This window comes from Anas platyrhynchos, chromosome Z, assembly GCF_047663525.1.
Source record: "Anas platyrhynchos isolate ZD024472 breed Pekin duck chromosome Z, IASCAAS_PekinDuck_T2T, whole genome shotgun sequence".
In the NCBI taxonomy this organism is placed as follows: Eukaryota; Metazoa; Chordata; class Aves; order Anseriformes; family Anatidae; genus Anas; species Anas platyrhynchos.
Genome location: NC_092621.1, coordinates 13,740,736 through 13,884,914, shown reverse-complemented (window position 1 = coordinate 13,884,914; position 144,179 = coordinate 13,740,736). Strand labels below are relative to the sequence as shown.

The 144,179-nt window shown below is 40.2% G+C and overlaps 1 protein-coding gene and 2 long non-coding RNA genes across 8 annotated transcripts; 2 read left to right on the top strand and 1 right to left on the bottom strand.

The window, feature by feature from the left end:
- Positions 1-46,794: 46,794 nt before the first annotated feature.
- On the bottom strand, positions 46,795-64,572 carry LOC140000811 (uncharacterized). The gene is made up of 3 exons (XR_011806041.1): positions 64,466-64,572; positions 57,450-57,525; positions 46,795-47,153 (listed from the first exon to the last, which is right to left on the bottom strand). It is a non-coding gene; the product is annotated as an uncharacterized lncRNA (long non-coding RNA).
- LOC119714346 (uncharacterized) lies at positions 53,417-70,899 on the top strand. The gene is made up of 3 exons (XR_005261454.2): positions 53,417-53,951; positions 54,861-54,939; positions 55,095-70,899. It is a non-coding gene; the product is annotated as an uncharacterized lncRNA (long non-coding RNA).
- Positions 70,900-84,509: 13,610 nt separating this feature from the next.
- Positions 84,510-141,305, top strand: LOC101802159 (leukemia inhibitory factor receptor). 6 transcript variants are annotated; one of them, XR_005261453.2, is made up of 22 exons: positions 84,662-84,846; positions 93,313-93,419; positions 105,702-105,856; positions 106,535-106,655; positions 108,705-108,856; positions 111,116-111,279; positions 112,691-112,865; positions 113,147-113,416; positions 116,230-116,359; positions 118,217-118,380; positions 119,585-119,730; positions 122,657-122,822; positions 122,970-123,040; positions 123,498-123,711; positions 126,526-126,705; positions 128,321-128,422; positions 130,001-130,168; positions 130,804-130,965; positions 132,010-132,103; positions 132,660-132,738; positions 133,569-134,331; positions 135,051-141,305. XR_005261453.2 is itself a non-coding variant. In XM_038169722.2 (21 exons), exons 3-21 carry the CDS (start codon positions 105,775-105,777, stop codon positions 134,205-134,207), a joined length of 3,279 nt encoding a protein of 1,092 aa, XP_038025650.1. In that variant the 5' UTR covers positions 84,510-84,655; positions 93,313-93,419; positions 105,702-105,774; the 3' UTR covers positions 134,208-141,305. The 6 variants fall into 6 exon arrangements, 5 of the variants coding, with proteins under 5 accessions (XP_038025650.1, XP_038025653.1, XP_038025649.1 ...); XM_038169722.2 differs by lacking the exon at positions 84,662-84,846 and adding an exon at positions 84,510-84,655 and having other exon boundaries at positions 133,569-141,305; XM_038169721.2 differs by having other exon boundaries at positions 133,569-141,305.
- The last annotated feature ends 2,874 nt before the right edge of the window (positions 141,306-144,179 follow it).

The window sequence follows — 144,179 nt, the reverse complement described above, 5'->3', positions numbered from 1 at the left end:
GAGAGCCACATAAGAATGAGGTCCCAATCTGACCAACATTTGCAGAGCAAAAATCAATAATTTAAGAGTGAATACTCTCAGATCAGATCAACGTATGGACATTAATGCTGCCATCTGCAAAAAAAAAAAAAAAAAAAAAAAAAAACAGTATTACAATAGGAAACAGCAGCTAGCAAGAGATGACACAAAGGTTACTTCTCTGAAGTCTTTTTGGTGTCATGATACTAGCCTGAGGCCATTCCTGAGTTCTGGGACACACAGAGCAGCTGACAGGATCTGATGTAACACCTTCAAACTTCTCTGCCAGCTGGTTACACAAGTAAGGAGGCAAAGGGTAGTTTTCCACAGGGTGAGTATTGGTTTGCTGCAGAAAATACTTGTTTCCATAGGTGTTTCATTTTCCAGAATTAGTGCTATGCTATTCTAACCCATGAGAGAATTGTCTATTTCACGCACTGTTTCAGGATGTGAACTGTAGACTGAATTGAGAAATCTGAAATAGTGGCTAAGTGGGTTTGACATCATGATTTCAGACACCTATTCTAGTTATTTATAATGAGTATAAGTATTTCCGCTGTAGCAAGGATGAGAGTATTGGAGCAGCTCTGAACGGTCTCCAGATTTCCTTTAAAAATTGTTCTCAGAAGTTATTTGGACTGAAGTTTAATAAAAAAAATACAGCACTCTACAGTAGATAACTAGCATAGAAAACTCCAGCCCAAAAGAGTGAAATGTATAAACAGCTGAGTAGTAACTCCAAATGGTAACACTACAGAATCACAGAATCACAGAATCACAGAATTTCTAGCTTGGAAGAGACCTCAAGATCATCGAGTCCAACCTCTAACCTAACACTAACAGTCCCCACTAAACCATATCCCTAAGCTCTACATCTAAACGTCTTTTGAAGACTTCCAGGGATGGTGACTCCACCACCTCCCTAGGCAGCCTGTTCCAGTGCCTAACAACCCTTTCAGTAAAGAAGTTCTTCCTAACATCTAACCTAAAACTCCCCTGGCGCAACTTTAGCCCATTTCCCCTTGTCCTGTCACCAGGCACGTGGGAGAACAGGCCAACCCCCACCTCACTACAGCCTCCTTTAAGGTATCTGTAGAGAGCGATAAGGTCGCCCCTGAGCCTCTTCTTCTCCAGGCTGAACAAGCCCAGCTCCTTCAGCCCCTCCTCGTAGGACTTGTTCTCCAGGCCCCTCACCAGCTTTGTCACCCTTCTCTGGACCCGCTCAAGCACCTCGATGTCCTTCTTGTAGCGAGGGGCCCAAAACTGAACACAGTACTCGAGGTGCGGCCTCACCAGAGCCGAGTACAGGGGGACGATCACCTCCCTAGCCCTGCTGGTCACACTGTTTCTGATACAAGCCAGGATGCTGTTGGCCTTCTTGGCCACCTGAGCACACTGCTGGCTCATATTCAGCCGACTGTCCACCATCACTCCCAGGTCCTTCTCTGCCTGGCAGCTCTCCAACCACTCATCTCCCAGCCTGTAGCTCTGCTTGGGGTTATTGAACCCCAGGTGCAGGACCCGGCACTTGGCCTTGTTAAACTTCATACAGTTGACCTCAGCCCATCGGTGCAGCCTATCCAGATCCTCCTGCAGAGCCTTCCTATCCTCGAGCAGATCGACACACGCACCTAACTTGGTGTCATCTGCAAACTTACTGAGGGTGCACTCGATCCCCTCGTCCAGATCATTGATGAAGATGTTAAAGAGGACCGGCCCCAGCACCAAGTCCTGGGGGACACCACTAGTGACTGGCCTCCAACTGGACTTGACTCCATTTACCACAACTCTTTGGGCCCGGCTATCCAGCCAGTTTCTAACCCAACGAAGCATGCGCCAGTCCAAGCCAAGAGCAGCCAGTTTCTTGAGGAGAATGCTGTGGGAGACGGTGTCAAAAGCCTTGCTGAAGTCAAGGTAGACAACATCCACAGCCTTTCCCTCGTCCACCCAGCGCGTCACTTTGTCGTAGAAGGAGATCAGGTTCGTCAAGCAGGATCTGCCTTCCATAAACCCATGCTGACTGGGCCTGATCACCTGCTTGCCCTTCAAGTGCCGCATGATGACTCCCAAGAGGATCTGCTCCATGAGCTTCCCTGGTACTGAGGTCAAACTGACAGGCCTATAGTTCCCCGGGTCTGCCCTCCGGCCCTTCTTGTAGATGGGCGTCACGTTTGCTAGCCGCCAGTCAGCTGGGACCTCCCCCGATAGCCAGGACTGCCGATAAATGATGGATAGGGGCTTGGCCAGCTCCTCTGCCAGTTCTCTCAGTACCCTTGGGTGGATCCCATCCGGCCCCATCGACTTGTGCATATCCAAGTGCCATAGCAGGTCACCAACCAGTTTTTCGTGGATGGTGAGGGCCACATCCTGCTCCCCATCCCCTTCCACCAGCTCAGAGTACTGGGTATCCAGAGAACAACCAGTATTGCCGCTAAAGACTGAGGCAAAGAAGGCATTGAGCACCTCCGCCTTTTCCTCATCTCTTGTAACTAAGTTTCCCCCCGCATCCAGTAAAGGATGGAGATTCTCCTTAGTCCTCCTTTTTGTGTTGATGTATTTATAAAAACGTTTTTTGTTATCTTTAACGGCAGTAGCCAGATTGGGCTCCAGATGAGCTTTGGCCTTCCTAATTTTGTCCCTGCACAGCCTCGCAACATCCTTATAGTCCTCCCTAGTGGCCTGCCCACTTTTCCAAAGATTATAAACCCTCTTTTTTCTCCTAAGCTCAAGCCACAGTTCTCTGTTGAGCCAGGCTGGTCTTCTTCCCCGCTGGCTCATCTTTGGGCGCATGGGAACAGACCGCTCCTGCGCCATTAGGATTTGCCTCTTGAAGAGCACCCAGCCTTCCTGGACCCCTCTGCCCTTCAGAACCACCTCCCAAGGGATTCCACCAACTAGTGTCCTGAGCAGCCCAAAGTCAGCTCTCCAAAAGTCCAATACAGTGGTTTTAGTGGTCCCCTTCCTGGCCTCGCCAAGAATAGTGAACTCCACCATTTCATGGTCACTCTGCCCAAGACAGCTCCCGACAATCACATCCTCCACCAGTCCTTCTCTGTTTGTGAAGAGAAGGTCTAGCGGGGCGCCACCCCTGGTAGGTTCACTAATCAGCTGTGTCAGGAAGCTATCTTCCACTTTCTCCAGAAACCTCCTAGACTGCTTTCTCAGGGCTGTGTTGTGCTTCCAGGATATGTCAGGGAAGTTGAAGTTCCCCACGAGAACAAGGGCTGACGATTTCACAACTTCTGTCAGCTGCCTGTAGAACTCCTCATCCGTCTCCTCATCCTGGTTCGGCGGTCTATAGCAGACCCCGACCAGGACACTAGCCTTGTTGTCCCTGCCGATCCTAACCCAAAGGGACTCGATCTTGTCATTCCTAGCCTCGAGTTCTACAACATCGAAAGACTCTCTAATATAGAGAGCCACACCGCCACCCCTTCTGTGCTGCCTGTCCCTTCTGAAGAGCCTATAGCCAGGCATCGCAGCACTCCAGTCATGAGACTGGTCCCACCACGTTTCCGTGATGGCAACCAAGTCGTAGCCTGCCCGCTGCACGATGGCTTCCAGCTCCTCCTGTTTGTTACCCATGCTGCGTGCATTGGTGTAGATGCACTTCAGCTGGGCCTTTACCTTATCCTCCGGCCTTGCCATTGCTCCCCCTGGCACAGCCCCAACAATCCTTGCTTCAGCCCCATCCCCCTTCTTACCTAGTTTAAGAACAGTACTATTATTAAACATACTCATATGTCAGTTCACAATAGTCAATGAAATTAATCAGAAATTAGATTTGTAGGTCCTTTGGTGTTGTAAATGAAAAAAAAAAAAAAAAAAAAAAAAAAAAAAGTTCATTTTGTCCCATTCTTTGACTTTGGATGCTTGTATTTGGCATTTTTTCCTGGAGAATCTTATTCAGTAGAAAGTTCATGGAAAAAAGAAGAGGTGTGCATTCTCAGATGTTATTCAGCTGAAAATACCTCTCAGCAACAATCAGAATCAATTAGTGCAGGGTTTCCTATTTGCCATGCCAAATAAAAGAATCACAGATTAGAAAGGTTGGAAAGGACTTCTGAAGATAATCTAGTCCTGGAAACATGAGCACGGGGATGCCCTGAAGAGACCATTGAGGAGGACACACAAGAAACTGAGGAACAACTTATCACCTGCTAAGGTGAAAAAGAGCCTAGGCATGCGGAAATTGGCCCAAGAAAGTGGGAATACACATGATAAATCAAGAGCTGTTTAAGTAATACTGGGAACATCGTCTGCTATTGGCTGTCCAAGGAGGATGGTAGAAATGAACATCATCTCTTGGCTACCTGAAGTGATGGTGTCATCACAGAATCATCACAGAACCACAAAATCACAGAATGGGCAGGGTTGGAAGGGACCTCTGAAGATCATCTAGTCCAATGCCCCTGCTGTCCACCACAACTCCCAGGTCACTCCCTGCAGAGCTGCTCTCCAACGTGTCAGCCCCCAGCCTTCAGAGGTGCTTGGGGTTATTCCTCCTGAGGTGCGGGACCGTGCACTTTCCCTTGTCGAACTTCATGAGGTTCCTTTCTGCCCAGCTGTCTAAGCTGTTTATGTCTCTCTGAATAGCATCACAGCCCTCTGCTGTATTACAAAACTCCTCCCAGGTTTATGTCATCAGCAATCCTGCTGAGGGTGCACTCTGTCCCTTCATCCAGGTCACTGGTAAGTTGAACAGGACTAGACCCAGTACAGACCTATGGTGGACACCACTATCTACAGACCTCCAGCTAGATTCAACACCACTGATCACAAGCCTCTGAGCTCTGCCATCCAGCCAGTTCTCAATCCACCTCACTGTCCTCTCTTCCATCCCTATATTGGGTTTAGCATTGCTTCTAGGCAAGGCTGGAAAAGCCTAGCTTTAGTGAAATAAGAGGAGTTGGAAGCAGACCATGGAACAGTGGACTGAGAACACAAAGCAATCAGGTACTCTGTAGAGTACTGGGAGCTGAGGTCTCTGTAGCTGCTGATGCTGGTAACAACCATTAACTAGTGGGGATGCAGACTCTGGAAGAAACAACCCTTAGAATATGTCAGCATAGCTGTTTGTGGCTATGCTCACAGGTGTCCGTGTTTAGAGGGATTATGGTTGTTCCTACACCAGTTATTCCAGCCCTCGTGTTAAATCATAAATACTCTGATGCAGGTACAATTTAGACTAGAGAAAAGTTCTGTTCTCTTCATTGCTCACACTGCTTCTTGGAGCAGAGTAAGTGCTGCCGACTGGTGGCTTTTCTGCTGATGTAAGGTGTGTGGCTGTGTGCCATGCACAAGGTTGGAATACTTGTATCACTTGGCAGTATGATTTTTTTTTCTCTTCTGTCATATGTATAGTACAGGTCATGTCTTACTCTACAAGGGTACCTTTTCTGATTTAGTTCTAATGCTTTTCACGCAAGAAACACAGGCTAGAAGAATATCACCCTATCACCCTCATGCTAGCTTGTGTCACTCGGAGAGGTATTTCAGTGTGTACTCAATATTTAAATGCACTTGGATGATATGCTCTTCAATGTCAGCAAATTCGAAGAGTAAATACCCTCCAGCCAAGGCTAGGTGGCGCAGTACGCTAATACATTAAAGTTTTTTAGATGCTGTAAGGTCTGTAAATTCCTGTAAATTTCCACAGCCTCATATGTTTATTGACACATTGATACATTGATTAATGTGGAAGAACGTCATTGTTTTTTTGTGGCTTTCCTGATTCAGGCATTTTCATACTCATCTAAATAAAAGTCCACGCAGAAAAGCACTTAAGATGCTTTCTCCCCTCCCCGCCCCCCCCCCCCCCCAAAAAAAAAAGAAAAAAAACTTCTCTCATTTTTTGTGTGGTGCCTTCCAAGCAGAAGTACAGCTGAGGGTAAACAGAGTTTGGCTGCTTCTAATTTGGGAAAATTAGAGTTTATTTCATTCTCACTGCCCTCTTAAGCACTGCAGGGGTATGTTTATAGAAGTTTTGTATACTAATAAACCACTGTCTCCAAATACTTACGAAACATTAAAGAAAGCCTCAATGTCAGCTTTTTCTCTCATGGAAAAGGAAAAAAAAATCTGAAAATACACTATTAGGGTGCCCTCAATACTTCTGCCACTTATCATAAAAATAAATAAATAAATAAATAAATAATAATAATAATAAATGCTGAGTCTAGTAGTAAAAAAAATAACCATTTTGTTTGAAAACAAACAAACAAACAAACAAACAAAAAACAAACGAGGTGAAGTACCTAGACAGTTTTGTGAAGATACTTGCTAATTGTTAAATGGAATAATTTTTGTTGCCAAATTAGGTTGTAGCAGACTGTTCATTTCTCAGATAGAGAATAGTGTTTACATAAAAAGCTCAAGATAAGTGTCTGTCTCATGTATTGTTATTTGCAGAAGATAACTAAGTGATGATTAACGAGTTATTTATATTCTTTAGAAGAGGTCAGGAGAAGAGTTATCAATATTTGAGCAGCAGTATGTGGAATTTTAAATAACCCTAATTATCAAAAAGGTTGAGGGTAACGGTCAGATGGTTAATGTACTGAACATTTAGCATCTGCTCCTGTGAGGTGTCAAGTGCCTCAGCAAGGCACTGAGTGCACTCAAATTACATTTAAATAATGAGGGAACTCACTTCCTAGCAGGAGATTCTCAGCCACTGGCAGGATAAAGCTATTAGCATCCAGGCAGTAATGGAGAGTAGGAAAAATCCGTTTCCTTTTTTTTTTTTTTTTTTAAGATTTTGACTCCTGAAATGGCTTGCAGAAGTTACCAATGCTCTGTAAACACAAGGCTGAGCTGAGTGTCTGCAAACAAAATACCTTCTGTCTTCTGTAAGACACAGAATAAGGTCAAAAGCTATAGACAACACAGAGAAATTGCAGAGAGCAAGAGGCTATGAACACCTAATGCGGTGGATTTATGCCATTCACCACAGTTTACTCCTGTAGGAAGCTAGATATCCTATAGGTTATCCATAGGATATCTTCATGCATGTCAGTTTGAAATGGCCTACTCCTTTGTGTGCAGACACATTGGTGTTAGCTTTCTGCTGCCAGGCTCTGCTCTGAGCTAGAAGTGCAATTGCTTAGTAGGCTAATTCTGCAGAAATCTCAAGAATCACAGCACGTGGCTCATTTCAGGTCTCACGGCTCATATTTGTAAATTGTTCCAGGCTAAGCTGCTTGCCCTGTATAGGGTTATGAAAGGGGCTTGTTTAGGTCCAGTTTGGTAGTGTTCTGTTAGGATTCCCATTCTTGAAATTGCCAGAGCCATGCTATCTTTTTGTGATGTTTTCATACACTGCAAAACTCTTTCTGGCAGGTGTAAACCAGAAAAGAAGGTAAATAACAGTAGTATCCTGCAGGAAAACAACTGAAAGGAAGTAGGTGGATAAAGAAGTGTGAACCAAGGTGATGCTGCCTGAGAACAGCAAATATCTCCTACTTGATCCACTGAACCAGTTTTACTGAGTCAGTGTCCACACACTTTGTACAGTGTAATCATAAGGGATATATGCAAAAAGTCTGAGTAGCAAGATACTCAGATGAAAAAGCCAGCAGTAAGTAAGTGATTAAAGTATTGAGGGATCTCTCTCCTGAACCCTCAATCTCCTCCGTGCTAGGTCCTGCACAGATATTGGACAAAATATGTGTAAACCTCAAAGATCTGTGGAAATATAAAGTAAAAGATGATGATGATATGCAGAAAGGGAAACACAAAGAAACAATGTTAATAAAGTTACAGTAGCAGGATTATATGGAATCTCAACAATAAAATTTCAGTGACCTTATGATATTTCATGTGAAGGTGCTCTGTGGAAGCAAAAAGAGTACATCCAGTTCTCAAACCATTCAGCTGTAGCTTCCTTGATAGCTCTATGCCATGTCAACAGGGTAAGCTGGAGCAAGCTGCTGAGTATTCTGAGGGAGTATCCCTCTGTGGGAGACAGTAAGCCAGCAAGGGTTTCTGGAGCTGGCATTGTGAGGTAATCCTAGGACCCAGCTTAACCCCAAACCACAGACAGAACTGTGGGCCTTCTGGGGAGCCACTGTCATCTTTCTGTGAACTATGCTTTCTCCACTCAACTCTCTGATGGATATGATAAGTGTCTTGTGGCTCCTAGCCCTCTGTTTAAGGGTCAGCAAGGTTGCCTGTCTTTGAAATAGTCCATGGAAGACCTTCAAAGTGAAGATGCTTGATATCACAAAGAAGGGAAGTCAGTGGTGTGGTACAGGAAGAAGGGTAACCAGTCAAAATGAAAGACAATGACAAGACGCTGGCAATAGCATACTGGATAGATATGAGCATGTCAAGCTGTGCAAGGCCAGAGAGGGGAATTCACTAGTGACTGACATGAGAGATAAGAACATTCAGAAGAGTTTTAGCTAGCTATATGGACAGAAAAGTCTAAGTTGTAGCAAAGTGATGTGGAAAGGATATTTAAAATTTAGACGTTAGCCTGCCAGTAAAGACATTGGAGAGTGCAGTCAATGATAACTCCTAGGTTATTGATCTGAGTGATTAGGTGGAGATATCTTAAAAAAAGAAGAGTGGGAAGCATGGTGGATTTCTGAGAAAGTTAAGAGCATCATCAAATTTATCAGCAAATGGTTTATGGGTAGAAGAATTTATGGATGATATGGTGATATGAACCAAATGCCCATTAAAAGAACTGGACAAATGATTAGTGTATCTAGGTTAATTCTGCTGAATTAATGTCACAGAGTGAGTTTGGTTTTGCTGATTGGGTAGTGGGCATTGGCTCATTCTTTTAGGAATTATTCTTTATACCCTATGTTATAGGGTAGCATCAAGATTATGTCAGGGAACTCATCATTACTGGTGGTGTGCTACCATGGTTTATGACTCAGAATTACCTGTTGAACTCATTTAAACCATTGAAGTAGAAAGTCTAACTCCTTGTTGACATTATCATAGAGAAAATGCTCTTTCACTTCCACTCAACATCTTTCTGCTCTTTACTGTTTCTTCATGTGATTCTCTGAACAGCAGAAGGGCAATCCCTTCTGCATCCTTACTGATTCACTGTTTTACCATCAACTTCCATATCCTGTCCCAGACATTGAATGACCTCCCAGTTACCAGCTCATAATTTGACTTCTATAATACTGTTGTTCTTATGCCTAATAGGCATAGAGAAGAAATCAAGAATTGCCCTCAAATTCATGTAAATTTATTTTTACACAATTGCAAGTCATACCTTTTGTATAAAAACACATTTATTTTGCTTAATCATGCTTGTGAGTCATTATCCCAGAAGAAATGATAAGTATAAGAATGGTAGGTATAAGAACTTCACACGATCAACCTTCATGAGAAGGAAATACTCCTGAGCAAACCCGTGTTACCTCTAATTCTTACCACAAGGCAGCCTCATCTACCTTCTCACCAATTCTATTCACCTAAAAAGCTTTCTTGAGTGTTCATAAACCCTACGTGAAAATACGTGAATGTCAACTTGATCTTATCAATTTTTTGTTGTTGTTTTGGCCTTGATAAATATTACCTTGCAGCTATCATACACATGCAATGTGAGAGAAAAAAAAAAAAAAAAGGAATGATGAAAGGCCAGACATCTCTTTCTCAAGTAGCTGACATTTTTAATCTTTCAAGTTTCAAGTGAGTGCTTAGATTTACTTTGAAGAGTTTGTGGTTGCACTGGCTTTGGTTCATTTTGAGTAACAGAAAGGGATCACAAGATCATGATAACTCTGTTGTGGTTGCCCATGGCTGCATGATTTCTTTGTGGTAACTTGGAGTAATAAAATGCCTTGAAAGCTACTACGAAATCTGCCCAGTAGTTCACAGAACAGTAGATGTTTATGGATAAATGGAGTGTAGTTGTGTGAATGTTGGGCAAGGAGGAAACACACAGGAGAGACAGGAGACAATAAAGACATTTTAAGGTGACCAGCAAACAGTGAAGAAAACATATGGTTTGTTTGTTTGCTTCTTTGTTTGAACAAGTAGTTCTAAGGAGAATTATGTTCCATATCCAGAAAACTGTATCTGCAGGATTATATACAGATTTCAAAATCTGTATGACCTAACAGATGAAAACCTATTAAATCTCTTAACTTTGTCTGACCCAAGTTTTACTGAAGCATGATTTGTATTTTGGCTAAAGTATGTCTTTATCTATTACAATCACCAGTCACAATCTAAGAATATTATAAGATCTTTTCTGTGTTGTTTTTCCCATGTCATTCAAATGCCCTTCAGGTTACTGTAGCATGAATAAACCATTAGACCGCTATTACTACCATGGGTACTCAAGGCATCTTAAAAAGTCACAGTTTGTATTCATATCTTTTGGAAGAGGTGAAGGGATTCATATTCTGGGTTGCTTTCAGTGGCTTTTTAACAGTGTAACAGCTCCCTCAGTGTGAGAAATTTCCACCCCCATTCAATGACTACATAATGAATACATTGTACAAGCTTTCTAATTAGTGTACATATATTTTAGCCTTTTTTTTTTTTTTCTTCCCTAATAATAATTTCTTTAAGTCTGGTAAGAGTATTTATGTGGGTCTGTGTATGTATACAAGTATAGAACTCTTCTTGATTGACAAATGCTTGTCATAATGGAACATAAGCAGGTCAGGCAAAGACTTATAATCTCAGTTTCTAATTCAGTGATTAATCTTCTCTATTGTTTTTTAAAAATATGATGAAAGGAGTTTGATATAAACTTCCTAAATTCTAACAATGTTTGCTTTGCATCTGCAGAAGGCATCTAGCATCCATCTTCTAACACAGCATACATCTCTAGCAATACAGTCTCCCACTAAATTGAATGTTTACAAAATGTTTCATTATAATTTTCTAGGATGAGCACTCCTTATGGACCTTCAGTACTACTTTTTTCAGGGTTATATTAGTGAACTGATTCATATAAATATTTCTCTGTTTGAAGTTTCAGTAACTCCAGAGCAGTTAATTTCTGCTGCACAGGACTTTTCCACTTTCCAGTGGAAGAATTTCCAGTTCTGTTTATTAGTAACCTGGAGTTCCTGCTTTGGCATGTAATTAGTTCGGGACTTTCTTATTATCATTTGCTATATAGGTTCAGTTTCTCTATTAAGTACAGGTTTTTCACTTGTACAGACAGTATTGTTACTTTTTCTCCTCCTCTATATCTGCCCTTTTTACTGGTAACCAAACTTATCAGGTGCTTCCAACAGTTTGAACCAGAAGGATTTTAAAGAAACATATCGGAAAAAGACAACTGTGTTTGGGTTTCACTGTCAGAATATTAAAGTACAGGAAACTCAGGTTCCCTGAAATTGTAAACTCAAGCCCAAGCAAAAAATGCCCATAGCAAAAATCTTACCAACAGTGGACTGATCGTACTGTACGAGACTAGAGATGGTAAATTGAAAGAAATACTGTATTTTTGTCCTTTTAGTACAAAGATGCAGTGACAAGAGAAGCAGAGTTTTTCAATGGCTGTGTGCTTTGACACAGACAGCCTGGTGATAGTGAAGGGAAGTGATACCAGAGCAGATCAACTTTCTACAGGAGCTGAAAATCCAAACTGATCTGACACAGCAGCTATACAGACAGCATCTTGTTTGTGCTTCTCAAGTGAGATATTCATATGAGCATGAATAGCAACAACTCTGTCTCCACTAATCAGAGGTGCAAATATTTAATAATCCAAGGACAAAGTGGGAAGTATATTTTAATTGCTGTAATAAGGTTGAAGGAAGTGTAATAGTTCACCTGTGAATCTTCTGAGAAGTTAGGAAGATTGCAGCCTGCCAGAAATAATTGAATTTTTCATCTGCAATAGAACTCCCCTGCACAAATGTCAAGTCTCATCTTTATCTGTGTGTGCATGTGTAAGCAGGAGAGATAAAAATGACCTTGAAGAGGCTACAGGATATGACTGTGGCTGTTCCTAAACTGAAAACTTTAAGAGAGAAGAGCAGTGCTGCCAGAAGTTGTCTATCTTGTGTGACATTTGTGTACTCAGCAGCTTTGTCACAAGTTGTCCAGTCTCAGCAGGATTGATGTGTTTCTGGAGACTTCTAGTAATTGTGCCCAGTTCTTTATTTCAGCCCAGTATGGACAGCACAGCCTTTCTATCCTTTTAGCTAAGAAAAATGCAGCCTGGTGCAGACACACAAGAATCAGGAACAGTAGCTACTATACTTTGCACTTCCACAGCAGGTCTTTGGGTACCTAATTCAGCATCCACCCAATTTCAGAATTTCAGTTTTATGAGAAAATGCATTTCTACACATGGACTCACTGTTTAATTTCCATACAGTTTCATACATAGAGCAGCACAAAACTCTCCAGTACTAATCAAAAGCCTCCACTATTTTTCTATATAATGTTTCAGTCACAGTCAGACAGGAAAGCCAGAGGTTGAAGGCCAAGTGCAGACATGAAAGGCATATCTCCTGTCATCTGTGCTTAGCACAAGGTGAAATGTTTGTAGCCTCTTTGTACCTACTCTGATCTTGCCAGATCAGGGGATGGGTAGGGTTGAATGGGGAACAGGTAGTGCTGTTCCTAAACTGCCCAAGTGCTGAAAACTGCATGTGACACAAAACTACTTTTGTCCTGTGCTTCATTTGTCCAACCTTTATTCTTGGAAAATGAGTTTGTAAATGCTGATTTTCATAATGACTGTTCTTCTTCCATGTGCTGTAGTACCTAGAGCTGTTTTTTAGAAGCATGTGGAGAAAAAGTTTATATAATATTTGGGAACAGTATGTCAGATCTGAGGTTGCAGTGGGACAAAATCTTCTCACAGCCCTGTTCTGACAGCAGCAGTACAGTTATTCAGCTTGCTTTTACTTCTAAGCGTGCTCTGCATTATGATGCAGAATTTGTCACCACCAATGATTGTGAGATCACATCATTGGTGTCTCTTCTGGGGCTGAGCTAAGAATGCAGATTTTTTTTTCAGCATGAGTCAGTGCCATTGTTTGAGAGATGCAGTCTGCCTTTTGAAGTATCCCTTGTAATCACAGTCTGTCTGTAAAATAGCAGATCTCATGATAAAGCATAATTGGCATCCTCGTGATCTGCTTTTGTTTAATTAGCCACAATCCTCTGGCTTTCCACTCTTCCCAAATACCATAGAAAATATTTCTGATGCTATGATCATCTTAAAACCTACTGAAAGAGTAGGGTAAAGAAAAAAAAATAATAATAAAAAAGAAAAATAAATATTTTTTTTAAAAAAGGACAAAATCTTTTGCACCTAGGGCATTGCAAGAGTGAGTGAATGTACTTTTTTCACACCAGTATTTGTAAGCCAGTCGTAAGTGGTCACTCCTAAAGAGCAGCATGTAGGCACTCAGCTAGGAGTCTCAGGATTACTGTATGGGACTCATGCAGGAAAAATGGTGACAAAGGAATTTGGTTTTCTTTTCCTATTGTTTTTCTCAAAAAAAAAAAAAAAAAAAAAAAAAAAGGAAAACATATGGGAAATATTTTCATTCATTGCAAAAGGCAAAAGATCATCTAGACCAATTTTTAAATTATGTTGCCAACATTTTTGTTCAAAATATTTCCTGTAAGAAATGACTTTGATTTTGTTTTTTATAATTTTACAGTATTAGCCAAATACTATGCCTTTGCAGTAAGACCTACATGTTAAGTAGACCCATATGGCTTCCTCATCTCATTATAAAAATAATGCACATATTTCTGTTGTGTTTATTTTCCATTTTTCCTTAGTAACACAGATTTCTTTTATATTTTCATTCTAAAAACACTTTCTTCAGATTTTATTTTTAACCATACAGATATAACCTTTCTTTTTTAGTTGGCATTACAAAAACTTTATTTTCTTCTAAGTCTTAATTTTCTTGCCTATATCAACATGAAAAAAATACACCCAAGTATGCAGCACAAATCTATCCGAAGTGGCATTGTGGTCTTCATTCATAAAACTATTCTATATATTCCTTTAACTTGTTTATTAATACTTGTGTGCTGACAACTATACACAATACCTTTCTGATTACTGAAAAGGCAGGTAAAGTTTAATTTCAGTTATCCTCTTGCAGATGTTTTGATTTCCTCCCAACTGTCTGCACTTTCTTCTTAGTAGACAGAGAAAAGTCGGGTTGTATTTAAGCCTTGAACATTTTTGTATTTGCTTCAACTCTAATTAGGATATATGGGCTGCCTTTCTTACACGACTGTGAGCAAGCTGCTTTTAATCCTTGTCAATATAAAGTTTTTTGTAACGTAGTCCTTACCCACAAAATCTCTGTAAAGTACTTAGGTTTAAGGGACCTGAAGGTTCTGAGAAACACAGAGTTCAGGTTTTCCAGCAATGCCTAGCACTGGGCTTCCAGATGTAAGCTCCACTTTTCCAGCATATTTTCACTGGCTGTCTGTGTTATGAACATGAAGACACAGTTATGTTCTTCTCAGCATGAGAAATGTTTATTTTGCTTTGAAAAATAGCTATTTACAAATTAATTTTCTATTTATACCAAAGAAACCTTGCTACACTGGAACAGTCAGGATTTAGAAATGCTCCAAATGTCAAACATCAGAAATTTATTTTTCCAGTCAAATTCACTGGACAAGAGAACAGCAAATGATTTAGCACGGGTTACTAAGAAAGACAGCTAATTAATCTAGATGGAAGTCCTCACAGTTTACAATTTTTGTGGGCCTCTTTTTCTGACCAACGATCAAGTTCTTTCTCTTTTTCAGTGAGACAGTTTATCTGAAAAAGGACCTTGATCATTATGCCCTGAAGTGTTTGAAATCTGTTGCAGTACAAGAAAAAACAATAGCAACTTTTATTCCTGAGTATAATTTGTTTTGGCAACATAGCACAAATGCACATTCCAGCAGCTTAACTGTATCGAAAGGGTAAACTTGTTAATGGAACTACTTTGCTGTAGTCTTGCCAATTTACTCTTGATATAATGAGCACCATTCAGTTTACTGCTAACTGCAACTGGGTGAATTTGTTCAGGCTGCGTCATAGTTCTGTGTAGTGTTAGGTAAAGGAAGCCGCCTTCCCTACTCATCAGTGTAATTGGAAAAAAAAAAAAGAAATTAAATATGGGAACACCTTTCAATGGCTTTAAACATTCCATGGAACAGCAAAATCAATCCTGCTGTCCAAAAAGATAATCAGAAAAAACATGACTGAAATAAATGAGATTCTTTAGTTTCTTAGTTTTTTGAAATATATTTTTTATCTTTCAAAAGAATAGGTAAGTGGTTTAATGAAAATAAAATTTACACAAAGATCCTGACAAGGAAGCTTTTCACAGCCACTCTGATAGCATCCTTGCACTGATTTCAAGGAACCAACGCTCACTTGAAGAGTAACACATAAGGTTCAAGCAAAAGACAAATAGAAACCAAATACAACAGAATAGTTCCTAGTTCCAGCTCTCCTGTTTCTTTGTAAGAGAGTCTTTGGAGAAAGTCTGGATTGAAGGTAGAAAAATATGAGAAAATGGTCAGAAGAACAGCCAAATTGTGTCTCAGCTCAAATTGCAGCTCACAGAAAGTCAGAATATGCTTTGCATTCTAATAGGAAAGTTTAGAGAGGAGAGGTGGCCTGAACGACTATCCTACAGTGACTGAAAGCAACAAGACACTAAGTGATAGGGGAGAGGAGAAAAAATAGTTCCAAAGAAGGAGCGATTGAAGTTTGAAGAGATTAAGAATACTTGTAATTCAACAAGAAAAATAAATAAATAAATAAATAAATAAAAATTAGAAGTTACATGACCCAAAACCCAAGCCTTGTTCTTTGCACCTGAAGGTGGCAGGCAAGGTGCCTCGCTGGGAATAGCCTAGTGGCCATAAGTAAATGTTGGAAAGGGAGATTTTAAACAAATCTCATATTCTTTTGAAACATTCCTTTATAACAAAATCTTCATTATAACATAGACCCTTGCATTCTCATAATCTCTAAACACATCTTCCTTTCCATACATTCTTTCCTTTCAATACGTGTCTATTTTTTCCAGTATATTTTTCGTTTGTTGTCAAATAGCTTACTGATTTTTTTTTTTTTTGGATAATTTTTTTCATCAGCTCCTCATCTGAGCAGATATGTGTACTTGCTAAGTGTCGCTGCTGTCAACATTTAGAAACAGGGACAATGGCTTTGTTAAAGTCCATCTGGCATCAAAAAAATCTTTCTAAAAAGAGCTCTATGGGATTTCATTTTCATTCCATCTGCCCTTCTTCATGACTTCAAACCAAGCTAAGTTCTTTCTAGGCCAGTCATGATCTCCAGGGACAAAAGTCAAAAAGGAAAGCTTTAGATGACAGCTTTATTTATGATATATGAGGCAGAACAGAATTCAGTGCTTTCTATAGCTGTGTTATTTATGCATTGTTGACAATTGAATAATTGAATACTGTTTTTTTTTTTTTTTTTTTTTTTTTTTTTTTTTTTTTTTTCTGCAGAGAAAGCTAACATAGTAGTTATGGGTGATTTCTTATCCCTTGTAAAGTTCTTCCATATTGGTGAGCAGTTATCATAGCACATCAGCAGTGGATGGCCTCAAAAAAAGGATTTGTAAGGATGTTAAAGGAACAGACTTGCATGATTGTATATGTAAGCTCAGAGTACCTGTGAAATTTGAGCAAGAGGTATGGAGGTATTTCAAACTGGTCAGTGAGAATCAGGCCTTAGATACTGAAAAAGAGATGATGAATAAGGAAGAAACTGTTTAAAGGAAGCAAAACCTATCACATCAGAGAAAAGAAGGAACTGTTGGAATAAATCTCTAGGACAGGATGGGATGGTTGGAATACTGTCTGGATCTAAACAAAGCTAAAATCTTACTCATACAGGGGCTGATGACTCTACAGGTAGTTAGGGAGTGATGACCTAGGGGTAGATGGTGAAAATTCCAGTGGATTGCCTGGGAAGGGAGCAAAGAGCAAAGAAGCTCTTTTGGGCAAGGGCTGTACGTGGGTAGTATAGCTTCTTCAGGACCTGGGAGCTGCCTGTGTGCACCAGGCAAATATCTGGGATAGAACTGGGAGTTCTCCAGTGCCCAGAGATCAGGGGGCTAGTAAAGCAAGGTTCTTGCAATTGCAGCCTAGGAATTAACTTCTGAATGGATCCATGGAATAGGCTTTATGACTGGTGTTAACAGAGCATGGCAGAAACTTGTAGCTGTCAGAAAGTTTCAAATCAGAATCTTCCATTGCAGTTCAGAAAGCAAAGAAGAACCATGGCAACTGGCAGCATTCTCACAAGGAATACACTATTCCACAAAGTATACTTGCCATAGGTTCCAGACTTCAGGAGGCACCAGAACCCATCCTAGGATATCACAAAGTTCTGTTTGAAACCTGACATCATCCAGAGCAGTCAGGGCTTTTCTGCCTGAAGGTGATGACATAGCTTCTGAGTTATTAGCTCACCAGTAAATAGGACACGCATCACTCACATATGGCCTTAGATGCTAATAAACATACCACACTTCAGATCTTTAGAAGATCAAGCCTGTGTGCAGTGGAGCAGTGCTACTGATACTCCCTGCTACTGATACTGAAGAAATTATATTTTAAATAGAAGAATATTGAACTGGACATAATATATACAAAGGAATACATGAAAATATGATCTAGAGGATAAAATAGCTCAGTTCTGATACCAAAACCATGTTGCAAGTGATAGCAAGTGGAGTTTTACTTTGTGCAGGCGGTAAGATGCCTCATTGTTTGTCTCTGGCATCCAAACGAAAAAGATTTCTTGTCCACAGAGAAAAGAATTCTCTTTAATTATGTCAAATTTATTTACTGTTGAAGAAAATGATCATTTTGGTCTTTCCTCAGAGGCTGTGGCTGTCCTACTTGGGGAATGCGGTAGCTTCATCAGCCCCAAAGTTATGAATGAGAGCAGATGTGATAAAGCCTTTTGGGCACTGTCAGTGGTTCATGCTTTGGAGAAAGACTTCACAAGGGGATAATATTTCAATTTAAGCTTTCAGTGTAAAATTACAGTATTGTTCTATTTCAGGATTGATGAGCATTTCAGGATAAGCACTGTGCACTAGTCTGAAAAAAATAAAAAATAAAAAATCTTGTAAACATGGAAGAGCTTAACTAGGTTTCCCCAAACAGACCACATAATTTTTTTTCAACAGGGCCCACATTTGGAGGTCCTGCTGAAAACCCTCAGATGCTTCTAGGGTAGTCATGAAGGGGATGATTCAGATAATACAGTGTGTTTCAAACAAGAATTTTAAGATCAAATATTTTCTTGAAATTTCTGAGACTCATTTGGAGCTCTGAAGAGACTTGCACTTCTATTGCCTCCAGGTTTATACAATCCATACCTATTGATGCTTGTCTTAAATTCAGAAGCCCTCCCATATAAGTAAAGGGAATTATTGCCATCAATTAGGATGACACAGTACCATAAATGCTATCCCTCTGGCTTCAGTAGGACATTTTATGGATTAGGCTGCTTCTCAGTGCATGCATGGGATCCCTATAGCCTTTTAATGCAGTTCTTTGGAGCACATTGAAGAAAAATCTGTGTCAGTCATATCTGAAAATTGAATTTCCCTGCACTGTGAAGAATGTTGTACCAAGTTGGGTATATCAATCAATGAAGCTGTGTTGAGTAAACATGTCCAGAAACTTTGCTAAAGCAAAATTTGAGGTCTATATTTCATTTTGTTCCAGAGCTGAACTGAGTCTTTTCTTTGGGGCTGGTGTCTTTGAACTGTTTTCTGTCTTCATACATAATGTTTCTAGGGATAGAGTCCTTACCCGTGATACTCTGTTGGGAAGGAAACCATATATTCAAGGTCACAGCTGCAGTCTGAGTGTTTGGAATTGACTGAGCACTGATAGCCTCCACTGATAGTGGAGGAGATCTTACCTTCCAAAACTCCTGCTCATGAGTTTTTAGCTGTAGGAATGAACACTAATTCTGGGTCTTCATTTTCAAGGCCTGTTAAGTTGTTGCTAACCAACACAAATGGGGAAGAAATTGCACAACCTTAGAAGACTTTTAAGAATCTGTTTTTCACTGCCATGACTGGCAGTAATGTTACTGTTAACACAGTGAAAAGATATAGCAGTGCCTTACTCTCAGTGTAAGTGTTTGATACTAGAAGGTGATTTTAATTTGCCATATGATAGTTTTACAATGCGAAGTTCTGGGGATAACTACCACTTCCATCTTTCAAACATCTGAAGTATAATTAGACAAATCTTGAGTACTTCTGAGCACTCTTTCCCAGGATGACAACCCTGGTCCCACGTAAGGGCACAACTAATGCAAGCCCCTACATATTGCCCTTGCAAAGTGAAGAAAGTTGGCAGAAACATCAAATAATAATACTCATCTCTTGAAGCATCTTTTGGCTGTAGATAGTCAGAGCCTTTCCAAGTATTGTTGCAGCATATTAAATTACAGCTGATAAGCGCAGGTACCCTCTCCTTTTTCTCTTTCTTACTGCTCTGGCACTGGCAATAACTGACTCACCCCAGGAAATCGGTTGCTGCCAGAAATCAAAGCCCCTTTTTGTTTACCCTCTGGTGGAAGAGGGTTTTGTTTAAAGTACTTTCTTGTTTTTAGAAAAGCTTGGAGCTCTTGATGCCTCTGTTTGGGGAACCTGACACAGAACAGAGACTGTTTTGTCTTCCATCAGGTTCCACTTTCTATTCTGGAGCAGGATGGGAGGGAAACCACAGACCAGCTAATACTAGGAATGCCTGCATACAAATTCAGGAAATAACGTATAATTAGAGTCATGTTCTCCCATTTCATGTAGGCATCTGCATAGATCTTTTATCCCTACAGGCTTCTCTGCATTCCAGAAAACTCCTAGGAGAGCTTCAAGGTTTCTGAGAAACACTTGCAGAAGGGTTGTATCTCATGACTCCTGCAATGCACATCAAACCCCTCCATCAGCTGCTAATACAAGTTTAAGTTCTTTGTCTTGAAATTTTTTGTAAGCCAATATATTATATGCATATATATATATATATGCATACATATACACACATATATATACACATATATATACCCATATACATATGCATATATGCATATGCATATGTGTATGTGTATATATACGTATATATATATATATATGTATATATATATGTATATATATATATACGTATATATATATATATATTTGCATACATTTAAACAGTAGGGAAAGACCGAGGGGTTGATTTTCAGACGCTCATCAAATTCTTTTCCAATGGACCCTGAGGAGTAAGATGATGGGGAGCTACATGGTAAAAATAAAAATAAGCATTGAAAAATTTCAACTCATACTTCAAAAGTAAGAATGTGTATTAGATTTCAAGAGTTTACAGTGCTAATTCTCATCTCTACATGATTCCTAATTTATTTCTTTCTTCTGCTTTGTTTCTTGAGTGGAATGTCCTTCAGCAGCACTGTCTTGTCCCCACCTGACTTAGCAGTCATGCTTACAACACCAGTATCTCAGAGCAAAAGCCTGTTTTGTCCTTAAGCAGCTTCAGAAAGCTTTAGAAGTTTCAGAGAATGAAACGCTGTTTAGAAATTGCTTCAATTCCTTTAACATATACTGTTCTCGAGCAAGATTGTCACTGCTGTCACACAGTAGAACTAACAGGAGCTTTGCCTGTAAGACATCTAGAGCTTTTCAGTACCCTTTCCCTTCCCTGAGAAGCTCAGACACGTAGGTTTTTCTAGGAGAAATTCAGAAGCATCCATAAGCTGTAGGAATGATAAACTCCCCCCAACTCCAAACTATGTGCAGAATTTGTCACTCCAGCTGAATGTTAGATTCTGTGGGGCCCAATGAGATTCATTCCGGGGTACACAAAGACCTGGCATATGTCCTTGTGAGACCCCTCTCAATTATTTTTCAGTGGTCTTAGGGATCTGAAGTGGTCCCAGTTGGCTGGAAGCTGGCAAACGTTGTCCCAGTTTTCAAGAAGGGCAAGTAAGAAGACCCTGGTAATTACAGGCTTGCCATTCTCACAGGTAAAATTACAGAGAAGATTATTCTGGGAGTTACTGAAGAATACCTGAAAGACAACTCATTCATTACTAACAACCAGAATGGGTTCATGAGAAGGAAGTCCAGTTTAATGAACTTAATTTCTTTTTATGACAAGGTCACCCATCTAGTTGACCAAGGGAAACTACTTGATAGTCTTTTTGGATTTCAGCAAAGTTTTTGATGTTGTTTCTCACAGTATCCTTCTGGAAAAAATGTCCAGCATACAGTTAAATAAATACATAATGCAATAGGTAAACAATTGTCTGATGGGTCAGGCTTAAAGGATTCTAGTAAATGGGATTACATCAGGCTGGTGGTCAGTCACTGATGGGGTTTCACAGGGCTCCATTTTAGGGTCGGTTCTGTTCAAATGTTTTCATAAAAGATCTGTATGCATACTTGAGTGCATACTAAGTACGTTTGTGGATGACACTTAATTAGGAGGAGCTATTGAGTCACGTGTGGGTAGGGAGGCCTTGCAGAGAGATCTTCACAAATCAGAGAGCTGGGCAATCACCACCAATATGAAGTTTAATGAGCCAGTGCTGGATTCTGCATCTGGGAAGGGGTGATCCTGGCTGTACATACAGACTGGGGGGTGAGAAGTTGGAGATCAGCCCCATGGAAAGGGATCTGGGGATTCTGGTCAACAGCAAGTTGAATATGAGCCAGCATTGTGCCCTGGCAGACAGGAGGGCCAACTGCACCCTGGGGTACATCAGGTACAGCACTGCTAGCTGGTCAAGGGAAGGGATTGTCCTGCTCTGCTATCTGCTGGTGCAACCTCACTTCCAGTACTATGTGTGGTTTGGGTGTCACAGTATAGGAAGGACATAAAATTACTATAGAATGTCCAAAGGAAGGCTACAAAGATAGCAAAGAGTCCAGATGGCAAGATGTGTGAGGAGCAGCTGAGGTCCCTTGGTTTGCTCAGCCCCAAGCAGAGCAGGCTGAGGGGAGGCCTCATGGCGGCCTGCAGCTCCCTCACGAGGGGAGCAGAGGGGCAGGCGCTGAGCTCTGCTCTCTGGGGACAGCGACAGGACCCGAGGGGACAGCATGGAGCTGGGACAGGGGAGGGTCAGGCTGGGGGTTAGGGAAAGGTTCTGCACCCAGAGGGTGGTCGGGCACTGGGACAGGCTCCCCAGGGCAGGGGTCACAGCACTGAGCTGACATTGTTCAGGAATCATTTGGGCTATGCTCTCAGATACGTGATCTGGTTTTTGGGTGGTCCTGTGTGGAGCCAGGAGTTGGACTTGATGATCCTTGTGGGTCCCTTGCAACTCAGGATGTTTTATGATAACGCGATTCTATAAAAGGGTACATAATTTCCGTTATACAGAAGCATTACAATATATTATTAATTATGCTTAGCATGGTGTAGTCACAATATCAGAATATCTGCTTTTTCCTGTAGGATAGCTAGAGCTTTATCCAAGTTTGTTCTGCATCTGAACTGGCAAAGAACTGAGTCTGAGGATTCTAGCAACATCACGTTTGGAAAAATGCTCTTTTTTTGCAAACCTGAAAATAATAATTTGCTTAAAAATTCCGAGACAAAGCAAGTGAAAGTCATGAGTAAAAGAGAAGAGAGAAGAAATCTTGTGGTAAGGTCTCCTGGGAAAGCCTTGTTCCAGCCACTGAAAGCAAACACTGTTTTAATGTGTAATGACACGTTTCCTTTCCTTTGGTCTGGCTTCCCACTAGTAAAAGTTTCAGTGCAGTTGAGTGGTAAGGAAAAGAAACTGATTTTCTCAGAACAGTGTTTCTTGGCTTTTTGTTGTAGTTTCATACTAGGCGTGTGCACAGAAGTATACAAGTAGGATCTCACCAGTGCCACAGAAATGGAAATATCTTCTATCCACCTGCTTTTTCAGTGATCTCGGAGTCTTCTACTGCTGAAGACAGAAGAATTTTCCCATTTTCTGAATGCAGAGATAGCCAAACCTAAGATACATGAATCAGAAAATGGTATTTGAAACAATATAAAGCTCCCACATGTCTTGGTTCTGGTTCTGCTCTGTGCACATATTTTCTACTGTTTGTTCTGTTAGAGCTGCCAAAGGGCTAAATCTAATACTCCACCCCCAAACCACACAGCATGACCAATGCTGCATCTCAGAACAGTGTGTGTGTTTCTCTTTCCCCACTTCACCACTGTTAAACCCATTGCAGTCATGACTAGAACTATCTAACCATATAGCAGTGATGAACACTGATGTTTATCCATAATGAGAAATATTAGTGCAGTAATATGGAAAAGGACAAGCATTGCAGGAAAAACTGTTAAACTTGACAAACCACAATAGTGAGGTCGAATTCTCCTCTCAGAGAGCTGGGAAGATGCCAGGGAGAAATTCTAAAAAAGTACTAGGTTCTTTGATCAGGTATTCCACCTGAGAGCAGCTAAAGACGTTTACAGGTGTATGCATTCAGGTACACCAGGGGTCAAGAGGTACTTGGCATTGTCAAGACTGCAAGACTGCAGCTTCAGCTGGGAGAGCTATCAGATGTCTGTGCAAAGTCCCAGTAGGAGGTGTGTGGTCTCACTGTACCACATCCTACTTACATGTATTGAGAAGATGATTAAGAAGCTCATGATGAGATGCAAAAGATGATTAAAACAAACAAAATAGCAGGCTGAGAATGAGGGATCAGCATCTAAAGTGCATGTTTTTAAACAGGTTGCCTACACTGGGCAACAAGCTGAACCTTGGTGTATGTAAATTGCATCATTGCAGGGAGTATTTTCCTTGAGTGGTTAGTGCTAGCGTAAATCTACAGGTTAAAAAGGTCTGAAACACAGCCTAATAGAAAAGATGGAAATAAAGGTGGCTTTTTAGTCTGCAGGAGAAACAACTGAGGAAGGAGCAGGATACAGCTTCAAATATGTTACACTGTGCTGAAAGGAGGAAAGGAATAAAATGTGTTTTCATGCCCTCCACAGTGAGGACAAGTAGTAGGTATGATTTGCAAAAAATTAGATACTTTATAAAAGCATTAGGTAAAATTTATTTAGTCTGTCACTGGGATAAATTGCTTGGGATATTGTTGAATCCCCATCCATGAACCCAAGTATGAATTAGACAATTATCACTGAGAGTGACACAGATACTTTTGATTCTGCCTTTGGGCAGTGAGATGACTTAGATGACTTTATGCTTTCTTCTAGCAGTAGTTTCAGTTATTTTTGTGGTATCTCTGTGTACTTAATGTAATGGCTGTGTATTTTAGAAGCTCTTTATGAAGGTCCTCTCCTAATCTTTAAATCTTAGTTTAAGAGAGCTGCACAGAATATTTTGCTCAGGGAAACAAGTTTTTTTTTCCCCCTCTCAACCTTCCTTCAACAATCAATAGTTAAGGGGAAGGTAGGTTGCTCCTCTTTGCAGTTTCAGTACTTAACATAATGAAGAGGTTTATTGTTTCATTTCTCTCCTTGTGTTTGCATTGAGTTTGTTTTGCTAACATTGTCTCCAGGTTACAAGCAGAGGGTCTAGTAGCAGAAGAAATTTTGTAAATCATTTACAGCTATCCATCATACCATATCTCTGGCTGCAGTATGAAAGTGGGCTTTTTGTTTGTTTGCTTTGTTTTTCTGTAATTATCAGGACTGTCTGCGAGAAACAAAGAAACCACAACCTATACTCAAGACTCATCTATCCTCAACCAACAGCAGCTAGTCCAAATGTGTAATGGTTTATGGAGAGACGAATTGTAGAGGTGCCAAGGATCTGTCTAATTCTGCAGTAAAGTAACATACCAGCAGTACAGAACTAACAGCTTAATTATCATGTTAGTATTTTAGTAAGGAAAAATAGGTCTCTCATCTTTTTACCACAGTCATTTCCTAGTCCATTACTGAGGTGGTCGTTGAAGTGGCGCTGTCTCCCTGCTTCCCCTCTGATCTTGTCATGTGTGTTTATGAGACTTCTTAAATCAATGGTGTGACTTCTTGCTTAAGAATAAAACTCTTTGCCAGCTCTGATTAGGGAAAATGCTTGAAGGGTTACAACAGGATGGAGCTTGCTCATTTTACTTAGCTTGTACAGAAATTTAGGCAGCAACAATCTAAGGGTGCGTATACAATGCATTGCATGCAGAGATGCTGGATTGGGAGCCAAATAAACTTTTTTGAATGGTACTGCGTTGTGTTCAGACCTAGCTCAGATGTTCCTAAACATTCCTGCAAATTATATTTTTATTAGTTCATGATTTTTCAAAATCTGGATAGATTTTCATGCAAGCAATGCAAGGTCTTATATTCCCTGATTGTCCTATTACTGTATTGTAAGATTTAGTCCAAATGTTGAAGTACTTGACAAGGAAATCCTTTGAAAATAATTAATAAATGTAATGCAATCTATTTTCTCCTTATTTTTTCTCAGGATTTTTTTTTTGTTTTGTTTTCTTTTGTTTGTTTGTTTGTTTCCCAAACTGGAAGCAAACCAGAATAACAGAACAACATTCCTTGAATGGTTAACGTTTTAATGTTTGGGGGAATAAATAAATAATAAATAAATAAATAAATAAATAAATAAATAAATAAATAAATAAATAAAGTGAAGGTATGTAATACTGTTACTTTAACAACTTAATATTGCCAGTTGACTTGTTTATGGTAAATTTCATTTAATTCTTCATTCCATAGAGACAGTAATCAAATAATTGATTTCCGGTTCTTAGAAGATTTGGTAATTTTATCTTGAAGATTATTTATTGGTTATGTGAAAATTAAGCTTTGGATGTGGTATGACCTTTGCATTTCTTATAACAGCCAGGTAATCCAAAGTTATTAATAATGTAGTATTTGGAAATGCTGTTCTACTTCTGGGCTGACAAGTGGCATGCACTCTGTTATCAGTTGGCTCTCTGCTGCATACCTTCTTAGGGAAGTAAATAGCTGGCACACTCGGAGACCTCTGGTTAAGATAATCTGGGGACAAGTATGAGGGAACTAGAGGTGTTGGAGATAGACAGACAATATCTGGCAAATACTTGCCTATGCTATTTATGGCCCTAAGTTTTGCTTTGTTGTTGTTATTATTATTATTATTATTAAGCAAAATGTTAACCCTGTTAAGAATTTTAGACAAGAAGTTAAAGGAAAAAATTAAGTACAATTTCTTTTGCAGCTGATAATTCTAAAACCTAAACCTTCTCCTTTAACAGTGTGACTCAGGGAAGGGAGAGAAGGAGAGAAAGTAAGCCAAAGAGATAGTGACATTTGCTGCTAGACACTTAGAAAGCACAAGAACTGGATCTTGGTAGGTCCTCCAGTGCATGGCCTTCTTCTGTAAAATACAAAAGACCAAGAGTGTAAGTCACCAAAATGTTTTTAAAATCTAACCCATGTTCTTTCCATTTGCACTATACTGTGCAAAATCAAGACTATACACTGCTATGAAGGACACAACTGTCTGTCCTCCAACTAGAGAAGTATGTAACGTTTTTATACAATAAATTTGTTCAGAGCTGAGCTTAGCATCATGGCCTCTCTCCTGCTCTGCATACCAGATACATCTGGTTGTCCTTGTCAGTGCTTTCTTAATCATTGATACTTCTACATGTGGTCCTTAGTGAGACAATGGTTATCCTAAGGTGTTGCAGCCAGGACAGAAAGAGGGAAGATGTCTGTAACCCATAGCGGCTTTGACATAAAGGATCCCTGCCACTCCAGAACAGCACACAGTCCCTGTCCCACTGTGTCACATGTTGGCCTCTGTTTTTAAAAGAAACCCTCCCGTTTGTGTTTCCTAGCATGAATCTATCTGTCAATATCAAACAGAAAGTTACCTGCAAAGTCTGCATTCGTCATATGGTGAACAGCTAGTTTTCTGAAATGTTGAGTCATTCCTTTCTTCTTTCAGACATTGCAGTAGATCTACAATTTGCAGTAAGACCAGTATCTGACTTTATGGTGTCAATTGTACATTAGTTTTAGTTCCCATATAAGATATGATCTTCGAGGGCCGTGTTACCCAGAGGTTTTATTTGTGACTCCTGGAGCTTGAATGTGACACAGCTAAAGAAGTACAGCTACTGAACGAAAAATGAATACCTAAGTTTGTTCTGCTACAGGTTTTCTTAAGCCCAAATCAGCAAGATTATTATAAAATGATGGAAATATATCACTACGGACAGATCTCATGTCTTTTTTTTTGTTGTTGTCATTAAAGTGACTTTTTAAAAATAACTGAGGTGAAAATAAAGATAGATTATCTCTTCATAAAAACTTAAATGCATGTATTATCAAGTACTGAAAGATGATTTTATGCACACCTATTTGCCTTGTCCCAGTACCAAGTAAATACCTGGAATAATCGCAAGAGTGAATGCATGTGAAAAATCATGGCAGATTAATTCTTTGGTGTAGTTTGCCTTTGGGCAGGGATTGTCTGTAAAAAAGGTGATGATTTTCTAAAACTGAGTCATCCTTTGTATACAAAACAGCTGAAAATAAAATTCTAACAGAGAATTTAAGGTTACAACTTTCCTGTATTTAAAATCATTTTTCTTCCTAAAAAGCCAGTGTTTCTAAACACATGAAAAACCCAAAAACATGCTTGATAGTAAGAAAATACATTAATTTTGTACCCATTATGTGAAACTGGCAGCCAAGTTTTCCCAAAACAGACCACCTCCACCATGTTCTGGTTCCCAAAACAAAGTGGTAGGCATATGAAAAATGTATTTTTCCCCTCCTCCCCGTCCCTTGAAGATCCAGTGATTACTCTGACGGCTTCATAAGAGCTGTCATGCTGTCAAGCATGTCAAGCAGGCAAGACCTCTTGCTCAGTATCCTGTCTCTGACAGGGTCTGGTAACATGCCTAGAAAGAGCTACAGTAATGTGACCTGCTGCCTGGTGTCCCGTCTGGGCAGCTGGTCTTTGGAGGCTGAACTTCCCAGCCTGTGTTTGTGTCTAGACAGTGCTTAACAGCCACTGACAGATTCAGTGTAATATTCTTAAATCCTTTCTCAAGCCTGCAAGGCTCGCCTTGTTTGTGTACTCTCCTGGAAGAAGCAGGTCAGGCAGCAGAGAGGATGTCTGCTTTTGATGACTCCTGTCCAAGAGCACTGGAATGTGCTGACCAGGAGCAGGAGAGAAAGGTGGTGAAAGGCAGCACTTCTCACAGTGTGGGGTGTGGCATGCTGAAGACAGAGGTGCACAAAGGCTGTGTTTCTGTTTCCAAATGAGATGGGTTTAGAAGGGGAATTCAAAGTGCTGGGCTGCTGCTTGGCTGGTAGCACACTGTGGTACACTTTTGGCCTGTGCCAGCTAACACCCTCCGAATTCTGTTTGGGGATGGGTCAGGGGATAGATAGTGTGTGCCAGGCTATTCCTAACAAGCTTTCATAGGCAGAGGCCCTACCCCTGAGCACAGCCTTTTTTCTATTCTTAGACGTCTTAAACTGAAAGAAAAAAACATGCAAAAACAAATGTTTTATAGCCATATAATCACCACATGGAACACAAAGGAGACCCAGAGCCAGCTCTGTACAGTGTGGACACTACCATTTGGCCCAGGGCATGGGAACAGCCTCTGCCCTTGAGCTGCTTATTAGTATAAATGTTGCCAGAGAAACTGGGAAGCCGATGAGAAGAAGAGGAAGCATGCCGCCAGCCGACCTCGGAGGAGGTACAGAGAGCAGTTTATGCCTGAACCTGAGCAATTATGAGGAACTGGTTGCACATCAGAAAGTCATTATACTTCTGGAATAAGAACAAGCCTGATAAACAGCAAGGTAATTAGATGACTTACAAACTCTCTTAGTATCTATACTGTCTCAGTATGAACTCCTCCATTTTAACCAAGTTTATTCTCCTTCTTTATGATCTTTCATCTCAAAACTGTTAAACCTTAGCTAAAATCAAACTGCTAATGCCTTCACATGGACATCATAAAGTCTTCATTTGGCCTGAGCTCTGATACACTCAGAAAATACTGACGTGAGCTGTACCTTTCAGCCATCCTGAACAGCACATTTGGTAAAAAGGTAAAATTGTACAACCACTTCCCTGTGAAAATTGTCACCTATGCTTCTTCCTTTTAGTCACCATTAAGATCACATAGGCTGGTACTCAGGAATAGGGCCCGTGCCACCCCACCTCAGTAATGCAGTCATGACAGGCACTGGATTTTCAAATTACCTCTTCTAATAGGCCCAATTGAACCAAGCTGTGCCAAATACAGTATTTTTTATTCATTTATTTATTTAGTGTGCCAAGCACCACGCTATCTGACATACTGCATGTAACTACAGTGCTGTTCCCACTGGGTAGTACTATCCATATGGGGTTGAAATGATGTTGGTTCTTTCAGTTTCTTGCTTTCCAAGACCTGAATATGTTTTTCCTGGAAACCACAAAGTTATCTCTTAGCAGACATAAGTTCATGTAATCACGAATGTCATCTTCTGTCATTGAATTCGTATATTTTACTTCATAATTGATCTCATAAAAGTTGATTTCTTAGGTCTATAGAAAGAAATATTCAGATCATAAAGAAAACACAAAAGAAAGATAAAATATTTAAAAGGAGATGAAACATTTGCTGAAAGGATGTGGGTATTGGGCAGATGTATAACAAATGCTTGCGCTTTCTTGCTCATCTTCTCAGTGGCCACTTCATTCCTGCAAAGGATAGAAGACAGTCAGGATAAAGACAGACATGTAACCTGAGAAAAACGAGAAATCTTGATGGTGCTAAATATATTCCCTCTATAAATCACTTCAGATGCCTCTTTCTCTGAATCCACAACCCTGTCAGAGTGCTTTCCAACACTTCATCAATTTGTTGTGGAGAATGAAATGGAATGCTAACTTGGGAGGGTTCCTTTTTTTCCATTGGCATCCACTGGTGCCAGTAAATCACTAGCCCCTGAGGTTGTCACAGCTGAGAAGTCAACATATTGAACTTAGCTAGACAAAATGGGGCCTATTTTGAAAACTGTTCAGCTGAGCTTTTATTCCACATGGGGAATATTCATTGAGTGAACACAGATAAATTTAATAAGCATGATGAGAAAAGGCCAAAACAATCCCTCGAGTGCAAAATGGAAGGGACAAAAGTAGAAGCATTTGCTTCCTGACTCATTTCCTGGTCCAGAATGGTTAACAACACTGATTATTTTTCTGTGCTGCAAATGTCATTTTCTAACATGCAGGTCAAAGTGGACTGACAAAATATATCTGCCAAGAAAAAGGGCTTTAGAGGTTCAGAGCCCATAATATGGTGAGTTCACAGTTTCCTCTCTCTTCCTCAGTGCACCTTCAGAAGCATAAATACACTCTTGATGGAGTACATTAGCAACTTGATGCACAGGGACTTCACACCACGGCACCAATTAAACTTAATGAAAGTTCTCAGCTGAATTCCCACGTGCCTTCAGCTGAAAATGTACTTCTAATGGTGTTTGAACACTGTTTTTCTCCATGAGCATTATACTTTTTCTATCTTTTATGCCTTTAAGAATTGCAGCACAATTTCCATTTCTTGCAGTCACTGTGTCCACATGTTCTAATCACGTTTGTTCCTCATCAGTTGAATTTGAGTAAAATTACTGCACATACCCTAATGGATAAAGCAAAAAATATTGATATATTGCATTGATCTCTACTACCATCTTTGCCTGCCAAATTGGATCCTGACTTTGTTCATTTGTGCAGGTCCCATTAATTTACTTATTGCCTTCAGTTTTTCTGATCATAGAATCATAGAATCATAGAATATCCTGAGTTGGAAGCGACCCTTAAGGATCATCAAGTCCAACTCTTGACACCGCATAGGTCTTCCCAAAAGTTCAGACCATGTGACTAAGTGCACAAATGTTTTTTATCTGCTTTCCTATAAGTGTTTTTTTTTTTTCCCTCCTTTCTACCTACTATCTTGATTTTTTTTTTCTCAACGTGTAATCAACCAAGAGCAACTTCTCATTATATATTAATGCCCTGCATGTTCCCAAAGCTTTTATCAGATCTTTTTACCTGAAAACAAAACAAAACAAAACAAAAAGTGAAGCCGTATCATAGTTCTTCAAAGGAGATCTGTTACTTTTTAATTGATCAGTGACATATTCCCTTTTCATTCAATCTTTTACATAGATAATATTCTGTTCTGGACAGATTCTGACTTTGTTTAGATGTCATTATGTATAGGAGAACTTAATGCAGTTTCTCTCTTTTTACAGTGTAGATGCTAAGATTGCAGATGGCCCAGTCTATTGAATAGAAATGTGCAAGCATTTGTTAAAAGAACACTAGTTTTGGTTTTGATCCTACACGCACTTGTTCTAGTAGGGAAGATCCCTAAAATATGTCTTGTGTGTCAGGGAACAGCAAGAGCAGAGCCAATCTACAAGAGAGGACAAATCAAGTGCATCCACAGCGGATTGTGTCCTCACCAGAACACAGTCCCATCAGAGCTCAGCAGGCAGGGCAGAGTTAGTATTCTGATAACTGGTTATATCAACAGCCCCATGCAAGAAGAAATTATCAGCCAGGGAGCTTAGCCAGGAGCCTCAGGAGGTGGAACCATGGACAGGACTTTAAAACAGGCTACAACATATGTCTAACAGCCATTCAGAAGTTAGGGCTAAGGAACAGGTACACTTACCGCATAGCCCAGGTGAAGCTGGTTGGGGCAGGTAAGGCCCGTTCTTACACTTACAGCCTGACAGTGGGGTCTTGTATGGATTTCTTTTTTAGAAACCTGTCTCCAAATGATATTTAGCTGTTCAACATGTAAGAAGCTTAGTAGTAAGGCCATTTATTTAGTTGGCAAATACATTTTATCTTTAATCCCTCTGCCTCTTAGTGTTTTTGTATTTAAGATAGAGTTCTCATTAAGATTAAATAGTTCCAGTCCACATTGCATGTGATGAGCAAAAATTTCTACAAAGTGCGAACTGTAAAAGGATTACTTTACATGGTAATCTAAACATTAGAGTAGGTATTCATACCGTGCAAGCTAATGATAGATGAAATCCAGAACTCATTCAGACTTCTCCACCTCCATGTACCGGCACTTTGATCAGTTTGCTCTGCACTAGCAGGTATGTGGAATGTCAAAAAACACAGAAACATTTCCTTGTAGTGCTTCAGTAGGTGAGACAGAGGAACAATGATAAGGAAGCATGAATTTCGTATATATGAGGCTTGATGGATCTATAATTTTTGTATTAAATAGCTCAGAATCCCATGGTGCTTCATGAACCATCCAGGAGAACCAGAACAGAGCTCATGAGAGCACAAGTATGGAAAGAAACTAAGCTGGATTCAATGCACTTTATTATGGGGAGGGACCGGTCCTTGACACCCAGGTGACAGATCTTGTTGCACTGTTGATCTTACAAACTCCAAATGCCATCATCACCTTTGACTTAAGAGTTACAGCTGAAGCTTTTGGCAGGACATCTAGGACATCTACGGGACAAAATGATAAGACTGTCTTACTTTGAAAGCAGAAAGGGTAGAGAGTACAGACCAGCCTCTATTACACCCCTTGACATCTATACCTATAAAATATTGTGCACCTATCCATCATTTTCAAGGCTTATTCTGTATTTTTAACAGTTCAGTTATGTGTCTATATAGCTGAGTTACTAATTTTGTAGTAGTGCTATCTTTGGAAAGTGAGCCATTACTAGCTGATTGCCATACTGGTGTGCTGAGCCAAATTTACCCTGACATGACAGCTTTCTTGAGGGCAGCCACACAGATCAGTTTATGGGATATCCAGACAGTAATTCACATCCTCCCCATGCTGAACACTTTCTATTTCAGTTCCATATATCCAGGCTCAAAACTGAACGACTCCACATTTATGTTGGTGGAACTCCGTTGGATGAATTGATATGAAATGTCACTGTGGAGTAACACAGTGATAAAGTGGGCTTCCTATCTTCATTTTCAGGACACTACAACTACTCCCCCAAAAAAGGATCAACAGGCAAATCCTGTCCTGACTGCTGCCTCAGCACCTACTTTTCACTTACTGCTTTGGATCCTTAGAGCTTTTAATATATGCTGTATGTTTCCGAGCATCCCTATTGGATTATTATGATTTGTTTTTTCCCATAGAAAACCTGAATTAAGTGGTCCTTTTCCCAGCAATAATAATCTCATTTACTATACGTTATTTTATTTGTAGTACCTTTGAGATACTCCAGTGCTTTTACATAATAAAAGAGATATTTATTTCCAAATATTTTAAACCCTTATTCTCCTAATTTTTAATATGGAAATCATTGAATTTGATAGAAAAAGAATTGTTATTAAAAAAAAAAAAAAGTTATAGAAGTATATGTTTAACCATGTGAAGGGAAAGAAACGAAGTAACGCCTATTTCTTAAAACATATAAAGGAAAATAAGATCTTTGTACAGATAAATGAAATGAGAAGTAAAAGAAAGAAGTAAACTGTGCACTGGAGTGATCCTTCCATTGACATTTACATTAAAGGTGTCTGCATGAAAGAGATGCTGCTGATAACAAGGCAGGTTTTCGAAACTCTGCTTGCACTAGCATGACTTTAATTTCTAGGCAAGTCTAGCTAAAAGGAGGAAACTTTAAAAACAATTTTGAAGGGAGGATGAGGTCATTGTACAGGCTAAGAATTTACATAATCCTTCTTACATAATCCCGGTAATAATGCAGTCACTTATGGCTAATCAGTATACACCGGAGAGAGGATACACAAGGTACCAGAGCAGACAAAAAATAAATTAATTTTATATTCCTACTATTTATGGCATATGTTCCAGATGCAGAACTATTCTATGACCCTCTATGTGAGCCCAGAATACTTTTTAGAGCTTTTGGCACAGCCTATCCCCATGATTCCTCCCAGATGAGGGTCTGGGAGGGGACAGTAGGATTTCCAGGGTATGCCTCTAAATAAGCCATCATCTCTAGCTGCATATATGACATACAGGACACTGAAAAGATTTATCACTGTCCCAATAGCATTTCTTATATCCAGATCACATGTAGAGCAGATACAACTGTTGGTCCTCCTGAAAGACCCTGTGATGAGTGGCTGTGTGATGGAAGCAGCATGCCTGGCTAATGGACCAGGCAACAGGGAGGTTGTGGGACATCATGTGGAAAGGGTGGTCTGTGGAGCAAGGGGACACTGCATGGGTTCTGGGCCATAAGGTATTAATGCATGTATGTAAATGCCACAAATTTTATTTGTATATACTTATTTTGGTTCCTTGCCTTCACTTCAAGGCTTGGGGGACTCTATGGTGAATGTGCGTAAGTGCATACAGCTGTGTGTGTGTGAAAGATTATTGGTGCTGTTCAGTAATGCACTTTGCTCCCATCTGGCAGGAACAAAGAACTACAACATACACAAATCAGTGGATTTGATGCTCAGGTTTTACAGAGTTTTGTGGTACCATTCCTAGTTGAAAGGTATTGTCCCACTGATGGCAGTCAGTCATCTATACTTCTTCCTTTGTGGAGGGCTAACAAAATGAAAGCTCTGTGGGTTTTGGCACACATTATGAAACACTTTCAAATCATACCATCAGAAAATCTGCCTGTTCTGAACTGGCAGAAGGGTTTAAAGGATAATTAATTAATTAAAAAAAAAAAAAAAAAAGTAAAGGTTCTCCAGGTTGTGATGACTTTACTTTGGTTAGGCCACTTTCCCTTGACTCTGATGCTTGCTTCCTATGAGCATTTTGGGCATTTGATCTTTTTTTTTTTTTTTTTTTTAATGCAAGAATTGGTCAGCCTTTCCAGAGAACATTGTTCTCATGTATCGCTATCATCATCCTTTGACTACTTCTCAAACAATTATTTGTGTATTTACAGTGCTATGTTACACTTACAAAGCTAAACGTTCTGCATGAATTACAAAGAATAACTGGTAGATTTTGTTTTCCTACGTACTTAGAGTGGATTTGCATTTTTCAGCCTAACCATCATGTTTTTCTGTTAAGGAAAGTACATACAGAAGTAATCAGGAGCAGTTTTAGCAGTGCAACTGAAAGATTTTCATCTGCCATTGGATCAGTTTGACAAATGCTTGCTGCAAATGATCAATGTTCAACAACCAGAAAGGCACTCCAAATAGCAGTAGAGATGCTTTTGTGTAAGAATGTGTAGTACACAAAAAATATAATCTTTTTCACCAACCCAGCAGTAGATACTGCAGATGCCTATACTGGGCTTTTTACTGTATGGAGTGCTGTCAAAATATGGTGCAAACCTTTACATTTAATACAGGCTCTGCAGTGATGCTACAATTAAGAGGAAGGGCCACATTGATTTTCCAGTAAGAATTCTTTTTTTTTATTCTTAGCTCTCAGAGAGCCAAGTTATTAGCTAGCGGTAGAGGTTGCAGGATGTTTGAACTCTGCTTTTTAGTGGCAAGAAAGAGAGATTAATGGGAGTTCTAGTGTCTCTCTGCTGACAAGAAGCCCATTTCCATTTTTGCTTTTAAAGGAAAGCACTGCATTTCTCGTAATTTGCAGGAGAGCCATCAGCTAGATATAAAGAAAAGAAAATATATATTCAGCCTCCCTTATGAGACATGGCATCCTGGTTGTCACACTTACTGGCAAATAGGAATGCAAAAGCAATGCACTGTTGTGTTTGTTGGGAAGACCAGTTAAGCACAGACTTTAGTAAACTGGGACTTAAAACCCTCCCACCTCCCAGTCAGTTAACCTGCATGTTGACTTTGCATTCTTCTCCTGTTTTTTTGCCTAACATGTTTTTCCTCTGTCTGCTGCAGATGGTTTCACAGAAATCTGTGCTAAAACAGGGTCAACCCGAGTCCTTTGTCAAATAGCTCTTCCCCGGAGAAGCTTGCCTTTGGGAGCTGTCGGCTGTGGGGAGTGAAACACTGGACAAGCCATTCTCTGTCTCCACTGGTTTGTGTGGGCAGAGTTATAACACAGACTTTTATTTGCTTGAAAACTTGTCTGGCACTTCTTGATTTATTGTGCAGTCATTAATTTCCTCCTTTTCTTTTCCCAGTCCACACGTACCAGCACTGATAAGAGTCTGCACAAAGCCTTTTAGCCTATGCAGTTTCTGTAATGTAGTGTTTAACTCCTGGGCTCCTAAAGTTATCTCCACATCTAGGCTGTCCAAGAATGGCTTGCAATTTATTACTTAGACTGCAAGTTCAGCCATAGCTTTTATGCCAGTCCGGTTCAGAGAGCATCCAAAAAATCCACTGTTTTTCACTGTAGAGAGCAAAAAGGAGCTGACTGAGGAGGAAAACAGTGAAACCAGCAGTGTAAGGATGTCGGTCAGGGTAATTAAGGCCTATTGGTGCTCTTGTGGCCCTGAGAGCCCTCTAGGCATATTATGGTAGCAGTGGTAAGTGCTACTGAGGAGAAAGGAGCTGTGAGAGACCATTGCAGTAGTGAAGGCAAAGAGTGAGTTGGGAAGGATGAAAATGATGTGGCTGGGGAGTGTAGTGGAAGGTGGCAGGCAGTAGGAAGACATGGGAAGATCTTGAGGGAAAACATACCCTCATGTTGAGGGCTTGAAAGCTTCAATATCTGCAGAAAGACAGGGTGTCCATTAGAATTATCAAAGTCTGAAGCAAAGGCAACACTTTCTGATTTTGTTTCATGGAGTGCAGAACACTGGAGTTATGAAAAACAAAGCCATGTTTAGCCAAGTCTCCTTATTTCAGTATGTGTTTTCCACAGTCACTCTCTGCACTAATTTTAGCACTGTAAAACAATGGGAGAAAGAATGTACATGACAGAGGTTTGTCCACAAGAGAGCATGGAGGCTTTTGGAGCATCCTCAGCTTCTGAGTCACAAATGGGATGTCCAAATTTGCTATCCTTTGAAATCCTCCTCCTTGTTCATGTACAGTTTCTCTGTCATTGAGCCTCTTGATTTTACTCTCTTACAAGTGTTATTGCTACCTAATATATCCCCATGGTTTAATTTATCTACATGATCTGCTTAACAACTGTTTCGATGCATTGTCCTAATGCGTCTCTTACTGCAGTCATCTGCTATCAAAGAGAGAAGTGGTCTCAGGCTACCCCAGCTTCTGTACTGTCAGGGTTTATTTATGGTAGTTATGCTGGTGCACTTCCCACCTTGGGGAGAAGACATGTACACTGACAAAAGAGTTGTTTTGCTGTTACTGCTTTTACCAGTTCCTGGATTCAGTATCTTTAATGACTTTTAGGCTGGTATGACTATGGCTTTAGACCTCATGTCAGTCTCAGTGAAAGGGAGCGAAGATAATTCAAACTACCTTGCCTCTCATGGGGGTTAAGCATACACAGATAGCTACAGTTATCCTCCAGAAACTTGTTTTGTCTATCTAAGGACTCCTTCAGGGTGCCTGCCAGCACAATTGTTGGAGAGGTGTGTGACGTTTTCCCCACACTCTTGACCAGCAGGGCTCTGCCAGTAAAACTTCCAAGTTTAGATTGGCCGTAGTGTGAATGCAGCTGTATCAGCAATGCTTGTTTCTGTATTAGAAGAGGACAATGTTGTACCACTGTCAAGCAGTTTTATCATCCCTCTTATAGTAGGGGCTCTATCAGCATAGGCACTTTGGTAGAAGTGAGAATTAGGCCATTTATCTACCACACACCCTACTGCTGACGAAAGGGCTCAGCTACAATCAGCTCTGAACCTTAGAAACTGCAGGATTTTTTGTCTCAGACAGGTCTGTACATCACTGCTGAGCTTCACAGTGTTGTGCAGTTTTAGCGGTTGTTTTGAAAGCAACCTGGGAGCAAATAGTTTACCGTCATGATGGGCTACTGCACATTTCCTGACGGCATCACCCTTGTTTACAGGGTTTGTTGAGCTGGCCAAAGCTTTTTGATCTTGATACTTCATGCCTTCCTTAATGAGATATGATTCTGTAGCCTCTTCAAAGGCTTTATTAAGCTGCAGGCAAGACTACACCTAGATTTCGTGCATTTTATTTTCAGTAGGATTATTCAGGAGGAAAAAAGGCTCAGTTGACAGAATGCTGCAGTAAGAACATCACAACAATATGAAGAGACATGCATTAACCTTAAAATGTTAATAGCTTGCTTATGAAGCAATGGCCCTGTCACATCCAGAGTGTAATCATTATAATCTTCTTATGTTATGTCTCCTACCAGATGCTGTGGGACACATCATGTTTGTGCTTTTTATGCAGTCTGTGAGGCATCACAAGGTATTTAAGAAGACATTGAGTGTACGCTGCTGCTGAGAGGGAACTGTTTTCTCTGTTTCTCAGGGTATTCCACAATTTCAGAATTGTTTCCTTCTCAAAACAGTATTTATGTCAGTAGTACCTATCTGCCATCAGAGAAAGATTTCTAAGCCTCTTATACTAACTAATGCATAGACTCTAGAGGTGATATTTCTGCTACTACCTGAGACACTCCGCCCTTCCCTGTCTGCACTGAAAAGATAGCAATGCTTTCTTCCTTTTAATAATATATTAATATTGCAACATATTTAATTTAAATAATATTAAATAATATATTTAGTAATATATCATATATCTGTGTGTGTAAATGCCTTAAAATACAAAGGGTCCTGGGAAAATGTCAGAAAAACTCTTGTCTGTCAAGCAGTAGAAAACTGTTTTGGATGAGAAGCACTAGAATTTTAAGGCAAAGCTGTTGCAAATCTTATCCTGAACTGACAAAACTTTTGCTAAAGTCCAGGATGAAGCCAGACACAATCCTAATCTGAAACAGAAAAGTATGAAAGAGCATTTACTTATCTTGCCTGACTCTGACTACAGGAGTACACTGCAGGCTCCCACCTTGGCATCCCACCACTAGGCTGTGGTGTGGTCAGACATCTTCTTGCTTTGCTCACAAAATTAACGTAAAACAACTTTGTCAGGAGAGTTAAGGCAAAATGAAAAACTGAGACAGATTTTTTGGTCTTTCAATTGTGCCATTTTCTGGTTTTGATTATTTTTATAAGAAAAATATGACAGTCTAGTTCTCCTTCTTACGTATACCACCACCAATAAATGGTGAAGCCTCCACTTTTTTTTTCTTTTTTTTTTTTTCTTTTTTTCTCAGAGCAGAAGTGGTGTCCAGCATGTACAATATCCTAATCTCTGGATGGTCTTTCCGTGAATTCAAGAGCAAACTTCTTCCTGCCTTCATAACCTTGCCTCAGAGCAGAGGCAGAGCCCTCCTGTGTTTCTGGCACAGTCCCTAGCAGCCATGGGGACCTCAGCTGCAGCACGTGCCAATAGTCTATCACTAAGTGGCAGCTAAACCAACACTGAGCGCAAACCTCCTCTTCTCCCTTCTCCTCCTCCAGACCTTTGCACCAAACGGCTCGTTTCGGTAGGAGCAGAGTTTTAGAGGTCATGTTGTTCCAGCCCTTTGAACTTCGGTGTTCTGTGTTCACGTTCTGTGCACCCTTTGAAACTTTCTGTCCTTTACTCATAGCTTCCAACCTGTTTCCATCAGCACATTTGGGGTAGGAATCTGCTCTCTCATGTCTCAGTAAATACCACCTATCTGACCTTTAAAGATGAGGACATTTAATCTCAAGTTCTCCTGTCAGCTTTTCTACCCTAAACCCATTTCTCAAGGGACAAAGTGCAAAAAGCTGCAGCTACTTTCTGTAAACGTCTGGAACTGGTCTGAGGAATTTGGTGAAATTTGGGGGATTTGAATATAAAGGGTATAGTGTGTTTTCTGTTTTTGATTTTTTCTGCCTCTGCGTTCATCTATAATTTGTGGAATCACAGTTAAGTCATGTTATGCCACTGACATTTTTGTATGGTGTAATCATCCCTGATTGCTGTCTCTGCCCTTTGCTAGCTGGTTTCTGTCTGTGGTACAGTTCTCTTGAGGGACCACAATTTTATTTTATTAAAAACTAAAATAAAATCCCAGCAAGAACACTTTATTTTCACCTCTGAAAGTTTGAGTAAAGTAGGTTTCCCATACAAAATGAAGCCAAATGAAATTCTGAGAAGAGTTAAAACACCACCTTGTCATTTTTCACACCAGTTCCTTCCAGAACAACACAATCTTGCTCTCATCAGCAAATCCTAAGAAGCATTGGCTGCTCGAAAGGAAGCAGTACACATCCTAGTAAGACATGGGCCTCACTATGAAGGGAAATAAAGTCATTATGAACACGGAATCTGTCCTGCTTCTGCATTGTACATGTGAGCCTCTCTTGACATCCTGGCAGACCCTAGTACTTGTGTCTTGGCATTTCTAATTATCTTCTGTGTGCCTGGGCATAGAAAATGGACAGGTTGCAAAGGAGGCCTGTCCACCCATACAGACAGTGCCTTCTGCCAATTCTGTCCTATGCTGGCCTCAAACAGTGCAACAAGGAAACTGTTCTCTGAACAAACTATAGCTCATAGTGTGAATGAAAGGCAGTGTTGTGGCCTGGCACTGGAATTGTCAATAGAGGCTAGTTAGCTGGCTGGGAAATGATGGGAAGCTTCCTCCACTCTGGCCATCTGCCCAAAGTCTTTACTGAGTTGAACTCCCTATCCAGATGCCTGCATCTTCGAGGTCAGGAAATCTGCAGACAATACCGTCCTGGAGCCAAAAGAGTTTGTTACTTTGGAGGCATTGCATAGAACATATCAGCAGTGTTGCAATAGGGTTTTTACAAAGGCATCCACTTTTATATCACTGGCATATTGTCTCAGGTGGTATTTAACACCAAGTGGGTTTTAAACATTACTACAGCATGTCTGGTTCTGACAGGACAAGACATAGCATCTGGAGTCTTTCTCATTCTATTTCTAAGAAACGTTAAGCTGTTTATGGGACATTTTTGAAAGCAGAAAACATTCTTTTGAACAAACAAATTCTGGCCACTCATCTTGGTGATACTAACTCCATCTAAAAACCTGCTAGTTGCTTCCTGGGTGCAACGATGTCATCAGTCTCAGATAATTTCATCTGATAAGTCATTAGCTGAATTGTTGTTATTGTTGTTTGTTTGTTTGTTTGTTTTTCCAGTTTGGGTTGAAAGGAACCTTAAAGACCATCTAGTTCCAACCCCCCCTGCCATAGGCAGAGATGCCACCCACTAGATCAGGTTGCCCAAAGCCCCATCTATCCCGGCCTTGAACACCTCCAGTGATGGGTCATCCACAGCTTCTCTGGGCAGCCTGTGCCAGTGCCTCACCACCTCTGAGTAAAGAATTTCTTCCTAACATCTAAATCTCCCCTTATTTAGCTTAAAACCATTCCCCCTTCTCCTGTCATTGTCTGCGTGAGTGGAGACACTCTCCATCATTTTTATAAGCACCCTTTAAGTATTGAAAAGCCATAATGAGGTCACCCTGCAAACTTCTCTTCTGCAAGCTGAACATCCCCATCTCTCTGAGCCTGTATTCACAGGAGAGGTGCTCCAGCCCTCTGACTAACTTTGAGGTCCTTCTCTGGACCCATGTGAACAGCCCCACATCCTTCTTGAGCTGGGGGCCCCAGCCCAGGATGCAGCACTCTAGGTGGGACCTCACCAGGGCAGAGCAGAGGGGCACAATCCCCTCCCTCCACCTGCTGCCCACCCCTCTGTTGCTGCAGCCCAGGACGCAGTTGGCCTTCTGGGCTGCAGGCACACACTGCTGGCTCGTGTCGAGCTTTTTGTCCACCAGAGCCCCCAAGTACTTCTCTTCAGGGCTTCTCTCAATGGGTTCTTCTCGCAGTCTGTGCTCATGTCTGGGATTGCCCTGACCCAGGGGCAGCACCTTGCACTTGGGCTTGTTGAACCTCATTCAGTTCATGTGGGCCCACTTCTCCAGCTTGTCCAAGTCCCTTTGTCTGGCTTCCCTTCCTTCTTTTGTATCAACTGCAGCACTCAGCTTTCAGGATCTTTTCCATGATCTTCCCAGGCATTTGTGAGAGATGACTGGGAGCACTGATGAGAGGGTATTCACTGACAGCTTGCTGTCAGTGGCCATGCATATGATCTTATGTAAATCATTAACAAATATGATTATCCATAAAACAAATGAAAAATGTGTATTCTAAATGATTTCTTTCCAAGCATACATCTCAACATGCACAAGCAAAGAAACAAACAGAAAGAAAGAAAAGAAAAACAAGTAGATAGGCAATGTTTAGGCTATTTTTTGTGTGTTTATAAATCAGAATCATTATGGCAGCGTTTCCTGACATGCCATTTGGATCGTTTGTTTAAAAAAAAAAAAAAAAAGCTGAGACATCTCCTTAGGAGCTTATCTCAGGATTTACTTTAGTATGAATGTTCTGTATTCTATAACTACAGTCTTCAGACATTCTGGCCATTTCAAGTTCTTGTAGATTATAATATTTTGTGTACCTTCTCAGCTGTATTGTCTATACAAGAAGTTGATATGAATAATGAATCTTTCAAACAATGTGTTATGTAAGTCAACCCCATGAAATCTGAACATGCAGTCAATCTTTTTTGTATACTGGTGCCTGTTACCACACAAATTGTAGGATTATGCAAAAAAATTTAATGATAACATAGGCCCTTACATTTGAAAATCTGATCTTTAATATCTCTGTTAGGTCCCATTTGTAGAAATTCTATGAGATCTAATTGGTCTCTGCAAATTTTTTGATTAATAGAATTCAAGTCTGGATGGGACCATTGTAATTATGTAATCTGATGTTTTGCAGAAGATGGACTGATACACAGAGGTTACAAAGACCAGTGGGAATTTATTTTGCTTCATACAATAAAAGAATAATGACAGTGTCTCTTCCTTACAGTTGAACTACACTCTATTTTCCAGAAAGTTAATCAATTTGAAGACTTTGTGGGTGAAATTTGTCTACCATAATTTCAGCTCTAGTATTTTGTGACTGTGCAGGTTCCCTCTCTAGTCAACACAGAGAAATACCCCTTTAGGAAGGCTGGCATGTCTAAGGAAGATGGGCTCTATCATCTCCAAGAGCTGTCTCTCTCTCCCCACTGACTACCAGAAGGAACCTAGACAACTAGTAGAGGACAGATTTGCATACAGCAATCCCACAGCACATGCTGTTATGGAGCTATGCCATCAACTCTGCTCATGGCATATCATTTTTAATTTTTTCCAAGTATGGCTTCTCACCACCACCACCTGCCACCACCTGGGACTTTGATAGATTAACTTGCTTCTACTCAGCCCTGGTGAGGCCATACCTGGAGTAGGCATGTACTAAAAGACAGAGTTTCTAATCTCTTTTACAAACTTAGTAGATAAAACTCTTTTAAGTATCCATAAATTAAGGCAGATTTTCTAGGCCATGAATCATGTCTGCTCAAAAACAAAGAATCAGAAAATAATGCTGAAAAAAACTTTTAGAGGGACTATTTAGTCCCTCTCCTTTTCCCCAGGGCAGGATCATCTCTTTCCTCATGACAGAATATTTGTCTGTTATAACAAATATTTGCATAACCTGCTCATGAAACCTTCCAAAAGGGAAGATTCCACAGCTCATAAATAAGCCACATCTGAGCTTCACTCTTTTTTCCTACAAGAAAGTTTTCTGTAAGGTTTAAGCTTCATTGGTGCAGCTGCAATTTAAAGTCCATCATTGCTGCCTTTTTAGTTTGCCAGTCTCTGGATACAGAACAGCAGAGGTTTGCTCAAGAGCAAGGGAGAAAGGTTTTGTCTACAGGAAAGGCTTCACTTTGCCCCCTTACTTTTTTTTTTTTTTTTAATCAAAATGTGAAGGAGAGTGAATATTTGATCTCTCTCTTTCTCTCTCCCTCTCGCTCTCTCTCTCTCTTTTTTTTTTTTTTTTTTTTCTTTTTAACCTCTATGTGGAGCATATATGTTACCTGGCAAACAGTTTTTGTCTATCTGCCCCACCAAAATAAATCCTTGTTACCTTTATACCAGTGAGACACTGGGGTGTAGTACATCAGTGAAGCCTTTCTCCTAACTTTGGGATACTAGGCATAGAAAAAACATGACTAGCAATTCTTAATAAGAAAGGGCATGCTCAAAAATTAATCATAAGACACACTGAGTACAGAAATAAAAGCCATAGCTGTGGGAAAAGCATTCTGTTCGTGAGTTATAGTATAGTTTCTCCAGGTTAGAAAAGAGCATCAGACTACAGCAGCTGACAGACAATTGTTCTTTCCACATAAAGAATCTGCACAGACAGGAAGGTGAGGAGATGGGTAACTAAGTTTTAACTTGCTTGCAAATCACTGCCAGAATAAACAAGCTTTCCAGATCATTTCCTAACAAGCAATCAGGGATATCATGCTACTTCAAGGATTTATGACCATCAGAAAGTAGCTGAACTAATGAATTTCAGATCCCAGTGTCACGCAAAAGGCCACAAGCAACAAGAGTTGGAACTATTCAGTGAAAAAGATCGTAACAGTTAGTAGGGAAAATGCTTGACTATAACCAATGGAGGTGCACTTATATTGTTTGGCTTACCTTTCTGCAACTGCGTGCAGTGTGAATGGAATTCAACACCATTTCGTAGTGATTTATGACAGCATCCTTTCCCCTGTGACACTTGTGAGTGGAGCAGCAGCTGAAAACACATAAAACAGGGTATATTAACTCTACAGGTCCACAATTTACACATCTTATATTAATACTTATATTTATAAACCTATAAGTTCTCTAGTTTCTTACAGATTTAGTTTATATGCATATCAACCTGTCAGAGAGTCCTGTAGGTCAATGCCAGGCACCCGGTGCATGTGTCATGGAAACAGACAATCTTAAGAGGTAGGTGCTTGGACGCATCTTAAAGTACACTTGCATGTCAGTAGATATAGGATCTTTTCAATTATTCAATTGTAGGACTGTATATTCTTGATTCTTAGTTTAAATCTGAATGGGAGCCTGAAATGAGAATGATGACTGTAACTGCTAACGTGAGGTATTGGCTTGCTTAATTATACGGAGAGGCAAATAAACCAGACATGCTAGAATCACAGAATCACAGAATGGGCAGGGTTGGAAGGGACTTCTGAAGATCATCTAGTCCAACACCCCTGCTGAGCAGGATCACCTAGAGCACACTGCACAGGATGGCATCCAGCCTCTCTAGGCAACCTCTACCAGTGTTCTGTCACCCTCACAGTAAAGAAGTGCCCCTCATATTCAGCCAGAGCACCCTGTGCTTCAGTTGTGCCCATTGCCTCTCATCTTGTCGCTGGGCACAACTGAAAAGAGACCAGCTCCATCCTCTCAACACCCTCCCTTCAGATATTTCACAGAATCACAGAATTTCTAGGTTGGAAGAGACCTCAAGATCATCAAGTCCAACCTCTAACCTAACACTAACAGTCCCCACTAAACCATATGCCTAAGCTCTACACATTTATACACATTAACGAGGTCTCCCCTCAGTCTTCTCTTTTCCAGGCTAAGCAGGCCCAGCCCTCTCAGCCTGTCCTCATACGACTGGTGCTCCAGTCCTCTCATCATCTTTGCAGCCCTCCTCTGGACTTGTTCCAGTAGTTCTATGTCTTTCTTGTACTGGGGAGCCCAGAACTGGACACAGTATTCCAGGTATGGCCTCACCAGGGCTGAGTAGAGGGGGAGGATCACCTCCCTTGAGCTGCTGGCAACACTCTTCTGAATGTAGCCGCGTATACCATTGGCCTTCTTGACCACAAGGGCACACTGCTGGCTCATGGTCAGCCTGCTATCCACCAGGACTCCCAGGTCTCTCTCTGCAGTGCTGCTGTCCAGCAGGTCAGCCCCCAGCCTGTACTGGTGCTTGGGGTTATTCCTACTGAGGTACAGGACCCTGAACTTGCCCTTGTTGAATTTTGTGAGGTTTCTTTCAGTCCTACACTCCAGCCTGACGAGGTCCCTCTGAATGGCAGCACAGCTCTCTGGGGTATCAGCCACTCCTCCGAGCTTTGTGTCATCTGCAAACTTGCTGAGGGTGCACTAGAGATGCTTGTGCTCTGCGGGACCCTGCTCTGATGACAAGCAGGTATGCCACCAGAAGGACTTTGACATCTCAAGTTCCACCAGAAGGACTGGGCTGCCTCACCTGCCATCCAGAAGGAGACCTCATGACTCTCATGTCACAGGAAGGACCATGACATCTCATGTGCCACCGAAATGACCGCGATGTCACGCGTTCCACCAGCAACACCTCCAGATCTCACTTTCCAGCACTAGGATCTCGAGCTCTCGAGTGCCACCAACTGGTCTGGACACAGGCTGGATGCTCAGGGCACTTATGGCCAGCTGCCTTTTGTGAAGCCATAGGGTGACAGTGACTCTAGTAACATCAAAAGGCTCTTGGGGTGCCCCTGGTGGCAGCACTTAGGGATTTAATGTGACTGTTGTGTGAAAATGCTGACGTGAGATGGCTGCTCCACACTGACAGGAGCAACGTCTGCCAGGCTGGGGTCCAGGCTAGGAGCTCGGCCTTTGGCCTGGGAACTGCCTGGGAGCCACGGATGTCCTTGATGTGCAGCTGGACACCTGAGCATGGGGAATACCCTTTGAGGTAGAGACCATTGAGGAGGATACAAGAAACTGGGGAACAATTTACCACCTGGAAAGGTGAAAGAGAGCCTGGGCATGAGAAGATTGGCCCAAGGAAGTGGGAACATGCATGAGAAATCAACAGTTGTTTAAAGAACATCAGGAGCATCAGCCCTCAGGGTACCAGCCACTCCTCCACAATACCGACATTTACAAAGTAATATGTAAACAAAATCATGCTCTCAAAATCTTTGAAATTCAGAGAAAGGGAAAATGGTCTTTCATTGCATTTTTTTCATTTGAGCTCTTATTTTCTTCAGCTTGTCTATGATGCAGTGTTACTTCTTGTGCTTCTTCCAAAGAGAATCCGCTCCATTGTAAGGGCTGTAACTGAATACTTTCATATCTGCCTTCCTCAGAGCATGCAGTAAAACTAGAACATGCATTATCTGTGACCAGTTGTAACATCTCTATTTCTGAGACAGCTTTTGACTTGAGCATCCATCCAAATATTTGCTGATTGAAGAGCCTTCGTGCATGACCTATGACTGATCAAGCATGAGCAATAATACATCAGATCAGCTTAATGCACTGAAAACAATGGTATGGTCTAAGAACAATGTTATAAGGGCATGGAGAAAGAAATGTTTTCTTTTGCTGCTGAAAATGAATTGTCTTCCAATAATGTCAGTATGAGAGTGAACAGAAGCTGAAAAGAAAGCAGAGAGAGCAGCAGTGAGTAAAGCTGCTATACAAAAAAAAGCTAAGCAAAAATTCTATTATACAAAAATTACATTATACCTTTATTACATTAAAATTACATTATAGTTCCATTATGTAAGTGATTATGATATACAAATTTTAAATATTATAAATAATATACATCCTATATATAAAATACATACTCAAGCAGATGATGGATTGTGTTATTCATCATCACTGAACTGTGTTTTGCCTTGGGTTGCCCTCACCAAATATGATCCAGATCATGACCTGTGGATTTACTTCCTGGCTTGACCTCAGACTTGCTGTATCACCAAGAACTTGCCTGATGATCCGAGCCCTTTGTTGAGCTTTGCTACCACCTCTGGTCTGCCATGGTCACCTTGCTTCAACACTGTGGGATCTGGGCCCTGGCTGATGATGCCCCTCCCCTTCCACCCTTGTTGCTATGCTCAGCTCCAATCTCCCCATGCTTTAAGGAGCTGCCACCCTCAGCTGTACCCTAACAAATGTCCCCAAAGCACAGTTGCCACTGTTGCTTTTCCAGGTGACTCTGTTCAGTTTACAGCAAAGCTTAAAATATTTATATTATATTTTTAAGGCCCTTTAAGAAGATGTGATATCAATTTCTTCTTTGTCTAATGTACTGTAGACTTTACTTACTGTGGTATATTTACATGTTTGGTTATGTATGTAGAATTTTTGGTGCTCTGTGACAAATTTACCCTGAGAATAGATCAAAATGACCAAAATCAGATTCAAAGTGACATCTGAATTCAGCTCCCCAGAAGATGCTCCTGTTAGTTATTTATATTCAAGCTAAACACAGGTTGAGATCCAAACTGGAAGCTACTACTGGCACCTGATCTCAAAGGACGTACATACAGACGTGCTTAGTAGTTCTTTTGGAGCTAAAACCAATTCATCCTAACTCTCAGACTGAGAACCCTTCTAGGAGACAGTACAATAGTAAGTCTCTTTCCTGAAATGTTTTTGCTTAGGCTTAATATATCAGCTCAATGGAGCTAGCTCAGCTCTTTAGCAGAGGTTATGTTGTGCAGACTTGAAATCCTAACTCTCCCCTTTTACCACGGGATGTACGTGTCAGATTAGTATGTCATCATGAAGATCTCTCTAGACAGATATCTTGAGGCATGTGTTTACCAAAGACAGTCACAGGGAGGACTTGTTTGCTGAGGTGTATGTTCTTTGCTAACAGATCTGCTGCAGAGATTTGTATGTGAATGACAACTTCCTGCATTGACGAGTAGCCACCGTAGATCCTCACAGAAATTAAAATTTTATTAATTTCTCCTAAAGAATGTAGACAGGTTTCATCTTGATGCAATTTCATCTTTCTTTAGGTTAAAAGTTAGATCTGTTAATGGTAAAAGATTTCCAAAACCTCCTGCAAGAAAGGGAAGTTAAATACTTAAACCAGAGACCAGAGCAAAACAAAATACAGATTAGCAGTGTCTTTAAGAATGACTGAAAGAATAGAGATCTTCTCAAGTTTTATTAGATCCAAAACAAACTCCAGAGAGTTTCTAAAAGAGAGAGAGAGAGAGAAGAAATTGATTCCATTATAGTCTGTGCCATTCCACTTTCCACAAGAGATTATGCTTCAAGTTTAATCAAGCTACCAAATTATGGTCCTATGGAAGTACCCAAATAAATGCATACCAAGTGGTCAATTTGTTATATACACATCCTTAGCCAAATTTGGCATTATTAAGGAAGTTACTCAAATGTAAATGCTTAAATATATCAAGAAGTTGGGATTTGGTTGTAAATTTTCCACATATGAATAAAATTTTATTCTTATTTTTTCCTAAAATATAGCTATGTGTGTGCATATATACAATAATGCAGCCACGTTCTTACAGTCAGATTCCAACATCTGTAGTCATTCCTACATCTGTGATACCAAGAACTATGTTTGCAGGATGGTACAAGTTGCTCAGTTCAGAACAGGAATATGAAACTGGAGGAAGTCTACTGGCAAGTGGCTGAAAAAGCTACTGTGTTCTTGGAAAATAAATTATGATACAGAAACATGACAACATAGCTATTACCTTTGAACAGGGGAGCAAAAGTTTGCCTACTCCCTGAATAGTGTGTGACTATAATGGAAACATTCAAGTTTGAGTCTGAAAGCTGTGGAAACACAAAGTCATCACAAAATAAATAAAGAAATGTAAATACACACATTCCCACACATGCAAGCAGAATGCAGAAAAATAATAATAATTAAAAAAAAATACAATAAACACTGAGTTGAGTTTATTTACTCGGTTTTGAATGAAAGCCAATGTCACAATTAAGAACAACATGGGCCTTAGATTGTTTTTCAAATAGGTGAGGTAGTCTTTTGGTTAAAATTAGAAGAGAAGTAGTGGTTCAAGACAATGTGTCTCAAGAAATGAGCCAGACTTTCAGAGTGCTTATGCCCCACTTAAATTTTACTTAAGCCTGAGGCCTTCATTAAGCCCTTAATTTTACAGGCTTTTCTGGAGGCTTCTAAACTTCTAAAGTGTTTGATCTAATAGTTATCCAGAGACATTTGGGTCAATAGCAGTTTTATGGATTTCAGCAAGCTTGCGGTCGTGTCCTTAATGAAAGCAATGTATTACCTAGGTACGTATGCACAATAGATATAAAATATATATATAATGCATGTATTTCTCTGGAACAAAGATATATATTATATACAGCTTTTCCCCGTCTACTAAACAAGATGCTTAAGTATGCCACATCCTTTTTTTTTCTTCCTTATTTTTTCTTCCCAATGTGCTAAGGCAACCTATTTCAGATATGAACAATCACATTTCTGCAAGTTAACTATTACACAGTGAGTTATTAACTTTAAACACCCTTCATTCCTGAAAGCTAAGTGGTAGAAACATTTTAAGTTGGGGCAACTCCTCTTACATAAGAGAGTCTTTCTGCCAAGTAATTACCTCAGTTGGTCTTTATGTTGTAGGTGAATGTTTGTACAGAGATTTCCACTCCTCATGAAACAAAGAGCTACTGGAGAGTTCACATGCCCAGTATATGGCACAAACAGGACCAAAGCAGTCTTGTGCTTGGTGAAACTGAAGAAAAACCTCTCCAAAAAAAGTACAGAGAAAAGGAAATCAGATGCTGAACTCTAATCCTGTCTCCTGTGGAGTCCTTCTCACTACTGCTGTTTCCAGCAAAACCAAAGATATCTTGACACCTTGCAGAAGCTTGGGAACACCTGGCTGGCTCTCAAGGGTAAGTCCAAACTTGTCTATGAGCTCATTAGAAAAGCACTAGTATATTTTTCCACCTGACTTTTCTTTTCAGTTTACCTAGAGAGGCTTTGGTCAGCGCACTTTCTGCTTCTCAGAAATTCCACCAAACAAATGCTGATATACTTGGCTTGAAACTTAAAGTGCCAAGTTAAGCAGCTGTCCTGATGGTCTTGTGCTCCCTTGAGTGCCTGAGGTTTCTATGACCTTGCAAAAAGAATAGAAAAGACGACATAAACACACACTCCTCTATTTTTCTTTTTTTCACTGGTTTGCTGGTCTGGGGACAGCATGTACTAGCTAACAAGTTCTGCCCTGTTCTATTGTTATCCTAAATTGGTACTCTTTGGTCAGACAATTAGATCAGGCAATTAGAGGGCTCTGTTGTCAGACTCTCTTTTAACATGTATTTAGATGATGGGCAGCCTAAAAAGATTAATGTGGGTGTCTAGCTAGATCCATACAATACAGTTTGGAATGACTCAGTCAAACTCACTTTCCCCCCCCCCCCCAGCCAGGAAAAAAAATAGGAAGGAGTAACGTGAGGGATTTGTCCCTCAGCTGTAGTCAGACTATTAAGAAGTGATGTCTATGAATGAACTTAGGGAAGTCTGAGAATTCTTACAGAAGAAAACTGATTTGGTCCAAAAAAAAAGAGGTGTGAGCAAATATCTTTCAGACTTTGTCTTGATTCCCACTCCCATTGGAGGAAGTGTGGATACATGGAATTGATTTAAAAAGGAAAAAAACGTGCCAGCATTTGCACAGAAATGCTATTTTTCATATACTTCAATATGAGGGGCCAAAATTCTGGCCCTTCTGTAGATTATGCAATGAAGTAACCTCCAAGGAAAGGGAAAACTGGCTGCTATGTGGATGTGGAAACATTCATTAATCACTGGATCAGTACTTTAAACATTTCCTGTTTATATCCAGAATGACACTTCTTTAAATGATACTGCCAGCTCCAATTTGGCATCGGTGTCTTATTTTGTAAAAACAAGCTGTTATCAAGTTTAACAGAAATAGAAATGTTTCCATGAAGAAAAGGATTGTGAATGGCCTTTGATTCAGACCATGCTTCAGAAAATAAAGTTTCTTCAGGAGCTGGAATCTGGTCACCTCAGAATGAAAAATTGAAAGGAATGTGCTTGAAAACAATAAGTTTGGAGTTGTCCTGTATTGCACACTTAATGAGAAAAAAAATATAAAATAATTATTATAGAGATTTCTACTTTACTGGCTCAGCTTATGGTAAATGAGCCTCTGATGGATGTGCTGTTAAACAGAAACTGCAGTTGTACTGCTCACACACCCAGAAACTTCCGTTCTGATTCTTGTTTGTCACTCACACTCTTTCAAAATTGCCATGATCAACAGTTCTCTCTTTTTTTTATTTTTTATTTTCCTCAGACTTAAATTTACCCCCTATTGTGGTCAGGACCCTAATAACAGAGAATTCTGCATATCTGAGGCCACTGCAAGAATGTATAGGCAGATTTTGCAGGGAGAGAGAGAGACAGAGAGAATGGGGGAAGGAAAAAAAAAAAAGACAAACCTTTCAATATTCCATTTCTACCTGTCATCTTCAGCGTGGCAAGGCCAGGCTTCTAAGACTGTATGTATAATACCAAATTCCTATGCTAGGAAACAAAGAAGAACTTTGGTTCTGAGTTTAAGTGGCGCAAAATAACTGTGCCAATTCTCTTAAACTCTTTTGCCCTCCAGAACGGGTTGGCTGAATCCAAATTACCAATTAGGACAGATTCCAAGGAGCATGCCTGGGAACTGTCTGTGGGAGCCCCACTTGGCCTCCACATGGTAATCACAAGTGTCATCCTGATACTGGTGTATCCATCTCCTCTTCCCCAGCTCGTACCTAGCCGGGGAAGGACCTACACAGTAAGATGCTGTGGTAGTAGCAAGTTACACATACCCTAACAAAGATGTGGCTTACATGGAAAAGGGAAAGGCCTTTTTGCCTTTTTTTAGAGAAGACAATGAAGAAACACACCCAGACTTCATATTTTTTCCCTTGTCTGTGTGTCTGAGCCACCAAATCAATGCATGAAAACACCATTCCCAAATCTCAAACTGTTTCCCTTGGAAAATGTGTGGGTGGCTAAATCACTGAACATGGTTCTTAAAATATTGTATGTACCAGAACACTATGCATGTTAATTTCTTATCTGTTTTACTGCTTCAGCACCTGAAAATAACAGGCTCTCATAGTATATAAACTGCTGGTGGAAATGTGAGTTTCTTGTCGTATTTTGTGTGAGCTGTAATTCTTAGGGTTGAGTTGCAAGGTAAAACCTATTTAGCAGCCTCAGCAGAAAAGTGTTCTGGATGCTTCAGTGTTTTGGCATTTCTAAATCAAGTCAGGAAAAAAAAAAAAAAAAGAGTTAAGAAGGCTGTAGTTTCATCCAAGCAAATTCAGTTCAGTCCAGAGAAACTGTTTGCAGGTCAGTGGGTCGTATCAAAGAATGCTATAGAATAACTTAATCTGGTGCTGTCTGTTAAGTGTTTATACGTTCAGGTCCCTGGCCAGCAGAGGAACTGTAAAACTTTGGCTTTCTGTTCAGGCTGTCCTGATGTATATTACCCACAACAAAGTATTCGTCCTTTTCCTATACAACACTGCCTTGTTCTGTGGCAGGGCCAGAAATGTAGGAATGTGGATCCCAGCCAAGTTGGTAGGGAGAGAATTCCCTCGACCTGGAGGACTCCAGCCCTCTCCACATCTGCATCTTTTGTTCAGCGTGTTGGGCCATTTGTAGTGCATGCTCCTCCATGCTGCCCGCAGCTGCTATTCCCCCTCCTGCATCTGCAGTTCCCACAGGCGGCCTGGGTGGCCACGCTGGGTTTGTGCATTGTGGGGTAGCCAGGATGTGGCTAATGAGAGGGCAAATGTGGGGAAGGCCAGGACTTGGCTATATGTGCATAATATCAAGTAAGTCAGTGTTCACAGGCTGGGAATACCACAGTGTCTGAGCTAAGGGAAGCTCTTTGTTTGCTTTTCCTTGCAGTAGTGACTGGGTTACTTAAGCCTAATAGAAGACTCTTTCTTTTATGCTCTGTGAGCCTGAGCCATCACAAATCAATTACAGAAAGCCTATAGGAGTTGTCCTCTCTAGCTCCTCCCAGGAAGGGCAGCTGAGAATGATTCCTGATGAATAAACTCCATAGTTCCCAAAGAGGGTTGTGTTCCATGAGCTCTAAGTGTTTCCTTCTGTTTCAAACTCACTCAGAAGGAGAGATGAGTTTCAGGTGAGGTAGTGGTGGTAGAAGAACAGACATTTTACACATCTTCATCAGTGGGAAGTTCCTGCCTGCCCTTCTCTTATTGTAGCCTTAGGAAATGTTCACACAGGGTCCTCCCTGAGGGTGAAGTCAGCTGCAGAGCAGCAGGGCTCTGGACTCTTGTTTGATACAGAGATGGAGTTTTACTTCAGAGTTCTCCTTGGAGGCTGAATGCAATAATTCCTGGGAAGTTTAGGGTTAAAGAAGTAAGTGTTTTTTTCTGTTATAAAGATAGGAATTACTTTGAATTTAGCCTGTGACTCTGGGTCCAGATGTTAAAACTGACCAAGGCCCACCTCTCATACCAAATTCAGTGTTAGTTTACAAAGGAACGAAGCTAATCAGCAAGGATTTAAATGACATCTTTTTCCAAAGTCTGTTTATATTATCTGCTTTAATCATACTTTCATTGGGCCAGAAAATAATAACATTGTAATAACATTGTGCCAGATAAGCCACTTTAAAAACAGGAAGAAATTGAAATTATAAACACTGAACTGGCAGAGAAGAAGACCACTAGAGATTGCCCAAATGGTGCCGCAGTGTCTGCAGACATTACAGGGAGACAATAGGAGACAATACAAGGGGTTAGAAATGGGATCTAGAGGGGAGGGTGTTTGTTCAGAGGATGAAGATCACAGCCTCTGAGATTTGTATTTGATGAGCCTTATTTTTAAAAGTATTTAAGCATCTAAGGAGCCAGGTTGGAGTCTGTGGGACTTCACACATAAGCTGGGAATCTAGGTGCTTTTGAGATCTTACTAGTCACCATTTTGCTGCTTTACATACTGTAAGAGTCTGGCTTTTTGAGCCTGATTTCTCAAAAGTGCTTGGCATTCACTGAGGGATGAAACAATGAAGCTTGAGGAGAGCCCCAGAGCCTGCAAGCATTGAGGAGCCTCCATATCGATGCACACTGGTGATATATGGATATTCTGTCCTCTGCTTCAGTGCTCCCACGACCCGTTACTTAAAATTCCTCAGACCATACATAGTCTTTGACCTCCGTGAGATTGCTCCAACAAGTAATGGTTTGTTGCCAGCTTTTTAATTATCCTTTCCACCCTGCAAGGGTGTTGTGATGCATAATTTGAGTTTGTAAATTGTTTTGGCAGGAAAGCACTTTGACAAGCAATATGTTGTGTGCTGCAGTGCTTGGTTTTAGTCCAAAGAGAGAAGAGCAGCAGAAAGGAGGTAGGGATTTTATTTTATCCTCTGCATTCCTGAATCCATTTAGCATGTAGCTAAAAGGGCCCAGAAATCTCCAGATGTTAGACAACCTGTGAATATGCTTAGCTGCTCTTTATGAAACTGTATTGGAATTTTTCTCATGCCATTAATTTCTGCAGGTCCAACACATGTAGTGTCCTGAGAACTGAGAGAGAAGGAACAGTAACGTTCAGACTGAATAATCCAGATTCAAGAGATGCTTCCAGTTATAAAGGGTGGAGAAGTCCTGACACCTTCACCTCTTTGGATATTTGCAATTGCAGTGAGTGGATTAGTTCACAAGGGATAGGAAAGGATGCTTAGTTCTTTGTACTGTATGATGGAGGAGATATGAAAGTTTGTGCAAGGGGAGTACTGTCCACAGCAAACAACCTCTGACTCTTTATGTAGTTATTAGCTAACTTCTTTAACTTAAAATTTTATCTTAGTTAAAGGGGAACCTTGGAAGTTTGGAGTTTGTACATTCTTGCATCATCTTAATGGGCTTAGGAGGAGATGTGTTTAAACTGTCTATGGAGCTCAGAGATCCAAGGACTGGCTGTTTCTTTTTTATTATTATTATTATTTATATATTTTTTTAATGGTAATTCAAACACTTGGTTCTTCTTTGGTTTTGTGCTTAACCACTCCCAACTATTACGTGCACAGAGATTGCTGCTGCCAGTAGTTGAATCTTCTGCTTATTTGCTATATGACAGAATGAAGGAGGACAAGGGCAAGAGAAGGAAGCCTGATTTATTGCCTTTCTTCTCAGCTTTGAAGAGCTCAGATGATTTGTAGCACAAATAAAGAGAAAACTGCTTTGGGAGAATGATCAGAGGGGAATGAGCTTGTACCTGGGGGCATACAGACATGCATGTTAGATTGGAACTTTATTACATTTTATATGTGTGCATATATATGTATATAAATACATGTGCACACACATAAAAGTAACAGTGTGACTGATAATGTCTGTGCAAGGAAAAGCAGGAATTCATAGCTATCATAGCTATCTACAATACAGATAGCCTGCAGATGAGCTAGTCACTCCACACTTCCTTGGAGTCGATGGTGAGAACCATTAGCAGAACACAATTGATCTTATCGTCTGAAATGAATCACATTTTTAAAAGCCTTTTCGTCTCTATTGCATATAGAGGAGCATAAAGCAACCTCTTGGTCTGCAGAGAGATGTTGCACAAGGTGTAACATGAAGTGAGATGAATCCCTCCTTTCCTGTATGAGCTCTCCAGTGTATTCCACATACATTTTACCATATTATATGTTGCTTATGAAGCTTTTTGTGTGCATGGCATGTTTTCTTGCCAAAAGCCAATCGGTAAACCTGATCTGAATCCAACTGAAGATTATAACAGATTTCTCGATAAGACAACCCCAGTACGTACTGCAGAGGGTAACAATTTCTCAAATGCAGTGTTCAGTCTAAGAGATCTTTATTTTTTGAAGCTTCTTTATAGAATTAAGTTAGTTTATTGATCCAGATTATAAAATGATCCCACAGATATTACTCTTAGCACAACTTAGAGAGCTCTTACCCGTAATATGGGGCAAGGGACAGAAATCTCTTAAACCAATATTTCTGCTTTAATTTATGTTTGGAGAGAAAGTGTAAAGTACTGGTCTAGCACACAGTTGTTGCATGCTGAATGATTTACTTCTTTTTTTCTTTTTCTTTTTTTTTTTTTAAAAAAAAGTAGAGTAGATACATTCTATCCAGGTGTATATTCTCCAGGAGGAGGTAAACTCTGTAATGTAAATGTGCACATATCAGTACCATAGGCACTGACTAAAGTTGTTATATGACATAAGGCATGTCTCTGAACTGCTTAGGAGAGTTTAGGTTCAAATTATACAGGAAAACATCAGATGACACCAGCCTGGTTAAAAGTCTTTTGCCTATTTGTACACAGAGATAGGGGCATGGCTGAAACTCAGGGGTTATCTGAGGTACTCAGATCCACTCTACCGTCATGATGTCAGCATCAAACATCAGATGCTGAGGTGCCCATGTCAGAAGTCTAGCTGTCTTAACTCCCTGTGTAGTTAGTGGAGAGAGAGAGGGGTACCCTCTGAAATCAGTTCAGATTCAGATTTAAACTGCCTGTCTATAGATGCCTCTCTCAGCTGACTGTAGAAGGATCCTGTAGTGACTAAGCACTGAGTGTAGGTGCTCTGGCTAAATGGATCAATGCAGGTGCTATTGCTCTTGGCCCCTTGGTAGTCACTGTATGGCATTCGTAAGGCCCGTAGGAAGTCCAGAATCAGATCTGCATTTGGTAAGCATGTTTTTCCTTAGTTACTGTAGCACGGATTTATCAGTCAGCAGCATTTTTCTATGTTTGCTCTTAATCTAAGGATCTCTTTCCTGAGAGTGCTGACAGAGAGTACGTGGATAGATTTCCAGGCTGCACTACCTAGAGAGAGCAGTGCTTACAATCAGTTCATTAACTCCACTTGCATTAGGTACTTACACAGCGGATGTTTACTTGCTGTCTTGGCCGTAGTTGTAATGGTAAGTGGTTGCTAGGAGGCAGGAATGGATTAATTCTAAACAGAAAGGCAAGAGAAGAATCAGCTTTTGAAAGGGAAAATTTGTGTCCCCTTAAAAAGATCAGAATGACATGTAAGTACTTTGTCCTCTAGGAAAAAAAAAAAAAAAAAAAAAAGGCAAAATAAAACAGGACAGAACAAAAAAAAAACATATAAAACATGACATCCAGATAACCACCCCCAAACCTGGTGGAATGGTGGAATTGCTAGGGAAAATATGAAGATGTAACACAGAGAATATATCAAATCTGCAGGGTCCTGCTTTCATGCTTTCAGCTCAAAAAAAAAAAAAAAAAAAAAAGCTCAGTGCTGTCTTGGCTGAAGTTGCAAAGAACAAATAGAGGTTCTGTCACATCTACTAGTCTGATTTTTGAGTCTGGTGATGTGTTGGCAGCATCTGATGCATTGGACCTAAGAACATATTTTTCTCTTTTGATAAATTCTGTAAATGGTTTCATACAAAAGGGTATGATATCCTATTTGGAAACAAACAGTATGTTTTCTTTGTTCATTCTGGAGGTTGTGTAAGGAAGACCTAGAATGAGAAAGTTGAGGAAGTTTCTGCTAAATAGTCTTTTTCGATTTTTTAAAGTGAGAATATTCTCAGAAGTATTTTTTTTTTCTGTTGTTTGCTTGCTTGCTTTGTTTGGTTTGTGGATGGTTACATGGTTGTTTTTTGAAGGCGTTCTGTAGTGCTGGAGAGTGCACTGCTCCACCAGGGAATAGGAAGGCACTGTAACAACACTGATGGAATGAATTCAAAGACAGAGTTCTACAAATCTTACCTCTTCCAGCACATTTGTGAAGGGAAACAGAATTTCACTGAGACAATTGGGTGCTCTTTGCTGTTACTGAAAATGAAAAGAAGCTGTTGCTGGTAGTATCTATAGTTTATGGGTCCCCTAGTATGAGATCATAGAATCATAGAATCACTTAGGTTAGAAAAGACCTTTAAGATCATTAAATCCTATGGAGGTAAAGGAGAGGTCAAGAGACGGGCCACTAAAATGTTTAAAAGACTAGAGCATCTCTCCATGAGGAGGGGCTGAGAGATCTGAGACTCTTCAGCCTGAAAGAGAAGGCTTAGGACAGACCTCATCAATGTTTATAAATACTTGAGCAACAGCCTCTTTCCAGTGATGCTCAGCAACAGAATAAGAGGCAGTGGGCACAAACTAAAACACAGGAGGCTCTGTCTGAACACCAGGAGACACTTCTTTACTATGTGGGTGACAGGAAGAGGTTGCCCATGGAGGTGGTGGGTTCTCCCTCCTTGGAGATATTCAAAAGCCTTCTGGACACGGTCTGGGACAAATGGTTCTAATTAGTCCTGCTTCAGAGGAGATGCTGGACAAGATGCCCTCCAGAGTTCCCTTCTAACACCAGCTAATCTGTGATTCTGTGTATGTGGGCCTGGAGAGCAGCTGTGGATATGTGGTTGTCACAGCTCAAGTGAAAGAAGCTGTTCTTGTACACATGACAAGAGATCAGTGGGGAAGATATCACTTTCAGCTTATTCTTCTATGAATTTTGGGGTAATTAACACACAGGCTAGCACTAATCCTTGCAAGACTTGGGTCTGTGGAACAAACCAATCCATGTTCCTCCTAGGCAGGGGGAATAGCAGAGAAAAAAAATGTTTCATTGTTACTGGTATTTGTTTGCACAACCATGAGCCAGCTTCTTTTGGCTTCTTTTCAGCTACCAGCAATCAGCCCAGGCTGCCAGTAACCTGGTTTGGGTTCAGCTGATCTTTTGTTTACTTGTTACTTTAAGTGCCATAGACACAGAAGGTTAAAAAAGCAAAGGAGAAAAAATTAATAGCAAGGATGAGTAAGAGTCAAGATCATTAGATTTTATTTCATGTGTGAGGTGTTTGTAACACAGCACGTTTGGTAAACACCTGGCCTAGCTTCCCCTACTGTGTCATGCTTGAGAGAAGTCCTTCCTCAAAAGAGGTAGCCCATGATCCAGGACACATAGCAGTAATGAGTCCTGATGTTTTTCATGAGTGACCTTAGATTCTTTCCAGACTTCCTTCCTTGCAAATTCACCAGATAAATAGTAGGCCATAATTCTGCCTATTTGATAGGAAAAATAGGATACATTTTCAAATAAGCTGATATTGCACTTGTTTAGACTCAGCAGGAGAAGAGAGTTCCTGTGAAAATAATTTAGGGCATGACACTAAGAGGGCATGACAATCTTATTATCAGAAGTAGAGTAAATGTTGTAGAACATCTTAGGTAGTTAAAAGAAGGTCTTGGTGATCCCTAAGAGATGGAGTTGTATATGGCTGAAGTAACTCTGCAGGCTGACACAACTCTGCTTTTACATTCATCTGCTCTCAGCAGTTGCAGGTTTTGTTCTCCTGGATCACATCTGCAGCCTTTGCAACAGCAGGAGCTCTTCAGCATGATACACATGCCACATCCGAAGATGTATTCCAAGACCTTCCCAGTCAGTTGTGGCAGGGTTCCCTAATACAGAAAGTCTCTTTGAAGAGTGGGCAGAAGAGGTAAATGTTACTTGGGCCTCTGTTTTTAAAGCTAATTCTTTTTTATATACCTAATATGGCAATTCTGGTCTCTGTGTAGGAACTGAGAACAGAAAAGTTACTAAGGTTTGTGGAGGATAAATGTTTCCTGTTGGTATTTTAAAGAATACAGTAGAAGCCTTAAAATAAAATACCAGCCCAAGAAGTTCTTTAAATAGCACAGGGAATATGATGAGCTCTGAGTCCACCAGAAACAACACAGGAAGAGGAAAGCCAGGGAACAGACTGTTGGTAGCAGGAATGATGGTGGGACAAGTTATTTCTCCAAATATCAACACACGTTTGACCCTGATATAAGTAGACTCTCACTAATAAAGAGGAGAGTCTACCATGATGGATTATACTCTTCTAATTATGGAGCCCTTCCTATGATAACAGACAGACACCGCATGTTCGCCTAGGTTTTGATGTCTTGCTGCATGTGTAGATTTAATAGTAAGCTTCCAGAGAAATAAGCAGAAAGCAGAATGGTGCCTTGTAGAAAGGAACAATGCAGGAAAATTTTGTCTTGCTCTCTTACTTGAACACATTGCTCCACTAACAAAAACAGAACAAAACAAACGAACAAAAAAGTGATTCTGGCTACTTTTTATAGAAATTTTGGCTTATAAACTCAGCATTGAGCTTCAACACCATTTATATGCTGGACAGAAACTACTCTTGCTATCAGAGATTATAGTTCAGTCCTACAACTACAGCAGTATTCAACATTATAGGGAAAAAAAACCTCAATCTTGTCACTGATACATTGTTGCTGTTAAAAACACTGCAGAGTCCAGCTCCCTCCCCTTTGTCTGTTGATCTTTATGGGTGTTGCCTCACAGAATTAGTTGATAATCTCATTATAGTTAATCCTGTTTTCTCCTTTTACAAAACAATCTTGTTGTGACTGACTGAGCTTCCTTTTCTTCCTATTTCTCTTTTTCCTTAGTTATTTCAGAGATGTTCTCTAGAAAACATGAACTCCGGGTGAATGCATATCCTGTTTAGTGGCTACAACTCCAGACTCATCAATCTCATCTACTGTCCCTATCAATAATTATTTTCTTTGAGCCAAACAACGTACAAATATAATCTGTAGCTCCTTTATGTTCAATTCACCAGTGTGCATAATTGCTCTATTTTGAAGCAATTAAGACTTCTCAAATGACATTTGGGGTTTACATTATCTTTTATACCTTTAAAAAGTGGTCTCTTTGACGAGGTTTCTTTACCAGTGCAAAATACAGATGGCTTATAAAATTGCAATTGCCTACAAACATTTTTGGCCCTTAGATACAAAGGTGCTTAATAAAGTAGATTCACTTAATCCAAGACGTTTCTAAAGCATAACTAATCATGAATACATTTGTGCTCACCAGCAGCTGTTAGTGAGCTTTTCTAAAAGTATGTAAATGTTGTTTTGGTGTGTACAACAATTAGAAGTATGCACACAGTAAACATAACTCTAAACAGCAATTTAGGAAGGTGATAATCACATTGCATCTACCTGTTTATTCTGCCAAATGCTAACTATATTCAACAATAGTATACTTGAATTGGAATTGGAGAGGATTTGCACAGACATGCTTTTTGTTTTTTGTTTTCCTTATTTAGTGCTTGTGAAAAGTGCTAAAGAAACCAAAGCTTTTATTTTTATTTATATGACATGGACAGTGAATAATCCCATTTCCTGAGTTTGTTTAATCAGCTAATCCTATTTGGGAATAACGACTTTCAAAAGTAGAGAAGACACTTCAGTACACCCTACTTACCACAGGACGTTTGGGAGGTAAAGAAAGCTCAGAAATTTACTACTGATTACTTTTATGTAGTTATAAAAACTATAATGTAGTTAGTTATACTGTAATTCTTCATTATTAGTTGTGCTAGAATTTCTGCACTAAATGAGGCAAGGATAGTAGGAGAAAGCAGTGTCTCATTTTGTTTCAGCCTGGAAAGAACAGATAAGCATTTTGGGCATGTACCAAGATTAGTTCCACTCAAAAATCTTGCCTTTAAACTTTTGGACCAAAAAGTATGCAACAAGGATATTTACAACCTCAATACTAAATATGGCTTATTTATATTGTACATGACAAAACAATTTCAGCATAGTTACACAAGCTGTCATTTCATTATTAAAGAGTATCTCAGGACTGCCTGCCCAGAACTGCCACGTAAAGCAATGAGTGTTGTTCATTCCTTACGATTATTTTGCATTCAGCAACACCTTGGTCTGAATCCACCAAGCAGACTATTCTTGCCAGGAACATTTTTCACTCTAAATAGGAAAGATCATCTGATTGTGGCAATGAAGAAGTACTGTGATTCTTACCAGGGAGGGAATGGGGAGGGAAAAGGTGTGAGCACAGACCCTAAGGACAATTAAGCACCTATATGCTGGTGCCCACATATCATGTGGCAACATTGGCAACATACCATGTTAACAATAAGAACTTCTACAACAGAGTCACTTACCGTGTAGCTGTAAAGCTGCTTAAAATCTTTCAATGTCTGACTTGTGCCTATAAACTTTTGGCTTCTGATGTTTCTGCCATTAGAGGCATTAGACTTCTGCACTAGGCTTCAACTCAGAACTCAGACAGAAATAGGTGGTCCATGTATATGGAGGAGCAGTGTTTAACTCCTTACTCCAAATTAATTAAAGAGGAAAGAATTTAAACTGGATCCTGTCATCTCCTAGCTGAACACTCCAGTCACTGCGTTCTGACATGTTCCACATAGATATGTTTCAAACTTTTCTGTTCAAGTTTTTCTTCTTCTCTTAAAACACAGAAATACTGCTTGAAGCAGGGATAGTAATCCCTGTGCTCCTAAATGCTGTCTTCAGAATCAATAGACAGAAGGAGGATGCCCAAGGAAGTCACCAGCCCTGGAAATATCTAAAAAACATGTAGGTGTGGTGCTTAGGGACAAGATTTAGTGTTAGACTTGGCAGTGTTAGGTTAGACTTGGTGATCTTGGAGGTCTTTTCCAATGTAAGTGATTCTAGGATTGTAGGAAGCAGTTTTCTTTTTCTTGCCCAAAGACTATTTCAGTAATTCATATGGAGAGGGTTAACTTCTACAGGAGAAACAGAAAAAAATATATAAATAAAAATATTACCCCACTTGACAATAGAGCACACATAGAAAAATCTGTTCAAACCAGAGGAGGTCCTAGGTCACAGTCTTGGTACTTTGATTAACAAGTTATTAAGTTACCAAGGTTTTTCATGAGAACAGATGATCTGGCCACAAATGTGTCCAGAGAAGATATTGATAAGCAGAAACAGGAGGTACACATACACAGACCCCCTTGCATGTGACACAAAACATGTTTCCCAGTAAGTGGTACTGGTGTCAGGGTCAGGGGGGCTATGACAAACCCGGTAAATACACATCCTCCTGTCATTTCCTCTCGGTCAGCTCTAAGCCCTCCTGGATCAGTGTGCTGGCTTCTAGGATGCCTGTTGTTTGGTCTGACATAGACAAAAGATGTTGTGTGAAGCACTTGGGTGTTTAGGCAAAGCCTGTTATTTCTCTCTAGGTGAAGAAAGACTCACACATTATCAATGCTGAGTGTTGTAGTATTCACCCTCAGTGATGTTCCCAAAGATTTACAGCTGTGGAAACATTAAAACTGAGACCAGCCCATGTAATTTCCATGCTAACACCTTTCTCTCTACAAGATCTTTTTCTCCCTACTAATCTGTTGTCTTGCTGAAATGATTTGTATATAGGGGGCAGATTTGTATTCAAGTATCTTGTGGTGGTATTAATGTATAATAATTTACAATAAGAATCCATTAGAATTGCATCTATTAAAATGGCATAGGAAGAGTCCCAAGTACTTATCCATTTCAGAATTTTCTTCATTTTCACTAGTGTCTCTCCTTTATAATCTGAGAGCTTTTGTAGTGCACAATGCTAGCAGAGCATATTCCCTGGCTACTTCATGATGTTGGCACACAAGGTAAAGGTCTTTCCAGATAAATCCTCTTCCTTCTGCTGCCCTCTTCCTAATGCTGGCCTGTTTTCCTCATCTCTGTTTACTTTTACCTGTAAGAGTCATACTAAACTCTGCACTGTTGGGCAGCCTTGGGATAGAGCTGAGGAAACACTGGACTGTTCTTTCCCACTCAGCCCTAGGAAATAAATTCTTTGAGATGCTCTTTGTGTGCAATTTTGGAGTATAACTTGATCCAGGGCTCCATAGGAAGACTTTGTAGAATCTTCCATATCCCACTAACCTGTTAGCAGTTTTGAGATAATGATGCAACAGAGCATTTCAGAATGGACCTGTTTTAACTCTTTTATCAAATCCATCTTTGTTCAACAAAGAGACTGAATAGAAATTCAGTTTAAAATTTGCTCATATAATTTGCTCAATCAGTACCTTAAATAAGGCCTTCTTTTTCTTCACAGTGCTCTATTTCCTACTTTGTAGATGCAAAGCTGGCATCTTGACAGCAGGAAAGCATGAACTTGATGCCATGCCCTGAGATTACAAACAATGGAACTGGAGAAAGCAACATTCTGAAGAGAAATTCCAAGTCACTGTTTCCTCATAAGGGTTAAATTAGACCTATAGCAGCAATACCACCCTGAGACATGCATAGGCAGACACGGACAGATACATAGAGCATTCATGCTCATTTCACTTAAAATAATGCATAGGTTTTTTGGTGGTGGTGGTTTTGTTGTTTTTGTTTTTTTGCTTTACAGGAATTCTCACAGACTTCGAGACGCGACATTGATGAGAGCATGCTGTCTGTTGCCTAAACAATTTCAATTGATTTTATTAAGAAAAAGAAATCTTGGAATAGCATCTGCTTTAAAAGACAATATCTCTCTTTCTTATTCTGACATAATAAGTGCTGACAGAAAAGAGCACCAAATGCATCTTCTGTGAGACGTCTCAAGTATCTGACAACTGCATTCAGTGCTGCATCTGGGCTGGAATTTTCAAGAGTGCAAAGGCGCAGGTAGTCAAATTCCAAGAGAGTTGGGGACTTTGTTCTGGAGGTGTTTTGAAGCTTAGACTTACTCCTTGCTCCAAGAAATATTCTTTGCTGCATGGTAAGCCTCACTGAACAAACAAGTAATGTTGTCACCCAGGCCAAGAGTACTCCAAAGTATAGTGGATCAAATACAGGATGACATGCACAAGATAGCCTTGCTAAATAAGTTTATGAAATCCTTGCTCGTTTACTCAAAGAAGACAATCAACAAATGGTTTAATGGAAACAAACCCTATGGTGAGTGGTATCATGGCCATGGAAAGAGACGTATCAGTCCCAGGTGGTCTGAAAGGCCAAGTCAAATGGATGGAAAGATGCCCAAAGCTATTTTTGCTTCTTAGGAAGAAGTGTCACTGGTTCTTTTAGTAGCAAGAAGGCTGCAAGAACGTCAAGGATGAGGCTTACTGTCTTTGAAGCTAACAATGAGCAAACTGGCTATATGTCAACCTATTGGGACAACTAGTATATTAGGAATGAATGTATGTGCTCCCAGCAAAGGAATATCTAACATCATAAAAGATAAATGCTGTGCTGATTGTGATATAGTCTTCAAGAATTTTGCAAGGTGTGATATCAAAGTAGTGGTAGATGGCTGTAGTGGCAAAGTAGAAAAGGAAGATGTGGAAGACAGTGGAAGGGATGTCTATGTCTATGACATAACTATTAACGATGACATGAGATTAATTAATTTTGTAGCAGTTAAGGACACAGTTGAATAGCATGGAAACTTTCTTTAAAATGTTATTAGGCGTATATGTCTATCTACAGAGGAGGTTTCTAGTAATCAAATTATATATTTTGTCTCAGGGCAAAAACTGGAAGCCTAAGAATCGATCATGGAATGACACACAAACGTGATAAGAAAATTCAGTAGACCAGTTATAGATAAAACACAACATGCCGGAGGTATATGAAAAACAGGCAGGAAAAGGTAGCAGTTAAAAATAGACTTCAGAAGAAATCATGGCAGACTGAATCAAAGAAGATAATTCAGAAGAATTCCAAGTATGAGAAACAAAGGATTGTTTAACAGCGCATGGGAAAGTAATTGGAAACTGACATGCAAAGTGAGAATGCAACTTCCAAGCTGGTCTCATGCTAAGTGTGATAAAACCAAAAAAGGACCTGAAGTACTTAGGTCCAGTAGGACTATGCAGAGTAAAATGCATATAACATAGGAGTAATTTATGAGAGCTACAACACACATGGAGAAAAGAAGATCAATTCAGAGTGTGAAAAAGGACAATGCAAGAATGCAGTTCTGGACAGACGGAAGGAGTTCTTTAATGACTTTCTTAGTACAGATAGCTTCGCTGCTTCTAGAAGAGAAAAGTTTAAGAGGTTTAAGAGGTAGTTGGAATTCTTGGAAACAACAAGGAAAAAGGTTGGAAATGTTAGAACTGAATTACTGAAATCAGAGATGATGGAAAAGACTTTGTGGGATCATGGGATAAGATAGCTTAAAGACTATTTAAAATGACTTTGTTGGATTGAAAATAGTTTCTCCAGCATTTTTTATAAAGTGTTGGAATAGATTTTAAAAAGGATCACAAAACTTCCTGCACAGTACAGTTTATTAATTCCTGTTTGTGACATTTTATACACCCATCCGTTACACAAAGGAGATAACAAATGAATAGCAATGTGGTTTCTGGAAAATAAGAGTGGGAGTAGACAGAAAGATTGACTCCTTCTTGTCTCCTTAAGGTGTCCTGGGAGTCATGGTACAATTATAAAATTTGCAAGAGGGACTGAAATTAGATGATTGTCAGAAGTCCTTCTGATGTTATTAGTGGATTTAGTGACTGCAAAAGAAAGACAAGTTCTTTCACTGCTGTTTGATGCTGGGCAATCAAAAACAAGTGAAATAGAAACAGTAAATTGAAATGGTGTTTTTAATACACATGATCATCTATGCAAAAATACGCCATAAAAGGAGTTTGGGGCAAATTGAAAGAATCCATGAATAATTATGATCTTTAAAACCATTAAAGAAGGAAGGAAGCAAGTATGTGGGAATTAAATGGACCACCAGCAGAGACTCATGCTCTGCAGGCATAGCCACATGCAATCAAAACCAGCCCTATAACAGGCAAGTACATTGCGATTATGGTCTGCCAAATGGTGAGCAAGCCAAATTGTAAGCCATATCACCATTTACATTGCTCTTGAGTTTATTCATCTAGATCTTAAAATAAACAGAAATTGAGTCTCATATTCTAAGAAGTTCTACTTTGGTTTGAACGTAAGTGTAAATAAATTCCTTGAGTCCAAAAAGATGTGGGGAAAGTTCAGCTGTTGATGATACAAGTGTGTTTGAGGTGAATGTGAGATGGATTTTAGGTGCTCATAATGCAGTGTACCGCTGCTCTGGCCACAATATTGGAAGTATTAAGAAAAAAAAAATAGTTTATTGCTCATTTGAAACATGCTGCAGAAGCTGCACAAGGAGCTAATCTGCCCAGAATTATCAAGCAGGCTTGGATTTCAGGAGAGACTTAATTGCTATTATGAACAAAATATCTTTCCCACTTATTTTCTGGAGACTACATCTTATTGTCTAAGTATTTGCAAATGCACATATTGCTGCCCTGAAATACACTGCAGTGAATTCCTTCAGTCTACTTTATTTAAAACATTGTCCCTGGAGCTGAATAATACCTTTGTAGCAATTTGAGCTATTACAGAAGTGCACATTGGAAATTGTAGTAATCCTAATACAAAAAGGCAACAAAGACACATTCCTAAATCATGTCAAACAGCTGTTGTTTTGCTGTTGTTGTTTGTTTGTTTGTTTGTTTTGTGGTTTTGTTTGTTTTCCCTTGAAGATCACGTTTAAGTTTTGGATGTTCATGCTTGAGTGTTCTTCTTGATGTATCTAATGCAGGCATATGTAAGCTGTCCACTCAGGTGCTGTTAACCACAGTTGATGATGTATTTTTGTAGGACCATGAAGAAAGCATTACCTCTGGACTTAGAAATCTACAGTAGGGTTTTTCTTTCCTCTAAGTGATTGTATAACAGAATTATTTTTAACTAGTAGTTTGTCTTCTATCTACAATTGAAAATAGAAATAAAAAATATACTAGGGATTTCTGGGAAGTCCGTGGCACAGAGAACAGAAATTATTTTACAAATATCTTCCAGATTTGAAGACAGAGTACAGCAAATGAGACCAAACAAGCTGACCTGAATTTGAAGCTAAATCTATATTTTAAGAATACCAAAACAACCAGGGGTGAGTCACTGGGTAGGCAAAAGTAACCACAACGTTTGTGCACAGTCTATACAGTGAGCTTGACATGGTTTCCAAAACCTTTAATTTCTGTTGGTTTAGAGGAACTAAACACAACCTTTAAACAAAATGCTGTGCTTTTACAAAGTCTGTGCTTTGCAGAAATGAGAAATATACTGAAAGCATTAACCCTTCAGTGCTGTAATCACAACAAAGGTTGAGCATCTGTGAGACATCATCTAGACTGTTATCTTGAATAAATCACTAAAATTTGTGCAAATTTTCTCACCTAATGAGAATATATAATACCAACATTGCAGGTACTTATTAAAATGAATGAATCCATGTCAGTAAACAAAAATTTCTGGCATCAAAATGCAAGCAGCTTATCCAAAGCTCACTGAATTCAAAGGGAGCTTTTCCGTGAAAGGGATTTGAATAAGTCCTTTAGTAGTAACACTTAATCCTGAAGAGAACTGCTGCTATTCTTAAAGATGTATTCTATCAGTATCAATGTGATATCTGTTCAAAGGTATTTATTGCCTTCTGTGGAAGCACAATGGTGAGAAAGCTATCATGCCCCTCCCCCCCCCCCCCCCCCCCATCCCAACATATTTTCTGCACTACTTTGTGTAAAATTAAGAAAACAAGAAACCTAGCATACTACTCCCCTAAAATAAATAAATAAATAATATTTATTTTAAGAAGGTTTTGCTAAACATGGGATCATAAGAACAGAAGTTTGGGATGATTACAGCAATGAAAATTAATAAAGTGTCATAAAACTATCTGGTTCCCTAAAACATCAAATGAAATTCTCACCTATTTGCTTGAGCTGTAAGTGCGCTATCCTGTTTCTTCACAAGGAGTGTGAAAATCTTTCACAGTTGTTACTTCATTAGTGGAAAATTTGTGTACTCTTTCCTCATCAACTAAGCAAGAACTGGAACTTTTCAGCATTTTTTCATGGGAATATTCAGAACTTTTTCAGTATATTTTCAATGCCATGGGTGTATCTTTTAAGAGCACTTATAACTTCATCTTTCTCTTGTGTGTGTTGAACTAGAAATAGTTCCCCAGAGTTTCCTATGCGTTTTGCTCACGGAAACTGCATACACCAGGCAGGTGATTCTGTAAACAGTGTAACAGGACAATAGTGGGTTTTTCACCCTTTCTGTGAAGAACGAGTAAAGAAAGAATTCAAGTCTCATCTAGCAGGAAAAAAAAAAAAAAAAGAGTAAGAGCCTGAATCCTTAATGCAGTAATTGAGGCACTTTCATGGACTAATGGAAACCTGGGTTCTGGTCCTGCTTAAAGGGCTATTTATGTAAGACAGTAACTGGATTCAGTGCATAAACAGTCCTTAGAGCAGGGGCTAGAATTCAGATCTCCCCTTCTCTTGGCAAATATCCAATTTAACACATTTGAATGCCATTCTCATTATCTTTCCCTATTTTAATAGGAATCCAGACATATCTATGACATTCTTATTTTGCATTGGCTATCTTTAGGCATCTTTTGCAATGAGAACACTGACCTAAGGCAATTCCCTCCGCTTGGAGCTCAGAGACTCGGTTACAAGAGCCAAAAGCTCAAGGGCGAGGCAATGTCTGACTTTGAAACATCTAAGAAAGCAGCAGATATTGGAAACCAGGCTTTCAAAAAATAAAAATAAAAATAAAAAGGTTCAAAGCCTCTCCTAGCCTCAGGTTTGTTTATCTCAATAGGCATATGAAAATAGCTCACAGCATCTGGCACAAAGTAATTTCCTGCAAGTTAATATTCAGAACTGTAAATCTGCATTTGAGTAATGTTACTACATGCATAGCAGTCTTGCTTATAAAGGTAAAAGTACTGTTTATTAAGGATAAGGCAGACAAAAAACGACACAGATGCTGTTTAGAGTAGAGGAGAAAATATGCTGACATAGGTCATTATTTGGCTACTATCTATGTAATACGGGAGCCAAAAATATTGAAAACAGATTATTTCTTACTGTGTATATTGAGGAAGAAAAGGTTACCCAAGGTTTTCTATGCATTTGGCTCAAGGATGCTGCAATATGAGAACATGTGATTTGTTAGGGAAATCCTATGTGACTCTTCTACAGCAGCTAACCAAGTAAACAAGAAGTGAACTGGAACTTTCTGTACAAGGACTTTTTACTGGAACCATTCGGAAGCTTATGAATATACTCACGATTCATTGGGAGGCTCCCTTTCTGTTAGATCTGCTGGTGCAGGCATCATGTCTCAAAGAAATGAACTTTGAACAACTTAAGGTTTTGGACCTAGAAAAAGGTATTCATCCCTTCACAGTTTCAGTCCTTTTCACGTCCTCATAGTGATTTCTGTGTGAGTTGATTTTTACAAAATACAAAGAAACAGCATAAACATCATTTAAAAAAAAACTTTGACCATAGCCATCTTGCTAATAAACTTCACGTATGGTATGAGCATCTTTATAAGGTCACAGCTGAAATTATTGCATATCTCTGCATGTGGCTTTTCAGACATTCAAGCTGGCATCTGTCTGTGTCATTAAGTCTAAAATGATTCAAAACTTCCTATCTTATTCTGACCCCTCATTTATGAAAACCACCAGTGTAATTCTTTTCTTGACTCCAATGGAAAGCATATGGGAATCACTGGTTGCTGAAAGCCCAAGTCTGTGATGGTCCAGCTATGCTTCTCAAGAGAAGTCAATGGTAAAGAGTTGTTAAAAACTGTCAAACAGAAGACATAAAGAATAATGATATTTGTTTAAAAGTTTTAACTAACTAAAGCATCTCATCTCACTCTTTTAAAGGATTTTAGTCCTTATTCTGCACTGACATTTCCAGAGGCACATTCATGTCTGCACAGTTTCTGCAATAGAACTTGGAGTTATGTTCTATAAATTATTTAAAAGCATACTTCCCTTAACTGAGCATGAACATGCTTCTATCCAGAAGCTGGTGAGAAGGACAGTTGGATGTATTTGCCCCTCCTGTATTCCCAGCTGTTTCTTGTCACTCAGTTTCCTTTGTGCAAACTTTCCACATTATTTCAGAGGGAGTAAGTATCTCAACTCAGAGCTATTGGCTTGTTGTGCTTGCATTTCCAACAAATAAAAATAAGAATGGTGGGTGCCCATCACCTTTAAAATTAAGCTCCTTGTCTTTACACTGAGTGTATCTATTGTGTTAGTACCAACACCACAGCAATACTTTATGCCAAAACTGGGGAGCCATTGAGTTTCCAAAGCCCTGTCCATTGTCCTCAAAATAATCCTGCACCTTGTCCCCTTAAGCATTACATTCTCATACTTTCCATTAGCTTCCAATATAGAAATCACCTGTGGAAATTATTTCACATAAAATTGAAACATCAGTTTGCACATTGAGCAACAGTATTCAGCAGTTATACTTTGTACCTTGGATAGGGGATCTAGGATATTTCTATGATACATGTATCCTATCATTTTGGATAGTCTTATATGAGCCTTCCAAACCTCATTGACTCTCTTGTTCCCCCTTTCATTTAGGCAACTGACAAAATGCAGGCTGTTGTAGATGATTTCCATCAAGGGAAGAAAGCAGTGTCAGGCTGAGACTATTTGTGATGCAGTCTAGTTTACTTGCAGAGAACCTAGTAAGATGGTTTCCCTAAGTATATTCAGCTCCAGGAGCTGGAATCTCTGTCACTACTTGTAATTCTCTTTTCCTTTCAGTAGAGCCTTCAACTAACATTTGTCTCATCGCTGGGGCTAGCACTTCTGCAATGACACCTGGTATTTCTGTGCCACTTTTTCTTCCTACTTAGTTTTTTTGTTTCTCAGTTCTACAGACCTTGATAAACATATATTAGAAGAATCCTTCTACCAAAAATAAAACATATTTTTGTTTAAAACAGTTTATCCTGGTGTTTTTTTAATTTAAATTTCATTTTTATTTTTTTAGAGAGCAGTAGACTCACACTTTCACTGGACAATTTTTGGTTTTAGTTCCACTGTTTCAAAGTAGTGGAAAACTGAGTAAATATTATAAGAATTCTAGGATACCCCAATCAGAACTTCTGGGATACCCCAATCAGAACTGTGATTTCACCTGGAAACAAAGAACACAGCCTTTTATATCTTCATATGTCTTCTTGCAAGCTGTGAGATCAGTGCCAAAAGATGTGCTTTGTAGGGATTCCAAGCTCTTGTCAGCAAAATCAATGTCAGTAGGATCACAGTCCATAAAAGCACTGGAGAGGGAAAGACTGTTAATGCCAAAAGCAAGTCTATATCTTTTCTCTTTTCTAGGTTGGGATCTGTACATCTTCTCTTGCGCTTCATAAGCCATCTATACCTCAGGTTTTGTGTGATGAATGAGTCATACAAAAACAGTACAACTCATAAATGGAGATCCTCTTCTGCTCATGGAATATCATAGGTTCTTTATTATCTAGCTAATTTTGGATTATTTTAGATTTCAAAATCTGTAGATTCATTCTGCTAAACTGATTCAGCACAAATATGAGATTTGGAAGGTCACAAAATGTATAGACGGGAATTTTGTTAAAATTTTGTGGATGTAGATTGTTCAGTGTCCCATTCATTTCAAAAGAAAAATTTGTGTTAATTAGGTTTGTTTGCAAGAGCAAGCATTAAGGCACCTCTTTTAAACAACATTAATTGGCTTTTAGGAATGAAATTATGGGGAAAGGATGAGTCATAGTGGTAAAGTATCAATCTTCCTAATGATAATGTCACTAAAGTCATGTCCTCTGCTCTATTCATCTTCTTCAGGAATGGCTTTGTGAGAGCAGAGGTCATATGGTAGAGAGTTCAATGCTTTTCTCACCAATACTGATAGCAAAGGTTTGCATAGACTCGATCTGTCCCTGCATAAATCAAAGACAAGTTTTTCATACTCACTTTGCTTAGGCAGGTTTGATATTAAACAGTAGGATAATAAAGATGGAATTGTTTTATCCCCTTTAATAAAACTTAGCTGTTACATAGCTTTATCTTTCCAAACTGCTGGGAGCAGCAAATGACTAGCTAAACACAAAGATAACCTTTACTCTCTAATCTTAAGAGTCCCATACTTCCCATTTGTTTCCAACACAGAGATTTCCTGTGAAAGTTATTTCTCGTACAGAGCTGCAATTAGCAGCAAAGATTTAAGGCATCTCTGAGAGAATATTTAGTAGATCACTTCTGCAGCTTGTGGTTTATCTCAAAAGGTAGGAATAGCATCACTTTTGGTCAGTGACTGCTGCATTATGAAATGAAGGCCAGCTCTCCGGAGATTTCTGTGACAGAGGATAAGAAAGTGTGGGAGTAGTCCTTTAACCTGATTCAGAATAATAAAAAAAAGGAGAGAGAGAAGGAGAAAGGGAAAACAGAAGAGAAAAAAAAAAAAAAAAAAAAAAAAGGAAATACCGAGGAGAGAGAGGGAGAGTGGGAAGAGCATTTGCAGATTTGCAGATAGTGGGAAGAGCTGTAGCAAGACATTTTTTTTTGGTGCTTGAAGTATTACTGTAGCCAAACCTTTTTCTTCTTACAAGAAATGCATGTTTTTGGGTCACACTGAGATTGTGCCAAGTAGTTCCCTTTGGAAACCGACTTTGTTCGTGTTCTTCCTCTTACCAGCTGTGGGAACCCATCCCACCGGTGACTTGGTACACATTCTCCCTGAAGCCTTTTGTTACACTCCCTCCTTCTAGAACTAGAGCCAGCTGCAGTAGCAGGACAGACTTCACATCTATGTGCAGTAATAACTCAGCCTCTTTGGCAACCACTTCTTCCAAAAAAACAATGATTTATGCATCCACTGTCACCTGTGGGCCTTACTGTGCAGTGTATAAGCTTGTCTCCTGACTCTGGAGACTCACAGAGCTGTGGGCAAGAAATCTGTGAGATGCCTACTTTGGTGTTGCTGCAAGACATTGCTGTTCTGTTCTCCTAACTCGGAACAGTATAATCAGCTGCTGCTTTCTGAGAGTCACATTTTCTTACGGCTACTGAGCTTTGGTTGGCACAAGCCAGTGGCAGTGGTTGGTCCTGCTGGGGCTGTGCTACAGGCAGAGCTATATGAAAATCACAGAATCACAGAATCACAGAATTTCTAGGTTGGAAGAGACCTCAAGATCGAGTCCAACCTCTGACCTAACACTAACAGTCCCCACTAAACCATATCCCTAAGCTCTACATCTAAACGTCTTTTAAAGACCTCCAGGGATGGTGACTCCACCACTTCCCTGGGCAGCCCGTTCCAGTGCCTAACAACCCTTTCAGTAAAGAAGTTCTTCCTAACATCCAACCTAAACCTCCCCTGGCGCAACTTTAGCCCATTCCCCCTCGTCCTGTCACCAGGCACATGGGAGAACAGACCAACCCCCACCTCTCTACAGCCTCCTTTAAGGTACCTGTAGAGAGCAATAAGGTCGCCCCTGAGCCTCTTCTTCTCCAGGCTGAACAAGCCCAGCTCCCTCAGCCGCTCCTCATAGGACTTGCTCTCCAGGCCCCTCACCAGCTTCGTCGCCCTTCTTTGGACCCGCTCAAGCACCTCGATGTCCTTCTTGTAGCGAGGGGCCCAAAACTGAACACAGTACTCGAGGTGCGGCCTCACCAGAGCCGAGTACAGGGGGACCATCACCTCCCTAGCCCTGCTGGCCACACTGTTTCTTATGCGAGCCAGGATGCTGTTGGCCTTCTTGGCCACCTGAGCACACTGCTGGCTCATATTCAGCCAGGCAAAAAAAAAGAGGGTATCATGCACCTTGGGGGTTGCTCCTGCTTCCTCCTGATGTGGAAGGTTTGGAGGACATTTTTACCGCTTGTGCCCTGAAAAAAAAACCTGTTACTGACACAACTTACATTAACCTTTAGAAGAAGTGGAAACTTCAACAAGTCTTTCCAACACAGCTTTCTTGTGTGGGTTTCTCTGTGGGAGGAATCAGGCCTTTCTGGAATAAAACACCAAAGAGTTGTGTTCCTCCCTCTGAAGCCTAAGAAAGTGGTAAGATTGCACAATGCTGGACAAGGTTGTTGCCTGTAATAAGGGACAGGCTGAATCACAGTGTGAGTGTCATGGGTAAATACAGGTTTCTTCACAATTCATACAGGAAGTCTAATTGTTCATTGTGAAGAACACATAGCTTCAGCACCTGAACATACAACTAATGTGCAACCATGCCCTGGAGTGGTAGTGAGAACTTTGCCTTTCCTCTCCTCACCTCTCCTCCCCAAGCACTGCTGTTGAGACCATCACCCTAATTTCTGCTCCAGCCTTTTCTGTCCTTATAGCTTCACTTTTGATATTTAAGGAATGGCCATGCTTCAAAAGTAGAGTGGACAGTGCCCTCTAGCCTAATGAGGTGGTCAGAGCACTCCATGGACATGGGAAACATCTGGAGCACCTTTGGCCATTGCACTCCAGCTCCTCTGCTTCCCAAACAAGCCTGTTACCACCTCTGGAGTTGGAGGTGATGTTTTCACTGACCTGTGATGGCATCTGTTGTTTTCTGTGTGGTTATGGAGAGAGCCCACTCTGGTGTTTAAATCTAGGGGAGGATTTCAGGCTAAAAATGTCATTTAGGGAGGCCTGAGAATTGTGCGTAGGTAGCAGAGGATGTAATGCAAAAAATTAACATTGACATCTCCAAATCTAGGAAAGACTCCATCTGGATGTGACTTCACACAATGTGTATATTCTACAGCTTAAAGGTCCAGACTTTCAGACAGCCTTCTTTGGCATCAGTCTTGCTAATTATAGGCATAAGGAGGATGACTATGTATATGTGGCCAGGGGTCTGGAATAAGGCACTGTGGAATTGCTGCCCATTTGTGCATATCAAAAGAGGGAAGACAACAAAACCTCAGCTTACAGGGCTGCGTAGGAAAGCAAACCTAAGAAAAGAAATGAGACAACAGTAATTTCCTTTTGCCTAGGAAAAATGTCTCATGCTCAGCAGGTTGCTTGCTGTGAGCTTTTTCACATGTTTACTAGATGCCTGCATGGGTTTGTAATTATGCATTTTAGGTGCAGCAAAGAGTGTGTGTGGGCTTTGTTGTTTTGTTTTGTTAGTTGGTTTTTGGTGGTTTTTTTTTTGAGTTCTCAATTTTTCTTTGCATGAAGGAGAACTACCAGTCTAACTCAAGTATAAGGAATTGTTAAAACACTGAGTGCTGCACTCCACAGCAACACTGTGCATAAAACAGGGAAGAAGTAAAGGCTGTAGGGGCACTCAGCACTTGCAACAGCCAGCTTACAGTCACCAGCTTGCCAACACCAGCATGCCAAAGCAAAGCACTTTTGCTTCACTGCAAAAGTGGGGCTTCACTAAAGTGCCTCCAGAGTTGGAATTAAAAGCCCAATACAGTCTTTCTGGATGTAGGTTCTCCTGTAAGCCAGGTACTCCTTCCGAGACAGTTTGTTCCCATGTATGTATCTGAATGATGTAGTTACAGAGGTTTTTGAAGGATGGGTAGTGCTCTCATGTGCTGAGGCATGGACTTTCCAAGAAAAGAATCAAGAAGATCTTTGCAATCAGAACACAGCTCTGCTTCCTCTGTTGTCACTGCCTTTCTTCAGACGATGGTCAAAAAGCAAGTTCTCTTTTCCCTGTCAGCATCAGTCTCCTGCTCACTCCATCCTGGCTATTGCAAGTATGTTTGGGTCTCTGGCCATGCCTGAAATACTTCAGTCTAGTGGCTAAGACACATAGCTGAAGGATCATCACCTCTTTGAGTTTGAGGACAGCCTAGAGCCCAGGACTGTGGTTTGACACATGACAAGAGTGCTGCCCTTGGATATTTATGGCAGCTCCATAGCCCTTCAATCTTTGCTCTTGGCTGCTTATTCCTGTTTATCCTGACCTCCTACCAGTCTTCTAGTGGATTGATGTTTGTATTCAGTGTAACTGACAGCAGGGGAACTATTCAGTTAAAAAATACCTTGAGGGGAGGTTAATTAAAAAAAAAAAAAATTGTTTCCTTGATCTTACTGTGTGGCTATGCACAAAGATTTAAACTAACACAATGCAGCACAAAATAATAAAAGTGACATAATGGATGCTCAAGCTCATACTGCTGGCAGCAAAAGTACCTGCCAAACCCTAATCTAGGCCACTACATGCATGAACTCAGCCTGTGCGTCCTGCTCTCACCATAGCCATCTCAAATACATGCTCTACTACCTCACCGGTGAGCTGTGCTTCAGATCTGGGAGCACTGAACATGGCTATGTGGATGTGAATCACTGCTTTAGCTCAGTGTTAACAAATGGGAGTCTGACACAGGGATGGTTGTTCTCTGCATCGCAGGTGACCCGAGAGGGGAAAGAAGCTGCCTAGACATCCCACTTGGCAAAGACAGGGCACAAGACTGAGCACGCTCAGAAGTACAATTTTCAGCTTGTAAGTATGTTCCTGGTGTCTGTGTTGCTGCCCACACATGTTCTAAGTGTTTTTCAGAAAATAGTTTTCTGCCTGAAGAAGCTTAATCTTACAGCCGTGATGATACAACAAATCGTTCCCTGGGTGGGCAGCCTCCTGGCTTTACTAGGGATAAGCAGACAGGCAGATGGAGCTGCTGCCAATCTGCAAGCTAGTGAAAGCAAAAACGCATGTTGCACCAGAAGGGAGGACACGAGGATGTATGCAGATATGTAATTAAGTGGGTACTAGGTTAGGACTGTACGTCATTGCTAGGGATGGTTTTGTACAAAAATAAACACACAGCACAGCACAAAAATAGTTTTACCTTGATGGAAACCCCTGGAATGGATACAGAATTTACCTGAATGCTTGACCTAATGCAAACAACCAACCTGACTTTATGAAGACATCTCTAAAGCTGCCTTTCAAATATGCCAGGATTACCTTCTTTGCTGGAGTCAGAATTTCTGTTTATGCATCAATACAGACCTTTCATTAGCCTGCAAGAGAACAGTGATTAACGACTGAGACACACCAAACAATAATATTTGTAAGGTCAGGCCCACAAAGGACAAAGCTGCTTCTAATAAATGGATTTTGCCAAAGCTAAGCCTTAAGGTAGTTATTTGTACATTATTTAATATGATAATATCCCAAGCCCTGATGCACTCTGCTAAGTAGTACTGAAACCCACAAGAAGTCCCAAAGACACCTTTTAACCCAATTTTTCTTCTACATGTAGATGTCAGTGGTTACAGCTAAGTGCACAGTCCCACTCTTCTGTTTGGCCACTCTCCACAGCTTTCGCATATTAGCCTGAACTTGGGCGTGGTGCAGAACATACCCTGGAATCCATCTCTGAGGGACCATGTGAGAGTCTGATACATTGATGTGGGGGCTATGCATGTTGCAGCCTTGTCCAGCAGTAGAGATCTTGGGTTTCGTCTTGTGCATGAGATAAATGCATCGAGCCATGAGGATAGCTGAACAGCAATGTGAGCAGAAAAGTTTGTGGATCACAGGACTTAACATCCTTAAATGTGCTTTAGCTTGTAGTTTCCACACAGGGAGCCCACAGGGCTTTAAAGATTGAACACATTTTATGGCCTCTGAAAAATGTCATGGAAAGACTGACAAGACAAATGCAATGACCTGGGTAAATACATGCTATTATACCTGTGTTATATGCTCCAAAACATTCTCTAGGTATCTCCACCTCTTCCCTGGCTGAGTTGTCTTTGTCCTTGCTTTTGTGCTGATGCACAGAAATTTGGTTCCACACAGTGAGTGGGCTTACAGCTCAGTCCAAGGATAGTATGGGAGAAGACATATTTTTTCCCCTGGATGTGGTTCAGTAGGGTGTGAGGGTGTTGCTGCCTGGAAACTTTGTGCACAGAGAATTTTGATGATTTTAGCCACTTATTCAGGAATCACTGACACTGGCTGCTCAACTGAGTTACAGGAATTCTGGTTGAATGTCTCCTGTTCATGCAGAGGTCAGCTCTTGAGTGCATGCAAAGTTTGTAACAGCTGAGGTATTGCTTCAAATTCATCCAACGTTCATTAGACATGTTCAGACCATGCACTGAAGAACGGAAAATCTGAAGCATCACACAGGCATCAACTTATGAAGCTTTATAGTACAAGACACATTTCGTTGTGGGAGCTCATAGAAAAAGAAAAAGCATGGCAATATCTGACTGATAAATTGGTGAACAGAAAAATAAGACTGCCAGGAATGGCACAGCACCAGAAAAGAAGCCATCGCTACAGTGACAAGAATTACTAAAAAGGGAGCATAGCTGAAAGTTGCGCAGAGCAAGGCAGTATGTTTGAATATGATACACTGGTATTGGGGAGACACTGGCGGGACTTGCAATATTAAGAGTATTTGTATGTCTGAGATGTGCTCAATATATTTTATTTGCAGATTTCCATGCTCCTCTGGCTATTACAAGTCTAAATTAGCCTGTGGCTCTCATAAATCCTCTTTTTCGTGATGTAATTAGGCCCTTCCACTACTGTGCAAAGTAAGCCTCTTCAATTTCATATCCATAAATCAGACTTAGTTCTAGGACTGGTTCCACCAACCCTTCCACAGTTAGTAAGATTGTTACCATTTGTTGGTGTTTATGCTGTTCTTCAGAGATTTATATTTAGCTTCATTTTCTTCCAAGAACTATGCTGTATCTTATTTCACTGACATGAAGACTGACCTCTGATGCTACTGTATGGGACCCAGCAACGGGGCTCATCCAACATGATGATTAAGCATGTGTTGAACTTTACACTGCCAGTATAATCAACTGCAGGATAGCACAAGTGTTTAGACGGGAAACGACTGCTAATCAGTTCACAGCAGGCAGGTTGTTGCAGCAGGAGCAACCTCAGCAGCAGGTCACTTCTCAGTCATTAGTTCACTGTAGCCACTGTGGATATTTGTAGCCAAAGTATCAAGACTCAACTACATGAGGTCCAAATGGAAATGCCTGCATGAGGAAGTATCAGAAGACACATTAGAGCAAGTGTGGAGAGAATGGACATGAAAGACAGCATTCAAAGCACGAATGCTGAGGAGCATGCTGTTTACATCAAGACCAGAACAGGAGACCAAACGCTCAGGTTCGTTGCTCTGATAAGGTCATAGCGTAGCCAATTTGACACACAAAAAAAATGCTCTGATAACATGGACTCAGATAACATCTTCTCAACAGGAAGACAGACAGTGGCCATAAAGATGGCAAAATGATGGAATACAGCAATAGACAGAAGCTTTTCCTAAGGTTCCTGGAGGATACGGCAAGCTAGGATCTGCAGCAAAATCACTGCATAAAAACTGCTTGAATCAGGAAAATATAAAAGATCTTCTCAAAAAAAGAGGTTTGTAGTTGCCAGTCAAGACAGACCCAACATACCTAGTGAGGACTCAAGAGCTGGTGCCCCTCATCCTCTGTGTCCACACACAAGTGACCCGGTCAGGCCCCTTAGCCAGAGAGATCTTGACACTTGGCAGCGTGTGGCAGTGATCCACCTGCTAGCGTCTCTGTTCTGCGTGGGTGAAGCTTCACCTTCACTGCTAACCATAAGGGTCTCATTACTGGCAGTGAATCCAATATATTCCACGCAGTGTATTTTCAGGCATCTGAGGTAGATTTTTTTCCAGTGAAAGGAATGCAAGTGCCTTCAGTTTAATTGTTTTGGGCAAGTTATGTTTTTCTTTCCATTTCTTTTAAAATTCATGGCACTATCTAAGCTAGTGCAGGTCAGCAGATCAAAGTCTTTCATTGCTTCTCCCTGTAAATGCACAAACCACAACAGACTATATGGTTTTCCTGCAGACATGGGAGACCAGGGAATTTTTTTAAGCCCTTAAACAACATATTGCCATCATGTCACTGGGGTTTGCAGGCATAGGTCCGTAATGATGAAGAAAATTCCCTGGATTTGAAAAATATTAATTACAAAGAGATTATTTCTCCTGGGTCAGAATACTCATTTCCAAGAATAGCTCTGATCCAGCTTGACAACACAGGGATGCTTCCACTGAGACCTCATAGGAAAGAGCTGTTGCTTTGTGAGCACACCAAAACATATTGCACTATCCAGTGTACTCGAGGTTATTCTTGGCATGAACAGAGGCTACTCCTCCTCATCCTATCACAGCCAGTGCGAGTTTTGTTATTGGCTTTCCTGAACACATTCAGTCAGACCCAAATCTGCTTTGCTGGTAGTATTATATAACCATTTTTAAAAGAAAACAGGAATAGATGGTCCATAAGCAGAACCATTGGCAGATCTCTCTGGACAATACTATGTATTTACAATCACTGGCATTTGTAAACGCAGGTAGCAGTACCACATCGCACGCTTCTGGTTAAACTGCATGGTTTGTCAAACATGCACACAACTTCTCAGCAAAGGAAGTGCTTTAATATTCTTTATTGGCTGGAGGAAAGTGGGTGCCAAATACAACTGTGAAATGGGAAACAATGCACAAAGGAAAAGTTCCAGAACATCAACACATCCGTTCCTTTCCTCTGCCATAAATAACCAACACACCCTTAACAGCAAGACTAAATGGCTCCAGGAAACTCTCATTAATGAAAATGTCCTAGCTGGGCTTCTCACTTTCATTTGGAATTTACACTGCCCCGAGACGTTTTTTCTGACCTAGAGAGCAGATAAGTTGTTCTGTAAGTAGTACTAGGCACTGAGATAAATGAAGATAAACTAAAACTAGCCTCCTGTCCAGAGAGACTTAAATCTTCCTCTCTCACTGCCCAAATATTAATGTTGAAAGGCACAGCCCTGCTGCTGTTAAAATCAATGACAAAATGCAGCAGTAAGTCTATAAAGACACAGCGTGTGTTCCAGCATCTGTCCTTCAATTTTCTGGAAACCAGAGATAAGGCAGGAAACAAAATAAATGGACTGCATATATGTAGTACATGCAGATAAGTTTTGTTGTAAAATATAGCAGCTGTGATATTTTACGTGAGAGTCGTATGATAAGACAGGATGCATAGATGGCATATTTTCTGAGGATCAGAAGTCATAGGGAAAGGGCAACTATACCAGCTATTAGTCAATTGGACATTTATATTTAAGTTAGCATATTTCACTGTATAACTATCAGATAACTGAAACCTAACCATCCGCAGCTTTATCACCTTGAAACTTTTACTATACAGTCTTGTCTCAAATAGCATCAGGTCAAGAAAGTTTCTTAACTTCTAATTGCATCATTAAACATTGAGTCATTAAATACAATACCGAAGCCTTAAAATAACTTCAGGAACTAAAACACTGAACACGTCTTTACCCAGTTCCTGTACGGAATGCCTGTAAATTACAGGGAAGCTGCCTTGCTAATTAGTAAGAGAAAATAGTAAAAATGAATACCGTTTGATTTTGTCTTATAGAAAATGGGCCAGATCTTCTGCAATTACTCGTAGTACACGTTCCTTGATCAGCAGGGCTTCCTGCCAAGTGAGACGCCTGTGAGCCATTACTAAGGGGAAAGTAACATGAGCCGCAGAAAAGAAAGGTGGCACAATTTCATTTGACATTTTCAGTGCCTTCAAAAGAGAGTCCTTGTGTCCCTTTCATGGATGGAAACCTGCACTTGTGGAGCAGTCTCCATAACACAGGGACAAGCTGAATCCTTCCCAGCCTTGGATGCTGGCTTTAGGAAGGCACCAGGCTTTGGCTCTTGAGATCTGAAAATATAGAAAGGCAGAGGCACTCCTTCCTCAGGTGTGTCAGAGCAGTGAAATGGCCACCTTCTCCCCAGGCCTTCTGGTGCTAAGGATATTCCCAGTCGCATTGCAGCCCTGGCTGCTGTAACGTGGAAAGAGGCCAGGAGAACTTCAGGGTTAGAACAGGAACAAGGAATTAAATGCAGAAATGGTCTTAGGCAGCTGACATACCAAATCTCTTGGTGCCTGAACTGCACAGCAAAGTTCAGACCACAGAATTAGGCATCCAGCAGGCCTTTCCAGTGGGAAGAGATTTGGGACTGTGAAGAGCTGACTGACATGCCAGAAAGTAACTGCTTAAACGTACTGGTTAGAAGACTAGAAGACTACGAAGGAGAGAACTCTCCAAAATTCGCTCCGTCCTTGGACTTTTAAATATTTCAGTCTATGTCAGGAGGAAACATCATCTTCTGCTTGGAATGCACAGCCCAGGGTTTCTCTCCAACCCTTCTTTCTCAAGAACAGTATGTGTATAAGGAGACTCAGTGCTTCCTCTTAAGGAGGTGACACAGGTCAACGGATAGACAACTGCTTCAGGATACAAGGCCCGAAGTCAAGCATGCTCTTGAGGCAGAAGAGACCTAACCACAAGGTTCATGCTTCTCTTGCTCTGGCCTACTGAAGCTTCGATTGTCTTTGCACAAGCGAAAACACTGGAAAGTGAAGGAAAGGATGCAAGATTTCATCTCTACAAAACAGCCTATATACACATAGCCTGCACAGTGAACGCGAAGGACGGCAGGAGGCTGTGACTTTGAGGACCTGAAATCCTTCTACATAGCCAGGAGAGGACACAAGACTAGCCCAGGATCTTTGTGCAAGCATACGCTGTTCTTTGTCACCTATGTTCTGAGAAAAGCAATCTACAGCAACTTGGAAAACCTTCGGTAGGAAAATGTAGGCAGAAAAATGCAGGGAAAACTGAACAGTGACTTTTTCTCCTGGTCTTGCTGTGGTTTACTGGGGAACAAAAGAGGAGCCACAGGCCTGCCAACTCTTCTGATTTTATGGGCCTCGTGGTATATATTTTTTTAATTGCCTGACTCTTGAGACTGTGGGATTGCGAGGATTTCGAGTTTAATTTAAAAGAGAGGCTGGCACGTTACTGTTGTGGCTTCAGAGAAATGTCGGAGGTCGAGCCCCAGACCTCAAAGCCTAGAGGCAAACACGGAGACAAAACGAGCCGAGCACCTCCCGCACCCCGTGCCCTGGGCCCACCGCTGGGTGCCCCGGAGGGCTGGCGCTGCCGGGGGCACGCAGAGCCCTTTCCCTAGCCGGGCGCTCGGCGAAAACCTCCCGAGCATCCCCAGCGGCTGGGACCCGGCGCTGAGCTCGCCCCGGGAGCCGCGGCCGCCCCTCAGCTTTGGGCCCGGGGGGCGCCGTCCCCGGGGGTCCGTCCCGGGGGGTGCCGCCGCCATCCCGGGCAGCCGCGGCGCCGGGCGGTGCGCGGCCGTGGCTCCTCCCGCGGGCAGCCCGCCAGGCCCTCTCCTCCCTCTGCCCGCCGCCTGCCTCCATCGCTCCCTCCCTCTCTTCCCTCCCTCCCTCCTTCCTGTCGGCGCTGCGCACTGCTGCCCGCCGGAGCTGGGCCGCCCGGGACCGCGCCGCCGGGCAGCCCCGCGGCATGAGGCGGCGGCCGGGCAGGGCAGGGCGAGGCGGCGGCGGGTGAGCGGGCAGAGGGGGGCACGGCAGCCCCGGGGGCTCGGCACGGAGCGGGCACAGGTGGGGGCGCGGCGGGGGTCGGGCGCTGCCTTCCCCCGGGGGGACGGCGGCGAGAGCGGCGGCTCCGCTCCGCCGCTGGCCGGGGCTTAAAGAGCGGCTGTGCGGCAGGTTGGAAGAGCGAGCGCGGAGCCGGGGTAAGTGTGCGCGACTCTCCTCGGCGTCAGGGTGCCTTCGTTTGGTTGGCTTTGGAGCTAACACCCTCCGAATATATACATATATATATATACTCACACACACATATATATACACACATATATATACACTCACATATATATATATACACATATAAATATATATATACACACACACATACACATACACACACATATATACACACATATGTATTCTCACATATATAGATATATATATATATACTCACACACACATATATATATACACACATGTATATAAACTCATACTTTGGAACTACACCCTTCCATATATATATATCTATACACACAGAGATATACACACACATCTGTATACACATATATACAACACACACATCTATATACTCATATATACACACACGCATCTATGCACACACACAGATATATATACACACAGTTATATATACTCACATATATATACACACACACATATATATACACACATATATATACACACATATATATATACAAATATATATATACACACATATATATACACATACACACAGGTGTATATATATATATGTATGTATATAATAGGGACCTTGGGAGGGAAATCTGGAGCCCTCCCTGTGGCTGGAGAGCATCCGGCCGTGCTGCGCGCCTTGCCGCACACCGGCTGTGCTGGGGCAGGGTGGCAGCTTGCCGTGTCTATTTTAAGGGGTTGAACTTCTGACGGGTTTAGAGGCTGGGGTTTTAAAAAGATCTCTCTAAGCCTCCAAGGTGGTTCTGGAGAGAGTCATTCTCCTGTTGAGGTTCGGCGTGTAAGTAAATTTGAGCTAGGGGCATTGTGTTGGCATGTTGTGGGGTTGCTTCGGCAGGAACTGGTGATATAGGTGTTTTTTCTGTTTTTCAGTCGTAATCTGTGGTGGATGCCTGGGGACTTCGTTATAAATGGGAGTCGAGCTCCAGATAAATATTGTAATCACCTAGTGCTAGGGAGAGCCTGGCTGTGGCTGTGATGTAGGAATTATCATTTGAATTCTCTTGTTCAGACTTTCACATTTAAAATCTCTGTTGCAAAAGCCATCGTATATTCTTTTTCCACAACCAAGCTGGCCATGCCCTGTCAAATTCTGACATGGAATCACAGGCACTGGGTGGCTTTTCTGTTGTGTTTGAGTGCAGGTTGTTACTTAAGGCAATGTGGCTTGTTTGTGACATCTCATCTGGGAGTCTGTTCTGCTTTTTTTCCTTACTATAAAAATTTTATTTTTCTATAAAAGAATTCTTTAAATTCTTATTAAACCCTTAACCTGTAGCACGAACCCAGACCGTTAATCAGACTTAGCAGGTTTAGTAGCTGTGGGAAGATTAAGGTCCATATCATGCCACGTTCCCTCTCAAATTGTCATGTGGCAAAGCCAGCTGAGGCAGTGTATTGTTTAATGTCGTTCCATCACTGCACATGTGCTTTATAAATAAAGCTTTTCACATCCTGTAAGGAAAAATGCATGAATTGGTCCGTCTGCAGAAAGCCTGTGCTTGTCCTTAACTTCTCAACCACTGTGTGCTGTATGGTTTTGGTGATAAAGATGAGCATTGATTTCTGTACGTTTTTGGTGGTAAAGGTAAGCAAGCACATAAAAGTCTCCAGGATGTGAATCAAGGTCAAAATAAAAATCAAGTTTGATGATGTGAAATATTAGGATGTGGGAAAGGCAGAACAAATGCAGGTAGCGGATCCACAGAGTGAACGGTGCTGTATCTGCATCTAGTTGCTGTTGCTGAGCATCAAATGCCTGTCATTAGTTGGCTAGGTGTCTGCAGGTTTCTTCTGAGAGGTCAGCTCAGTCTACTAGGAAAGCTTAGGGTCAGAAGGCTGCGAGTCTGCTGGGATCTGTATCTAAACTGGAGAATGTTGTAGACGTCCACATGTCAAAGGCTTAAAAATCACCAGTTTGGAGCTGGTTTAGAGTATAGCTTTCAGATAGTCAGTAGGTGACCAGATTTTCTTTGGTTTTGCTTTCTGTTTATTTAGTATACGCATCCTTTCATCTTATCACTGTTTCACCTATTCAAACTTTTATCAGTGTTATTAAGTGATAAGAGTTTCCATTGTGCACTATCCAAACATACCATTTCAGTCACTTAGAGCAACCAGTGGCAAGCCCTATTGAGGAGTTAGATTGTGCAAAATCCCTTTACAGGTGAGCTGAGGAAAGGGTGAGACATAACCTTTAAGTGAGGGCATTCGTGTAGACTTGCCAAAGACTGTGGAATATGCAGGAACAGCCGTATGGGTGGAGATGCTCTCCAAGAAAGAGAAACTTATTTTCACAGGTAGTAAAGCTGCTACTGCTACCTCAGTACAGAAGTCATAGGGCTTTATTTTTCAAGCGCCTGATGAGTTACCGTCTGTTGCTATAAGGTCACATCTGTGTCAGCATCACATGCTGCTCAGACTTACTCTAAGAGCTTTAGTAAACATCCAAAAAATCACCTGAATGTATAAATCTTCATAAGTAATGCTAAAGCAGAGCCTGTGCAATCAGCCTGAAGCAGCTCTGTTAGAGCATGTGTTGTTTCATCCAGTGGGTGTCTGGCAGCTGGTTACGTGCCACGTGAGAAGATGCATTTAAACACAAGGCTAGGTATGTGTTAGTAAGAATTCTCCCTGAAAGATGAAATGGCACCTCAAGAAGAAAGTCTGTGGCAATCGAGATTTTTATAAATGCTGACTCTATCTTGCAGAGTGCGGCATATCACAAGGCTGATGCGGATAGATTATGTTTTTCTGCAGATGACTCTATAGATGATGTGATCAGGTAAATGAAGTTATTTTCCAGTTATGCTGTGTTCTAGTGCTCAGAGGAATGCCAGGGATGCTAAATTCAGCAGTTCCTGTTGTGTAACCTAGAGTGTTGATACATTTTCTAGATGAAAACAAAAATAATCTTGTACATTTTTAAATGACAGTTTGTATTATCTTGTAGCGAGCTTATTAGAGTTGTTGAATAGCAGCTGTTGGAAAATGGAAGGGAAAACAGAAAAAAGAAATAAGGAATTTCTTGGTTTTGTTCTATTTTCAATAATACAAATTGATGTAGGGCATAGTTATAACAGAGATACTGAGATCTTGTACTGAGATCGATGTTGAAATTCAGAGATGACTCAAGCGGAGGGATGTTATTTAGCACTGCAGGGAAAGGTTTGATGAGGGAGGTTTAAAGATACTTAAATAGGTGAAAGGGTTGAGAGCTCAGACCAGATACTTGGTCTTTCTCTGGCTTATATGTTGATCCACGTGCATGGAGATATGGAGAACAGGTACAGAAGTCAGTTTACTACTGTTAACAAAACTAGCTAGAATGAATTGGAATGTTTTTTGTTTTGTTTTGTTTTGTTTTTCTTTTGTTTCAGTGTGTCTTTTTCTCTGAGATTTAGTTATGAATCCGTTTTGGCTGTTGAGCATCTAATTTCTGTCTAAAAATAAGAAAAATAAACTACTTTCTTCTACATACAGCTTGAGAGGTGATTATGCTCTATACACCAAGGCTGGTTGATATACTTCATTCCATAAACAGCTTAATGTAAAAACTATAAATAATCCTTGGGACCAGGGCCTGGAGCCTGTGGTCCCTCAGTCCCTCTCACAAGGACACAGAGTCCTGCTCTGAGTCAGTAAATGCTCAGAGCCATTGAGAGAAATGCCATCTGCAGAAAGGCTGCAGAAGTCTCTATCCCAACTCATTTGCTTGTCTTCAGCATGGTCACAGATGTTTCCCACACCCTAGCATGGGCTGCAGTCACTGGTCTGCCTCATCAAGGGCAGCATCACTGCTGCTTTTTTTTTCTGACCACATCTTTAAGCAAAAGTGATGGCTTCTGCTTTCATTTGAGGAGCCCCATTCTGGGGCTATATGTGATGTGTTCTGTGCACATTTCACTGGCAGGCACAGGTGAGGGAATAATTGCTTTCTGAATCTTGAGTGTTATGTGTTAGGCAGGTGTGTTGTGGACCTATCAAACTGGAGACCATCTGCATCCCTGCATCCTGGTGCTTACAAAATTAGTCATCACCTCTCTCTCCTTCTCCTTTTTTTTTTTTTTTTTTTTTTTTTTTTTTTTTTTTTGCCACTAATACTGAGCTGCAGCTAAATGGGATTTTGGAACATGTTTGTTTTAGTTTAAGCATCAAAAGTTCTGGTTTTATTGGTGCTTAAGTGTCTCCAGAGATCTCTTCCAGAATCTTGTGGATATCTTCCAGAGTCATTACCGTGGCAGTGATGGGGGCCATATAAATTCCTAGACGGCCAGAGCTACTTTCTTACCCCCCTTTGTGGGGTGGAGGGACAGCTGGGATACAAATGACCTGCAGACACTAAGCTTCCTCTGTTCCTTGTCTGCTTTGCTTTCTGACTTGGAAGCCAACAGATATTAATTAGAATTAATGATATCTAGCAATACCAAACTGACAGTAAAGATACCCAGGGACTGTTCTCTGTACTGGCTTTTTTGCTGATCATTGCTGTCCTCACGTCCCCTGGAAAATGTGTAATTCCTAGATTTACAGACCGTGAGAGCCCTCCAGTTGTATGTCCGCACAGTCCTTGCCCTTCCTGCAAGAACAAGAAGCTCTTAGCAAGGGCTTTTGCCACTTGGCTGCCGTCTGCTGTCCCTGCTGCTCCCTCTCGAGTCACTCCTAGTAGTGGGTTTCACTGCAGGGAGAAAGTGCTTTGGCTAAAAATAACTCCCAGCCCATCGGTATGAATGTTGGTCAGGGTGTAAGGTTCTGAAGGGCATATGTCTCCCCTGCTTTCCATGCACCGTCTGGAGCTGGCACTGGAGCAAAGTCAAAAGAGCGTTGCTACAACACATGCAGCCTTCCCTTATCCCACAGGCAGAGAACTGCTGAGTTGTCAGCTGCTGAGTCCAAATTATGCCTTTTACCTCAGGGAGCACAAGTTATAAAAGCACGTGTCATGGAAACAAGGACAGCACTGTAGCAATTCCCTGCTCCTTCTGCCTTGCTTCCTTACTGTGCCAAAAAGCAGCTCCACAGCACAGCCAGCAGCTGTGTTGCCAGCTTGGTGTGTGGGGAGCACATTAGGCCAGGATGGCTCTCCCATCTCTTGGCTACCTGTGTAGGCGAGCAGAGTCTCCTTTCTCTCCTGTAATCCCTGAGATTGAGGGGCTGCTTCCTGCAAAACCAAAGAGTGCATGCAGCATTTCAGCCAGCGTTGGCCACCTGAAGGATTTAGTAGCTGAAGGAGGACTTTCCTTGGGTGGTTTTTATGCTTTAGCATCTTCCAGGCCAGCCAAAATGTTTCACTGATGCAGTGGCATTGATTAGAGAATTAATGTGGGTTTTCAGTTAGGTTGTGGGTTTTTTTCGGGTTGTTTGTTTGTTTAAGTTTCTATATTGATGAGCAACATTATACCGGTGTTGTTTGCCAGTATAACTTACTGCATTTTGAACACCTTTACAGTCAAACCCACTTTCTTTTGTACATATGTAACTATATTCCTAAAATAGAGATATATGTCCATGCTTGCTGTATATATATTCCTTGTAGCTGCACAGGTGATAGCTTTGTACCTAGGTGGCCTGGTATTTTGTAGTGCATAATCATGAAATTTATATAAAGCAATGTATTTGTGCTATTTGTATAGATGATGAACACCATCTGAAAATTATGCTGTAAAGTTTCTTATGCTTGCATAATTTTGTCATTATTACACAAGTCACTTAAAGGTGTAATAAAAGTGCAATTTATAGAGGTGGTTAAAGATGGTTCACATTGTTGATCTGGCTCAGACACGCTGTGTTGTACTTCTGGGTATACTTCTGGGCCTCAGCCATCCATCTAAGCTAGTTTTGCTCCATGAATAAATCAATTGCTTTCCTCCAAGAGGAAGTGCAGGCTCATTTGACTGAGTAGCATGGTTAAACATTTATTCTGGATGGTGTAGGTATGACCTGTGGCAAGCTTGGCTAGCACAGTGAGCAGAGCAAGCCAGCTCTTTCTCAGATGGTTTTATGCCCTCAAATGCCCCTCACTTGTGCCCGTGGGCATGCAGCATACTTCAGCCTAAAGCTTTGGAAACTACTTCATCTTTATTTCGAGAGCTTTGAACTGAGCAGCACGCAGAAAGATGGATTGGAGCCAGAGGCTGGCCTGGGCCGCTTGCAGTGAGGAGGCCTTGTCCAGGTGCAGACATACGGTGCCCAAGCAATGTGAAGGCAAGCCAGTCTGCACCAGTGAGGCCGGGCATGATCTGTCATGCTGTCCACCAGGGTGGTTTGCATAGCTGTATTTCAAATTACATGCACATTTGAGAAGCCCATTGCACATCCCACGTTTTGGAGAGCTGAGGAGACAGGCAGATTTGGGCAAGTAGGAGAAGTAGCATGGCTCTGCTCTGCACGGGGCAAGCAGCTGCCTTTCGGGGCTGTCTGGTGATATTTGCCATAGCCTGGCAGCCCTCATTCCTTTCAGATCAGGGCTGAGGCCATCACCCAGATCTTGTGCCAGGACAGCCCTGCTGCTCATCACAGGATGTAACCCTGTTTGTATGTCTGTCCATGGATTTGCCCTTCTTGAACTGGGTGATCTCATGGCCTCAGTTAACTATAAAATCAGCGAGGACAGAGCTACAAAATTTCTCTCTCAAATAATTGGTCTTAATAATACCGCAGGGCAAAAATGCTGCTTAAATCAAATGAACTTCAGTAGAAAATTATAGTGGTCAGTATTACAGGTTGGGTTCCTGCAGACTCTGAAGCACAAAGGTGAATGTAAGTTATATGTATTCCAGCTACAACTAATTTTCACAGCCTTTCATGTTTTGGATCAAGTTCAGCACTTGCAGCAAAAGAGAGATTTGACCTCTGAGGTTTTACAGCTACTCTGGAGCTAAAACTAAGGAGATAAGCTTTTAATGTTTAATCCTAGGTGGGGGACAGAGAGAGAGAGAAAGCAAAGCAGAAGTGTGATTTATGTATATTGCAGACTTCAGTGTTGTCTTGAGCTAGTTGTAACAAGCACCAAAGTACTGTGTGTGAGATGCACATAATAGTCACACTCTTTTTCTTTCATTTCTGTTAAGGTTTCTGCTGGTTCTGAGGATAATAATATCTGTTCCCTAGAGTCGACCTGTTCCTCTTCCTTTTCCCCTCCTCACCCCTGCTCCATACTCCTGCAAAGGTCATGGCTATGAGAAACCTTCAGTATACAGGTCTCCAGGCACGTAACTCATAATTCATCTGCTGGAATAGCATTGTCACAATTCCCAATATAGAACAGCCATCTCCTCCAAATTGAATGTGATTGGCCTGTTCTTCTCTGAAATGCTAGGAATTTTTCAAAAGAAGATATTTTTACCCAATGTTGCCTTGTGTTTCAAATGACAGGATCAGCATGGATGTAAATCCAGCAACCTGCCATGTGACTCATATTTTAAGTCTTACTACAAAACTGATAGTTTGTCCACTGTATATTGTCCTCCTTCAGTATTAGAACAGTTATAAGATCTATGGGATTTTTGTGCTAATCTAGGCTGATGTGTACTGTGAACCAGAGAATAATTATGCTGAGCTCATTTTTAGAATTTTGTCAGGAATGCATCCAATCTTATCTTTAAGATTTCAAGCAGTTCATCCCATTCTTGAGGGGCTTTGCCAACATTTAATTAGCTTTAATTTTAGATATATGCATTTTGCAGTGAAGGTCTGCTACACGGCACTGTTTTTTGTATCTCATATATCAAGGGCTACATTTAAATCTTTTTTCTTTGTAGGTAATTCAGAACTGTGATCAAGTAACCTCATTAAACTAAATAGTCACATTGTTTCAGGCTTTGCAGCAACAGATTATCTCTGGGACCCAGACTGGTGTATGTAACCATTTTATTCTGGGTATAAATTGACTCTGTACTGGATTAGACTATTTCCACTGCTAATGAATCTTTAGTGTTTCTCTTATGTTGTTAGATTGAATGCTTCTATAAGGTACGCTCATCTACACAGGCTAAGTTCTGAGCATTTTTATTGTCAGTAGCTTTTATGTAGGTTTGCTTGGTCTGTGATAACTGGTACTCAGAAAATCGATCGTTTTCCAGTTGCTTCCCCATGTTTCAGCAGTGCAGCTGGTGTTAATATGCAAAGAACATATCCTTGAAAACATTGGGTTCTTTTCTTTTACCCTTTTGCCCTGCTGTCTACTCGCTGGGTAATTGGTAGGTAGCTCTGTATTGGAGATGAGCTTGGACAGTGATTGTTGCAGACAATTATGGAAGCAAGCCCTCCGCGTTACAACAGCTACCTTCAGAATTAGGTCATTAAAAGGCTTTGAGTGAAATAGCGTTAATTTTTCTCTCCACACAAGTAGACACAGAAGGTGTATTTGTCATCCTAGGTCTTTTGTGGGTAAACCTCTTGTGTAGCATTTTTCCCCACTGATTCATGTATGAATCTTCTAACTTCAGGTGCCTAACGTGACTGCCTGCTTCAGCATTTGGCTCTCCTGCACTGAAGAGTAAGGACAGAGCCTGCCACGGGCTCCTGCAGCTGGGCTCCTGCCAGCAGTGCAAATGTAAGTGTATGCATAGCTTTACTCATAAGATCAAATTAGTCATATTCGGGAGCAATATGTGTATGTGCGTGGTTACTGAGGTTTATTTTCTTGCATCAGTCAGCAGTTATCTGCACAGTCACAAGCAGTGCTTCATGGCTTTGAAATGCCTTCTCATCAGAGGCACAGGTGATTTCTGATAGCATTTACCTGCTTAGTTCATGGGACTGGAGAAAAAAGCTGCTGCATTCTAAACCCAGATATCTGAAGAACTGGTATTTTAATAAGTATTTAACTGAATGTTGGTAAACATGCATCAGTTTTACCATCTTTAATGACAGTTGGTTGGGAGCTTTTTAATTTTCTTATTTGGAAAAAAAATACTTGTCATGTACATTCCTGGTACATATATGGACCTCTGATTTTTTTAATCTCTTCTGCTGTTGCTCACGAAAACTTTCTGTATATATTATTCTAAAGTCTAATATTTATGCCCCTGAGGCATATGCATTGTCATTTAAATATATTTTGCAAATGTAATCCTGGTAGAGATCCTGTTTGTGGCTCTTTAGTATAGAAGATTGCAGAACTGGGAAAAGCAGGGTACTCTCCAAAGATGTTTGAGGTAGAGGTACTTTTAAATGGTATGTGAATCCTAATGACTTGCTTTCTGGTGAGATTATTGGTGCTTTCACAAAAAGAGGATTTCACAAAAGTGGAAAACAGAAGTGAGATATTGATGTTTCACATGATAAAATTTATGTTAGAGGTTTTACAGGTCTCTTGGTTTAGACAGTAAGCTTTTAAGAACAGGCTTGGCCTTGTGAGTCATGTACTATATATCTGATTAAATGCTTAAAGAGTAGATATTATCCTAAGGAATAAAAGTCTGGAATAGAAAGTAAAAATGCACTGAAGCAGAACATGCAATCCTTACAACTGCACTGAAGTGTTACTTGTGCCATTAAGTCCATCTTTTCTGTGGAATTAGGTTTCCCCATTCCCCACCTTCTCCACCCCATGCCCTGACATCTCACTCTGCAGCCACTAGTGAAACCATTGAGAATTGTCGCACGTCTCTCGTTCCCACAGTCGGACTTGCTCAGCAGTTTAGGAACAATAGCTGTTTCATTGCTGAGTCGTGAAACAAAAAAGTTAAATGTATCAGCAACAATGCATGAAAAATGGGATGAAGAGCCTTCCACAGGAAGGGATTTTTCCATGCCAGCGTATGGGTACTCAGGATTTATGGGAGACAGAATCTAATAAGCAAGAAATCCTTCTTCTTTTGTACATCATCTGCCAGCTCAATAGCAGGAGAAGTAAACCATAAGATTTACTAATAATAGCAGGAAGGAAGAACCCTGTTAAACAAAGACAGCAAAGTTGGATGACTTGCTTTTGTATAATCCAAGGTTGTTTTTCTCTCCCAACAGCCCATTTTTTCTTTAAACTCACCCTTGAGAAAAGAAAAAAAAATAAGAAAAAGAAAAAAGATCTTGAGCAGAATAGTCTTGCTTTCAAGGGAGTATTGAGGAAAAACTTGTGGAACTGACTCACTATGTCCTATTAGTAGCAGTCTCAATTTTCTGTGAGCTGCTCTCATTTTCAAATTAGGTGCAACACCATTAGCCTTACAGATGCTGCTGTCTCAGCACTTGCTGATGTGTTATTGACAGAGATTCAATTCACTGTTTTTGCTAAGTTCTAAAAGGAATGACAGAACACAGCATTGCTGTGTTTTACACCAATAAAAAAATAATATATATGGGTCCTAGCTATTTTACCTATTACTTTAAAATGTCTAGATCTTCTTTGTTTTGTTCCTTTTGCTGAACATTATTTTAATGTTGCAGTTTGTTCAACTGTTTGATCTCCCTGCAAAGTACTTTATAGCAGTCTTTTCCATTCTGAGACACTCCACAGAACAGTTAAGGAGCTGTTAATTTATACTCGTCATCCAAAATCATTAACCTTTTAAGTTTAGTGACTTCAATCAACAGACAAGATGTAAGCTTCCCATTTAGAGTATTCAAAAGAAATTTGAGAATTTTTAGCATCTTTTTCACTCTCATGGACTGAGACATCTCAGTCTACGTTTGAATTGGATTTGAAGTCATCCTATAGAAATGGAAAACAAAGCTTGAACTTGTTATATGTTTTGTTTTAGAACAATGTTCTGCCTAAACTGCATATTCAGCCTAAATTATTTGAAACGGAATATCACATATTAATTTAATTGTAAAACAACTGCATCTTGTTTCTTTGGCATTGCAACCAAGTGATTTTGTGTAGCATTCAGTTGAGGAAGTGTTGCTTGTTTTTAGAGCTGTGGATGCCATAGAGCATATGCCAAAACTAGATTGCTGTCAGTGTCTCTATTTTCAGGGTGTCAAAGTTTGTTAGAGGGGTAGGAAGGGTAACAGGAATGAATTGGTTTATTTTGATGTATCGGGTTGCCAGCTGTGCTGCTATAAGAACTGATCCACAAATAGGTCCCTTACAGATGACTGCAAGGGCTGGAGACCTTTGTGAGAGGAGCTGAATGGACAAAGGCGAGCAGCATTAGCTTCAGACAGATGGATTTGATGTCTCTGTATGTCTTCTGGGTCTGTGTTGGCAATGAAGGTTGTGATCAGCAAGAGAATGAGAGTCATAAAAGAGTGATCTGGCCTGCATGTGGGAGAGAGAGAGTCTCCATTTCCAGCAACCATGTCCCTGTGTATGTGTGCACAAATGCAGGAGTTAATATTTATTCTTTATAGTGTGGCAGTGGTCTCTCTTGGGGCCTACAAAAGTTATTTAGGAAGGAGACTGGCTCTGATGTATTTCAACAGTAGAAGTCAATATTTGTTTTTCTGAGTACTTAAGATTAATTTGTACACTTTGCTGCCATGAAAGGAGGATATGCATGCGTATGCGTAAGTGAGAAGCTGGAGGGAAATAAGGTACAACTAAAACAGTATGTGGAAGAACAAGAACTCTCAAATAAATGCCAACTAATATGTGATTACATATGAACAAGCTTGTTCTTATAGTGTCATGATGTACTGTAGATCTTCCTTCTTTGGAGAGGCTGGAAGGGGAATGGCAGCAGCTGAACACAGGTGTAGGAGTGTAGCGAAGCAGAGAGGAAAGCATTCAGTCAACCCAGTGTAAAGGAAGCCTACACCTCATAACATGCTGCACTATGCCTTCATGCAATACGTCTGGTACTTATTCAGAGTGGAAATACAGCAGAGCATAAGAGCTTTTAAAGACACAAGAAAGATTAATACAATGGGAATTTATCAGAAAACATAGATCTATAGTTTCAGGAATCCCTCATTCCCTCGATTACTAAAAAATCAATTTATTTCTCGTAAGTGACTCTCATTCCTTACATTCACACTGAAAGGATATTGCATAACTCTTGGTTGTTATTCTCAATATATTTAATGTGAAAGCCGCACTTCAGCATTTGATCTATTTATATGCTGTTCATACACACGAAGCCAGACTTTCTTTGGATTCAGTTCATTGTACCTTAAAAGTAATCCGAATACCACAGGTTTCACTGTAAACAAAGAAGGATTCCAACCCTCAGGTCATTGCCGGTTGTTTAAAAAAAAAAAAAACACACTTGGAATCACTTCAATAATTATCAGTGTTCTCTAATTAAACTAAATAGGCTTTTCCTGTGATGGAAAGAAGATTAAAGGTCATATAGTTCAAAATAAGTTTTTGAATATTACCAGATTAAGGAAAATTAAATCTTTCATTAATAAGGTCAGCTTCTTTAATGTTTATCAGCTCATAAGGATGTACAATCTGAAGAGAACCAGCAGGGACAGAATTATATAGAAAACATGACTTGTCTGAGGAACAACAATTTTTTTTTTCTGCATCCTTCTTTGTAAAGCCTGAGTGACAGTGTTTTGGCTCTTTAGCCTCACATTGCATAAAGCACAGTTGACAATGTGGGCAAATGAAGTTTTCCTCTGAAGAGATGCTGTCTTGAGAACTACACAGAGACTAACATTACCCTCAAAAATGAAAAGTGCTATGGAATATTGAGTTTTATTTCATTTATGTATCACTAAAATGCAGCAAAACACAGAGAAGAGGAAAAGCTTGTCTATGTAATTTCATTTGATTCTAGGTTTATGCACTGCTAAAAACATGATTATATTTGTTTTTATGATTTGTCCTGGTATTAAGTATCTGAAAGGCATAACAGATAGCTGTAGGCATTCATGGTAAGCTGTGTTTTGTATATATGCGAAGTAATCTGACTTATGTGCGTTTGGTCAGTGTACTTGTTCCATGCTGTGTTGTGAAGTGCAAGAATTCAAGGAAGTGTGACCATGAGGTCACCAAATTCAAGCATATCAGGAAATGTGTGTAGCTGTATCAGATTTACGCAAATACATTAGTCGAGTCCTTCATCTTATTGCAGTCTTAATTTGGCAGTTGTAGTAAGTATCAAGATGATTTTTGAATGGGTTAAAATACTAGAGTGTAAATGACTCCTAGCAGTTTCCTTCTACTGCGCAGCACAATAGCTGGAGGTTAAGTTTCTTATTTGGCTAATAGTGTCCCTTAACCTTCACCCCTCCACTTTGTTCTTTGTTCAGATGATTAGGTGTTTTCCATCTGCACCTCTATGGGAGAAGAATCTGTGCTTGTTAATTTGAGCTGACTTCCTAAGGAAGTCAGGCATATCTGATAATGCTTTGTCTGTCCTCCTACCCCTGCCATAACCTTTGAACACGCTGCCCAGGTTCATTTCACTGAGAATGAGGAGGTGAGGTCTCAAAATAAGATGTCCTTAAAAGCTTTATGAAACTCTGCATCTGGATATAGAGACCCCACTGAGGAAATGGCTGCAGGGTGAAGTCAGACTTCCGTGGACTGCGATCCAGGCCTGTCCAGCATGCCTCCTGTGATGTCTAGTAAGGCTTAGGGGATAAGCTTCAATCTATGTTAACACTTGGATAATTCATAACAGCAATAAATCATGAAGAGGCTTGTCAATATACCCAAAAGTATTCAATCTAGTTTTGGTAGTATTAGGGTTCATTGTGTTCCTCAGAAGTGTTTGTGTTCTGTTACTATCTGGAGAGCTGTGTTGTGTCCTCCTCGCAGTAAAGGAGAACCTATACCTACTATACCTGTAGTTAGCCACATGCTTGGTGGTAATTGATACGACCAGGAGTTAGACATCCAGTTTTCTGTTCAAAGTGTCTTTGTTCTGCTGAAGATCCCACACTGGGAACATCAGATGCGACGTCTGGGTTGGGAACCACTCTTGCATGGAGTGTGTTGGGCAAGGCATGGTAGATAACTCTGGGAGTGGTAACAGTTCCTGAATTAGCCTAGAAATTATCTGAAAACAAGAAAATTCAGTGAGAACAGAAGGCAAAATGTACAAAATACACATTTGGTTTGAAAATCCCACAAGTGCCATATAATAAGTACTTTTTAAGCTGTGGTAAAAATAAACCATTGATTCCTACAGCATCTGGTTGCAGTGCAGGTATTGCTCTGCCCAACTGATGCATCTTTCTTCTCTCCAGCCTGGCTACCCAGGTAGGGATGCTTTTCTCTAGTTTCTCTATAAGACATCTGGTTTGTTCTTGTGTGTTTGTGTGCTGTTTTCTTAACAAGGAGTCTTTACTGTACTTCCCAAATCCTTTTCAAGATTATACCATTACTATAATTATACTATTTGACATCTGCTTCTCCTGTATATTTTAATTTCTTTATAAAACAGATCTAGGTCTCGGTTTTTGTACATATATTTGTGCTGTGCTGTCAAACTAGTACTAAACGCTTGCCTAAAATCAGCCTTGAATTGTGATACTTGTTCACAGATTTCTTAATCAAGTTTCTTCAACACTTTCTCACCTCTGTCCTGCATGCAGTCTACCTGCATCACTCTCCCCACATGAAGATCTTATTCCAAAGAGTGTTTAAGGTGAAATGTTTGCTGCTTCATGTGGGGTGCACCTCTACTTTCATTGGTGAGGTCTCCTGCTCAAATACTTGGCAGATGGTGATGGTAACCAGTGGCTTTCAAAATGAGTTTGTGAAAGCATCAGTCCTTGAGTTGAGTTTGTATGTTGCGTTCTGATGTCTCACTTCACCCTGCAGAGTGGGAGCATCCTGGGGAGGTTTCCCAGACTCTTAGAGATGCTGCTGCTGTTCGGCAGCCAGAGGAAACAGTGAGGAGGGAGTTTTGCTACTTGTGCTTGGCAGAAACAACACACCAAAGTTTGTCTCGAAGGACTGAAAATGTGGTCCTGTGTACTCCTGCACATTAACATTGTAATATCTTAACACCCCTTGTTTCCTTTTCCTCAGCTGCAGATTAGGAGGGTGTGTTAGTGCAGATAGGCAGCTTGAATTATTTTATCAGCCTTTTGAAAGAGAAATGGTAGATTCTTAAATTAATTCCTCAGAACTGGGGAAAGCCAGATTCCCAAATGGGATTCAGCCTTCATTTATAAACCATTTTTAGTGATTCATGCCGTGCAAATCTTTTATAACATGGAATGCTGCCACGTTATAAAACAGAGAGGGAAAGCCTGCATTCAGATTGCTAAAGAGAGATTTTTGTCTCAAATCTGGGAATTTTTTTAAGGCGGTGGAAGAATGTACTCAATTGAAAAATAGCAAAACTCCCTCAAATAAATCTTGTTAACTTTACTTTTCTTCTTTATATTACTCAGTTATCTCTAGAGTCAAAGACTGAAGGCTGCGGGGTCACTAAAGCTGTTTTAAAGAAAGCCAGTTCATCTTCTGTTTCTGTGTTCATTGTCTTTACTGTCAGCTGCATTGGCAATTTGCTTTGTTTCCCAGAAATGCGTATTTCTGGCATGGATCTTCAGATAGGGGAATTCTTTGGAAGGTTTCTGTTGGCAATAGTAGGATGTGTAATTTGATAAATGCATATGAATATAGGAGCTTTTTCTCTCATTTTGAATGTTAAATTAGTACCTTTACAAAAATAAATAAATAAATAAATAAAAAGTCAGAACCAAGTAGAATGAATGTTCTCCACCTGCTAAGCAAAATAGTTTTTTCTTCTAGCATTGAGGTTCTGGTCCTGACATATATTTAGCACCCATATTTCTGCCTGGCTGCATTTGGGATGATGGCTCTTCAGTATCTCTGAAAACTGAGCCTGCCATCAGTCTCTACAATTTTTTGGTGCTGTCCTACACAATCATTTTCTCTGAGACCATTTGATGTTCCACTTTGTGGTAAATTATTATAATAATACCTTTAACTGTTGAGAAAAAAAGAAGTATAGTTTAACTTGAGAAAATGTACCGATGTACAGATTTGTTATGTTTAACATGTATGTTTTACTGGCTTCATGGTCTCATCTAGCATCCTCCATTGTCCCTAAAACTTTCATATAAGTTGACTTTTAATCTTTTCTTTTCAAATACCTGCTTGTGGACCACAAAAATGGGTATGAAAAGTCTGGCCACTGATCCTCAATTCATAGATTTTTAAACCAAATTTGGAGAGTTGCAATTGGCATATCAGACTGCTGGCAGGAAGCAGACCTGAAAGACTTTTTGATTTTTTTTTTAAACCAGTTTTGTTTGTTTGTGTTCAAAGTGGTTTCCAAGCACTTGACAATGAAATACATTCGGAGGCCAGAAAACAAAACAAAAAAAAAAAGTGTTTTTTTTTTTTTTTTTTTCTCCATAGTTTCTTAATACTGCTTTGGAGAAGTTCTACACTTAAAGAACTAAGCTGTTACAACTAAGAAAGAAAGTGTTACAACTTAGTTACAACTAAGAAAAATAAGTGTTTTCTTAGACTAAGAAAACACTTATTTTTTTTTATTTTTTTTTAAACAGAACCAAGCAATTGATCACCTATATTTTATAATTAATACACAGAAACAGTTAAACCAAGAAATACATAACAGGAAATATAGTCCGTAGGAGATATTCTGGTTATCTTCTGGTTTTCCCTTTGCAAGGTTAAGTCTAAAGAGACTGGGAATGTCTTAGCTTGTCACTGATAGACACTTGGTGCTACACTTGTTTTCTCAGCATGTGACAGAACCTTTAATTTTCATTATGGTTGTCAAGATTTTGAACGAAAGATGTACATAGATACTTTTCCTGGCACATTGACCTGGGAGTACATTTTCTCTCACTAATCTGTCTGATCTGCCAGTAGGTACGCTATATACACGACAACATCTTTAAAAGCCATTTAAAAATCCACAGTTTGCATTGATCTTCTCTTGACTGGCATGAGGCTACTTCCTCTGTGAGCATACATATGTGTGCATGTGTACACTGAATTTTGTAAGGGCCATAACCCACTGACCTCTGTGATTAAGTACCTGAATCTATTTGTTCCCTAACTGGTTATCTGCATAAAAAGCAGTTTGAAATGACTGACCACAGGGACAAAGGATCAGTTCCACACCACAGAGCCCTGAGCAGAAGTTAGATTACGTTCGTATATTATAACGTTCAGCACAGTTATTGTGGAATCTTATTTTTAGCATCTGATATTAAATATGGGCAATTATATACTGAAGCCTTTGCTGCTTGTATGGCATATATTTGCATGCAAATATTTCTTGGATTCACACACAATGTTATTCCTGAGCATAGAATTATGGAGGTGTTTTCCTTATTTTAAAATTTCAAAAGTGAAAGACCTTTTTAGGCAATTTTTTAAGAAGAATTTGTTGTGCAAATCTACTCATGCTAAATCAGGAGGTTTGCAGTCAATCTGAGAATGAGATTGAAGTCTGAAGTACTAAATAAACAGCTACGTGGCAGCTTTATACAGCAGCATCCGGGGCTGGATCACAAACTGAAATTGAGGCAACAAGGTCTGAACGCTGAAAGAAAATCAAATATGGCATGGGCTGTGTAAATACGTGCTACGCATAGGTTTGCCTTAGGAAAGTTCTTTCATTGTACTTGATAATGCTTGAGAGCTCAGGGGACAGAAACTCCGAAGCTGAGAATACGGCAGATTTCATCCACAGAGAAATGTTCCAGGAATGATCAGAAATCTAGCAACTGAGACTGGTATATGGTGAAAAAAGTGAGTTTTTACAGGATGAGCTAGTAGAAACCTGGTGTCAGTCATCTTCTGTGTAAAAGGCTGCTGCAAGGAAGATGATAAAAGTTCTTTGTCTGCTGGAGACAGGATGAAGTAATGTCCTTGAAAAGAAGCAAGAGGTGGTTGTGCAGCAGGTGGGGAATAATCCTAAGGGTGGTACCAGTGAAGTGACACAAATGGATTGCCCAGGGAGATGAGATTGTTATGGGATGTCCTGTCAGTGGTGGTTTTTAAGATGGACATCAGTTAGAAAGGATTTACTTGCAGTTGCTCTTTCTGGTGGAGAAACTGGGTTTACCTGATTCATTTCATTTAAAAAAAAATGAAAACTTAAAGGCCTTTACACTTAGCAGAAACTGCTCCTGTTGTTCTCCAGCCAGTCTTGGTCAAGGTTTTGCCATCCCCTCACAAAGATCAGCTCTCTTGTCCTAAATTTATATCTCTAAATCTTATACAGCCCAATGTCATCTTACCAGTACCTCTACCTAGAGTGTAACATGTTTTTCAGTACTCTCTAGAGTAAGGAAAAGCTCCCGTGTCTTGTTTGGATTAGCCTGGAACCGATGGAAGGAAACTTTCATCCAAAGATAGTGAACTTCCTCTTTTAAAATTATTCCAATTATTTTGTAACTTTATAATTAAAACAAGCCTATAAACGGGGATCTTTTCTCCTGACTAATGGATTTAATTATCGGACATGAGTCTTTGAATTGCCAACTTTTCAGCAAGCTCTAATATGTTTATGAGACAGCAAGAGCCAGGGAGTCTACACTTCTTATGAAAGATTGCGGTTTACAAGATACTAATCATGCTTTGCCTGAAAGTACATAGGTTCCCTTTGGTGCCTCTATCTGACTCTGAAACAGAAACTAAAACTGTGCTTGATTTAGGAGAAATTACTCAAATTTCTTGTAATTCACTTTTATAATGTTACTACTGAAACTTCTGATGTGGGGGTAAAGTAAAGAGTGCAGAGAAGCAGATTTTCTTGAATCACACACACATGTAGTTGCTAACTCTTCCTCGGAAACCTGGCATGACTAAACAGGTTTCGAACAGTCCTGTACAGCTGTGTGTTTAGAAAGTGAGTGGTTTGAGGTTTAATTAACTTCACAATCCACAGTTTTCTCTGCTTCAAGTGGTATCGGTGTTTTCCCTTTTTTCTCTTCTGTTTGTGGTTTCTACAAGCTAACAGGGCACTGTCATCTAATTTTGATATAAAGCTTGAAGTTTTGTTTATGGACTTTTCTGCAAACCTGAAATGGCCTTTAAAGAAATACCTTAAGTACTGACAAACAAGCCATTGTTTGATATATATATATATATATCTATCAAATGGAATTTAGTCATTTTGTTCATGTAACTCCCAAGTCTCTCCAAGTAGTCTTCACATTCCTGCTGAAGTGAGAGAGTTGTGAGCAAAGCTCAAGCCTGGAGCTTATGTCATGGATTTCCATCAGTAACATGAAAAAACATGATATGAAGCCCTGGAGAGATGCCAAAATGGAGTGGGGTGCTTCTTCCATTGAGAGTATTAAATTTGAAGTGCTAGCAGGTTCTTAATTCATCTTTACCGGAGTATGGATTTGTCAATCCTCACTCCTTATACAGCCCTTACCAAATTACGTGGCATGGATATTACAGTTTAGGAATGTATAAAAATAAGAATTTAATGTGTCTAGGAGTTTTATAGTTTAAATTAGTATATGTTTAGTGAGTTCTGAAGAACTCACTTGGGAACATGGTAAAAATAGAATAAGTTGTAAGTTTTAAGGGTGTTTCTTCCTTCCAAATATAATATTGACCTTTACCATAGCATTTCTATTAGCTTGTGTGCTGTCTGGGCCCTTCCCTCAGTGTGGCTATTGCAGACCAAGAGAAGGGGCCATTTGTGAACAGGTCTGGATTGTTTGATGTAGTGCTACTGTTTCTCACATAGCACAGACAGATTGGAGATGGGCAGAAGAGCGTTTGTAGCATTCCCAGCTTATCCATGAGGGAGATTTTCTTAAGAAAAAATAAATTAATAATTTAAAAAAAAAAAAGGCACAAGGGAACATCCTCCTGTTGATTGCAGAGGACTTTATAAAGATTCAAGGACTTTATAAAGACTAAAAGGACTTTATTTCTTTTAAAATTACCAGAAGCCTTTAGACAAAGCTTGTAATTCTGGCAGTGATGTACATCTAGATTTAGAAGACTTCTAAGACAAGGTCAGGTGCTTTTCCACTCGAGACATCTTTTGAAAGAACTAGCCTGAACAAAATGTGAGTTATAGAAGACTGCTCTGTAGGACACAGTGGCTCGGCTGTTTTCCTATGTGAAAATTATCCAGCTCCTGATCTTTGTCACTACAAGAAGGCCCTTTGATACATAGAGTGGTCTCTGAGAGGATGCTCATGTTTTCAAAGCTTTCAGGTGGTTTGGGAAACAATGCTTCAGGGACTGGCTGAGCTTGAAGATAAGCTTTCCTGCAGTTTTCTTTTTGAGAACAAAACCTGATGTTGGCCAGTATGTGGGTGGAACTGAATGTGCTCTTCAGATCCTGATGAACTTCTCTTTGGAAAACATGCAACCCATTAATCTTCAAAGAACACATTAAACATAATATTCTAGATTATTATTTTTTTTTTTTACCTTAAGGTCAATATTTAGAGCAGCAAGTATCCAGGGTGATCAGCTCTGGTTCTGAAGTATCTCAGGCATCCGATGGCTTTGAGTAGCAAAAACATGAGGAGCAAGCAGAGGAAATCTGAACTACCCTGTCCCCTTAGACCTTTACCCGAAGCAGGGGACACTTGCATTCATGGTACCCAGGACCGTTTGTAACACATGATCTAAATTGGAAAATTTAAAAAAAAAATTAAAAAAAATACAAACTGTTCTAGGGGAATATGCTGCCATATCTGTTCTGTTCTGGCATGAGGTAGTCCTGACAGAGGTCTGTGGACAGTTGAATTTTCCATGTGTGTGATTCCTAGAGTTATCTTTGAAATGCCTTGCTGAAAAAGCATGCATCAAGGAAGTGGTTGGGACAGTGAAAATAGCAAAAAAGGTTTGTTTGCCAGACAAAGAAAGGAAAGGCAATACTATGCCTGGGGGCAGCACAGTAGAAGAAAAATAGATGGAACAAAAAGGGTCATTTGTGGAGTGCCAGGTCTGGAATTTCAAAGTTTTTTCTTGTTTGTTTGTTTTTGTTTTTAATTTTAGAACTGACCAGCTTGTTGGAAGATGACACTTATTCCTACTTGAAGCTGCCATTTGGAAAACAAACACTAGAAGAATGAGGAAAAATCCAAGCCTCCGCTGTCTTTTAGCACTAGCTATTTTATGTTTAACAAGCTTAGTACATAGTCAGGAGATAGGTGAGTGTATATAATTCAACATCTAGTTTTTCTCTGTATCTCTGTACTGATAACACCTAATTATGTTGCTTTCCTGGTATATGTATGTTCAAAAATCTTCACCTCTGTGGTTCCTCCACTGTCCACAGGATAGAGGTGTCTCTAGGCCTGGTCTCTGCTTTCCAGCAACCGGTGGCATTTTGTAAACCAGTGCAAAACTGGGTGCACAACATAACTGTGATAGCCTGCATATGCACTTGGTGTAAATGTCTGCATCGAGACCTTCTTGGTGTATATGTCAGCTGTCTGTGACAATTTCACACATTATCATTAATTGCCCTTCTATCATTAATTGGCCTCCATGTGGGACAACGGAGGAGAGCAAAAAACTCATTAAGTTTATCATCAAAGCTTGCGGTTTTGCCATTGGCCCCAAGCCTGCTTATTAGGCTAGGCTAGGAATGGAGACAGCTGCCTGTGTCATTGCACACAAATATAAACCCAGATTTCTGGTACTTCTAGAAAGTAGTGTGGCTGTCACAGTCTGTTGCTGTCTGTAATAAGGCACACAAAAATCATACAACAGTTTTAAAATACCAGTCAGACAACAATGCAGTAAACATGTAAAAATAGTGGCTATAGATATGAACAATAGCAGTTGTTTTGCAGTTGCTTACTGAAGTTCTTAAATGATTTCAGGTTCTCCAGGGGACCCCCAGAATTTAAAATGTGTCACGCACAATTTACGTAGAATGGTCTGTACATGGGATGTCTCTTCTAGAAGAAGACATGGACAAACTGACTTTTGTTACACTACCAAGTAAGTATATATACCTGGTTGCAAACTACCAAACTGTGATGAAAGTATAGTTATGACTCAGTCGCAGCCCATGGAATTTGTGATGCTGTTGTTTCCTAAGAATCTGCCTGTCGGTTGTCCTTGGGTGGTTCTCTCTTCAGGCAATGTTAATTCAGGCAATGGAGGGGTTTCTGGCAAAGTTTTTTTCATGCTAACAATTCTCTTGCCAAAATCTCCTGCTTTCTCTCTTCAAAGGGCTGGAAGATCCTCTTATTTACTCAGACTTCTCTGTGTGTCTGCCTATCCCTTGCTCAGAGTTTTCATAAGGGACATCTTCATACCATACTCAATCCAAAAGGAAATGATAGCTGGAAGAAGAAAATCCTGATGTTATGTGCCAAAGTGGTAGAATATATGACATAAGTGTCAAGATTCACGTGGAAAAACATTAAAAATCTCTTGGTGGTTGTCTTATATGAATTTTAAGTTGTCTGGAGATCATTGTGTTAGAGGTAACATGAAGATGAGTCCACAATTGCAATAGCCTCTTGGAAGTAAATGCACAGTTGAAAATTTCAAGAAACATTAGAAAACTTGAACCTTCAGTATGTTTTTCACTAAGGAGAACTACATCTGCAATTCCCCATGCCGTGGGCCTGCCAAATACTTATCATGTGCTAGGGATGAGTTCAAATCCTTTTTGCATCTTGATCCTGCCCCCAGTCCAGATATTTGTACTGTCTTTTTTCCTGTAAATTCTGCAGGCAGCCCAGACTTTTCCTTGGGGTCCCAGGACTTGGCTGCACTTCTTCCACCTACATGCTTTTCTTTGTCTAGTTATTCCTCCCATGTTGCCAGCTATCATTTCTATACAAAAATTGCATATATGTGATACTGTGGCCAAAGTTCAGGAGTGCAGAGTTGACGAGGTACTGCCCTCAGAACAACAACAGCTAAATAGCTGCTGCTGTTTCTCCTTAGCAAAGCAGAGCAAGCTTGGGACCCCAAAGCAGAGTCTGAGCGATGAGCTTTGTGCAGACCTCCCTGAGGGAAAGAGGTTTTGTTTTTCAGTTTCCCAAACAATCTCTAGTGATATCCCAGTACAGAAGAGGAATGAATGCTGTTCTGAGCACTCAGGTCTCAACTGGCTTTCACTAGTCCAGTGTGTTGCGTGAATCTGGAAAGCTCAACTCAGGCTCTTGACTCTAGCCGATAGGAGTTCCAAGGTCCTGTTCCAGTTCATAAGTGAGTAATAATCTCTCAGCAGGAAGTCTGGCATTGTTCTCTTTGCTTTCCTTCCTCCCATCATTGCCCCAAGAGGAAGATTTGGATTTTTCCAAACTTTTTTCCTTTCTAGTTGCGTATCAATGATTATGAGCGAAGGGACTTGACCCATGCATTGTTGTTTTAGGTATGTATCTACGACCTCCAGACAAAGGCCAGATCACATTGTGCTGAGCACTGCACAAACATAATGTGCAGACTGTATTTCCATCTGGAATCTTAGTTGTTCTCTCCCCTGCCCTCTGCTCTTTCCCCACTAGCTGAACAGCAGCAGGGAGCTGAAGAATTTGTTTTGAGATGGGGACACAGATGGGTGAACATGCGGTTTGCATCCATATACCATCACTTAGGGAAGAAATGAAGGGAGAGGAAGTCAGTAAATATAAGGAAAGAACAAGAATACTATTGAGTTTTGCTTTTTTATTTAGTTTATTTTGATATTTTATTTAATAATTTTGAGTCGTGGTGACTATAAGTTTTAGAAACGTGTCTTCTGGTTAAAAAGTCAGTTTTTCACTTTGATATGTTCTCTTAACAGCTGGGTAGCTAAATCATACAACTAGTGCATGGTCTGCCACTATGAAAAGAGTCTTTAAAGAAGAAGGAAGGCCTGTTAATCTGATTCTAACCAAAGCCCATACAAGTGTTACTCCTTCATAAGACTTGAAGCTCTTTTCATTATATTTCAGGGAATTTGTGTTTTATTGCTGTCCTAGAAACAAGACTTAACTTGTCTGAACTTCCTATCAGCCGAAATACCTGCTTAATCCTCTCTGCTTTTTTCAGTGACCACCCTCTTACAGAGTGTTTTAAAACTAAGGAGAAAAGGGTCGAGATTCCAGTCCCAGAGAGCTCCACCACCATTAAAATAACCACAAACAGCATTTCTGGAACTCCTTTTGCTACCAGAGAATTTGAAATTCGCAAGAAAGACATCTGTAAGTATCAGGTTTTATGTATGTACATAAAGCCTTTATACTATGATTAAAAATGCTCTTGAATTGTATATGCTTGCAGTTTTCTTTGGCAGTATTCCTGTATTAAAATGTTGATGTGCTAAGTCCATATGAATCTGTGCATATATAAAAGGTTGCTTTCTCTCCTCTCTCAGGGAGAGAAAGAACACCGCTCTATGCATATATCCTAGCAGAGAAATGGGGGACAGAAAGTGAGGATAATACAAAGCCCAATACTGTTACAGTACCCTAATCAATCTGTGTCATTGTTTTCCTTGTTACATGGAAAAATAAAATAGTTACTACTCTAAATACAAACAGGTTAAAAGAAAAAAGTAAAAAAAAAAAAAAAGCAAAATAGTTGCTACTCCACATTCTGAAGTACCTACACAGAGCATAAAGTGCATTTGCTCAGACTTGACTTGCAAAAGGCAGATTCAACTTCCTCTTGCCCACTCTCCTCTCTGAAATGCTGAACCACTACAGAATGAAGTAGTTTATTCCTGCAATTTTACAATACTTTAAGGGTAGTTATATGAAGTGTCACTCCTCACAGGCTCATATTTTCTTAAAATATACTCAACCATTTTGTTCAAATGCATATGAAACTGAGCAAATACATCTATGGATGGAAGCTGGGCTGAATCATACTGGAGTCAATGACAAAGAAATTTTCCTAATTCCTTTCTTCTATAGGTAGAAAAAAGCAAGAAAGCATCTCCAGGTTGAGGCAGCTGTGCTCTACACTAAATTGCCTTCTACAAAGATGGTAGCACTGTGGCTTGGTTGGCTCTGAGGAAATTTCCCCAAGTTTGGATTTCAGTGTTCAAAAGCTGATTCTCTTATCCTATTCAATATGTATGCTTGCAGCCTCCCTGCCTTGAGTTTCCTTCAGCAAGTGTACAGACTTACACATTCTCCATCTTTATAGCTGTTTTGTTAAAAGAGCGATCTCTATCTCCCCTTCCTACCCCAATGCAATCTGTTCCAATGGTTTTAGCCATTGGCATTATGCTGTGGATTTCCAGTTTCACTTTTCCCTGTTGGTCAGGTTTAGCATCATTAGCTGCTTCCAAGGGTAGAAGCAGAACTTAAAACATCTGGACTATTTGACAGCTATTTTTTTCCTTCAGCTTTATGTCTTTTGGTGCTCCTCAGTTCCAGTTCCAGCTTCACTAATCATCCAGGTTAATAAGTTGTAAGCATGGGCACCATCTGCCACACTTGCTTATAATTTATTCTTTGGTTTTTGCTTGCCTCCATATTCCTTTAACGCACCCCAACTCTAAATTCAGTAGTCCTTCTTATCCATGGCTCAGTTTTCTCTTCCACTGAAAGCAGCTTAGAAACCTTGAACAAAACAGAACTAAAAAATATGTGGGGAACAGACTGGGTCCCCCAGCATCTTGCTGCCTCCAGGCAGGATGGGCCTCTCTGGTTCCTCACAAGATATCCTGCATAGCGTGTTAATCGTGCTGAACATATTGCAGGCTCTCAAAGCTTTGGCCAGGACCCAAGCTGGATAAATCACACATTTAAAAAACAGGATTTATCCTGCACCAGGCCCAATTCCACTTGAACTGCTGTAACCTTGCCTGCTTCTCAGCCTCTTGCTTCGCCACCACCCATTTGTAGAAGAGATGCTTCTGTTTAACATCCTTGTCCTGTCCCCATCACCATGTCGTGCCTTTTATATTTCTTGTAGCTTACAATCATATTCCTCATGATCCTCTCCAGAGCCTCACGTGAGCTTCTTCCACACCATGCTTCTGCTCTCCTATCTCTCTGCTCTTGCTTTTGTTGTGAATCCCCCCTTTTCTGGAACACTCCCTTCTTTCTTTGGAGGATTGTACATCCTCCTCCCTAGTTGAATTCTTGTATATACTTCAATTATCATGTACACTCTCTGTGGCATTGGATGAAAGTTGTGAAAAATACCATGCCTTCCCTGCTGCACATTATGAAGAGTTATATTCATGATCACTTACTCACATGTCTGCATGCTGAGATGTTAGAAGAAACTGCTACCTGGTGACTCATCAGCACCTGTGCTTTCCTGGGAACTTTGCTGTTCAAGTAATGACAGAGCACATCTTGTTCTAATCACAGAGGTTAAGTTACATGTTTGTATGGCTAGTAGCCAATTCAGAGCACAGATGTGGCTGTTAAACACCTGTAGGGTTAGTGTTGCTGACTAATAACTTGAATATGTTTTTTTCCTCCCCCCTTCTCTTTTTCAAGCATTTATTCCACTTGCTCCACACATTCTTAGTTTAACACCTGACTTTCCAACTTCCACATTAACTCTGAAGTGGAGTGATAACGGATCAATCTTCCCATATGGACTGGATGCCTTTTGGCAGATTGAGATTCTCCGTAAGGAAACAATGGAAAAAGTCACAGAAGTAAGTCCTATATGAAAAACATATATATGCAGTTTTTGCCCCCAGTAATGTAGGAGGTCATTTGAAGAAAGCTGACAGTAATGCAGATTGTAGGGCTTTGCAGAACCCGTGTGTAGTCATGCTACTGGTAGGTAACTTTTTGGTAGCTTTCAATGTTTTGTGCAGACACTGAGTGTTACGCTGTCAGTACTTACACAGCTTTTTTTCTTATTTTTAAAATCTAGTAACTTTTTTTTTTTTTTAATTTAGAACTTGCTTATGAATTTAACAGATATTTTACACCATTGTTTCTGCTTTATTTCTCCAGTAGTGTCTCAGGTCTTGGTGGTCTGTGAATGTTGTTTGCTTTTCCTTGTGACTTTTCCTTGTGATACCTTCCCAAAAGAAAAGTCCAGATGATGTAGCCAAACTAATTCAGAAGTTCTTTGTCTGTTTAAGTATACCAAGCAATTTACTCAAAACAGGGGAATAAATTATTTTTTCTCTGTCTCTGATGCATTTTTAAAGGATATTCTCTTTGCTGTGCATCAGTTTCTGGAGTTTTAAAAGCTTCCTAGGAAAGGGGCTGTCATTTCTGTTATTTGTGCAACATCTCACTTACAGGAATGGTGATAAAGATATCAAAATTAATATGCTTCTGTATATTATTTATGGAAGCCATAGATTTTTCATATGAAATGGATCTTTCTTTCACTTGTTCTGACAGTGAGTATTCAGGTTTTACTGATTTCTTTGAAATAAATAGAAAAGCCAATTCCAGTTACCCCAGAACTGTTCTTTCAAACAATGCATTGTTTTTTCACCAGTAAATCACTAGATTCCTTAACCTTTCATTACATGAAAAAAACTCTTTTCTGAAAGGTTATGTTTTTCAGCAGTCATTAGGCAATATATATACACCAGCAGATATCCTGAGGACACAGCTCAATATCATGAATTTAACCAGAGTTTGGCAAATGGAACCCACATTTTTTCTAGATGAATTTGTAGACCTATTCTATACTTTTTAGGTTGGAGAAACTACAAAATATGTAGCCTGGTATTGAAATTTGGAAGAATTTTGTTTTGGAAATGTTGGAGCATAACCCAGTCTAGGAGAAGCTCTGTGTTCTGGGGTGCAACATAGACATTTTGAAATGTATGCCAAGCTGCCTGCTATCCCTCAGATGTCTATCCTATGGTATTCCTGGCAGGTAGCTTACCTGGCTGGAGAGCTGTTTAGCATCTCGGGCTTTTATTCAAGTAAATTCACAAAGAAACTGAAAGTTAGGTGAGACACCCTGACCACCTCTCAGGATTTTGTTATTTACCTCACTTAATTTGTGATTCCATTGACAGCTCTAAGATTATATGTCTTTGTTAACAACTGTTCATATGCTCTCCTTGTTTTTTGGGGGGGAAAACTTTATAGGTAACTTATTATTCAAAACTGACCCATGAAGACATCATTCTTTCTTGGAACTGGACATCAGATATGCCTTTGGAGTGTACATCACATTATGTGAAGATTCGCTGTTTTATTAACATAACACAGTTTGTTGGCCACAAGGATTGGAGTGACTGGAGCCCAGTAGAAGTGTCCCCTGGTATGTTCGTTCCCATACGACCACACAGACTTTGATTGCTTTATGAAAACTAAACCAAAGTGAGAGGGAAAGTGTTTAGGCTTTGATGACTTACTGCTTGTGGGGGCATTTTGAATAGAGAAATGATGTAACCATTGGTTAATGAAACCTAGTAAAAATTGATTTGAGTGCACTGATGTACTCCTGAGACATGTTTTAGCTGATTGACAGCATATTTGTAGCGAATTGTTCACGTTTTGTTTTGGTTTTGTTTTTATTTTATTTTCTTCCTTCTCTGCTAGGAAAAGATACCGAGCCCCATGGGAGTGGGGTTTTTCCTCAGGACACTGTCGTGGCAGTCGGTTCAGATGTGACAATTTGTTGTGTTCATGAAGAAGGACAGCAGATAAAACGGATGACTTATGGACCAGAAGTATACCCACTAATACGTCTGAGCAGTCGGAGCAGTGCAATCAGAGTGCTAAATGCCAGTGCTTCAGATACCAGTGGGACAAATGTAGTGTGCAGTCTGTCTGAGGATGGGATGGATGGAACTGTCTTGTTTGTGGGATGTATGTATAATTACGTTTACTAACCTTATGAAAATCAAAATAATTTTGAGAACCCTAGGGTTCTGGTAGTAAACAGATGCTATTGTGGCTTCCCTGCTATTTTCTGGTTTTTAGTTTCTGAGGATGAGCTGGGATTTTACTTACAGCCATAGAATCATAGAATATGCTGAGTTGGAAGGAACTCACAAGTAAGGATCATCAAGTCCAGCTCCTGGCTCCACACCACCCAAATATCAAACCCTATGTCTGAGAAGCCTTTGTCCAAACACTTCTTGAACTCCAGCAGTTCGGAGCTGTGCCCATTGCCCTGGGGAGCCTGTCCCTGTGCCTGACCACCCTCTGGGTGCAGAACCTTTCCGTAACCCCCAGCCTGACCCTCCCCTGTCCCAGCTCCATGCCGTTCCCTCGGGTCCTGTCGCTGTCCCCAGAGAGCAGAGCTCAGCGCCTGCCCCTCCGCTCCCCTCGTGAGGGAGCTGCAGGCCGCCATGAGGCCTCCCCTCAGCCTGCTCTGCTCAGGGATGAACAAACCAAGGGACTGCTGCTTTTCACACATCTTGTGACTCTAGACCCTTTACCAACTTTGTAGCACTCCTTTGGACGCACTCTTAACAGTTTTATGTCCTTCCTATACTGTGGTACCCAAGGATGCACACGGTGCTGGAATTGAAGCCACACCAGGGAAGAGCAGAGCAGGACAATCCCTTCCCTCAACCAGCTAGCAATGCTGTGCCTGATGCAGTTGGCCCTCCTGGCTTCCAGGGCACACTGCTGGCTCACGTCCAACTTCCCATCAACCAGAACTCCCAGCTCCCTTTCTGTGGTGCTGCTCTCCAGCCTCTCATCCCTCAGTCTGTATGTGTAGCCAGGGTTGACCCATCAAACTTGTTTGTGGAAACTCCATCACATGGAGGTGACAAGGGCTGAGAGAATGAGGGGAAGGAGTATTCATGCAACTACATGTGAGATTCTCCTAGAAACTGGCGTAGTGTCAGCTTTCCTTCTTGATATCCCTTCCTAATGCACTTCACCATTATCTGAAATACTCAGTAGTTCATTAACAGTTGAAGATTTGTACTCAGTTTTTATCACTTTCAATTTACATCAATTTCAGTTTGGTCCTTAACAAAGTAAGAGGAAAAGCAAGAATAGTAAGTGAAAAAAAATACTTACCAACCAGTCAAATGAAAGTAATAAAACAGACTTGAAGCAGTAACAGATGCTCGTCCAGGCAGTAGCTTCTTGGGAACTAACGATAGTGAAGGAATGCAGCTGACAATTCATCTTCCTTGGATAATCTTTTAAATATTCTTTTAAAAGTTTCTTTAAAGATACTGAATCATTGTGCATCTTCTCTGTGTAGCCTTGCCAGCCTCAGAAATCTCTTCCAGATTCAGCTACCTCTTGAAACAAACTTTTGAAAGTACATGGTTCTTCTTTCCTATAATTGGTCACTTCAGCATTTTGTGTGTTTTCCCCATAGTGGTTACAAGAGTTGTCATCTTCCAATAGCTCCTGTTCCCCATTGCACACTTATGTTTGAACTTAGGGTCCTTGGGATTGAGGGACTCATTTTGAAAATGTGTTCCGAGTTTGGGGCTGTGCTTCCTCTTACCAGCTTTGCATATTCATTGTCTGATAGCAAATGCAAAACAGAATCCAACCTTTTATGACTTTAAAGTGAGATGCAATTTTTACATTATTTGTGCACTGTTTGCTTCTATGCAAGAACCTTCCACATATATGTCAGTGTTCCATGTATGAAGTATGTGACTATCCCTTAGGGTTTTCCCATGCAGTAGTTTTTGCATAAAAATGTAAAAGCTGGGACGTGGTGAATTCTGTTTCTTGTCACTGTTTCTGGTACTTACCAGCGTACCTACTTAGTGGGGAGGGAGAAGACTTGTCAGGATGCTTTTGCTGATGAGACACATTTGGGGAAGAGATGGTAGAGGAAATAAATGTGTATCCAAACCACTTAGCTTAGTTCTGGCAAAGTAAGTGTTCTTTTTGTCCCTCTGCTCATATTCTGAACTACACCCGACACTGTTGCCTCTTGCGTTAGTACCCCTTTGGCAAGGCAGCTACATGGATGCTTTTCAGCTACCTCTTGAGGAAAAGTGTACAGGAGTTCAGATAAGGGCTCTGCACAGCCTCACATCAGCCTGGTTACCCCACCTATGTTAGGAGCACTGTCCATCCCAGGAGGGCAGTCTACAGTAATATGGGAGAAAAGAACAAACTAAAAAAAAAAATTATCACTTTCAATGCAAAGGTGAAAACGAGACATTCAGGGCTTGCTTTAACTTTCAAACTCAGGGTGGAATTCATGCCAAAGGGAATATTTTCTTAACGTGACTTGGCTGAAGAATTTGAAGCACTGGCGGGGATGGCACATTAAAAAACATGATACATAACTGACAGCATTTGTAAATTGCTCAGTGGCTAAACTGACGGTCACAATTTTGGAAATGTCTTGGCAGAGTTTTAGTGAAACACTTCCAGGTCAGAGCCTAGTGCTTGTGAACATATTTGCATGTGATTTACCAGCTTACCCACCCACTTAGAAGTCTAAAGTCAAGTGTTAGTCAGTTGGGGCTGATAGTAATTATCCATTTATTTATTTATTTATTCATTTAAGAATGTTATTTATATGGTTGGAGAGAAAGTATTACTATGTGTTGTGCAGCACACAGTCTAGACCCATCAGAAAAACAGAACTACTGATGATGCTTTCAGAAAACTAATAGCCCAAAACTGTCACACTTGGTTGGGAATACATTGTCTAACTGTTTTGGTTTCCTTTTATGCTACAGATGCCCCTGATATTCCGCAAAACCTCAGCTGTGAAACATCCAACTTTGAGTTAATAAAGTGCACCTGGAAACCAGGTAGACCCAGTGGACTATACGGAAAACGAGGAACAAAGTACAGCTTATTTGAAAGGTAAAACAATTCAGCATTGTAGGAGTGGAAAGGTAGAACTTGAATATATCCATTGCTGCCTGTGACTTATTGCTCCATGTCTGCTTAAATGAGATAAAGTCTCCATTGTTTGCAGCCTAACATATTTTGTGGAAGCTGGAACTGAACTCCAAAAACAAAATTGGAAAACCTTACCCTAGTTTTGTAAAATTAAAGATGGCTTTTCCCAAAGACTTTTGCCATTATGGACTCATTACAAAATAAAGGGCTTATTGTGTCAGACTGCTGCCAACATGTGAATAAAACCAATATGAGAATACAGTGAGATGGAAGGATTAATTTACTCATTTATTTATTTATATATATTTTTAAATATGTGCTGCCCGTGTCAGATCTTTCAGACATTTACTGAGTTTCTGCTATGCAGGATGATAGAAACTCACTAAGGAGCAATTGTAAGGCAAACCAGGGGGCATTTCCCAAACTCTACTAAGGAAAATAGCAATAAGCCTACTCCCATTCTTCTCCCAGCATCACAAACTGGAGTGTGTAGAGCAAGCAAAGTGTGCAATACCTGGAAGATATTGAAAAGGAAAAGTAACACCAGCAACATCCACAGAGAGGAGCAAAGGCTGATATTCTACTAGTTTGTCTTCCATGCTAGTCCATCTAAAGCCTTAAAAGTGAAAAATCATTACTTTGGAAAAAATCATTACTATTTTTGGAATCCCACTTGCAAGTGGGATTCCATGGTAGCTATGATTTTGAGGAGTTAACAAAATTCCCATGGTGAGGAGGGTTCCGCTTAATGCCAGAAGAGCAGTCAGGGAAGGGAGACAGTAGAGGCCTGAGTCACCCCAACAGATGGGAAACGGAGTCTCATGGTGGCTTTGGAAGCAAGTCAGAAGGAATGAGGAGTTATGGTCATGCACGTTGTCCAGGATGCTAGTGCTAAAAAAGTCATCGGGTAGAGTACAAAGAGGTGGGTGAAACAGAGCAGATATTCAATGGAAAGGAGCACTAGTCACTGGCTTCCCATATTTAGCTCATTAGTGAGGATGTAGTCCCAGCTTGTTTTGCACAGTCCAAAGCTGTGATGAAATGAATATGATGCATTTAAGGATAAATATTCTCATCCTTGTCATCAGCCCACACTGAGCTATTGAAATGGAGAATGTGGCGTGGAGAAAGCTCAAAGCTCAGCTAAAACACACACCAATAGAAAAGTCCAAAGGAGGAAATTAAACTTGTGCAACTGAATGAGAGGTTTATGCTGATGGTAATTAAAGCAACTCCTATACATAGACATAGACACAGACGTAGACATAGACGTAGACACTCTGTTTTTTACCCGTAAAGATGTAGCTCTGATCTTGGGTGTTACCACACTGCCTCTCCTGCGTTTGATTTAAAAATGGCTGGGAGTTGTGGATGTAACCCAGGCAACAAATCTTACTTTACATTTGGCAGGGCCGATAGAAAGATGTAATATGTCATATCTCCTTAGTTCAGAAGGCAATTAAGAACATACTTCCAATGCAAATGTATGCTGATCTGAACAAAGATACTTCAAACCAGAGTCTTAGTTGTGGCTTGTGAGGTGGTTTTACAGGACCTACCCGTTTTCCAAGCTTTTGACAAGTGAGAGGATGGAAATGTTATGATAGTGGAAGATGAGTTTCATGTGAGAACAGGGCAAGTCATGACTGATGCCACTTTCACCTGTGTTGAGGTATTAGATATGTCACTGCAATCAAATCATTCTGTAAGCCGTGTGTCAGTGAACCGATTGTTCTATAGTGTTTTCAGTCTAGACTTCTGACTGTTGCTAGAAAATACCATATTAAAAATTGTTTCCCCGCTTTTTTTGTTTTGTAGGATATCTGGAAAAAATGTTTCCTGTGAAGTAAATGAAATGAACAAAGAGCGTGTCTGTGGCTTTCCAGTACTGGGTGATCAAAAAACCTACAATTTCCTATTAGGTGTCTCCAATCCTATTGGACAAACAGAAGCATCACTTTTGGTTGATATAAGTCAGAGAGGTAAGAGTTATAAAGGGAAAGAGATATGGTTACTGCATGCCAGACATTTGTTTATTTGGGGTTTGAAAGAAATCTGACATAGTATGCTTGTGATTATTTTGCTTTGTTGTCACAAGTATTTTGCTTCCTTAGGTAATGTGAACTTAAAATAAGAAAAGAAAACTTAGGGCATGTCCTGAGGCAAGATTAGGTGTACAAGGAGATTCCAGTACTCCCCAGCAGTGCTACCAGATTGGATACAATGCTGGATGGATAAATGCTGCTAGTGATCTAATAATGAGCAACTGCTGTTTATATGTTGCTTCATATTCTATTATGCATTAATAATTAAAATTTAGGCATAAGTTTATGAACTGTGAGTGACCCTGTATTTCAGTGTCTGCTTATAAAGCCAAGTATTATGCAGGTTTACATCAAAAGCATTTGAAGCATAAAGAAGTGGATCTAAAAGAAAATAGCAGAAGCATTACCTGCTGTTGGTAATAGCCTGATCATCTGCAGTTGTGAACTTATTTCATTGCACACTCAGTGTAATCAAGGAAAGTGAGAAGATGACCACCTTTCTGGTGCTGACTCTCTTCCCCATCCTTTTCTGTCTCCACAACCACAGCTTAGTATTCAAGGCTTCACAATACTTACAGCATTCAGCCAACCTATCTGAAAAACTGAATTTGCAGTTCAAGTTTGTGTGTTTTTTATATCCTAATGACAACTACCTTGAAACTGCAATTGTAAGAGTAAATTGGCAGGTCAATTTAGCATGGAGGGAGTTTGGGACAGGGAGAGTTCATCCAGGAGTCCCTCCCTGTCCTAGTCTGAAGATTTTAAGTTACAACTTGCAAAGTTCCCAAGGTTGGGTGAATTTCATGTGTCACTGTGGTCTTCCGAAATACCCCACATTTCACTGTTTTGATTAAATAAATAGAAGATGACATGTTTTTCTGAATCTCCGTCTCCTTATCATGTATGCCCAAAACATGCAGCTTAAGTAAATTTGTTTTCACATTTGGTAACTAAGAAGCATTTTAGGAATTAGGCTGCTTGCAGGTGTCTTTGAAGCCCAAGTTATTCTGGGTGCTAATCAAATAATTTATTTATTCTGATTCTCTTCAATCTTTTAAAAACATTTTTTTCTGAACTGAAATGAATGATTTTTTCTTATAATAAGTGTTTTTTTGTTGTTTGTTTTTTGTTAATTTTTAAGTTCATCCAAAAACTCCAGAAAAGTTAACTGTTTCTGGGAACAGCTCTACAAGCGTCCATCTACGTTGGTTTATAAATGGCAGTTTTGCTGAGATCAGGCTTCTGTGTCAAATTGAAATTAGCAATGGTCACTCCGAGCAAAAACTGGTAAGTGTTGTTTTTACTGATTTATTATTATTATTTTGGCTCAAATATTGATCTTTTTCAGAGCTTCATTACGGTCATCTTATTAAATGATGAATACAGTAATGACTAAGAGCTCATCTAGTAAAATCAGAAAAAGTTGTGCTTGTCTCCATTGTTGCCTGCTTTCCTTATGTTGGTTGCTTTTAGGTAGTTTAGGGGAAGGTCAGTTTAACCATGGTATTGTTTGGTATTTTGAGAAGGTGTATTCATGCCTTCATGCACAGCACTTGATGCTGACCCTTTAGACAACAATCTGCCAACTGTGCAGACTGTCCTTACCGTTGCAAACTGTATTAACATTCATTCATTCCAGGTCTTGCTGCTGCCCTGCAGACTTCCACGGTGGTTGTTTCTGATTGCCTCTAGTAACCTTTAGTTGGTTTAGTTTTTTTTCCCCCCATTTTCCTCAGAGAACATTTCATTTGCTTGCTGTCAGCACTTGGCACGTGTGTGGCTGTTATACAGAGTTGCTAAACCTGCTCATGTGTCAGTGGTGTAGAGGCAGGATAGGGAAGGATTCTCCCACTGGCATATCAGTAGGTAAATCCCTGGTGAGGATCTCTGGGTAGGAGGTGGTGGTTTTGGGTGGGGTTCGGATTCCCAGTGTTTGGGTTTCCAGCTGCTGCCCAGTGTTGGTGCTCTGTCTCACTGGCTGGAGCCCTTCATCCTTATTGCCTAACTTAGCACATGGTGATCTGTGTCGGTGGGAAAGCCTAATGGCAAAACTGCCTGTTCAGCTATCCTGAGGTTTACCCCCTAATTCTTTGTTCATGTGTTCAGATGGAGTGTCTCTGACCAGCTCAGGTAGGCGGATGCTGAATTACACCGTCTCGGTGCACAGAGCCTAAATTTATAATATGAGCACATTAACCTCAGAGGCTGCTTTTCAACAATGCTTATTCCTCAGGTCAATCTTTAGCAGAGGTATTTTCTTACCCAGTTGCACTTAGTTGCACAGCCCTGAATGAAGTCACTCAAGCCACAGAAGTGATGCAGCTAACACTGAGCATAATTGTTATATACGTTGTCTCTAAAATAATAGGGTGGTAATAAATGTGTGCTTTATAAGAGTATTTTTTAAAACGCTTTCAAAGCATTTTCAGAGTGTGGAAGCCTTAAGATTTTGTATTTGCTCTGTAATGATGTGCTAAGTAGTACCCAGAGACTAGGCACTGCAGAGAAAATCATAGATATCGGGAATTACCAGAGGAAGGAACTGGCTTTTACATGTAAATAACAAGCTCTGACAGCTCTGCTGTGTTGGATTTTGGTTTCGTGGTGAGATATCCTCACCCACAGTTGTCTGTGTTTCATTGCTCACAAGTTACTGCTTCTGAAGCAGTCAGCAGTGGAAATAATTGCTTGAGCATCACCCACCCCCAACTCAGCTTAAAATAATAATAATAATAATAATAATAATAATAATAATAATAATAATAATAATAATAATAATAATAATAATAATAATAATAATAATAATAAAATATAATAATAATAATAATAATAATAATAATAATAATAATAATAATAATAATAATAAAGTTTTACATAGTTCTGTTTAGTCTGAATTGCACTGCTTGAAGTCTGGGGTGCATAATTGCTTATGAGCACTGCTATGGGGTCAGTAATCTGGAGCAGTGAGTGATTATAAGGTCATCCACTACAAACTTTAAAGTTTTCTGCACCTGTATCAGAGCCCTGTGTTACAGATATTTTGAAACATGGCACACAGCTTGGTAGAAGCTTTTACAACATTGTTACATTGTCTTTGGTTGCTTAATAAAAAACTTCCAAGTGTCCTCTGTAATAAAAAAGTAGCTGTGAAATTGTTATGGGTTTTTACATGGCATTTTGAGGATGTTTTCAGAAGCTTCTCCATCCATATGAGAGATTGTTGGCTTTTTTGTATTTTTCAAGTTGTCGTTTGGCTTTAGAAATGCACAATTAGTTGCAGCTTAAAATCACTTGGAGTCCAGTTTTTGGCAGCTGTGATGCACATGTGTTATAATTAGAATCAGTAAAACATATTCCCAGGCTTAGGGATTTTTATGTAGTCGTGAAACTGAAATGTTCTATAGACTTGCACCATTTTAAGAATAACAGGAGAGACTAGTGCTGTGGTAAGAGCTGTGAATAGAGGCCAGCTGGGTATGACTTGGATACTATGTTTTGAAGGAAGAAGCCCTGTCTAGTATGAAGGTTGCATGATAAGCTTCTTGTGCAGATGGACTGCCTTTAGCATGCATCTGTGAATACGTCTTAGGAGAAAGTCCTTTGTCCATCCAGTCTGCTGTGCACAAACACGATGTGAGTGCAGATTCTGAATACCAAAGGTGAAATCCTGGCTTGCCTCCTGAGCAAACATTTTGCTGCTTATAGAAGAGAGGGGGCCTAGACGAGGCTGGTGGGCAGCAGCAGCTTGCTCCTCTGTGCAGAGTTCATCCTGTTGAAGGCTTACACTTTTAGGGAACAGTTATAGCAGAGGAAGTGAAGTCCATGTTCTCTCTCTTTTTAACTCAGAGGTGTTACTGACTGGTATTTCATATTTCTGTGCTATATATGACTTCATTTTGACAGACAGCTGAGGTTTTTTTTCCTTTGTTTAGGGTGACTGCAAAGGAAATACTTTCATTTTTCAATAATCTCCAAGCATAGTTGGGTTCTCACACTGCTTCTCTGTATGCTCTGTCTGTCTTTGGAGAGACTGCTTTCTATCAGGCAAGCAATAGCTATGTAGGGTTTGACTGCAGCTTTTTTTTTTTTTTTTTTTTCACACAGTCAGTATTCTTGGGGGAAAATATCACCTTTCTTTAAATGTTGACTTTCAACATAATCTACAAGGAAAAAATATATATGTAACATGTCAAATTCTGCAAATATTTAACAGCACAATGTCTCCATGCCTGGTGGAAAATCCTCGACTTATACAGCTCAGCTGAACACATTGCACCCCTATACCAAATACTGGTTCAGGGTGCGCTGTTCAGCTGCTGATCACTTCTGGAGATGGAGTGACTGGAGCAGGATAGAGGAGCACACAACACTGGAAGCCCGTAAGTGTATTCAATTCTTTGATGATAAAGTGTGGAACTTGTGAAGCCAAGTGTTTTTAAAATTAGCTATCTAAAAAGCCAGTTTTCTGACAGATATTAAATTGTCTACTATGCAGTGTGGAAAAAAAATATGTTCTTTTTTCTTAGCTCCTGCAAGAGGACCAGATATCTGGAGAGAGAGAAGTCCTTCGGGAAAAAGTCTAAAAATCTTCTGGAAGGTAGATAGGACACTTAAATTTTTAATATATTGTGTAATTTAACTATGAAAATCTATTTTCCTATGAATTTATAAATGAATGAAATTTATAGTCAATAAATCAGATTTTTTTAAAAACTTTTTTTTATATAACTATCCACTGAGATAAATATTTCGCCCAAACGGGAAGTTACTGAAGTCTTATAATGTAAAGTTTGCATTGAGAAGCATTTTACTGGAACAATTAAATTTTTAATACATCCCAGTAAAAGTGGAAAACTTACAAACTTATATATTAATTTCTAAATTAAATTAAAATTAATTTTCTAAAGTTACACTTGAATAACTGTCTTTTCTGCCTGGTAGTCCAATGTATCCATCAGATACGACTGAGACATTCCATTCATATTATCCTATGGCTTCTTTTTGTTTGCTTGTTTTTCCATTTTTGTTGTAATGTGCTCTGTGTCTGTTCATAGCCCTTATCCCTTTCTGAAGCCAATGGAAAAATAGTGTCTCATGAAGTTTCCTGCTACCTGCTAGAGAAACCACTGGAGTATAAAGAAGTCACAGAGCCCTCAAACAGTACTGAGATAAAACTTGGAAGAAATGACTGTGTAGTCAGTGTTGTAGCCAAAAATCATGCAGGCTCATCTCCTCCTTCAAGGATAACAACTGTAGAACTTCCAAGTGGTGAGTACTCCCAGTGGAGAGCTAAGCACCTTCAAAGTTTGGAGAATGCCTTGTTGAGTTTGATGACTGAAAATTAGATGATACTTGTTTTGTTTGTTTGTTTTGTGTTTCTTTTTCCCAATCAGTTCTGCTGGATGGGAAGAAAAAATTACTGCTTTGTTCTTAGGGTAGTGTCTCTCCAATTAATTGCCCTCCCTGCATAAAAGAAGGGTGATAGTGTGCAGCCTATGTTGCACTTTCCTGAAGACCTCCCAGGAACAACAAGAATGAAGCTTCAAAGCATTAGTGTAGTTCTCTGATATTTATGGAGCTCAATTTATTTCTGTGCATTCTTGTAGAGACACTGAAAAGTGTTACATGCCAAAGAGAATCAGAATAAGGATTTGGTGGTGTTTTGTGCCTTTTTAAGAAGGGAATTCTTGGTTCAGTGCCTCTGAGCTCTGCAGGAGAATATTAATTGGGCTGGCCAGTAAAGTGTTGGCATCCTTGTGCTGGGAGCTGGGGTTTGAAAAGAAGGTAGGACTTCAGCTTCCCAATTAAAACACTGCCACTCTTGCTGCGGGCTTTTGTAAAGGAAAGTAGCTGAGCCATATAATGATTTTCTGCTCTTAACACTGATCTTGTGGAGCAGATAATATCGCATATTACCGTTGAGAGTCCATGCTTTTCTGCATGCCAGGAAGAGTGTAATCTCCCAAAGACGAAACCCCTGGCTCCTTTAGTTGGTTTGCCTGGAGGATGTATGGTACTGCTTCTTCTTCCCCACCCAGAGAGCAGATATCTCAACCACCCTTCTTGCAACTCAGGTTCTAATAAGAAAATGCCATCTCTTGCAGGAAGAAGCATGCTTTGAATGAGATTCACATCGAGAGAAAAACTGAGTTTGTTTCTATGCAAAAGAAAATAATTGCTCTTAATGTTTTCTGTGCTTTTTCAAAACAGCAATACATAAAAATGTATTCTCAATTTGCTCCCTGGAGGGAAAAGTAACAGGAACAGATAAAAGTATAGGACAGATAAGAGAATGAAAACGCTTTTGTAGCTCTCCTTGAGCAGAAAGAGAGCTAGACTTTGGGAGCTGGGGAGGTCTCTGTAATAGGTTTGTGGTGTGGGACAGCTGATGGCAGCTGGAGCTTTGCAATCATTTTATAGCTTTCTCTTGGAAGGAGCACTTGGGTTTCTGAGGTTCTCCTTGGTGTTACCCAACTTGCACTCGTTGAAGGTTTGCTCCCAAGTTGGTATAGGAATTGTCTGAGTCACTGACTGGAGTCATGAAAGATGACTCATTTACTGAACTGGATGACATTTCTACCCAAACATCTTTTCTGGCTGCTTCCTGTGTGCAGTCTGTAAGTGCTTTTAATGTCTGTAAGAGATCAGTGGCTCTGAAGCTTGAGATCTGTTGAGGTTTTGTGAAAACTGAAAACACAAACAAAGGGTACTCTGCCTTAATTAATCTATTACTGTCTCTGAAAAGTGCTGTACAGAGTTTGGGGCACATAATCTGGCTCCCCTCCTGCAGTAGTGCTGTAGTGCTGGTACTTTTTTCTACTACTGTAGATTGCAGCTATAAATACCCCAAAATGAGCAGTACTGTCCTGGGTGAAGCTTAGTCTTCTGGCTCAGGAAATAATATTGAATGTGGAATATTTAAGCATTTTAGAGGCTGTACTCACAGTCTGTAAGAAGTATTTCCTGTAAATAGGAAAATTAAAGCAGAAACATTAGAAATATGTTCTTTTCCAGCTTTATGGAAGTGTAATTTCATTGGATGTGTAATAATTTTTTAGGGAAAAGTATTGAAAGATTCTAGCATTGACTTTTCTTTGTTTAAGTATTTGTTTTTCTTGCCATGAGCAAATTAGAAAAGGATTTTACACTTAGCTGTCTGTTAAAATTATTTAGAATAAGGCAGTCCTTCAGCATTCACATCTTGTCTGTGAGAGTGAAGTTTTCACAACGTTGCTTCTTAAAAATTGCCCTTCAGCCTTCCATGGTTTATAGCTTTAATGACATGAAATAATAGCCTCAGTAGGGAGCATAAATGAGAAAAACTCAAACCCTGAGACTGTTTTTGAAGATCTGTTGTGGGGCCACAGCTGTTGTGATGGCCTTTGGAAAACATACCTTAGCTCTGCAGGGTCCTGTCTGACAGCCAGCCATGGAGGAAAGCTGCAGGAATCAGAAGTTATTCCCATATCTGATCAGTTCAAGAGCAGCCAAACCTATAATAATCAGAAACAAACAAACAAACAAACAAAAGAACTAAAAGCAAAGCTGTTTTGTTTGTTTGTTTGTTCACCCTGGTGGTGAGACTGGTATCTCGGTAAAGCTCACCCGGGGCTCAACTCTTGCTGTTGATTCCCAGTGAGTAATTGTTGTCTGTGATTGGGCGAGTGACAGCAAGACAGTCTGAGAGGAACACAAAGCAAACTGTTAGATGAAATAACAGCAGGAATTTATAGCTGCAGGCTCCTGCCAAGTTGGTGTCAAGTCAGATTTGAACCTGCCATCTGCTGTAAGTCCTTACCTTGAAAAAGTGCTTTTTTAGCCAGTCCTGAGCTGCAGTACTTCTCGTCATCATACTTAAGACTGGCTGTGGGATTGCTGCAGGCTACATCTGATTTCCAGCATTTCACAAAGCATAGCTGAGTGCACCGCTTCGAATTTCACAGTACCAGGAGTGCACTTCTTGTTCTTAGAAATGACTGCAGTTTATAAAACCTTTGTGCAGTGGCTGAAAGCCTTTCTTCCAGCTTGGACTTCAGATAAGTGTCTAGCCTCTGATGGATTTTTGTGTCGTCTTTGTCGTAGACAATGTCAAAACAGATCGGGCTGTGGCAATGGGGAATGGAATTTATATTTCTTGGAATTCTTACCCCAATATGACCTGTGGCTATATAGTAAAATGGTGTCATTCATCTGGGTCTGAACCCTGCAGTGTGGACTGGCAGAAATTTCCTTCCAATACAACAGATGCAGTGATAAAATCTGGTAAGTCAGAAATTGTTTTTTGTGAGTCTTTCTTGGTCAGAGCCTGAACAGCAAGTGAAATGATAGCAGCACCAATACTATAGATCAAAGATTGTTGCACTGCTGTGTGCTTATGTATACAAATGAAACTGTTCTTAGCGTTGCATTTATTTTAGTTTCTTATGTAGCCATGCCAAAACCAAATACCATCTCATCCTTTGTTTATTAACTATTTTGAAAATTACCTTTTCTAGCTACACTGAACAAATTTTTAATTCATTAGAACGCATAATGGTTAATCTAGGGAGTGGGGTTTTATTTGGATTCTAAACATAAACAGCCTTGCTCAGGATGGGGGAAAGACTAATCCGTTGTTTTTACATCAGGCAGATTTTTTTAAGTGTGACCTCCATGTGTTGGCTTGCTGTCAGCAATTGAAATTTCCTGGAACAGGGCACATTCCAGGTCTCTAGATGCTGGTGGGCAGATCAGGGAAATGAGACTCAGCTGCGGTGGGACTAGTAGGAGCAGAAGAGGAAAGAGAGGACCCAAGAAAGATGATGGATTTTTCATTGCTCCCTAAAAGGATGTATATATTTGCTTTCTAGAAGAGTTCAGCATATAAAGCCTCCATTAGAGAAATCAACTCGGAACTGTGTGCATTGGAAAGTCAGGGTGAGGGCAAATTTTGTCAAGGGGGCAATATGTTTTCCTGCTTGTAATTACAATGCAGTGTCCATGTTTTTGTTTGTGCTGGCTAGAGCTTGCTTTTTCTAAGCAGACAATACCGTGTCTGTCCTAAATGCACTGCTTGACTCCTGAGCTCTTTCCTGGGATGCTTCTTGCAGTGTGGAGCTTCCAGGCTGCGAGGGCAGGGCTCAAGCTGGCAGATTTGCCTCTGTGCTTGGTCCTGCTTGGAGAATCTCTCCATCTGGACCTGAACTCTTGCAAGATCCACTTGACTTCTATAGTGGTCCACAGTGGCATCTTGTTTAGAAAAAGATTGGTGGAGTTTCAGTGTGAAGGTATTGACTTGCAGAAATCACAGGGAGTGGTAAATCATATACTCAATGTATCAGACACCTATGCCCCCTTCAAAGACAAATAAAATGGAAGTTTGATGACTCTCTGGGTTTTGCGGAGTCGTTCCAGACCTAGAATTCATTGCTGAAGTGCTTCAGTATCACTTTTGAGAGTTCTCTGTATGTTTTGGTTTTTGTTTTTTTTTTGTACCATTGTTGCAGTAGGTCTATGTATTTCAAAATGCATTTTTGTTTCTGAGGAGGAGGCAGGATCTACATGGCTGCTGTGGGTGGAAAGAAAAAGGATTGTTTCTGGTAACTTCAGTTTGTGTTTCATCATGGAAAGAGTAATTTTTCCAGTTTGAGTAGCTTGTTTTGAATTCCATTTGTTTAAAACCAAAATTTCTCCAAGACCTAGATTTGCTTACTGGTCCTAAACTGCACCTGATGGCCTCTCTTTTATAAGAATTGCAAATATGGATAGTGTTTATACCTAACGCTGTAGCCTAAGACTCATTTTTTAATACATATTTATATAAGTCTGTGCCATGCGAAAGTTAAAAGCATCACACTTTATAAGTGACATCTTCTTACTATCTGATTTTCTCTTACAGCTCTGTTTAGACCTGGAGTGAGATACAACTTTTCACTATATGGTTGCAAATCCAGTGGATATCAGTTACTGAAAAACATAACTGGGTATACGAAAGAGCTGCGTAAGTGCACTTTATCACTCAGGATCTTTACAAAGTGAATTTAGACTGTGTCTATTTTTAGCTCAGTGTTGGCAGAAGATTGAGAGCAGAATCCCCATACAGTGCTACTGACTTCTGCTCATTCTCTATGTATAATTCTAATATAGTTCTTCAGCCACTTCAGGTCCCAGCATGAAATATCCCCCTGTCCCTCAGCTTGTATGGTGGCATAGGGTTTGCTACCACAGAGCAGAAGTTTGCTCTGTAGGTAGCAGTCTTCAGAGCTGAAGGCACAGTTACAAGGTGAACCACAGGGATGTGGTCACCTCTTCAGGAGAGGAGGCAGCTTGTGTGGATTTGTCAAGTCAAAGCACATTTGGAGTAAAAGATGTCTACAACATTTCTGTGTATAAGAACTTTATAAACCAGAACAAGACCCTAGGGTACAAACCACTCTGAGAATTGCACTTCCCGTACTGCGTTCACCGCTTTCAGCTTATTGTGGTTGTGATCCAGAGCAAGGCTTACTTACATGGAAATGCATTAGTGGCTGAATGCTTTCTGTTCCCAGGAATCTGAACTTGTCTTACTCTTTAACAGCTCCTGTGTAAAGTGTATTGTAACTATAGCACCCATCTTCCTTTGAAGTTTGATGTGTTTTCTGCTAGGACACTTTGCTTGGAAAATTTTGCTGCTGAATTAATCTGATCCCTTGGAAATATCATTGTTTATTTCATTCCTAAAGTTGAAGGTGTGAATAAGATGATTTTACCAGAAACTCAGCCTTCACCCGTTTGCATCTCTGTAAAAATAATGTACAGTCTCCCAGAAGAATTTTCAGTGTGCATTCTCAACAGACTTGGAAGCTTTCAAGAAAAAAAAATAAAGGCTTTTGTGGGAATAAGAATACACTGGACACATGGAGGAAATTTATTAGAAACTGAGAAATATGTTCACTTTGCACTAGAGTGTAGATTTATTCTAAAACATCAGATTTGCCTTTGGTCAAATAACCATTGAGACAAAATAGATACATTCAAAAACATGAGTTCAGCACCAGCAGTAACATCGGATTAAGTCCTGTTATGTGACCTTACACAACACCTGCTGTAACACTTTCTGTGGGGTCCAGGAATTGCAGTAAGGACTTAAAATACCCATTAAGCCTAGTTCTTTTAAGCAGAGATAGATTTCCATGGTAGCAATGTGAAGTTTGGAAGACAAGCTATGTGATCACAAAGTTAAAGCCTTTAAAAGCTAGGCAATTTATAACTTCTGAATGTTTATGCAATCTTCTGGCGTTAGTTGCAGGAAGAATGTGTATGGGTCTGTAGCAAGGCAGCCCAAGAAGAGATTTTTCTTTCAGCTGCTGTTAGTAGATAATATTGCAGTAATTAATAACAAGGAGAGCAATAAACTTATATCTTTGTAGTGTCACCTGCTCAGTGTTTTCGATATTCTTGAGAGTGAGGGAAAGATATTCAAGAAAAAGCTGAACATGCCAGGCCTCAGATAAAACTGATGCAACACTTACCCAGATTCTGCATTTAGTACTAGGGTTTATCTTACTAGCTTTCTCCTTCATAATTCTCCTTACAGCTCCAAAACGTGCACCAAATTTTACTGTAGAAGAAACTTCTTCAGATTCAATATTGGTAAAATGGGAAGACATGCCTATTGAGGATTGTCAGGGGTTTTTAGAAGGTTATCGTCTTTCCTTTGCAAAAGGTGAAAAAGATGCCTTGAAGCCTAGACTTTTGGAATCAGGTAAATGAAATCTATAGATGGTAACTTCCTTGCTTAAGCTTTTTTCTTCTTCTTTTTCTCAATACTTGAATTTCACTTTTAAAAAAAATATTTTTATCATAATTCATTTGCATTAGTCACTGGTATAATTGGTCCCTGATATGTGACAAAGGCATTTGAAATAATCAACTCCTTGTGTGGGTAGCACAGTTGTTTTTTAATATAAGGCAAAAATTGGAGAAAAACATGGTTCACTGAGGCTGTGGAGCTGTGTAGTGACTTAGTGGCAGTGTGACACACTGCCCTACGTAGACATGCCCCGGATGGACAACATACGGGGGAGGTTACATGGCTATGTCTAATAGGTTATATTCTTCCAGTGCCCATCTTGTGAGCACACTCTGTACAGATCTGAAACATAACTCACATTAGTAAAAGAGGACAAGCATGAGAGTAAAAAATTCAACACAGGCCTGTGCTGTTTGCTGCTGTGCAAGCAAGCAGCATGACCAGGATTCTCTGTTTCAGTTTGCCGTTACACAGAGAGTTCTCCAGATTTAGTAAGCTGACTTCAAGAATGTCTTGCTAATGCTGAGGCTGTCCCCCTGAATCCTTTCTTACAAGGTATGCTTTTCTTTCTTCTTCTAAACAAACAGGGAATCCAGAACTTAAAGTTAAGAATATCACTGACCTAACAAAAAAGTCTTTGAAAATACTTGATCTTCAAGGGAAAACAAGTTACCAACTGGATCTACAAGCCTACACAGCTGGTGGATTGAGCCCTCCTAACAGCCTCTATGTGGTGACAAAGGAAGACTGTAAGTTGAATATCCCTGATCATTAATGTTCTTTAGCATAGGGGCTGTTCAGTGTATATAAAGCTGAGTTTGTTTGTTTTCTGGTCCCTTTATGTACACTGGGCCTGCAGCCTATTTTTTTTTTTTTTTTAATTTATTTAGTTGCTTGTTTTTAAACACAAAAATGTTACAGTTCAGAGTGAGGAAAAACTAATTTCCTATTACAGCTATCTTATGTTTTTTGGTAATCTCCGCAAGAAAAATAACTTCTAAACTACTACTATATGGTAGAGCCTGAATTTACTCTTCTCGAGCATCTAGTTGTTCTTGTCAAGTTTCCCATGATGAATATCTGCTAATACGTGATGGGAAGAAAGACATTATGGAAATATTTACCAGTTTCAGAATTATAAACAGATGCCTCTCTGCTTTGAATTCAGCTTTATCAATCCCCTGACAGAAACAAACCCAGAAAGACAGTTACAAAAAGATGTTGACTTTGGGGAACAAGAATTAAAAAAAGTATTCCATGTGGAAGAAAGGACTAAACACTGGGGTGCAACTAAAATACACAAAAAAGTCAAACATGAAAGCACTTAACATCCATGAAGAAAGACAGTGGGAATGTATCAGAGAGCAACCCTGGGGATTAGAAGCACTGTAAACCATTTAAAAGGCAGCACAACTTGTGCAGTGCAGTACAGTTGGCCTGTAAGAGCCATTACCAGAGATTTGGTCAGCTCCAGCAACCTGAAAGTGCAATGCCAGTGCCTACTGAGAACAGTGGCAATCAGTGGCAATGGAAGCCTTTCACAATTAAGCAATCAGAAGGAGTTATCTGCTGATGCTGAAGTAGCTATGACTGAGTCAGCTCTATTTACAGATGGATTTTTGCCTTTCCAGCAAAGGTGAAGTTTATGGAATAGGTCACTGCTCACAGGCACTGTTGGCTGTTTCTGCTTAGATTAAATGGTCTGTACTCTGTGGGGCTGTTAGAAAAGGCATAAACCTTGCTGGCAACTTTGGATAATATCTTTAATGTCTTTTTCTTTTTCTGTCCCCCAGCTGTAGGACTAATCATTGCAATTCTCATCCCTGTGGCAGTGGTTGTTCTGCTTGGAGTGGTGGCGAGCATCTTTTGCTATAGAAAGAGGGAATGGTAAATGCCTGCATTCAGTTCTGATCTTCTGGTTGTGTTTGCTTCAGTGCTAGATTTTTCCATTATTTGTGTTAATCTTTGTTTTCTGTAAATACCCAAAGATGTCAGTGGGCTTTTACAGACCTTTGCATAAAAGGGGGTGGTAAAAACACCTCATAAAAGGTGAGGAAGAAATTGAAATTAAGTTGGAGATAAGGGAGAGTTAGGAATGCAAAAAGGTTTTACAGGGGCCTGTCTCCCAGTGAGTACTGTTTATAAATAGTTCCAAAATGGAAATAAGCTGGCAACATATTGTAATTTGTGAGCTACCCACAAACACTCAGGTAGACATCCCATCTTCAGTTTCTCGTAAACATGGCATATCAGGTTCCCTAGTTAAAAAAAAATGGTTTGCTGTTCTTTCCATTAAATACTCAGTGAAAGTATAACACACTAAATTTTTATGCCAGATGTCTTCAGTATTGTGAATTAAAGGGAAATGTCCTGACCCTGTCAGTGTATTGGCAATCTGTTTCAGGGCTTAGTAACTTAAAAGTTCTTTCTTTCCTCCGTAAAGGATTAAAGAAACATTTTATCCAGAGATCCCGAATCCTGAGAACAGTAAGGCACTGCAGTTTCAGAAGAACATCTGTGAGGTAAACCTGATTTTAAATCTAGCATTTTAAACTTCTAAGAGGTATTGTGAGTAAAGAAGACTTTAGCAAGTTTTGAGTCTTCTGCTCCTGTTGTAAAACAACTCTGTGGCAGAGGAGAGCAGGGCAAGACACTGAGTGACTTCTATACGTATTGCAATGTATTCCTGTCTTGCCACACTAATGGGAAATCTCAGTAGATGGGTACATTACTCCCCGTTAGTTGTTAGGAGTTGTCACAGTGTTAGGAGAAGTGGAAAGTCTATGTGCCACATCTCCAACTTTCTGGTAGGCACCATAGTTGGAACTGAGTGTAACATTTAAAGAACCTTTTTCTTCATGGTGAGGGTGACGGATCACTGGGACAGACTGCCCAGGGAGGTTGTGGAGTCTCCTTCTCTGGAGATATTCAAGGCCCATGTGGGTGCCTACCTGGGCAGCCTGCTCTAAGGAACCTGCTTTGGCAGGGGGGTTGGACCCAATGGCCTCTGGAGGTCCCTTCCAACCCTTTCTGTTCTGTGATTCTGTGATTCTGTGAACCTTCCGGAATGGATTATACATAGCTGAGATTTGGGGAAATGGTTCTCAAACACTTACTGCAAGATCTGGACTCTCTTTAACTTGGCTGAAATACTTTAACATTAACAGGAATTTGTGATGAGCCAGAAAATGAGAATTAAAACACTTTTTTTTTATTTTATATTGTACTAATGGCAATGGAATGAATGCAAGCCACAAGCCAGCATACTGGTTTAATTTGGGCAGACTGTTGCTTTCCGGATGTTCAAGTCTTTTGGTTTAGTCTCTTCCCATTCTCCTTTTTCTTACTTCAGGGAAATAAGACTCTAAAAACACTGGAAATGAACCCTTGTACACCCAATAGTGTTGAAGTGGTGGAAACACGGTCTGCAGCTCCCAAGATTGAAGATACAGAGATGATGTCCCCGGCAGCAGACACTGTTGTACCTGAAGATGGATCTGACTCAGAAACAGAAAACCATGTGGTTGTGTCTTACTGCCCCCCTATCATTGAAGAGGAAATCTCAAATCCCCCTATGGATGAATCTGTGGGGTCATCTCAGGTGGTTTACATTGACATTCAGTCAATGTATCAGCCTCAAATTAAACCAGAGGAGGAGTCAGAAATAGACTTAGTGACTACAGCAGGCTATAAGCCACAAATGCAGCTGCCTATCAGTGCTCTGAAAATAGAGAGTCGCTCACCTGCAGAGGAAGAATCAGATAAAACTGCAGGTTACAGACCTCAAGCAAACACAAATGCCTGGAACATGGACACTCCAGACTCTCCTGGATCAGTTGAAAGCAACAATGAAAATGCATCTTTTGGGAGCCCTTGCTCTATTAATTCCCGACAGTTTCTGCTTCCCCCAAAAGATGATGAAGATTCTCCCAAACCCAGTAACATAGGGTGGTCCTTTACACATTTCTTTCAGAACAAACCAAATGATTAAGTGACTCCACATTGCACCTGAACCTGCCTTCTAAATAAGCTCTTATTCCTGATGTTGTAAAGAAAGGAGGAAGAAAAGTGCAAAAAGCATGCATTATTCTTGGAGACAGTCAGCAGAGGTTCTAGTAAGCTGAATGTTATCATGTTTAAGTTAGTGAAAGTGTTGATGTTCCATTTTAATAGAGGCTAAGAGGCCAAAGTTATAGCAATTTAGTTATTACTCTAGTAAAGTATATTGGATATAGGGGGTATTGAGTTTTGATCTCCTGATAAATGTAGTCAAAGAACTCTGCCTACCTTCACATAGTGTTCCAAGATTAATATGGTCTCATACAACTTAGAACTTGGAAAGATTGCTTTGCTTTGTTGTAGTTGTCCTCAACCGTGCATACTCAAACAGTGTATCCCCAACAGATTTACTCACTTGAGGGTTTCATTTATCACAAACCTCAGCCTAATGCATGGAAAGGATATGGTTGGAAACTCTTGAGATCTTTTACCTAGTGATAAACTAAGAACAAATCAAAGTGCTACTTTTTTTTTTCTCCCATACAAAAGGGTATTGTCACTGCTTAACACTTCTGAAGCAATGGCTTTTCAAATCTATTTCTTTTTAACTAGACACTAGTTTCTGTACCTACTGTATGTTTATTCAATGTTTGACTCAGGGGTACAAACTTGGGAAAAAAGTGTAACACTGATTTAAACCTCAGCAAGAACTGCATGAAGTTTTAAACTTTTTTTTTTTAAAGAAACACTTTGAATGCTCTATATTTTTTCTATCCTTGGGTTAAGGAATTAATGTTTCCTAATGTATTGCACTAATACATTTTGTATTTTATAGTTTCAGCTCCAGATCTCCTGCCTCAGAGTGGTACAATACTCCATTCCCCCACAGTATTCAGCAGTCTTTGGACTATGCAGTAATGTAAGCCATGAGGAAGTCTCTGTCCACTAACACTAGTTGTCCAAGCAGTTTGGCACCAGAAATTAGAGGTAGTACTATAGCTCCTTGAGAACAAATTGCTCTTTGGATGGTCTTTATTGTATTAGCTTTGCCACCTGCTGCCTGGCTGTTCTCCACAATGTCTATACAACAGGACCTACTCTACAAACCTTATTTAGGAGTACAAAGTGGGATTGCTCCAGTGGCATGGAGAAACCCAAGAGGTTTTAGTGCCACTACTTCTACCTCTCCTTTACCAGACATGTGAAGCAAAGATAGCTTAAATTATGTAAATTTGTGTGCTTAAAAAAGTGTTCAGAACAATCATCTTTAAAAATTTTTGTTTTTGCGTATGCATCTATAGGCAGCTGTAATTGTAACATTTCACTTTGTAAACTTCAGACTGTGGCATGCTATGAGTTTCACTAGCTTACAAGACAAAGTACTTTCTAATTTACCTATTCCTTATCACTTTATGATAAGTAAAACACAGTGATGAGAGATGAATTGTTTAAATGCTTGATCAGAAAGTGTCTTCATAAAGTTGTAACAAAACCTTTTTCTTTTTTTTTTTTTTTTTTTTTTTTTTTTAAGTTTGATTTCCTGAACTAGATTGTGGCTTTTGGAATAAGTAAGATGAGTGGATTTCTAAATGAGATTCCAAACCAAATAAAGAGGTTGAATTGGTTGAGTTGGCTAAGGGGCTAGTTGTAAAGGTGTGTGAGCAGACCAGCAGGATGGCTAGCTTAACAGATGTTCAGTCTACAAAACTGCATTATCTGGCCATCAAAATAAAAACAAGCATTAGGCTAAACCTAGTCACAGCAAGGGGTGGTGTGGTTTCAGTTACTGGAAAGTCTCTGCCATCTCTGTAGAATGAAAATGCAGAGGGATTTCAAGACTGACAGAAAGGCAAAACACTAAATAGCTTCCAAATCATCATGAGTAGCAACTGCCTGTGCAGGCCTTCTGGAAAAGTGAAATGTGAAGCCAGTAAAACCAGATCAGTCTTCCTGAAAGAACTGAAAGTGCAGATAGGATTCTACTTTTGAGGATGAATCTTGGAATTAACAGAGCTGCAAGTGAAAAGAAAGGCAGTGTGCATAGCTGGTGTCCATCTGTCACCAGGCATCCCTGCAAGAGAAAGTTCCATGCCTAACCTATTACTGACTATTATTCAGAACACTAAAATAATACCTAAATGGAAGCAGTTCTGCTCTTTGTGCTTTATAGCTGGGCAGTGGGTATACCCTAATACTAACCATGTTTTCTTTCTATTCCAAAGCTCACAATGCTTCATTTAGAGATGATTTCTTTTCACTAAGGCAGATTTTTCTTAATGTATTTATCTCCTAAGATGAATTTTAGATTGCGCTGCCATATGCTTTTAATTGAAGCAGAAGATGTCAAGAACAGAGTGCATGGATAGTGGTTTGTTGTGTTTGTGTTTAATGGAGCTGTTTCTCAGTGCAGAGGAGCAATTACTCTTGTATGGTGATTCATAGGAAAGAAGAAAACTGATCTAGAAGAACAACAGTGCTTTCTTATGGCTGTATATTGCAAGAAGTAACACCAAACTGAAGTTTGGGAGTACTGTCAAATTTTAACTTGGCAGACTAAAAGTCAGGTTGAATGCCGAGAACACTTGGAGCTCACAGAAATCAGCCTAACACCCTGCACAGTGCTCTTATGGAGAATCAGTTGAACACAACTATCACATATTCAGGTTTTCCTTCACGCTGCTCTTCCTTTTCAGTGAAGCCAGAAGCACTTTCAATTGCTTCATTTCTTAGTGATCAGGTAGTGGAAAGTTCCCCAAAGGTAGGGTCTGCCTCAGTGCTATTAAGGCACTCGAATGTAATTATCTGTCACTGCTATTTTTATTATTTTATTTTTTTTTTATCTTTGAATATCTATTTTATTTGTCTGGTATTCTGACTTCCAGGATGTAGGGCAGAAGAGTCCTGTTAATAGCGATGGCTTACCATATCCTTAATCTTGTATCAGTAGCACTACACTGGGGCAAGTAGGGGAGAGACACAGGCTTGCACAGCATATGTAGCATTGATTACTGTTGCTTAATGGTTATGAACCAGTGAGCAGTCTTCATTCCAGCACTAGAAAGGTCAGTTATTTTCACTATGTGGTTCCCATCGAGCCTATTCAGTGCTACCAGTGAGGACTCCTTTCAAATGCCCATCTTAAATCTTCTGCAGCAAATCCATGCACTGGATGGGTGGGGAGAGTATGTGTGCTAATTCAGTAACCAGGTGAAGACACCCTTAGGTGCATGCAGTAGTTAGAATGAGTGACAAGGACTGTCAGGGCACAGTCTTACTGGTTGAGCCCGAGTGACATGTTAAACCATCTTTAAAGCATCTTTAAGAATGTCTTCCATACCAAATTCACTTTCAAAGTGTGGTGCTGTTTAGCTTCTAGATGTACTGATATCAATTGTAAGACTAAAACTTTGGGCTTTAAGGGGATCAGACTCCTCGTACTAGTGCCTTTGGACTTCCCAGTTAGCCTCTTCAGTCAAATTAGATGTGAGTAGAATTCCTTCTCCTTGATTTTAAAAAACGTATTAGGAATCTTGTAGTCCTGTATTTCATAACAGTAATTTTCTGAAAGATCTCATTCCTTTATTGAACATCTATTTTGTTTTAGTCCTTTTAAATTTTTGCTTTTTTTTTTTTTTCTAAAAGAATAGAAAGTTGTTGTTGTTTTTTTTAATAAAAAGAAGGAAAAAAAAAAGAAAAAAGAAAGAGAGAGAGAAAAAAACTTCCAGAATGGATACAAGCAGAAGAGATTGTATCCAAAACACTGTTACTCCTAACTCAATGCTTCAGTTCTCTGGCTGGATCAGTGTTCAGAGATGCAGGGTGCCAATGTCAAACAATGTCTTTCCAAAGCAAATCATCAGTGCTGCTGCTTTTTTGTTTTGAGCCATGCCTGTCAAATGTGACAGTTGGGTTTGGGTTTTGTAATTTTTTTTGTACTGTTCACTTCATGCATGGAACAACGGTCACGTTTGATGTAATATCATGCACTCTCCTATTTGACGTGTTGGTTATTTTTGCTGTTCTAACTGACGTGCAGGGGCTGATCTGGGATCTTGGTTTTGTGTCTTAAATTTGGGAGTTGTTGATTTGAATGTGATATACCTCACAGAACTACTAGTTAATATTTCAACAAGTAAGCTAATGTTATGGGCAGGCAGTGAATTATCTCCCCTGCTGTGTGGTGGCTGCATATGCAGACTTAGGACCTAATCACTGACGTTTGTTGTTGTAGGTGTCTCTGTTATCCATAGCTGCTGCTTTCATGGGTAAGCTGTTTCTAAAGGGAACCAGTGGCTGTGTTGTCTGTCACGGCAGAATTGGCAAGTGTAACATGTTTCTTCATCTTTGGTTTATGTGGGGGACCAGAGCTTTCCTTTGCTGGGCACAGGGCAGGCAGCAGAGTGCTCCTGCTCAGCTCGAGTTTCAAGCTGCTCTGAAGAGGCACATTCAAGCCTCCTCTCCCTCTCTTTCTCCTTCTCCCTTTCCCTCTCCTTCTCTCCCCCTTTTCTTTCCCTTTTTGGGAAGTACAACTGTGTAAAGTTGAAGTGGAAGACTGTGGGGTTCCCTCTTATGCTGTCCTCCTGGACACTTGGTTGAACATGAACTGTAGCAAAAATGAAGACAATTGAATGCATTTGAGGGAGGTGATTGGATATCACTATTAAAAGGCAATGAGAAATTGTGTGGTCTATTTTTAGACAATTGTTTCTTTGTAAATAGAATATTTGTACCTATGAGTAGATAGAAATATATTAAAAGAATTTGAAATGCATAGGAAAAATATGGGTAGTATTTGAAGAATCAGATTGCTAACAAGGCTCTGTACCATAAATACATCAGGAGCTTCCCATGTAAATAGCATCCTCTGCTCTGCCACGACTTTGATGAAGACTTCAGATCAAATGACATTAGTATTTTTAACACTAAGTAAGGTCCTAACTCCTTAGGCAAACACGTGCTTGCAGCATTGTGTAACTAGGTGCATATTGCAGAAGAAGTTGGCTTACGGTTCCCAAAGCATGTTTTTTTGAGCCCTGTACTTGAATAAATATATGCCTTCAGAGGTGCATTTTCGCCTAGAGGAAATGGTTGCTATCTACACTCCTCCTGCCATCCTACACAGAGTTCATGCTGCCATGCATTTAGCAGTGACCTGTCTGCCTGCTGTTCAGAGACAATGTCTGCAGTTCTAAGGATTCGTTGTTGGCTTCTTCATTGACTTGTCCTTAGCAAGCCTGGGAACACATTCCCGGACCCCAAATGCTGAGATTCAGAAACATTGGAGTGTTTAAAAGCTCATTTCCTCATGCTAAGGCCTGTCTTAAATTTGTAAATGCCTTCTTAGAAGCTGGAAAACAGTTTCTTCCATAATAATTTTCTTTCCCCTCCTCTCCTATTTATATAACTCTGGATTTTCCCCAGTGTTTCTAAGATAGCCAGTGTTTATTTCCTTTTTGCATGTTATGCAAACAAACCTCAGATGATTTTGGCAGGGTTTTCTGTAACTTTACAAGTTGTCCCAGGGTGTATAACAATACTTTTTCCCCGCAAAAATGTCTATTAATTGCTTTCTCTTTTGAACAAAAAAAAAAAGTCTAAAGAGAGTATTTGTATTTCAGATGTTGGGGGCTGAGCTTCCAACTGCAGGTGAGCTGGCCTGTGAGCAGGGTGCTCTGTGAGGGATGGTGTTAATCGCTTGCCAGACTCATCTTGCCCTTGTGCCTGGGTAACTCTGTCGTGAGCCAGAGCAGAAGCCATCCTTATTTCTTAATGTGTTACCTGATGGTATCTCAAGATAGGATTTTGGACAGTCCCAAAGTTGCACTTCAACTGGAGTTACCTGAAAGCAAGCTGCAGTGGAAATAGATGTACAGCTTCCATGAGCCTGCCACATGTTTAAGTACCTTTTCAACTCACTTTGGTCTAATGTGAAAACCATAGTACCCAGAGAGCAAAGTTTAACCGGAGACTATGTAAAAACTGAAATGTTTTCATTTTCCTTATTTGGGCTGAGAAAAGCTCCAAAAGCTCAAATAGGACAAAGTAAAATAGACACTGGTAAGGTCTCACACTTTTTAGTAGTAATATAAATAAATAAATAAATAAATAAATAAATAAATAAATAAAAATCTTGAATTTCACTGAGACAGTGTTTCCTTAATGTGATTTTAAGAATGGCTTACGATGAACAGCACCGTACGCTTCATAGCCTGCCAGAAACATTTGTAAAGCAGGGATGGCCAAAAAGGAAGATAACTGAATCACCTCTCATCTGAAATCCTACTTCAAGGTAAAGATAGTTTGAACTTTGCTCCAGCTATGGCACACAAAGCAGTGGAGCTAGTGAAGTCATGCAGGTCACCTGAAGAAAAAAAAAATGTTGTACTATAATGCTGTAACTTTCAAAATATATACTGTGAACAGGTTCAATGTTTTTTTAGCTCTTTTTATACCATATTTTTTACAGCATAAGTAATTTGTTTAGAGATGTTTTTATGTTATGTTTTTTACAAAGATTTTAATGGACTTTTGTTGAATACTAGTGAAAATATTGTTTCCCAATTTGAAATGGTCATCTATAAAAATTAGTTCTGAGAATAAATCAATAAATCAAACTGACAAAATAGCCAACCTAACACACTAAACCTAATCAGTCATTTAACATATTTCTTTTGCTGAATGATAACAAAGTTTTCCAGCTTCCAGATCTGTTATGGAAAAAAAAGATGTCTTTTACAATTTAAACAAAATCATCACAATGCACTTTAATGAAGTTGTAGCATATACCAAGTGGAATAGTGATTCAACAACATGTATCAACACAAAAATCTGTTAGCTAAGCAATTAAACAAATGCATGTTTGAAAATGGAAGCATGGGACTGTGTTGGGGAAATAATATTCCAGTGGGGCAGATGACATGTAAGACTAACCTAACACTAAGATACCAACTTTGCATACATTTTACGCCTAGTTTGCTTGGCTGTTGTAACTCCTGTTGTATTGCTTGTGTGTCTAAAAATACGCATGTATTTAACAATTTTACCATAGTATTGCCATGGAATTTAATAAATATATTTTCTTACACTCTTACATGTTTTGATATTTCTTGCTTGCATGTTTATTTTTAAATAAGAAGTAAATTCTGCTCATGCTCTAGCATAAACAGAGATATTTTAACTTTGTGCCAGAGTAAATAACCACAGGATCTGGCAAGCACAGCCTTGGTTTCTTGATCGGCAGAGTAACAAAAGTACTCTCTGAGCAGCTTCTCCTAAGCACGGCAGTTTGTAGTGCATATGTTCATGGTTCATTGAAGTTCTCCTGGTTCATGTCATGCAATGTGACAAGAGGAAGAAGGGCACTTTCCTTACCCATGTCATTGGCATGTTGTTCTAAGACAGCGGGGTAAGGGGTGTTGAGCAATGATTTCCCTGCAGGCTTGGGCTGAAGGCTTGAAGAAATGACCAGATGGAGCTCCAGAGCTCTCTGGTGGATGGCTCTGCATGGCAGACATTCCTATCCGCAGCATGTAACAATGCAGGAAGAAGGAAGGGGTCCAAGCTGCACACCATGGGATTGGCTTGGTTGATAGAGGACACTTTCTCACAGTGAGATGATCAGCTTCTATGGTGTCTGTAACATGGGCTTTATGTTTAAAGCTATTTACGTTACAGCACTTTGCAACTAGCAAAGGAATTTTGTGGCTCATTTAACCACAGCGTCTGAACCACAAGTGACCCACTGGGTTTGCAGTGTGTTGACAGACAAGTGCCATAACACATCATGAAACCATGAAAAGCCATGGTTGCATGACAGCACTGTACTCAGTCCATCTCTGCTGAGGCAGTCTCCAAAGTTGGAGTCAGTTCGTTGTCTTTGCCATAGCAGATGGCTGGGGCAAGTTGTTGATGTGACACGAGCTACCTTGGTAGGTACCATTGAGTTCCACACAATGTTGGGCAGGTAAGGGACCAAGGGGACTAAATCCTTTAATCAGTAAAATGATTGCAAAAAATAGAGATGTGGAAATGAGGAAAGGTTTTGATTGTTCTAAAGGTGAAATCCCTAAGCTGCTCACAAGCCCTGCAACTGTTTCGGCCAATGGAGGAATACCAGGGATGAGAGCAAGGCAGGTCTCATTCCATCACCTTATGGCCTTAAGATTAAAAGAAGCAAAGGGGTGATAGCATTGCAATAATTCCAAACAGTTCAGCAGTTGTTCAGACACTGGACATTCAAACCTTGGCAAAACCAGCCTAAGTCTGTTTGGTTCTTAGCACAGCTTGGACAGCTGGGGCTCACCATCCATTCACACTGAGGTAGCCATGCAACTGCAGCACCAGAGGAACATGTAAGTAGTGGGTTGCTTTGTCCTTACAGCCAGAGCTGAGCCAAGTACATAAAGGACGCAGACCAGCTAGCCTGGGCTGAGCTCTACCACTACAGAGCCTATTTGGAATAGCAGCTGAGAGTGTTGGCCCTTGAAGACACAAGGTGGTCTCTGACCTCCTCACAGCTCCCATCAGCTCTGCCCCACCACATGGAGCTCCAATGTGGCAAACAGCCCAGCAGTGCTCCTTACTGTACATGTAACGCATCTTATCATTGTGAGAATTCACCTCCAGCGTTGTTTGTTTTCTAGTCACAAACCCAGTGCAGATATCAGTTATTGACAATATCCCGTTGGGCTCAATTTACAGCCACTGTGGAGAAAATACCTCAAGCCAGCTGTGAGCTGGAGCTTTTCATTTTGAGTGCATTTCACACTCTATGAGCTACCTGGGAGCTATGAATACAGGCACTTTTAAAACATAATTAAAAATCACAGAGCCAGGAGGATTCTGAGTTTCATATAGTGTTAGGACCTTCAGAAGAATATGATTTGTGCTGTAGCAATACACTGTCCAAGTTTGAAAGTTAGGTAGTGATGGAGAGTTGGGATGGTCCCATTCTTCACCATGAGGACATGGGTGCAGAGAGGGACTCAAGATGTCATTATTTCCTGTCCTCATTCCCACACGTACCGCCTTCTTTTGCCTAACTGTATTTCTTGCTTGCTGTCAGTGCTAGCTGCTCCTAACACATCACTGCCTGCAGTAGTAGCATCCAGTGTTTCCCTGCATTTGCTGTTAGAAAAAGTTATTCTAAACCCATGAATAAAGGCAAGAGTCCCTGTGTACGAATCATTTATTAGTGCTAAAAAAGAAAAAAGAAAAAAGGAAAAAGAAAAAAGAGAATAGAAAAAAAGAAAAAAGAGAAAAGAAAAAAGAAAAAAAAAAAGTATTCTGCTTGTTTGGATGATGAATTGGTGATTTCATTTTTGAATTCGTCTTCGTTGGTGCCAAAATTAAAAGATGTTGCGAGGGGAAAAAAATGGAAGCAATAGAAATTGTAAAGAAAATTTTAAATATTACCTCTCTGTGTCTTTAAAAGATAAAGAAAATTGAAAAAAAAATGAGGGAAACTATTCTGTGTCCATGAAAGGTGACAACAAAAGTTGCCACTGTTGCCAAATACCACTGTTGGAAAATATTTAAGGACTTGCAAAATAAACAAAAGGGTTGAAAGCCGCTGTCTTGCAAGCCAGACAGGACTTCTGCTGCCCTGTTTCTTCCACCCAGTCCCCAAATCTGAGATTTTGTGGCCGCCAGCTTCACAGCGACCTCGGTGACATCCCCTCTCCCACTCCTGCCATCTCACCACCATGTACAATGCAGGAAAAAGCAGCCGGTGAGGCTGGCATTGAGAGAACAGCACCAATTTTTCCTCAGAGAGGAAGAGTGAAGGAAGCTTAAAAAAGACATGGGGAGGAGAGGAACAATGTTGTCTCTGTCCTGTGCACAATAAACAAAGAATAATGCTCCAACAGTGAGGGGAAGTACAAGTGAAATGGGGATAATAGGCCTGCAATGCTGCCAGGCACTCTCCATGGCAGAGTTTTATGAGAGGGCAGACGAGTTGGGG

Coding starts and splice junctions, on each gene's coding strand:
- LOC101802159 (XM_038169722.2), top strand. CDS start 105,775: ATGAGGAAAAATCCAAGCCTCCGCTGTCTTTTAGCACTAGCTATTTTA. Junction 123,041..123,497: donor GTCTAAAAATCTTCTGGAAG/GTAGATAGGACA, acceptor GTCTGTTCATAG/CCCTTATCCCTTTCTGAAGC. Junction 130,169..130,803: donor GCCTAGACTTTTGGAATCAG/GTAAATGAAATC, acceptor CTAAACAAACAG/GGAATCCAGAACTTAAAGTT.